Source organism: Calliphora vicina, chromosome 1, assembly GCF_958450345.1.
Source record: "Calliphora vicina chromosome 1, idCalVici1.1, whole genome shotgun sequence".
NCBI lineage: Eukaryota > Metazoa > Arthropoda > Insecta > Diptera > Calliphoridae > Calliphora > Calliphora vicina.
Window position 1 is genome coordinate 6,903,259 of NC_088780.1, and position 144,179 is coordinate 7,047,437.

Below are 144,179 nucleotides of genomic sequence, written 5' to 3' on the forward strand. Positions count from 1 at the left end.
AATTAAAAAAGGGCCCATATTGGAAAAAAATTTTGATTTTGCAAAAAAAAATTAAAAAATTGTATGTCTTGCGTTACAAAATATTTATTTTGATAGATATCCCACTCGCTTCCCACTAAGGGACTAAAAATATCTTAAAGGAATGGACCTAAGCTTTCTTTTGACTACAAAAAAAAATTTAAAAAAAGGGCCTATTTGGAAAAAAAATCGTATTTGCAAAAAAAAAAGTCAAAAATTGTAAGTCTTGAGTTAAAAAATATTTATTTTGATAGATATCCCACTCGCATCCCACTAAGCGACCAAAAGGGTCTTCAAGGATAATATCTAAGCTTTTGTTTGACCTAAAAAAAAATATTAAAAAAGGGTCCATTTTGAAAAAAAAAAGTCAACAAAGTTTTTGATTTTGCAAAAAAAGTCAAAAATTTTATGTTTTGAGTTACAAAATATTTATTTTGATAGATATCCCACTCGCATCCCACTAAGCGACCAAGTAGGTGTTCAAGGAAAATATCTAAACTTTATTTTAAGAAAAAAAAAAAAATAAAAAAAAATAGCGTATTTTAAAAAAAAGTCAAAAAAGTTTTTGATTTCGGAAAAAAAATATTAAAAATTTTTTATTTTTTTTTTTAAATATTTTTTTTCGAAAGATCGAAGAAATAGCTATCTATACTATTTGGAACACATTTTGCTAAGAACAATAGGTAATAAGTTACATGGATAAGAAAAAACCCCTGTTTGACCAAATTGTCAAAATTTTACCCCCTATAACTCAGAGAGTTCTCGACCGATGTTGTTGAAAAATTGTGTCTGAGTTACTATCCAATAGAGCTAACCTTGGTGCAAATTTCATCCCGATCGGAAGACATCGATTTCAAAAGTTGGTTCACTTGACATGAAATCCCCCATATTCTAAATGTCATATCAATGATGACATATGAATTATGAATTATTCAAGTTTAATAAGAGCATGGTAGCAAAGTCACCTACCATGTATTTATTATTAGAATTTTTTTTCAATATAAAATTAACGAAGCTAGGTACGAAACAAAAAAGAATAACAAATACGAATTCCCCTGTTGGCAATCAAATTATTACTATTACGTACTCGAAGAGAAAAAAAAAGAAAATTAAAACAAATTATATAACTTTAAAACGTGCATAAAATTATTAAACGGCATCAAAACAAAAAATAAAATATTATTATTTTAATTATTAAAAACCCTTTAAAACAAAAGCTCATAGATGACTAATTAAAATGTTTTTAGTTTTATTATTATATTTCTAAGTTTTTTTTTGTTTTATTTCAATTATAAAATTTAATCAAATAAATATTTGGTAACTATGAGCTTTAAAAATGAAGATACGAATTAAAGTGTTTTCAAAATTGTTTGGTAAATATTATATGTAGTTGTATTGGATTTTTGAAAAGCTGTTATTTATAAAAAAAATAAATTAAAAATCTGATTTTTTTTTGTAATTTTTCAAACGAAGATTTTTGAAACAAATTTATTGTAAAAGTGAGCTTTAAAATTAGAGTTTTTTCTGGTTAAAAATGCAATTTTTTTAATATAATTTTAAGCAGAGCTTCGAATTAGTTAATTCAACTTAAGCTTAATTCATTAAATTCAGAATCACAAAACCATTCCCAACAAAACCCCCTGTTCTGTATATGGAGTGTTATCAAAAATATGCAATTTTGAACAGCGAATAGATTTTCAACATATAAACAGATTTGTTTACTCCAAAGTAAAATGTGAAATCGGGGGACCAGGGGGAGCTTCCTTCAACGACCATTATTTTAAATTAATTCATAAATTGATAAATTAATTCATAATGAAATTCATTCAGACTTTTCATTCACCTTTAATTCATAAATTGTTGAATTAATTCATTCATAATAGACTTCATTCACCCTTATAATAATTTAATTTTTTGTGTATTTAAACTAATCTAAATTAAATGAAAATATTTTTTTCCTTCATTCAATTTGTTTCTGTTTTGTTCTTATTCATTTACAAAACGAATTGAATAAATGTTGTCTTAAGTCGATTAGTAATAGATTTGAATTGAAAAAAATTAAATCATTCTATCAATTTTATAACGCTATTTTGTAATAGATTTGAATTAAACAAAGGAATTAATCTATATAGAATGAATTCTCAAAGGAATGAATTGAATATGTTTGAAGTACTAGGGAGTTAAGACTTTAATCGAAGGTTTTTGAGATAAAATTTATTTAAATTTTGAAAATGAATTAAAAATTAATTCTTTCGAACCTTTGAAGAGATTTTTTCTGCTTAAAAACATTAATTGTGGATAAATGAAAAATCGATTATGAAAAAAGCTATATTTTGAGATTTTATAGAAAGTATGTTTTTAAACAACTACTTGTTTTGCATTTTTATAAATTCTATTTCGGGAAACTAGATCGTTATATATAGCAGAATCGATGTAGACATTTCCGTCTCTTCGTCTGTATGTTGCCACAAATGGCTGAGATACCAGCATATAACCACGACTACTTCGATTTTTGATCTATATCAGGGCGGTTACTGCGTAGTTCAATCCGGAAACGAAAATGTGTGCTAAATACATTGTAATTCGAAAAAGATTTCCTTTCGAACCGAATTAGGCAGTAACCCCTCATATAATACAAATGGATAAAAATCCGGAAAAATATTTTTTAACTCGATTTTTTTTTGGTGAAATTTTTATCTCAGCCAATTATTTATTTTTTCAATAATAGCAAGTAATAACTTTTCATTAATCCAATACACTTTTTTTTATTTTATCAAAATTCTTTAAGAGTTTTTATAAGTTCAACTGAAATTTTACTAGTAAAAAATTAAAAATATATTAAATAACAATATTACTATATAAATTCGACATAAAAATTAATATATAAACAAATACACAACAAAAGGTTTAAACATGATTAACAAACAACGCCTTTTTAAAGGCCAAACTCATTAAATAAGAAACAAATTTAAAAAAAAACTCTGCCTAAAGTTTTACTGCCAAAGTTTTAAAACAAAGACTCGGAAAAAACACTAACTAACTATTCTATAATTAACAATTAAATGAAATCTAGAAGTTATAAGTGGTAAGTGAACTTGAATGAAATCAAAGATAAACAATTATTTCATTAAAATTATTATTTAAAAACCAAAAAGTATATATACATACTATATATATATATATATATATTAATAAGCCAATATATAAATTAATTAATTTTATTTCAGCTATAAAAAAAAAAACTTAAAATATAAACCAAACAAAGGTTTAATCCCTAAATGGTAAAAAGCGCTCTGATTAGTTATGTTCAGCAAGAGGTTTAATATTGTTGATATGTTTGTATTAGTTGAAATGTTAGTATAGAATGAAGCAAAAGTATGGTAGTAAATATTAATTAACTTCACTGAATTTTAATTTTTTAGTCCTGGCTGTTTGAATTTGAAAGAAATTTCTTTAAAAAATAAATGTTGATACCTCTAAATGATAAAATTAATTTTTATTAGTTACTCACTCGATGTAACTAACAAAACTAAATTTTTAAATTTATAGCCGGTTCCTTGGTCTCCAACGAAACGAAAAGCCAACGAATGTTAGGCACTCTATGTCTATTGAAATTGGATTCCTCTATAGCGAGTAATTTCTTTCGATTGAGTTAATGTTTTTGAATAACAGCAAGTCATTGATTTTTGAAATTTCCCGTAATTTGAATTAAAACCATGGTTGGCTTCCGATTCGGAAACGGTAACTATAACTAGATATATTTCGATAACGGTATTTCAGCGGTAACGATATTTTGACTTATTTCGCTAACGGTATTTGTTATTGATTTTTGAAATTTCCCGTAATTTGAATTAAAACCATGGTTGGCTTCCGATTCGGAACGGTAACTATAACTAGATATATTTCGATAACGGTATTTCAGCGGTAACGATTTCGCTAACGGTATTTATTATTTCGGCAACGATATTTTATTGATAGCGGTAATTATGGTCTGACATAAATTACGCAGTGTTACACAAAAGTGAACGAAAAAAATATTCAGGGATTCACATATAGCAATTCTGTTTTGTTGCAGTTCATATAGTACGAAAATACTTATAGTTTTAATCGCCTACTTCGTTTCAGTGAAAGAACTGTATTCTTAAAGTTACAACTTCAAAACATCATAAATATATTCTTTAGAAACCAATTTCGCTTGGGAAAATGGCTGAGTAACGTTTTTGGATAAAAAATTATTTTATTTTTTACTTTGTCCAACGTTTCTCCAATTTTTTTATCCCATCCAAGAAATAAGATTTGTCGAGGTAGGTATTTTTTGTGAGATGATTTAATCGTTGGAGTCTATTCAAATGTCGCCGAGACATTTCTTCAGGTTAGGAAACAAGAAATAGTCACTCAGGGTTAAGTCCTTTGAATAGGGCGGAAGAGGGAGCATTTGTGCACTCAATTGTGAAACCACTGAGCCATGTGGGATGCCTATGGCTTCCACAATCTCTCGCACTTGAAATAGGTGATATTATATGAAATTTTTATTTCTACAGATTTCAATGAACTCTATTACGAAATCGTTTATAGAATTTCAGTAACGCTGATTTAGAGGTAACGGTATTTTCGATTATTTCAATAACTGTATTTTAGCGGTAATTGCAGACAATTGTGGAGGTAACGGTGGCTTAACGATAACAGTATCTTGTCATTTGAGTCAAACAAATTATTGGAAAATAGTGAAACGATGAAAACATTTCGGGACATTATGTTCCTTAACATTTGCTTTTACAAAATGCGTTTTTAAGGCATTCGCTAATAAAAAAAACCTGGGATCGTTTATAAAATCATAGAAATAATAAAAATTAGAAACACATTACCACAATGCTTGTCCTTCGGGTAAATATTCTGGTTGGTCAAGGGAGTTAATAGAGACTGAATATATTTGGTTTAGGTTCAATTGAGGAAACAGGCATAGAAATAGATTGGCGATTGGTTCCTTGGGGATAAAGATTCGAAAACTATTTTCGACAGTAATGCTAATAAATTCATTACAATTGTCCGGTTTTTAGTACAATTCATACTTCAGAACGACAGCAGCACTTCAATGACTGATTAACTAGAAAATGTATCATATGCCAAAGTAACACAAACGGAAAGCAATTTTCAGATTTTTGTATGAAATACACTTAAAAAATATTTGAAAGCTGTATGATTTTCATACAAATTTTTTAAATAAATTTCCTGTCCGTGATTCCGAATGAGGCCCTATACTAAAGCAAATGACTCAAGCTTCTCGGCAAATTAGCAAAAGAAAATGTTTTAAATAATTTATTTTATACTACCTTAACTAAAATTGATCTTTTCGTAAACAAAAAAAAGCAAGATCGTTTATTTTTGCACACATATATACCACCCTGTCACACGATTCCATTCCGATCGAAAGTGGTATTAACTCCGTATATCAAACCTCAATTTTTTCGGAAATGAAAATGTCAAATTTAAATCAGCATAACAAAATTATTCTCTTAAGAATTAACAAAATCAAACGGATTCTAAAGAAGCTAGAACACATCATCGATCAGAATTGAAACCATTCCGAATAAAATGTGTGACAGGCCTGATATTCAACAATTGTAACCTCTTGTTAAAATAAAAACTAATCAAATGGATAAACATTTTTTTTACAAAGTAGATTTATACAATATTGTTTTTACATATTTGTTTTTTAATTATTATTTAATTATATTATTATTTAGTAAATTTTAATTTTGTTAAAAAAGAAATTATGATTTAAATTATTTTAAAAAATTATTAAAATGTTGAAAAAAAACTAAACCCCTAAATGAAATTTAAAAGTAAATAATTGCAAGGAAAAAGTAACAAAGAAAAATAATTGATTTCTAAAAACGTAAAAGTTAGAACAAATCTCAAATCTTTTTTTTTTAAAAAAAAAGAAATCGCACAAAAATATAAATTAGGGCGGAGTATAAGTATTAAATAATAAAAAAAAAACTAAATTTAACAGAAAAATCTAAATTAAAAAAAGAAAAACAAAACTCAACAATTTTTATTTTTAAACCATATTGGTTTTATATTGAACAAAAAAATAACATTTTAATTTTTATAATAAATATTTTTTATTTTACAAACCATATTGGTTATAAACAACAAAATAAACAATGACTGATTTTAATCTTATTATTTTTTAAGCAAATTTTATAAAAATAAAATTAAACTTGAGAAATATACATACATTTCTTATCAAAATGATAAATAGTAATTTAAAAAAAAACTACAAACTTATGTTTATAAGTTGAATTTTATAAAACAGGAAAAAATCTGTTAAACAAATGCATATTAATTTATTTAAACAACTCAATTTAATTGGGTATAGCAAAAATTTAAATAAAACCAGACAGGTTAGCTTGTTATAGGAATCATATTTGGTTTTAAATAGCAAATAATACAAATAACAGAATTCCATTGAATTAAACACTTTTTAAATTAAAAATATTCTATAAACTAAATATTTTAATCAAGAACAAAAACCTATTTTACAAAACTTTTTTAGAAAAATTCCCTATCAAACTATTTTTTCATTATAAAGTTATGAAAACGACTCTAAAATTTCTAAACTCTAAATCTGGGCACTAAAACCCATAATAAACATCTAAAGGGAACTATAAATAATACAATTTAAAAAAAAGAACAAAATTATCATTTTCTTTTTATACATTTGTTGCTTTTAAGTTTATGTTTTCATTTTATTTATATAATTTTTTTTTTGTTTCTTTTACTTTGTTAATAAATGTTTGTTTTAAAATAAAATGAATCAATAAATATACCTGCTACCAACTGATTGATATGCTCTTCTCGTTTTAATAAAGTTTTACATTTTAATGAAATAAATTAAAGTTTTTTATTTAGCGTGTAAGTGTTTCGATACATATTTTTTGGAATATTAAAAAGTGCAATAATCTGAAAAAGAAATTTTCAATATAATATAGAAATGTGGGTAAGTGCTAGTAATACATATACATATCAATATTTTGAATATCATTATAAACATCTTTTTCAGATAAATAATAAAAAATAAAAAATATTTTTTATCACACTTCATACATTATTATATTCCATATTTATTGGTTTTATTTCTGGGAATGAAAACATACTGCTTTTGTGTTCATCATTATTAATAGATACATCTCTCATATCATTGGACTAACACATAATTGTTTACATATATATTATTAATTTATTGCATATTTAATTTAAATACATTTATATATTTAATAAATTATCTACTTTGTTTTTTATTTTTAACATATGCCTGCCTCAGAATCTTGAGATTTCAACAATTTGTTTTTTGTAAAATTAAGGACGAATAAAGCCAATTGGCTTTATTTAAATTTACGAAATTCCTACAAGGCGTTTTATTCTAGCATGAAGAATACCAAATATTTTACCACTCATTCCATCTCAACACATCTGACACAACAGCTGAAAGATTACTAGTCTCAATTAATGTTTAGAGAGTATTAAAAATTGAAGACTCGTCTTCGGAGCCAACTGGAAACCATACACTAGCTATATTACAACTTGTACAACAAACTTGTTCGCTATGGCTGCTAAAGTGAAACAAGTAAGAGAACTATATTCGGCTGTGCCGAATCTTATATACCCTTCACCTTTGAAGTATATATCATTAGATATCCATCTATATTAATGACTTAGTGATCCAGATATATGTAGGTCAAAAATCGAGGTTGTCCTGGTTTTTTTTATATCTCAGCCATTTGTGGACCGATTTTCTCGATTTTAAATAGCCGAACCGGAAGAATTCCGGAGATATTGATGTATGAATCGTGTATGTAAGTTATTTTGAGGGCTTCGGAAAGTTCATTTCAACAGACAGAAGGAGAGACGGACATGGCTTAATCGACTCCTCTATCTATAAGGATCCAGAATATATATACTTTATAGGGTCGGAAAATTATATTGTGGAAATTACAAACGGAATGACAAACTTATATATACCCTTCTCACGAAGGTGAAGGGTATAAAAAATACTCTAAAATATACTATGTACTTCGATGACCACATGTAATGCTGAATGTGGCCATTGGCATTTTGATACTCACTGATGATGCATAAAATGCAAAAAATTAGAGCAAATAGAGAGCAGTACAAATAAGAGCTTAGTGATTAGCGAATTTGACTATAAAACTAGAGGTTATGGGTTCAACCCCGCTCTCTAATAATCACCCTTATTCTACTTGTCGTCGTCGACATCGTCGTCAATATTGAGTCAAAAAATGGTATATGTTACGCCGATATCGATAACAATTGGTAACTTTTGACAGCGTTTTGTACTTTAACCCGACTTATAAAAGTATAAAATTCTGACAAAAGTTACCAATTGTTATAGATTTCGAAGAAACACATTTTTGACTCAATATTGAAGACGATGTCGACGACGCCAAGTAGAATAAGGGTGAATTTGTTTTCTTTTTTTCTCCCAAAATGCTGGAATATTAGTACTAGTGAATTTAATAGTGAAGTGTTATGCAAATTGTGCAGATTTTTTAAGTATTGAAAAGGAAGTACAGTGTTTAAATAGTAGGAAATACTCGTACACGCAGAGAAAATACGTGGTTACGTCATGGTTGCGGCAAATATACAGTGTTCTATGTAATAATAAATGTTCGTAGCAAATAACTTTATTGTTAAACATTTTTTAAAAATAATTTGAAATGTTTTTGAACCTCTAATACACTTTCCTTTAAAGACACATTAAAACGCACTATAAATGACGAAGTCAAACTATTTTAAAATAATATATGTATTGGGTTGAAATAAATTGCAACAACGCCATCTAATTTGCATACAAATTTAAAACTTCACCGCTGTTGGCGCGTGAACTTTTTTTTATCAACAGCGAAAAAGTAAAAGCGTATTTCTTTATAATTTTTATTGGCCTATTCGACTATAGTATGCCCATTTTGATTTTTGAAAAAAATTACACGAAGCCAAAGTATTTAAAAATAATAAATGTATTTGGTTGAAATAAATTGCAACAACGCCATTTCATTTGCATAAAAATACAAATTTAAAACTTCACTGCTGCACAGTGAGGCAGAATCTAAACGGCTGGTCCGAGTGGGATACAATTTGACGTTGTCGTAGCCAAGGTAAAAAAGTGAAATATTTTTATTGAAGGTCTGAGTTTTAAAAGTGGCATGTTTTTTTAATTTAACTTATCTAAACAAAAAAAAATTGTTCCGAATAAATGTGGATCAAATTGTTTGACCCCTTTCACACTAGGCAATTTAGTTGCGCAAGTTTCTTGTGTTTGTAATGTCGGGTTAAGGAGAAGAAAATTTTACATGCTGTTTTGTTGTTGGGCAAGAGACTTGCGCAATTAAATTGCCTAGTGTGAAAGGGGTCTTTCTAATATTTGCAATCCTTTTAAAATTTTGATACAAATTTTAGTTTTAGAAACTCTATAAATATTTAATATGTAATAAAATCTTTATTTATTAACGAAACTCAATGAAATTTTCAACGTTTTTTAAGTTTTTCATTCTAAATAACAAAGTGTAAAAAAACTTGTCAAAAGGTCAAAAGGAATCCCGCAATTCCTAAAAATTGGAGCAAAAATCCCAAAAATTATATTTTTTACAATTTTGCTCATATGGTCCACATTTCCTTCGGGGCTGGAAAAATACTTTAGGGATAAATGGGGAACACTTCAGGGTTTCCAAATCTGTTTTCCGTTTTCTGATCCTAGAAAACTGATTTTACCAAATTTGAAATTTTGATAAAAAATAGGTCAATTTCCGAAAGGCGTAGAGCCGATATGTTAGAAAAATAGGACATGTTTTTTATACCAAAATGTTCTCCGTAAAGAAACTTTATAGAAAAACATAAAATTGTTATATGTTCTTAAATAAAGTTGTTTTATATGCCGATTGCTTGAGCTTGATCATTTTAAAAGTACTTTTATATTATTTTGGAAGTAAATGAGAAATAAAAAACAGTGCAATTATAGATTTTTAAAAACTTATTGATTTTTTTTAAGTCATCCTATACATAGGACATTGGGGTCACAACAAAAAAACTATCACACGTAAGCATGTTTTTCCAAGACCTAGCCGAGCGCTTGTCAAAAATATAAAATTCTTTGAAATCAGATGGGAAACAAAAAAATTAAACCCTACTTTGAGCCCCCATAGCGCCGCCCCTGGAGCATTTGTAGGGCCCATTTTAATAACTTAAATTCGAATACTCCTTGGCTACGCCCACGATACCGATCGGAACAGCCGTTTAGAAATGCCAGATTTATTTCCAAAAAAATTATATTCTGGCCCACTGTGCGCTGTTGGTGTGTAAACTTTTTTGACGCCAGCGAAAAAGTATTTTTATATATTTTTTATGGTCTATTAGAAGCCAATTTTGATATTTGCAAAAAAAATGTTAAAAAGTTGTAGAATGTCATTTAATAGGTTTAAATCATAATATGATCATATCAGCTATCATGTTTTATATAACAATATTATGGTTGAGATGGAATCATAGTATGATGGGATACAATCATATTATGATTGTGCTACTATTATAATATGTACATAGTTAAACATTGAATTATAATATGATTACACATGATTATGTTATGATTTTCAATAAACAAATAATTATGACAAGAGATCAAATTATGATTAGGTAGTCTCATATTATAATATTTTATGATCATATACAGGCCATAGTATAATTTGACAACAACCATTAAATCCAATTATAATATGATGCTCTTCGTTTATGGTCACTACAACCATGTTTATTATTTGTGTGTAAAGTAATGCAATTTTTAACTAATATGTCTATAATTTTAAAGGCTCCTTCCATCAAATTTATAACTACATTTTGAGTGTTTTTTTTTTGTTTCAATTAATTTTTATTACTAATAAATCAAAAACCAATTATAATAAATATTACATTTAAATGAATTTAATAAATATGAATAGAAAAAGTATGTATGTACCGCTCTGCCCCATATTGTATAATTTAAGTAAATATGTAATGTAAGTTGGTATACAAGTTTTTGTTTTTCAATATTGTGACACATATGGATTAAATATCGTACATAGAGCTTGTATGTACTACTATAAGAAAGTAATGCTTAATATTATTAATTAAGTAATTTCAAATTGTCTTTACTTTTCTTTACAATAATTTATTTAATTTATGTACATTTTTATTTTTTGTTTTGTTTAAATGTCAATATACAATACTACTGATTACAAACAAACTATTTTCTACTACAATACTATTTTGTTCAGTGTATTATTGTAAGATGACGTCATGTAGTGCCAGCAAAAAGTCACTACTATGATTTTTTTGTTTCTTGTCGTATTAAAATGGTGGTGATGGTGGTGTTATTGTAATATTACAAAGAGATCAACTTTAGTATTTATTTTTTACATGTTTCTATTTTTTTTTTCTAAATTAATTATTATTTTAGTTTTTTTATAAACAAATTGTGTGGTCCAATTAGCCAGGCGGTTTGTTTTGAGGGGGGGTTGAGGGTCTGTTGTCTGCGAAGTTGGTAAGGATTGTGTAGAATTTAACGTCTTTTGCCGAAACGCAAGAAAACGTGATCGACATCGGTACGCTTGCCATAGTTATTAATGAGCTCATCCTGTTTAGAGACCAAAGCTATAATAAAAAATATAAATTGTGTTTTAAATATAAAATCGATTTGAATTAGTTGTGGATTAACTTACTGGCAGCCTCATTGTTAATGTAGGATTTCAGGGCTGAAGACAATTGATCCGAGTTTTCCAAAGCCATGCAAACTTTTTTAATGTGTGTTGGCATTTCCTCAATGATGCCAGGTTGACACAGAGGAGCCATTGTAGCGCCATAGCATGATGACAAAGCGGCAAAGAAGATGAGGGCACAGGCAACAGCGGATACAATTTGATTAGACATCCTTGATAAATTATAATAAAGCAGAAAGAAAGAATGAAATATATTTGATTGCTCTGTTGTAACTATAACTATGCATGATTAATAGAATATGTTGATAATATTTGCATTGTATTTTTGCAAGGATATCAAAATGCATTATATTTTCCATTTTTCTTTTTCCCAATACCACGGGGGAATCAAAACAAATGAAAAGTTATACGTGTTTCCTTTGTAGCTGTTAGAGGGAAACATCAAAACAAAGTAATTTGATTCACGATTTAAAAGAAATAAAAAACGGAAAAAAATTACTGATTTTATTAACAACAGTATAGTTTACTTGGCATTTAAAAGAATGCGTTCGTTGTTTGTATTAAGCAGAGATTTCATGGAATTATTAGAAGTGGGAAAACTAAAAGGGATTTGATTTCTTGCACAGCTTGTTTAAAAATTACAATAAATCTATGAGTAAAAGTCTCAACTGAGGGGAAACTTGAGCTAGGTTTGAAATTGGATAATATTGATATTCAATTATATTGTTCAGTTTAATTTCATGCCAAGTAGTTTCAATTTATACCATTATTTAGCAAAGATAAAGGAAAATTAAGTAAGAGACAAACTTTAATACTAATCTAAGGACTATAAAGAGAGAATCTTCTTGGAAAAGTCCCAATTGATGAGCAAATAGGTTATATTTTAATGTTGTTCTTTTCTGTTATTTTTTACTTTAAATGGATCATTTTTATGCTGTACAATCCGACAAAGATTCTGAATAGGTCTGGAATCGGATGATTGATATGAACTTCTATTGTTCAGTTTAATTCTATGCCAAATAGTTTGAATTTATATCATTATTTAGCAAAGAAGATTAAGTAAAATAACATTTTTGTTACTAATCGAAGGACCACAAAGAGAGAATCTTTTTGGAAACGTCTCAACGTTGTAGTAGTTGATATTTTAATGTTGTACCAAAATTGTTGCCCAATTTGCCATAATTCTCTTGTTACTACATTTTGGAAGCATTTGCGGTAATATTCTGTGAAACGAATGGCCACACATTGAAAAGACAGGACTCGTAGGACCATACGATTAGAATGAACATTTTACTAGTAAAATTTATAATATTAATAGATTTAAATAATTTCTCTCTCTTGTTTTCAATACTTCTCAGAGATGCTTATTTGATTTCGAATTTATATTAAATTAAAAGCGAAAATTCGAAAAAAGCTGTATTAATTGGAATATTAATAGTAAAATCATTTAGAAAGGCAAAATCATTTAAACCAATGTCCACACATTGAGGAAATTGGTCTCACAGGACCATAAAATTAGAAAGAACATTTTACTGGTAAATTTAAATAATTGAACTCTATTGTTTTCCATGATTTCAATTAAGATTGCAGAAATATGAAAGAATTAGGATATTAATAGTAAGCCGAAGGACCATTTAGGAAGACTTTTCGAATTTTAGCTGGTTTTTAGTTTAAAAGCTGAAATATGAAAGAACTGTATTATTAATTATGATATTAAAACTAAAATCGAAGGACCATTTGAGTCAATAATCTAAAATGGCCCACACAATATAAGTCTCGCAGGACCATACGATTAGACTGCACATTTTAATAGTAAGATTTACAATAATGGTGGATTTAAATTATTTTTCTCTCTTGTTGTCCCTACTTCGCTTTAAGGTGATTATTTAATATCAAAGGACCGAAGAACCATGAAGTTCAATGAAGAAGAAAATTGTTGCTATATTATGGAATTTATTTGTTTTAAAGAAAACAAATATGATACTTCGAAATAAGATTACATACTCTCAGAAATTTATATTTGATTACGAATATTTTCAAGTAAAACTATGAAAGAACCATAATAATTAGGAAGGACCAGGAATGAAAGAGAATGTTATTAATCGACATTGTTTGTATATTATTTAGGTAAATTTTTATTAAGAAACAACAATTATTCTTCGATTTAAGATTACTCTCAGAAATGCTTATTTAATTTCGAATTTTAAGCAGAAGAACTACGAAAAAGCCATAATTATTTTTAAGGAGAACTATAAAAGAGCCATAATAAATAGGAAGGACCATGAAGTGGTAAAGAAAGAGAATGTTAATACAACAATGATGGTATAATACATTTATTTGTTAAAAGAAGAACCTCAAAATCTGTTAATCGTTCTACCGGCTCATCATAATAAGTTAAGTATAAACAGAAAATTAAAAAGCATAATTATGCTTATATTAGATTCCCCTGGCTGTTCCACAGCTATTATGTAAATTATGAAACTATTTATTGAAACTATATCGGTCAACAAACTCTGGTAAATTTATTTTGTAGTATGTATTCCATGTATACCTTGATCGTCTATGACAATTCTAACAAATACAAACGTTTAATTTATTTTTATTTTTTTGCCTGATTATAATATTCATACGACAACGATATTTGAAAAAGCTAAAGCCCACTCTTACAAATAAATTAAATGTAAATACTATTAATATTACACTGTAAAGCATTTCGTTTATAATCACACCTTTTGGCATTTCTAAATTACAATTTACTCGCACATTTTTGTTGTTGTTGTTCTTGCTTTTATACGAACGCTCTGTGAATAAAAAGCATTAATCTGTATCATGGCTTTTTCTAAGGAGCATCCGTGTTCTAGGGAAAAGCCAAACAAAATTGACTGTGGAGGCATTAAGTCTTAAGGAGTGTAAATTGCATTGAAACATGTTGACAATTTTTATCCATTATGTTTTTTTTTTTTGCTTCTTTTGTTTTACTTATTTTAAACATGATAAAATGACTAAATATTAGAGACATAGTAGGATATTAGCATTGATTGACATAAAGTAACAAGTGGATGGATTGTAGACTTGAGCATCATCAGGCTGACAATGAAATGAGGTTGTCTAGTGGAGACCGTAAGAAAACATACGTTGTATTCGTACTATACCAACAAATAATAAACAAAGGAAGGATATGTTTAGATTGAAATACAGGTAAGAGTTATACTATACAGGATATGCTTACATATGTGGAAATGAAGACATATTGTTATAATTTAGCGTGTTTACTTTTTCTCATATGGAGCTGCCTGGAGGGTAAAGTATTAAAATATTAATACGATTTTATTTTTTAAATTCTATTAAATTTATGTTTAATTAAATTGCATGCAAAACAATGTATATTGATGTTTAGTAGCAAGTAAATTTGTTATTCTTATTCATACATATGTATGTATTTATGTAAATATGTAGTTTGTTTCTAAGGTTGTACAATATTTAGTGCAGTAGTTTAAATCAAACACTTGTATATTGGGCAACGTGATGCGGTTGCCTCTTGCTAGATTATTGCTCATAGTTCACAATGTCACACAATAACGAATGTTACACAATTATGATAATTAAAGTGTAATCGATTAATTAATGGACAAATTTCGTTAGCGATATTAAGAAAAATGTAAAAGAAAAGATATTTGAAACTAAATTTGATTTGAAATAAGTAAAACAATCATTATGAATTTTTGGCACAATTAAAATTTGAAACAAGATGCGTATACGTATGATTGATGCATATCAATATTGTTGCGTATTCGCCTTTAGATAATCTATAGTATAAAATTTGTTGAGCTTATGGAAATATAAAAGATATTTGAAATTTTATTTGTAATACGTTTTTAGTAATCCAATGAAAGCCAATACTTGTTGCTATTTTTTTAAGTAACTTTAGAAGTCGAATTTTAAAATTTCAATATGAATTTTTGACATAAGCAAAGTTTGATTTATGCATATCAATATGGTTGCGTATTCGTCTTTAGATGGAAATATAAAGTTACCTTTTTAAATTCAGATTGAAAAATCCACATTTTATTTAGCTTTGAAAAGCGTTTTTTTTTTGTAAAAAATTTCAAATGTTTTTTATAAAATGTATTTTTTTTTAAAACAGATTTTTATGTAAGAGAATCCATTTTTTAAGTAATAATTATTTTTTCATGTAAAAAAAAGTTTTTAGTGTATAAATTAATTTTTGTGTAAAAAACAATTTTTTGTGTAAAAAAATGTTTGTGAAAAATTATTTTTAGTGTAAATTTATTTTATGTGAAAAATAAGTTTCAGTGTAAAAAGTTTTTTTGAATGTAAATTGACATATTTTGTAGGTAAAAATAAGTTTTTACGTAAACAAATATTAAAAAAAATAGTAAAAAATTTGTGTGTAAAATATTTTTTTGTGTAAAAATAAATTGTATGTGAAAAAAAGAAATGCATTTTTTGGTGTAAAAAAAATATTTGTAAAACACATTTTTTTAGTGTAAAAATATATATTTTTTTGAAGGAAATTTTTGTGTTTAAAGAAATTTGTTTGGCATAAAAACAAATAGAAATTCTACCTTTTTAGTGTAAAAAAAACTTTTTTTAGTGTAAAAATATATTTTTTTGAAAATGTATTTTTTGAGTAAAAAAAATTATTTTTGGTTTAAAAATTGATTTTTTTCGTAGATGAAATGTATTTCTGTATTATCAGTGAATTGTTTGTGAAAATTTTTTTAAATATTTCAATTTATTTTGTTCTATTATAAATTTTAAATAAAATTTATTGAGCTAGTGGACAGATTTTTATAAATAATTTATAAAATGTCAAATTCTATTACATCTCAGTCATTTATTTTTATTGAACAAATTAAATATTTGAAAAATATATTGATATTAACCCAATATTTAAAAAGTATCACACTGGATAAATACACAATACTGAGTAATGCCTAAGGAAGCAGTTCTCAAACTTAAATGAGATTTTGATTAAAGTTTTTAAAATCCAAAATAATATATTTTAAATAGTATAATAGTAATTAGTTTAAAACTAATGTTTTGTTTAAAACTTTTAAACTTTAATTTTTCTAAAAAAATTCGGAAAATATCAAACTGAACAAATACTCATAACTGAGTAATGCTTAAGGAAGCAGTTCGCCAACTTACAACTTTTTAAAATCCCAAATAATATTTTTTAAAGTAGTGGTAGTTTGAAATGTGCAACAGCACTTTAAATTTTAAAGGACATTTTTGAAATTTCTAGTATTTGAAAAATGTTTCTGATTAGTTGAATCAAAAAAGTGCCAAAAGTAAAGCGACAGAGTTATGGCTAATGAGTCAGTTTTGAAACTTAAAGTTGAAAGTTTTTAAAAGTAAAATATCTATTTCTAAAACTCTTATTAACAGTTTTAAATGTAAACTGTTTTAAAAAGTTGGTTTCACTACATTTTTGGAAATTGCACATTACATTACTAAGTAATGCTTAGGGAAACAGTTTTTAAACATAAAATTTAAACATTTTTAAATCCAAAATATTTATTTTTAAAAAATTTAATTAGAACTATTAAATGGAAGCTTTTACTATTTCTTTATTGCAACTGCAATTTGGAAATATGGCAAATATCCGTGTTATAATTTCTGAAAATTCGATTTATTTGTAAAGTACGGTATTATTTTAAAGAATATTTTAAAAATATACTTTTTAGAGAAAAAACTGTTATAAAAAATTACATATAGACGGTAAATTTATAAAACGAAACGTAGGAAATTTAAATGGTAAATTATTTGAAACATTCAAATAGTATATTTTCAAACTTTATCGTTTTCGTTTTATAAACCGTGGCCTATAAAATGTATTTATTTTAATGAAAGTTCTTTAAATTTATAAAGAATAATAAATATTCTATTATAAACAAATATTCAAAAGAAATTTTGCAATATTTAAAATGATTTTAAATAAGTATTTGCAACAACTTTATAAAAGATTTTAGTTAGAGGAATTATTGAAATAGATTTTTAAATTTATATAAAACACTAAACTTTTTTTTTAACTATTTCACTTTAAATAAAAAAAAAAATAATTTATTTACGATTTTAAGATTTAAAACACACTTTTACCAAAGAAAAACTTACATTTTTGTTTGATTAATTGAGGTTGTAGTAATTTGTTGAAGTTGAAATGTACTAAGAATTATAACTTAGATGATTTGTTAGATGCTTGAGTTGTTCACTTGTTGAGTTCGTAAACTTCACTGATAATTTTGACGAAAGGACATCCGCTTTTATTCATATTTAGACAACAGCATCCTGCAAGGGAAACATTACCGACATGCTATTGGCCAAGTGGAAAATGTTCGTGTAAATACGATTAAAACCGATAAAACAACTTGTTGCTTATAGGCGGTTCCAGATGACACCCCCACATGCAGGATACACTGACAAATCCATACATGACAGTGTGTGTTTGATTGTATCCCTTTGTGTGTGTAAGTGTATTAAGCTATTTGGCTGACGAAGGACAATGTGTAGATATGTATATGTTTGTGTGTAATATTATTAAATATGTTTAAGTCCTTTAATGTCCTTTTAACACCCTCTTGTATTAAACAAAAAAAAAAAACGCTAATACCACTCATACTCCTTAGCTCCAGGTTTCTTTCTCTTTAAGCATTGTAATAATTGTATCTATATTTTTTGTTTGTTTTTAAGCTTTTGCCGAGGTAGTTGTTTAATATTATTTTGTAATAATTTTTTAATTACCACCACCACTATAAATTATTTATTTATGTTTTTACTATTCAAACTTTCTCCTTAATAAATAATTACTTATAGATAAATACATATGTATATGTATTAAATTTAATGATGTTCTAAAAAACCATGTTTGCCATAAAATTTTGTATTAACTAATAATGCAGCAGTTTTTTTAACAAAAACTATATTCACGTTTTATTACAATTTTTATCTAAAAATTTTCAAATATCATTATCTATTTGTGATGTGCTTTTATCATTTAATTTAATTTCTGTTGTCCATATTTTCACATATTCGTGATCTTCTATGAGTGTGTTTATTTCCCCCCCCTAATAGTCCATTAGTTATATATTTAATAAAATTAGTTTCCCTTGTTTTACGAAAGCAAACTTGCAAAAATATTCTTTAAGTTTGAATTTGTTACTTAATGTAACAAAAATATAAATTACATGCATGCATAATAATTACAGTGCATGAAATAACCTAAGCATACAAACAAATGTTGAAAAAACTAAGTGAAATTAGTTTAAAAAAAAATCTTAAAGTCCATAAATAAATAGAAAGTATATATGTATGTAGTATTTTTTCATATTTTTAAAACGAAATAATCTAGGCATACAAGTTTTTGGCAGCTTGTGTTTGTAAAATAGTGTGTTACAAATATTGGCCTATTAAAATTTTTTGAACAGCCAAAATTGCGTTTTTCCTTAAATCCAATGAATTTAGTCACAGTCAAATTCATCATATCGATGGTTATATGTTGACACCTAACTAGAGTTTTTCACGGGAATTCCCGGGACGACAAATCCGCAAAATTTTCAATCCCGAAATCATGGGAATTATTTTCTTAGTTTTATGTTATGTTTTTTGAACTTGACTTTCTCTAAAAGATGCTTAAAGCTCCAAAACAAATGCAGAAGATTCATACAACAAAAAAGATTTAACCCAAATAGACCAATAACAAGTTCATTATTCAAATTAATCGAAAAATTTGTGAATATTCAGGGCTGTCACAGATTTATATTACGATCGAAAGTGGAAATATTTTAGTATTTAGCTTTTCACAAAGATTAAAACGAAAATTTTTGGAATAAATCCACCTTCCGTGGAATTGAATTTTGTTTAATATTATTGGAAACCCCAAGTTTTAATTAACATCATTACTTAATTTTGGATTTAATAAGCAAACATTGCCAATTCAAAATTAAAAAAAATAAAATATTTGTTTTTGTGAATTAACAGAATTAATTGGAATCTAACGAAGGTAGAACAAAATCTAATAGAAATTGAAGCCATTCCGATACTAATGACAAATGGTGACAGGTTTGTATAATAACCAAAATTAGAAATCGAGTCAGTTTATCTCTTTATATTAAATTTGTATTAGATTTTTTATTTGTATTCAATTACATTTCAAAACCAAAGACATTTTTTAGATTTTTAACGAAGTCTACATTCTTAAAATTGAATAATTTTATTTGTTTAAAACTTTGTCCACTTATTAGCTTTAAGTTTCTGTTCGTTTTAATATTTTATTATATTTAACCCTTTAATGCATATTGTTGCCAGTTGTCTACATTCCAGTCCTACTTAATTTCAGACGAATATAAGCTTGATACTAATTCAGATTCTTATTCAGAAAAATCAAATGGAGTACGAAAAGTTTCAGTTAACGAAATTCTAAATCAAACTAAAGCTAAATGAAATGTAACAAATAAAAATCAACTAAATATTTGATACTTTATAGAAAAATAAAAGTAAAATTCATGCATTTAAGGGTTAATATTTTATCCTATTTACTTAACTTTTGTATAAAAAATTATGATTTTGTGTAAAAAACTATTTGTGTGCAATAAAATCAAGTTTTTATGTAGAAAAGTTCAAAAATATATTGATTTTGTCATTTCTTTTGTAACACATCAAATAAGGTTTGTTTGGTATTGAAAATGGGCAATATTGGTCCATGATTTCTCCTAGCCCCCATACAAATGTCCCCACGGAATACTGTTTAAGCAGTCATAAATTGAATGTTATACGGCAATGCTAATAAAATTTTGCACAAATTAGTTCTAAGTCACTGTAAAGTATGGCGAAAATCCCCAAAAGTTTTATATGAACCTAAATCTTTTTACCAACTTTTATGAGAATCGGTCCATAATTGACCCTACAACCCTGTATATGATATAGGGATATCAGAAAAATATTTGATTGTCATTATTTTACTGTTATTGTATTTGTAATGAATTGTTTGTGGAAATGTTTGTATTTTTTTGTATTTTTGCAACAAAATCAAATTTTTTTTAAAGTTTTCAATCTACATATTTATTAAAATTTTCTTAAAATGTTTATACAGTGAGCCTCAAAAGTGAAATTATTTGATTTTTTTAAAATAATGAAAATCCTAAAATCTATCCATCGATTAAAATTTAAAAGTTTCGGTTTGCTGGAGATTAGGTTGAATAATAGATTCGGTTCTGAAAAAAAATAGATTTAAGTCGGACTATAATAATTTTCATGATCTTAAAAAAATCAAAAAATTCACTGGTGTTTTTACTTCTGAGGCTGTGTGTATGTATATGATTTATTGACTTATGGTACGTTCACATTGTTGAAACATTTGGCGAAAAAAGCTTAACCACTAAACAATCGTTATTTCTCTTTCAAGTTAACCAATATTTATTTTAATATAAATAATCTGCCCATTTTTAGATCATTATTACATTGTTTAACATTATTTGCTCTTATAAAAGTCTTATAATATCAAATAAACAAGTGTTTATTCTATTGGTTACGTTTTTTTTTAAAAAAAATATTTGATCAATGTGAACCTACCTTTAGAGGTCAGATTTATATACAGTGGCTCAAACGCAAAATCGGACAAGAGTTTGTCTGATATAAATGTGCTCTAAACATAAAAGGATGTACAAAATAAATTGTTTTTTTCGCTTCTATTTACACTCCACATACCTATATATCTATAAAAATTACAAAAACTAAAATTTGCATAATTAAAACTGTAAACTTTTGCATAAAAACCAAAATAACTCAATTTTTTGCGCCAAACACAAAATCGGACAGAGTAAAATAGGTATTCAAAAGTGTGCGATAAATATTTAGTTGCATATCCTTTGTTATCTCGAATGACGTGTAATCGCTTTTGAATCGATTTCACCATGTTTTGACATACTTCCGGCTCTATTGTGGTCCATGCTTCCAGTAAGGACTTTTTTATCTGAACTAACATGTTAAATTTTATGCACTCTCCTAGCTAATTCCTCCCAAAGATGCTCAATTGCATTAAAGTCTGGGCTCTGTGCAGGAGTTTCTATAAGTTTGGGACAGTTACTGTAAATATTTAAATTTATTTTTTTCACCAAATATTCCACAACTCATTCTCAAAATCTATTATATCTCAGTCATTTCTGATTCAATTTAATAGAGTTTCATAAAGTATATTTGTCAGATATGTTCATATTTACATGCGAGCTGCTGAAAGATAATTTTTAGAAATCCTTACATAGTGGCCGATTTTAGCATTTGATACCTAAATATATTTCTTACTAGATGACCGCTTCATCATTGGCTTCCAAAAATTTCATAAAAAATAGTAAGCCAATATTTTTGGTTCTCCAGCGACTACATTATAATGAAATGTGGTTGTCATATAAATCTCCATTATTATTCGAATATTCAGCATAAATTTGAATACATATTATAATTTTTATGGATAGGGTTTTACGTACTAAAATGAATTACATTATTTTATTTCTATTTATACAAGTTTTTCCCCTTAAAGCTCTTAAACTTTGTATGCTTTGATTTTTTCGTACAGTGTTCTAAATTGTATTTATTAATTTTTTAGTTAAATCTAAATATAATAATAATTTCGTTTATAGTTTAGTTTATTGTGGGCTCTTGTTGATAAACTTTAAAATTCAGCTCAATTCAGTGCAGCAACTGCTTCTTTTGCGCAACCCAACACACTATTTGCATAAAATTTAAATAAATAAATTACTACAATGTTTTTTTTTCTTTTTGTTTGATTTTCAAATAGTGTATGAACTCTGTGTACGTATGACAACATATATGCGTTTTTTTTTTCTTTAGGAAATAGACTAAAGTCTATAGAATTATTATTAAATTGTACATGTGCAGATATTTGCCATACATTTCGCATAAAATTGGTTTTTTCCACTTGATTTCTTTTTGAGTTTAAATGGAAATTAAATAAATTGACACGAATTTCGTTTCTTTAAACTGTATACATATGTGTATGTGTGTATTTATAATTTTTCTTTTATCAATTCTAAACTAAACATTTTTTTTGTAACAAACTATTATTAATTTTAATTATTCCAGAATATAATGGTGATGGTTATTGGATATTAATTTGTATTGACCATTACCGGTTCTGGAGTGTTCATGGCATAGCCCAAACATTGTAAGGCTCTACGTATATCCTCAAATACAGTAGGATCCTCTATAGTAGCGGGCATCACGACCAATTCATTTTTTGCAAAATCGGCCAAAGCCTTGCGCATCGTTTTGCCAGATCGCGTGCGTGGCAACGATTTTACAGGTGCTACCAAACGGAATGAGGCTATGGGACCAACAACATCTCGTATTTTCTGTATGATTTCAGCCGATAATTTAGCACTAGTTTTTAGGCAGTTCTCCCGTGGTATATATAGACAAAGTGGCACCTGTCCCTTGGTAGATTCGGGTACACCGAATACGGCAGCATCGACTACATCGGGATGGCGGAGAATGGCATCTTCAAGGGATTGGGTGGATATACGGTGGCCGGCAACGTTAATTATATCATCAGCACGAGCTGTCACATATATATAGCCATTTTCATCTTTGTAACCAGCATCCATGGTGTCGTAGTAACCCTGAGAGAAAATATACAAGGAACCAAAACAAAAGAAAATAATATTAAAAACTTATTATACCTAGGCTTGATATTTTTTATATCAGGTTATAGAATTGCTTTCTAAGTAGAGTTAGCGATGTCCGTCTGTTTGTCTATGTAAATCTTGCAATCAATGGCGAAGGGTATAACAATGTTGGCCGTTTGATATCGATTCGGCCGGATACTTTAGTCAAGGCCTATTGGAATTGGTTTGGATCGGTCTCATCTCAGGAGGCAAAGATCGACCAGGCTAAAAAGTTTGAAGATCAAGAATTGGAGGCATTACTCCATGAAGATTGTTGTCAAACCTAACAAGAGTTTGAAAATCATTGGAAGCTACTCAACCAGCAATTTCAAAACGTTTGAGAGCAGCAGGATTCATCCATACGAATTGAAGCCGAGCGACCTTGAAAGACGATTTTGCCCGTCTGAAATGATGCTTGAACGCTATAAAAGAAAATCATTTTTGCACCGAATCATTACTTGCGATGGAAAATGGATCCACTACAATAACCCGAAGCGTAAGAGATCGCCAGAGGCCGAATCGATATCAAAGCCAAATATCCATGACGCTAAGGTAATGCTCTGTATTTGATAAGAGCAAAAGGGTCCTATCTATAATTAGCTGCTGAAATCTGACCAGACCATCACAGGGAACCTGTATCGAACGTAACTAATTAGTTTGAAGCCAGCATTTACCGAAAAACGCCGAGAATATGTGGCCAGACACGAAACTGTAATATTCTATCATGACAACGCTGTTTAAAACTATTTAGAAAGAAATTGTTGGGAAGTTTTACTTCACCCGCTTTATAGTCCAGACTTTGCTTCGTCCGACTACTATTTGTTTCGATCGATGCAGAACGCTCTCTCTGGAATACGCTTCACTTCAGAACAGAGTATCCGATACAGACTTGATTCGTTCTTGGCCTCAAAAGTTGAGCAGTTCTTTTGGCTTGGAATCCATATGTTGCCAGAAAGAAAAAAAGGGAAAAGTTCAATGCTGACAATTGTCAATACTTTGAATAAATTTATGTTGTACAAATTAGAGAATATAAAGAAGTGAATTGTAATAGTTTTAAAGATCTTTTAGAAGGGAGAGCTGAGGCATTTTAGAAGACAGTCTAGAATACGAATTGGATCTAAAATACTATAACGTAGAAATCAGTCCATAATTAGTCATATTATCAGTTTGTAATTGGATCTAGGCCACTTCCAAAAATCATTTTAACGATTAAATTCTATATATACATATATCAACTTAATTTAAAAAGTAACAAACAATTTAATGTTAACAAAAGCCTAAGTACTTACCGGAAATTTGGTAAAGTACAATTTCTTGAATAGTTCATCATTTCCATACAATGTGGACATATTGCCCGGAGGCAATGGCAATTTAAAAACAATTCTACCCAATTGATTTGTTTCACATTCACTGCCATCGGGTTGTACAATTTTAACTGAAAATTAATATTAAAAACATTAATTTTACAAAAATCTTAACCTAAATGCTCAAACTTACTGTTGTAGCCTATAAAGGGTAAACCGGTGGTAAATTGTGGCACATTTAAATTGTGTTTAAATCCTAAACAGGTGCCTGTTACCGGAGATCCAGTCTCCGTTTGCCACCAATTATTCAAAATCGGCACTTTGAATGTTTTCTCAATCCAATTTTTAGTTTCCAAATCGCAATGTTCGCCGGCTATAAAAATGGAGCGCAATGATTTTAAAGAATATTTTTGACCAAATTTGGATTCAGGGTCTACACGACGTAATACACGAAAGGCGGTGGGTACTGAAAACAGTGAGGCAACCTTGTGCTGATCAATAATGCTAAAACGATATGAAAAATATTGAATTATTTGATTATAGTTGCGAGAATTTTCTAATTTCCTAGAACCTACCGAAAATATTGTCCAGGATCTGGTGTTCTATCGGGTTTTCCCTCATACAAAACACTGGTGGCTCCGTACAATAGAGGACCATAACATATATACGAATGTCCTACCACCCAACCAAAATCCGAGGCACCCCACCAAACATCATCGGTGTTCAAGCCATAGAAAGTCTTCATGGTATACATCAGAGTAACCAAATGACTACCTGTAGGTCTTTGCACGCCCTTGGGTTTATCTGTGGTACCCGAAGTATAGAGTATATACAGCGGGTCATTTGCCTCCACTGGTACACAGTCAACGGGTTCGCCCAAATTTTGTACCGTCCCCCAATCAATATCGGTTTTGCTATCCAAAGTCGATTGCATGACATTGTTGCGTTGAAATATAATATTGCAAATGGGCTTCCAAGTGGACATTTCAATGGCATTGTGTAAAATATCAATATATGAAATAATTTTTCCCGGTTCTACGCCACAATTGGCGGCTATTACAAGTTTAGGTTCAGCATGTTCGATACGAGAGCACAGTTCGTTAGCCGCAAAACCACCAAAGACTACAGAATGAACAGCACCCAAACGAACCGTAGCCAGCATAGCTATTACTGTTTCAGGTATACGTGGCATATAAATGACTACTTTATCACCTCTTTTTACACCCAAACTAGACATGCCTCCGGCTAATTTTGTAATCTATAGTATATGTGGTCATAAAAAATAATAAAAATTTGAATGATTGTGATAAGTTTTGGTAGTGCTTAATCGAACCTGATCATATAATTCCTGATAGGTTACATGTCGCACAGTGTTTGTCAGTGGACTATCATGTATGATAGCTACTTTAGTGCCACGGCCTTGTTTCACATGACGATCAACGGCATTGTAACAGGCGTTCAGATATCCACCGACATACCACTTCGTAAAGGGAGGATTTGAATTATCTAACACACGATCCCAGGGTCGCATCCAATCAAGCAAATGTCCCAATTTATCCCAAAAATCTGTTGGTTGATTTATAGATCTTCTATAGCTGTCCAAGTAAATGGGATCATGTACATCATCGGGTAAGCCATCAGAAACTGAAATTAGATATTTGATATGTATGTTCAATAACAAAAAAAACAAGTAAGGAAGTATGGCCGGTCAAGCCCGACCATATAATACCCTACACTAAGTAAAAGAGCAAAAAAAATTTTTCTTTTAATATTCCAATAATTTATATTTTTGAGCGATTTTCGGAAGTGGGCCTTATATGGGGGCTATGACCAATTATGGACCGATCACCATGAAATTAGGTCGTGTGATTTATGTCTATAGTAAAGTAACTATGTTGAATTTTGTGTGTTTACCAACATTTTTAAGCGATTTATGCACGTTAAAGTGATTTTCGGAAGCGGGTATATATGGGAGCTATGACTAATTATTAAATTAAATTTGGTGACATGAATTTTGTGTATATAAAACTTATTTGGAGCGGAATTTGTGGAGATACATATATAAATTAAACATTTATGACCAATTTCGGGAGGACATTTGTATGGTGGCTAGGTGAAATAATAGACCGATTTCAGCCAGTTTCAATAGGCTTGGTCCTTGAACCGAAAAAATAATATGTATCAAATTTCATCTAAATATCTTCAAAATTGCGACCTGTACTCTGCGCACAAGGTTTACATGGACAGCCAGCCAGACGGACGGACATCGTTTTATCGACTCAGAAAGTGATTCTAAGTCGATCGATATACTTTAAGGTGGGCGTTAGACTAATATTTTTGGGCGTTACAAACATCTGCACAAACGCATAATACCCTCCCCACTATGGTGGTGTAGGGTATAAATACAACACACTTTAAGGTACTCAGTTAATGTTTATTCGAATAGCGTCGCTGATAAACTCACTCACGACTGCAACCTCTGCCACTATTTATAACACTGCCATCTGCACTCTAGATTGCTCTTTACTGTCAAAGCTGGTATATTTTAGAACTTTCTAATACATACGCCATCTGTGGTGAACTTTCTACAATGTTCTTTAACTTTCAAAACTGAATATTCGAATTCGAATATACGAGTCGCAGCAAACATTCAGCGTTGCCATACTTACGATCAATGATCAACTGAAAGCTTTTATTCAATGTTAATAATGTTGCAGATTGGTAGGCACTGCTATTTGAAAGCATTATGCAACTTTTAAATCAGCCGTTAAAATCGTTATATTTGAATTCAAGTACAATTTCGTAAGAATATGATATGATTATGCGTGCAATTCTGATAAAATTATGTGATGAAATTGGACACAAACTACACCATTTCCAATTGTATTTCAGAAGTTTCTAATTGTATTTCAGAAAATTCCACTTCAATTTCAGAAATTTCCATTTATATTTCAGAAATTTCCATTTATATTTCAGAAATTTTCAATTATATTTCAGAAATTTCTAATTGTATTTCAGAATATTCCAATTATATTTCAGAACTTTCTAATTATATTTCAGAATTTTCTAATTGTATTTCAGAATTTTCCAATTGTATTTCAGAAATTTCCATTTGTATTTCAGAATTTATATTTAAAATGTTTCTAATTGTATTTCAGAATTTTCCAATTGTATTTCAGAATTTTCTATTTGTATTTCAGAAATATCCATTGGTATTAGAATTTTCTGAAATACAAATGGATATTTCTGAAATACAATTAGAAACTTCTGAAATACAATTGGAAATGGTGTAGTTTTATAAGAACCTAAATCTTTCTTCCAACTTTTGTGATCTTTCTACCATAATTGACCCTACCCCACATATAATCACTGTAAAAGAAAAATATATATTGATAGTAGGTGCACAAGATCCGCCACAGCCGAATATAACAATATTACTTGTTGTTTTTTATACCCTTCACCTTCCTGAGAAGGGTATATATAAGTTTGTCATTCCGTTTGTAATTTCCACAATATAATTTTCCGACCCTATAAAGTATATATATTCAGGATCCTTATAGATAGCGGAGTCGATTCAGCCAGAGTCTGTCTGTTGAAATCAACTTTCCGAAGCCCCCAAATAACTTACATACACGATTCATAAATCAATATCTCCGGAATTCTTCCGGCTCGGTTGCTATTTAAAATCGGCCCACAAATGGCTGAGATATAAGGAAGAAACCGGGACAACCTCGACAATATGGATATCTAATGATAGATATTCAACCCAATTATGAATAAAAAATTCCGCGGGAGTTTGTTCCCCGGGAGTTTTTTCCCATTGAATATGAATAGGAAAAATGAGAAAAGGGGAAAAACTCCCGGGGAATTTTTATTCATAATTGGGCTGATTTTAAAGTCCATTGCAACGATGTATACAAGTTGGACCTACAATATGTTAAAATCTGTATTTTTAACCCGATTTTTTTTTTCATCAAAAATGTTTTATGTCATAAATTATTTTTCCAAATAAATTTTTTTTAAAAATTAAAAAAAAATTTAAAAACTATTTGAAAAAAAAAATTTTCCAAAAAATGTTTAAAAAAAATAATTAATTTTGTTTAAATAAAAATATTTAAAGAAAAATAATTTTTAAGTATAATTTGGTGAAGGGTATATAAGATTCGGCACAGCCGAATATAGCTCTCTTACTTGTTTTAGTTTCAAATAGTTTCGTCTTCAAAGTTGATTTCCATTACTTTCCTGATTGTTTATTTTTATATCAATAAGTCGTGTGAGAATATGTATCTAAAATATCTCTCGAATATCTAATTACCATTAATTCCAAAATATAACATTTAAACCTCATATCATAAATTGAAACCTAATTTTAGAGATTCTTAATTTGTTGGACAATGAAATATGTATGTTGCTCTTAATATAATAAAATTTTGTTGAATGCAGTCATTTGCCAATAATGTGACCTTATCAGAGGCGTTTTTATATCACCTGTTTTTGGCGGGCAACATACGCAGTTGTATTAGCTATAGTTGTGTTGAAAATGTATTTGCTTCTCTTTCTGCATTTCTGAGTCAAAGGGGTCTAACAATATTGAATTGCTAACATTTTAATAATTTTATAAAATTTGCATTTTTTATGCAGATTTAATAAAATTCAATATAAGCGAAAGTGTGTACACGCGATTATATTTTATGTAGAATAAGTAGAAATCAAAAGCTTTTTCAATATCTTATATAAAATTTAAAGTATACAATTCGACCCTGAATAGTACAATGGAATGCCTTATTTGGTCCAATTTATATTAAATCTTTGAATACGTATTTGTAATTGCTCAAGGGAAAATACAAACAAATTTAGGTTTTTGTTTATTGCATTTGGGGGTTTGACATTATTGTTATTCTTCTTTATGAAACATCGCCATATTTTTCAAAATATCGTAATAAAATTTTGTCCTAAAAACACGATTCCAATTGAATACCTAAATTCTAATAAATAAACAGTTTAAAGATCATTATTGATGACATGTTTGAACCCGAATTTGTTAATTAAGTTTTAAGTGCATACATAATACTTTTTTATGTTAATTTTTCTATATTGATATAAATATTTATGATAATTAAAAGAAAAACTCAATTTCGGTACAATCTGATTTATTCCGATTATTTGCCATGCCTTGCTAAGTTTTCAAAAATTTAAATTTTGGTTTACTTTTCTGAAGAATATTATTTATATCTTTTTTAAATATTTTATTTTCATTTTCAAATATTCTAATATATTTTCTTGTTTGCTATTTACTAAATAGTGGAATTTCTCGCGAAAAGTTTTGTTAGGTTTTCAACTGTAAAATTTATTAATGCGACACATTTCTACTGTCAGTATAAAGTTTTGGACTGCGAAATTGATTAACTCAAGCAAAAAGTTTAAACAGTTTTGTTGTAATAAACAGTGGTGGCCAGCTATTTAGGGACAAATATTTGAATTATTTTTATTTACTGAATTTTAAGTGTGATAGTATCAAAACAAAAGGGTATGGAATTTAGTATTAATCTTTTTAATTGCCTAAAAATGTTTGAAAAAATCGGTACAACATATATGGACAAAGATATGTGGAAATTCGATGACCCGCCTCAGCGAACATAAGCTGTTAATAGCATGATATGGCCGAAACAAGTGGAATTAAAAATACGAAATTTAGTCTGAATATTTTCTGATATTAGGAGCCGCAGAAAAAAGGTACATTTTCGAATTTTTTTACAAATTGATTTTTTGGTATTTATATAATATTTTGGTTGAAATCTGCTAGAAAAAGTCAATTTCCCAAAATTTTTAAATTTTCAAAAAAGTACCTTTTGTTCTGCGGCTCCTCATATACACTGTTAAATTTTATGAGAATCGATGTAAAGATCGATGATTAAACTTTTTGACTGATCTGCATGCTCACCAGTAGAGTGAGGTTTATTAGCTCAGTGAAGTGACAGCTCTTTTCAGCTCAGCTCACTCAAATGAACTAGGTAGCTCTTTTAGTGCAGTATGTTGTCGTTATTATTTTTGTTGAGCTCACACTCAATTTTCAATGTGTATATCGTCCCCTTAATAAAACAATAATGTATCATTTTTTTGCCATTTCGAAATAATTGTGTTTAAAATTTTTGTGTTAGTAGACATCTAGAACAAAAGTAATATTTCAATTGATCTTTTGACACACTTTGTGGAAGTGGAATTTCACCAAATTTTGACCACATATAGAATCAGTTATGTAGTAAATAATGGTGTAAATGCTTATACACTATTGTTTTATTAGGGGACGATATGATATAGCTTTAGAGTCTAGACTCTAGAGCACTAGTAGGCAAATAGAGGGATGTATGAGTAAAAAATAAATATGTGTGTATTTTTACGCTCTTGTGGTCACATTCGGGTTGTGTACGAATAAATTGCCGAAAATCTTCGTAACCTGAATATGAACGCGCATCGCTTATATAGAGTACAAGCGAAGGAATTTTACAGTCTTCACGAGTGAAGTGAAGCATGTGGTTTAGTGAAGACGATAAAATGAATGTGCAGTCTTTTAATTAATACTGAAAGAAATATGTGCATACTACAGTTTTTACTCAGTTCTTAGCTGAAAACGCTCAGTACGATGAACGATTCACTTCGCTCAGTTGAGTGAAGAGTTCAATTGGACTAGGTCATTCATGAACTACACAAGTCTACTCACCAGATTTAAACCCCATAGAAAATCAATGCTGTATAGTGGTTCGTATACGCCAATAAGCGGCAATTTTATAACATATTTGCCATTTTAAGAGAGAGTGGTCAAACTTGGACTTAAGTTTATTACAAAAATCAATGAGTACTTGGAAGGAAACCAATATGTTCCCACTTCCAAATTTGTTGATACATTTTTTGTAAATGAGCTCTCTATTGGCTATGGTTTGGAATTCATTCCAAAAAAATGTAAAATAACACTCTGATTTTTTTACACTTTTTCAAAACAAAAACTTTTATTTTTTTTGTGGAATTTTGTTCATGTTTATGTTGTGTAAAAGTGTAAAAAAAATCAGAGGGTAATTTTGCATTTTTTTTTTAAATGAATAAACTTTATACATTTATATTAGAGTTGTGTAAAATTGTGCCGTTTCAATTGAACAGCTTTGATATTTGTCTAAAGATTTTAAAATATTTTTACATATATTATATTAAAATATCCATCTTAATTAAAATAGGTACTTTTTTCGCTTGCAAAAGTACCAATTATCTTTATTTTTAGAATGCAATTTCCAGGGTTTATAAAAATAAAAGACATGAATTGCGATATATTTTTCATCAGAGGACCCTAATCGTACTAATTATCCTCTTACTGATAAAAATGTTTTATTTTTAGTAATTCATTAGAATAAGACTTTTTGTAGGACTATGTTTTAAATAATTGGACAATTAGATATACAAATATGTATTTCCCGGGAGTTTTTTCCCATTGAATTTGAATAGGAAAAATGAGAAAAGAGAAAAAACTCCCGGGGAGTTTTTATTCATAATTAGGATGTATATGTATTAGAGTTTTTAATTTCCCGACCTTTTTTGATTCCCGGGAATCGGGAAATTTTTTTCTACATTCCCGTGTACCCGGCTATTCCCGAAATATATAATGATACTGTAAATTAGGAATATTATAGCCAAATTTCATATAAAAACTTAGTGTTCAAATTATTAAATATCAGAGCTTCGAATTAATTAATAAAATTTGAGCTTAATTCACTAAAATCTTAATCCGTAATTAAAGAATGTCAGCCTTTCATTCCATAAATTCATTCATAATATTGAATTTTTTAGATTCATTCCAAAGCCTTTGTTTAAACTGAATCAATTTTAAAGTTAATTAATAACAGAATTTATTCAAACTTTGAATGATTAAATTTTTGTTAAATCAAATCATTTACAAAATTAATTGAAAAAATTGTCTTAAGATTTTTTGGACTAGATTTGAATTGAAGAAAAATTTAATCATTTAATACATTTTTAAGCTATTTTGTTATGGATTAGAAGAAGAAATTTAAAGAAATTAGAATGATTCAATAACAAATAAATTTTATAAATAATGAATTCACTTTTTAAATTTTCATACGAAAGGTCTATTATTGCCGAGATATTATAGATAAGCAAAAAACATTTTATTTAGTGTGAGATCAAAAATGTCAAAATGTTTTACTTTATTTTGGACGCATCTAATAAAAATATGATTTTTTTTAACCTATATAAAAATGAATTCATGTCCTTAATTTTATAAAAATAAGTTTATACTGTTGGTAAAAACATGGCAGAAATTAGAAATGAGATTCTGAGGATGTCATAAGATAATGGTTACTTTTGCAAACTACATAGATTATTTTTAAATAAATGTTTACTTAAGAAGGATATTTTTATTCAATATATAAAATCGTGGTTGGCGTAAACGTCATACGCCTACGACGGTTTCGTACTAGATTAAAGATAAAATGCAAACTGCTTCTTTAATCTAGTACGAAACTGTCGAAGGCGTATGACGTTTACGCCAACCACGATAAGGGTGATTATAATCTTGAGAGATACATATAGGCCTGTCACACATTTTGTTCGGAATGATTTCAATTCCTATCGATTTCGCTTTAGGTTCTTCAGATTCCGTATAACTTAATTAATTCAAAAAATATTTAATAATTCTATATTTCTGATTTTAATTTGACAACTTTTTTAAAATTAAAACTAAAATGAAGTTTTTGGTTTGATTAAAATTTTTAGAAAAACAAATAAATACAAAGAAATATAAATTCCTGTTTGAAAATTGAATGTGGTTTTATTTCGAAAGATATTTTCGTTTTACTTTTTCTGAAGAAGCAAAATGCGGAATTAATTCCACTTTCGATCGGAATGGAATTCTGTGACAGGCCTGAAATTGTCTCTATAACGAGAAAAAATTATACAAATTGCTTTAAATTTTAAGTTCGATTGAGTGAAATAATAGTTAAGTCAAAGGATATTCCCATTTTGTTAGAAAAAATAATTAAAAAGCGCTATATTACAAAATTTAGTGATATGTGTTTTAAAATGTCCTTGCTTAAAGGATATTGCTTAAGGGGTTTCTTAGATATACTAAGAAAATTTAACGATTTATATAAGACTAAATTCATAAACATTTGACAACTAATTACAAAGATATGCCTAAAATATGTATTTTAAGTTTTTTTTGAGATCCCCTCAAGGTACCATTCTGAACTTATGTATTGTTAAACATGGACCTTACTGGTTACAAATTACTTAAAACTTTGTAAACAGATACTTTATGGTCATACAAAATTTAAAGTTTCTCAAAAATAGAGGTTCAAAGTTTAAATTTTATTTAAGAATGGTGTAAAATCTCTTAATTTCAGTTGTATATAACTTTAGTAATGCTTATATAATTTTCCTTGAACAAAGGATATATCAAAAATGACATCTTCCATTTTCTAAATAAAAAATTCAGAGTGTTGTAGTATAAATTTAATAATATTTCGAAGAATATATTATTTATATTGAATAAAAATATACTTCTTAAGTAACAAATTATTAGAAAATATGCTATGATGTAGTTTGCAAAAGCAATCTTTATCTTTAGATATCCTTAGAATCCCATTTCCAATATTTGGCATGTTTTCAACTAATTTTTTATTAACTAGTTTTTATGAAAACAAAATATTAAAATTAAGGACATGAATTATGAGATATCCTTATTCAAAGGACCCAAATCATACTAATTATACATCAGAATAAAAAAACTTTCAAGGATTAATACAAGACCAAGATTATAAAAATTGAACAATTAGTTATTAAAATATACACATAAATGTAAAAACATTAGTTCAAATATATCCTTGAATTCAATTATAACATTATATCGAGAAGCCCCCATGATCCCATTCTGAATTTTGTATATATTTTTAACCATATAATAACTGATATTTAAGTAAAAATTGAGATATCCTTTGTTCAAGGACGATTTTCAAAGCTATATCCTGTTTTGATGATAAACGGATTTCCTAAAAAAAATACTTTTTAATCTAAGTTTCATTAGCTTTAATATGAGATTAAAAACATTAAAATCTGATTAACTATTGATTTAAGTAATTATCTGTTTTACTTTAGTAATTTTGCATGCATCTATTAAAAAATGTGAACTTTGAACCTATGTATATCAAATTACATTAATACTGTCAGTATTTATGTATAGTTAGTTTCTAGTTATAATAGGTTTTAGTCCTCTCAACTGATTTATTTCACTTTCAGATATTTTTTTTAATTTAAAACTCTTAGCACTAAACAAAGGATATTTGCTTTAAAAATATCACATTAAATAAATAAAAAACAGCACTTTTATTATTTTTTCACTTTTCTCTACATTTTTTAAGGAGTTAATCCATCTATTTGCCATTAAAAGGTTGATATTGATAAATTATTTTAAATTTTGATTTGCTTTGATCCTGATTCTTATTGTAATTATTACAAAAGGAATATAATAGTTTAAAAAAATCACATCTCAAAGGATTATAGTATTATGTTTTCTTTTATTTTTGTTTTAATTAACTTTTAATCACTGATTTGCGTATATTAACTTACAATCACCACTGTACTCTGCATTTCTATCCATAGTGCTTAGTATTTTATTTTTACTTTATTTAAACAAGTCCTTAATATTTGTTAAACCAAAAATTAACTTCTTTAATTAAAATATTTAGGATCCTTTTCTACGCTTAAATCACATCCGTTTCTAGGAACATTTAGAAACCAACTGAAGTCTGCAGGTAATTTCTAAAAGAAATTAAGCAATTAAAAGTAAAATTGCAAATTAATATGCAAATATTCTGCTTTTTATATTACAAACTTATTATAAAAACATTAGCGTTTGTTGGATCGGTCATTCGTTTCTTTTGTTTTATTTTTCATATTATTCTAATTCACTTATCGAAACAACGATATAATTGCTTAAGGAGGGGTTTTTCACTTGAAGTGAAAATAAAATTAATATAATCTGATTATTAAGTTAATCTAAAAATATATTGAATCTAACTTTAATGTTTTAAACTTCGTAGTATTGTCATACATGTTACATCAAATGAAAATAAAAAATCTATCTACAAATAATATATTTTCAAGCTCTGGAATAATCCATTTTTTTTATTTTGTTTCTTACACAAATACTTGTTCATCAGCTGTTTATATTTTCGATTTATTGCAGAGAATAAAATTAAATAATCGAGCAGCCAAAGAAAACATTTGTAGATTAAACCTAATTTAATCTCCAATCATCAAGTCAAAAACCCGCCCTAAGAAAATATAAGAAACTAACAAGACATTGACTTTAAAAATTTGTATCCAAAGTCTAAAATAGTTTTTACGCTTTAAAAGTGTTGATGATGTCGTATGATATTAATGAAACAAATTTAATTATTCGTGTTCTATACGAATCTTTTGTTTATTTATGTTTTTTTTTTACAACAATATTTAGTCCAGTATTTCTTAGTACTATTTTTATACAAAAAAAAAATGCATTGCAGAATATATTTTGAGGTTTTTATTTATTTTTATTTTGTTTTGATTTTTTGCTTTTCTTTTGCGGCGGAGCTATTGGCATTTCTACGTCAGTATTTTCTTTTGTTGCCTCGCTGGTTTCTTCGATTTCAACACTAAAACCTTTAATATAAGGTTTGACCAATTGGAAGACCAGCTTTTCATGCTGAACATTTGTGGAATCTAAACTCAAGCGCACAGTGACTGGATCGAAGGCATGGAATACTACCTCACCACAACGCTGGGTATAGTCCTTAAAATTTAAACAAATAAAATAATTATTTTTTTTGTTTCTATATAGAGTGAAAAGTAAATAGTTTACCTCTTCATTAAATGTAAATGTAACATTTCCAGGTAGTTTTTTCGCATCGTCTTTTAGAGAATTTAAATATACAGTGCCCTCTAAACCAAATTTGGGTATAAGTACCTGTAAAGCATTTTTGCGCACAAATAATATATAACTAAAACAAAAGACAATTATTTGAGAATTAGTATTTTTGCTTCATTGTATAACGTTAATATAATAAACACTTACCCCTCTTCGTGTTGAACTTTGCCACGGAAAAATAGATGCGTATTAAGGCCCACCGAAGCCCGACCGGCATATTGTGCCATTTTATGGCGATAATTCAAATTGTGACAAAGTTCTTCGTTGGCTTTTTTATCCAATAATTGGGCATATGTACTATCAGCTCCAATAGAAGCGGCCAAAAGGCGATGAACAATAATATCTGAATATCTGTAAAAAATTCAGGGAAAGAATTAAAGTAATAAGAGTGATACATATATTCCACCAAATTTTTATTTCCGATATTTTTAGGTGAATTTTTTTTATTAAATTTGATGAAAAAAATATTTCAATATTTGGTGAAAACTAATTTTGGTGATAAAAAAATTTGTGAAAAGCAAGCAAGCAAAAGACTGTGACGAATCTTATATACCCTTCACCAAAATATACTCTAAGATGATGATTAAAAACTTTTTTTATTAAACAAGAGAGAGAGCTGTATTCGGCTATACTTCAAAATACAAATTTTAAATATTTTTAGATGAAATTTTTTTTTTTTATTGAAAAAAATTTTATGTTAAAAATTTTTTTAATTTTTTTTCAATTTTATATTTATTAGTGAAAAAGATTGTATGAAATTTTTTTTTTTGATGAAAAAAAATTCAGGTTAAAAAATATTTTCCTAATTTTGACCCATTGTAGGTCCGACTTACTATGGCCTTATATACGCCTTTGCAAAGTCTATGAAATATACTTCAAAATACAAATTTTAAATATTTTTAGGTGAACAAAATTATTTTTTTGTATTGAAAAAAATTTTATGTTAAAATTTTTTTTAATTTTTTTTCTTCAATTTCATATTTATTAGTGAAAAAGATTGTATGAAATTTTTTTTTTTTTAGTGAAAAAAAATTCAGGTTAAAAAATATTTTCTTGATTTTGACCCATTGTAGGTCCGACTTATCCATATTGTCTATATTAATGACTTAGTAATCCAGATATAATTCAAAAAAGAGGTTGTCTTGGTTTTTTCCTTATATCTCAGCCATTTCTGGGCCGATTTTAAATAGCAACCGAGCCGAACCGTGAATGGTATAAAAATAAGTGTCAATATTGCTTATATCTCAGCCATTTGTGAGTCGATTTACTCGATATTAAATATCAACTGAACCAGGGCTACATATTCAGGAATCAAACAAGCTTGAAAGTTATTTGGGGACTTCGGTTGATTTCAACAGACAGACGGACTCCGCTATGTATAACCATCCAGAATATGGGCAAATGAAAAATGTGGAAATTACAAACGAAATGAAAAACCTTACATTATATATCCTTTCATAATGAAGTTTATAAAAAAGTTTTTAAATTGAAAGAAATTTTCCATAAATTCTTACCTTCTAATGGGTGAGGTGAAGTGAGTATAAATATCTGCTGCCAAACCATAATGTATAAATTGATCTTTCTGCAATGTGCCGCTTATAAAATATAAAGCCTGCATCATGCATCTGGTAGCCAGAATACGTATCATTGTATTGAAATAAGGATTATCGGCTTTAACACATTCGTCCAAAGATTTCGAGAATTCTAAACCAGTTTCAGTTTTAACTTCGAAACCTTGATTTTGGGCCGCCTTAATGAGTGGATCAAAATTGCTGACTGGGGGTTTAGGATGTCTTCTCAACATGGCACACTCGGGGAATTCGGCTGCGATGTGTTCGGCCACTGTTATGTTGGCCAACAACATGAATTCTTCGACCATAGAGTTGGTGTCACGCAATTGTTTGGCTTCTACCTCCAATGGTTCATGTGTCTCGCTGTCCACTTGGAAACGTATTTCGGGTGAGGCTAAAACCAGAGCACTTAAATAGAAAATAAAATTAGAATCGATTTTTTTTTTTTTAAAAAGAGATTTTTTTAAATGTTGCTGAATTTGAAAATCGAATTTCTGAAAGCTTTGAATTTTTTTTCATAAATTTTAACTTCGAAATTGCAAAATTTATATTTAATTTAGAAATTCGTCTCAATAAAACTGAAATTCTTTAAAAATCCTGATGATTTTAAAGGTTTTAAAAAAATGTTCGATTCGTGATCCATTTTTAATATTTTTTCGAACATAATATTAAATTGTCATGTATGAATAGCAAATTTCAACATATTTGAGCCACGATAAATGGTTCTAAATATAGTTCAGACATTTTTACCTAAACTAACAAACTAACAGTGCAAGTTAAAGGAATTTAAACATTCCACTCACCCATTATCCATACGTCTCTTTTTGAGAATCTTGGCTAAACGATTCAAATTACGCAAAGATTTTGCAATTTCATTATTTTGCTTGTCATCATCAATAATAAGTTGGGCCATTTCGTAAGTCATGGCCGATTTCGATTTGATAATACTTTTGTGGAAACGTTTATTTATAACGTTAGCCTTATGATCCATTTCCCAGATGCAAGAAAATGCAAATCTCTCCTGACCGCCCACCAAAGAACACAAATTAGAACTTAGCAATTCAGGCACCATGTCAATACGTTTTCCCACCAAATAAACCGTAGTACCACGTGCCGCAGCCTCGTTATCCATAGCATTGCCAGGACGTATGAAATGACTCACATCGGCTATATGGACTCCCACCTCTAAGTTGCCATTGGGCAAATCACGACAATGCAGAGCATCATCTATGTCAGTACAACCTGGAGGATCTACAGAGCAAATAAACAAATCTCTTAGATCCACACGTTTTTCATAATCCTGTATGCAAATAAAAAAAAGTATGTAAAATATTTTTTATTCAGTTAAAAAATACTAACTGACCTCTTTGGTAATTTCCCAAGGCATTTGTGGCAGGAAGCTTAAGACTTCTTCCGAAAATTTACTATGAGGCACATCATGCTCCAGCAAAATCACCTCATTTTCTGTTTCTACATCTCCCAATGGACCCAACGATCTAACAAAGTGACCATGAGGATAGCGTGAAGATCTAGGCCATGTATCTATGGCCACGATGATTCTTTGATTTTGCAATTTTTCCGCTTGCCTTGTCTCTATACGTATGCGTGGCACCTTACGATCGGCTGGCACAAATATATGCCTGGTTGAATTAATCATATGACTGGGCTGTAAAATACCACAGTATTGTCGTCGTTTGCGTCTTATAATGCCCACAACTTTGGCCGTGGGTGTTTTTTCGGCCGACGACGAGGCATCCAATGCAGCAGCGGCTAGTATTTCTTCAGGTGTAGTTCCCGGTTCATCGCCAGCATCAACTTCTTCAGATTCTTCTAAAACAATTTCACTGGGAGCCGACCACTCGGATTCGGGCAGTAATTCTATCGCCACTAGATCACCATCGACTGCACGATTTAAAGCTTCTCGGCCTTGGATTAAAATCTAAGGAATATAAAATGCGGATTAATTATGAATTTATCCATTCCAATTGTATTTCAGAAGTTTCTAATTTCTGACACAATTGAATAGGTATTTCTGAAATACAACTTACCGGATTTTCATAACCCTCCACATTAACGGAACCCTCAAGGAAGTTTTCTCTGGATGCCTGGAAGGCACCCTGTAACAGACGTTGATTTCTTACACCATCCAATATTTCCGAAGAACTAAGATGAACTGGAAACAAAGGCAGTGATTCCTTTTCATTTTCAAAATTCTTACGAGCCAATTTATCTATCAACATGGGATAGTCTACCAATGATTTAATATAATCCTCTGCTGTAGCCACCAAAATACCCTCCTTTTCAGCCTTTTCCCTGTTAGCAGCATCGTCAGATATTAAAACCACACGAGTTTTTTCTGCTTTAGAGGCGTTCTTCTTAAATGATTTCTTGTCTTGAGTCTCCAAGATGTGAGAATCATACCAAGAGGTGGCATAACGAATGGCGCGATCGTTACGATCATTGGCCGTTTCGCCAGGCTGACGTTCCACGTAAGTATCTCTGAAAATAAACAAATTTAACTAAATTCGGAATATTATAAATATAATCCTTTCTTACTTGTGATGTTCATTGACGAAGACAAAGAAACCACGTGGCTTATGTTGTACAATTTCATGGAATCTTTTGTAGACAGTGGTACTACGATGTTTCACCTCATTCAACACAGTTGATAATACTATAACATTTTTTATAGCATCTTCTTCTAAGGCATCAATTTGTTGCAATACAACATTGGTATCCAATACCAAATAATGGGGAAAATTGAATAAAGTAGAATGTACCATACGATCAGAACGCAACTGAATACTGTCTTCCTCCTGCTGACAGCTAATACACAAATCGGAGCCACATCCCAAATCTATACGCAAATAATGCTCACGCACAATCTATTTATTAAAATTATATAGATTTATTATATTAATTTATTTTTTATTTAAAATAAGAAATTATTATTTGTTTGTCACCCACTTTTAAAATGTTGCCTCTTTTTGTTTTGCGCGTAAATTCTCTTATAGTCTGCATTTTTTCTTTAAACTTTTTGTTTTATTAAATTTGTGTTATATTGTTTAATCATATATTGAATATATAACTATAAATATTTTGTTATTAACAAATTAAAAATTAAATTATCAAAATTATAATTGTAATCGGTCACAATGTTTACTAAAATGATAAACACATGTAGTACGTTTTGCAGTTTGTGTTGTTGTTGTTAATGCCGGGTTAGCGTAACGTTGATGTAACGTAACAATAACATTGCGTATCCGACTGCGTTTAACTTTGATCAGGGATGGAAAATGTAAATTTTTTAGAATTCAAAATAATATTTTCAACCTGGGTGTCGATACACCCAGAGTTTTAAGTCCTTCGCACAACACAGAAAATATGAATATTAACAAATAAAAAATATGAAAATTCCAGATTCTCTATAGAAAATAGTGCAAGGTGCATTTAATAAGGTGCCATCGGCAGCACAGCTGATTATAGAAATAGTACGCACAAATGTCAAACTACATATATAAAAAATATTCGCCCGTATGTCAAACTCTATATATAAAAAATAAGTGAATTCGCCTGTATTTATTTGAATTCGCTACTGCTGTCACCTTGTTAAATACGCCTTGAAATAGTGTTAATCTAAAAATTTTCTATTGAATACGCTGAATATTTTCCATAGAAATTACTGTTATACTGAAGATACAGATTTATTGAACATTTCTATAGAAAATGCTGAAGATATTCTGCAGATATTACTGAAGATTTTCTTCATCAAATATTGGTATATACAAGATTTTCTACATGAAATACTATTATACACATAATTTTCTATAGAAAATACAAAGTTTGTCAACCGATTAAAAACTGTTAAGCTACGAGTACCTTTTAATCGTGGTAACCGTATTTTCTGTTATTTCTGTAACATTATTTTAATGATAACGGTAATATCATCCTAAATAAAATTATTAATAAGATTTAGAAAATAAAAATTTAAGTCGACAAAGGTAATATTGTATTATAAATATGATAAATTTCGTAGATTTCATTAAACACAATTATGGAAATTGTGTTTATATAATTTAAATTATTTATAGAATTGTAAAGTTATCCTGTTAAAAATACATAATATTGAAAATATCAAGATAGTCGAGAATATGGAATAATATCAAAAAACTACGATCATATCAACTTTTCCATCCATTACTTTGATATAAGCCTCCGTTCTGTAATTCTATAGGTTTCAAAAATGAGTTATTTTCAAAACTTCAATACAAATTCACATATTTTGGTGTTCTGTAAATAGAAAATATGTGAATTCGTTTTTAAACGAAAACGTTGCTCGGATTCCATTTTGAATCATAGCCAAAATCGGGATTAATTCAGAAAGGCCTTAATTTTAATTTTTTTCATCTTCATAATCATCCATTAACCACACTTTCAACTGAAGCTTTTATTTTGTTGTATATCATGCATTTGTTTCTTATAAAATGTACTTTTGTCGGTAATTCGGAACTAAAAAGAAATCTATTTAGTATTTTATTTATTTAACATTATTTACATTATAAATAAATTAATAGTAAAAGAAATAAGAGTTTCTCATCAACAATTCCGGCTACAGTAATATTTTTACATTAAAAAGTTAGATAAAGTACTATTTTTCATATTAGCAAAAGTTAAACGTCCTTGTTTATTCAAAAATGTATAAAAGTCGAAAAGTTGCAAGGTCGCAAGAATACTTTTCAAAAATGCAAAATGTCTAAAAGATGACTTTTTGTTTTAACGATAGAATCTGGCTACTCTAAATATCTTTAACAATCCGGCAACAATATTCAAAACATTTCATTTATTCTGCACGTGTAGCTGGGGTTTTCGTTTTATTTTCATTTATTCAGCATTTTTTAAATAAAAACCGTAAAAAATTCGATTGTGAAATCAATAAAAACAAATAAATAATCTTTAAACAATATGGTGATAGTGGAGAAAAGTTTTCCTCGTGGAGGAATAGCAGCAGCCAAAGAAGCTGTAGCCACAAAACCCGAACAGGTAATAACAGGCCCTATAACTGATATGAAGAAATAATTTCAACGAAAATATGATTTTTATTTTAGATTTTCGGTGCCGTACAACGAAAAATCAAGAAAAACAAAACTAAAACAACTACAGCGGCATTAGTAGATGAGGATGATGATTTAAAGCCACGCTCCGTCGAACTGTTGAGTTATGATACCATACAGGACGGTATGATTATTATGGGTTTGGTAAAGAGCGTGGATCAATTGTATTTGAATGTCACATTGCCGGGACGCATAAGTGCCAGAGTATCTGCTTTGGAAATATCTGATGCCTATACAAAATCTATGAAAGAGTTTTTAGAAAACTCTGCCCAATCAGAGGGCTATAAACCACTAAAGGATTTATATAGTGTGGGCAAAATTGTATATGGTCGTGTTAAGGAAGTAAAGCAGGGTGACAAGGGAGAAATCCAAGTTGATATGACCTTAAAGCCCAGCGAAGTACATGCCGAACTCGTACATGCCAACATTAAGAAGGGATTTGTTTTCAATGGTGCCGTGGAGGAAGTTCAGGAACATGGTTACATTATAGAATCAGGCGTTAAAGGTTTACGCTGTTTTGTTCCCGTAGAAAAATCTCAAGCTGGTCATGCTGTTGGCGAGTTAATAAATCTTAAAGTGGAAAAAGTTACGGCCGATAAGTCAGTGAGCACCTGTATCTGTTCAGAAATAAAATCCAACAAATTAAAAGTTAAAGATCAAAATGATCCCAAATTGGACTACTTAATGCCATCAACCATAGTTAATTTCCAAGTCAGTAAAGTGTTGAAAAATGGTTTACAGGGCACTATAATGAATGAAGTATACACCGCCTATGTAAACGAGCATCAATTGGCAGATCCTTTAGCTTTGCCAGAAGATTATGAGGTTAATGCCAAGTATGAGGCCAGAATTCTGTATGTTATGCCTTTAACTAAATTTGTCTACTTAACCATAAATCTTCGCAACAATGTGGAAACTAAAACGGAAACATCTGAAGAGGATAAAGAGGACACCACAGAAACTGATTTAAAACCTGGTGATATTGTTGAAAATGCCAAGGTGCATCATTTAGGCACTGGTGGTGTCGTTTTAATATTAAACAATAAATTTAAAGGCCTCATTTCCTACAAAACTATTAAAGCCAACTACAAAGGGAACTATGATCAAGATGAGCTTCTATCGAAATATTCACGCAAATCCAAACACACAGTAAGAATTACAAACTATGATATCATGGACTCAATGTATATTTGCACTGATGATGTCGTTGCTGTAAATGAGAAATATTTTAGTTTCAATGATATTAAACCTGGTGATTTTGTAACGGCCACAGTTAAGGAAATTAATCAAAAAGTTGGAGGTTACTCGCTGCAACTGGGAAGAATTAATGGTAAGTAGTTAATTATATTCAGGAAAAACTGTTTCAGTTCTACAACTAGTTCTAGAATGCATGTATATTGCCAGTAACGCGTTCTAGTTGCGACCAATGAGTTTTGTTTGAAATTGCCACCTTCAGCTTTGCGGAACTAGTACACGTTATTTATAATGGTTCTAGAACCAGTCCTGTAATTGATGATATTTATTTGAAAATATCAGCCTCGGAACTAATTCTAGTGAAGCTTTACAGAGTAAATACACAATCTTAGGAACAGTTATAGCACTAGTTCTTTCATAAGTGATATTGGTTTGATATTGACTAGTTCCGTGTTTCAGAATTTAATTGCTACATCACTACATCATTTCCAATTGTATTTCAGAAGTTTCTAATTGTATTTCAGAAATTTTCAATTGAATTCCAAAAATTTCTAATTAGATTTCAGAAAATTTCAATTAAATTTCTAATTACATTTCAGAAATTTTCAATTAAATTTCAGAAATTTCTAATTTTTCAGAAATTTCCAATTATATATCAGAATATTCCAATTCTATTTCAGAACTTTCCATTTGTATTTCAGAAATTTCCAATTGTATTTCAGAATTATCCAATTGGATTTCAGAAATTTCAATTTGTATTTCAGAAAGTTCTAATAGCAATACCAATGGAAATTCTGAAATACAATTGGAAAATTCTTAAATACATTCGCAAAATTCTGAAAAACAATTTAAATTTCTGAAATACAATTTGAAATTTTTGAAATTTAAATGGTAAATTCTGAAATATAATTGGAATATTCTGAAATTCCATTAGAAAATTCTGAAGTATAATTGGAGATTTCTGAAATTGAATTGGAATTTTCTGAAATATAATTAGAAATTTCTGAAATACAATTGGAAATGATGTAGTTCCAAGGATTTGAAGTGGTTCTGATTACACTCGTTCTAGAACTAGTTATTTTAGAATAATTTCTGATAATTTGTCTGAGAAAATTATATTCAAAAATTACGTATTTATAACATTGTTTGTTTTCCAACAGCTCTTATCGAAAAATTATTTTTGGCTCCTTCGTCAAGAAATTTGGATTCAAAGACCAAATTAAAATGCCGTGTTGTCGACGTGAACTCCGAACGTAAATTAGTGTATTTGACCAATCGCTCTGAATACATGTCCAAGACCAGCAAGCCACTTTTAAGTTTGGATGATGCTAAAGTTAATGTAAATTACCTGGGTACCGTAGTCAAGTGTAATAAAACTTTCGCTTTGGTGAAATTCTTTGGAGATGTGAAAGGTGTTTTCTATAAACAAAATGCCTTGCCGGGGCAATTGGAAAATATTGAGGAGGGACAAACTATGCAATTTCGCATAGCCAGTAAAAAAGATGATCAGCTTATATTGGGTATGGTGGAAAATGCCTTCAAACTGGGAGAGATTTGTCCAGTGTCAGTGGTGCACACACTCGATTCGGGCTTGGAAATAATGATAAGCTATTCCAACAATGAGGATGAAGATATCGAGCACAAAGGTCTTATACCCGTACGTCTACTCTCCGATTACATTGACTTATTAAGAGCTAAACTACATTTGTATCCGGTGGGCGAGGAATTAAAAGCTGTCTGCATTTCTGGCAGTATTTTTAGCTTGAGGGATGTCAAATACTTTTCGGAACATTTGACATGTGACTGGAAATCCTTAAAGATTGGTGACATTTTAAAGAGTTATGTTAAAGATGTCAACGAAGATGTTGTGGAAATTGTGGTACCCATCGAGGGCTATTCGAAAACCGTTAAAGTTCATGTCAAAATGATTCTGGTGAATGCTTTCAAGAATGATAATATAAATTTTTCTCCCGATCAAGTGGTCTACGTAAAAGTATTGGGCAAAGAAGATTCTACAAGGACAATAACTGTGTCGGCTAAACTTACAGATGTTTGGGATGGTAAAATGTCTTTAACAGCTAATCATTGTGAAAGGTAAGTTGATTTTTTTAAATTTTTTTTCATTGTAAACAAAAATTGTGATTGTGTGCTTCGTAAATATATAAAATGTGGATCAAAATTTGGCGAAATGACAGTAATAAACTCATTTTAAATGTTAAATGATTACTGAAGGATTGTAGGTTTCAAAAAAATATTTAAAAACCTTTTAAATAAAATATTAATTAAAAATTTCATGACAAATTTGGCTTTCTCCAAAATCACGGTGATTTAACTTTCGGCATGAATGACAATTAATAGAAATATACTTTCCTTAGTTAAAAATAATATCGAAAATCATCTAAATCGGCCTATCTATAGCAGATCCATAAAAATATACACAAACTTTGTCGAATGTAAATATCACTGATTTTTGCTATTTTTTATTTCACAAGATTAGTGAATTGTGGCAATTTTATTAAACTTCATGTAATATTACTGTAGTTTCATATCACGATTAATTTGAGTTGTGTGAAGAAACTTTTTATTGATATTTTAAAAATAATTATTTAAACAATATTCTCAAAATAAGGTAAGTTAAAAATTTTCATATCTTTATTAAGTTTAGGTTTATTATTCGAATTTTGTAAAAAGGGTGATTATATATTCGACTTTTTTATTCGTATTTGTTTACGACAAAAACAACACTTACCGATTTTCCACAATATATATTAATACAGTTAAAAATTACACATAATTGAAAAATAGAACACAATTATTTGGTCGAAAAAAATTAATTTTTAGTTTAGCATTTTATTAGTTTCTAATTATTAAGATTTTTGTTTGGTTTAAATTATTTGTAATGATTTTTTCACCCAATTAGATTTCAAATATGATACATCAATATATCGGGTCTAGTTAGGGTTCGGTTGCTATTTAAAATCGAGAAAATCGGCCTACAAATGTCTGAGTATAAGCATAAAACCACGAAGACCTCGATTTGACATATTTTTCACCAAAATATGTTATTCAGAAACTTTTTTTAAACCCACAATTTTTTCACCCAAAAAATTCAACAATTTTTTTTCACCAATATTTTTTTTACCAAATTGTTTTTTCACCAAAACTTGTTCAATATTTACCTTCTGCTGTGCCAGATCTTATATACCCTTCACCAAATTATACTTTAAAATACAAATCGTTAGCTTAGTACGCAAACGTGCCAAGTCCCATTTTTTGAATATTATAGGAGAGACAAAAAACGTTCTATCTTTTTTTGCTTTCAATATTCTTTAGATCTGTAAACGCAGTTCTCTCCTATTATCTGTTGGCTTTAAGTATCAGTGGAAAAAATAAAATAATTGAAATGACTTTAGAAACTGAAGCAATTTTTAGGGACTCTCTTGATTTTTCTGATTTTGTGTTTTTTGGCTGGACTTAGCACATTTTCTTATAATAAATTTTAATTTCTCGTTTTATTATTTTACAAATTTGTGTTATTATTTTATATTATTTAAATACATAAGAAAAAACAGTCTTATTTCATTGCTGTAAAGGAAAATAACTCAAAATCTTAAATAAATTTGTTTTTTTAAATATTTCTTCAAAATTTAATTTTTTTTTATTACAGTGAATTGTGTAAGATTTAAATAGAATTATCAATGATTTTTGCTGGACTTAGCATGTTTTCTTATTATTTTTTTTTGTGGAGTAAGTACTTTTGCGTATCACTGAAAAATCATCAGTTAGAAACAAAATAACGAAATTTTTTATTGCAAAATATGTATCTTTCTGCATCAAAATCTTAATTTCAATCAAAAGTGGACTTGTTACGTTTGCGTACTAAGCTAACGAAATTATAAATATTTTTAGGTAAACAAAATTAAAAAATTGTTATTTCAAAATTTTTTAAAAAAAAAATCAAAATTTTTTGAAATTGTTTTTTTTTTAATTTTTTTCAAATTTTAAATTATTAATGAAAAAAAAATTTATAACAAAATAATTCGGGTTAAAAAATATTTTTCTAGATTTTGACCCATTGTAGGTCCAAATTACTATAGCCTTATATACATCGTTGCAATGGACTTTGAAATATCTGTCATTAGTAATCCAGATATAGATTAAAAATAGGCCTAAAATCGAGGTTGTCCCGGTTTTTTCCTTATATCTCAGCCATTTTAAATAGCAACCTAGACGGAAGTATTCCCGATATCTTGATGTATTAATTATGTTTGTAAATTATCGACTATCTATAACGATCCAGAATATATATACTTTGTGCAAATGAAAAATCTAGAAATTACAAACATAATGACAAACTTATACATATATACCCTTGCCACTCATGGCGAAGGGTATAAAAATGGCAGCAATTCATTCCATAAAACCATTCCCAACAAATTAAATTCTTTAGCTTCGTTCAGCATTTTATTTGAATCGAATTCATTCATTATTGAATTAATTCATCATAGAATTCATTCAGTCTTTGAATGGTTAATCTAAATTGAATTAAAATATTGTTTCTTCATTCAATTTGTTTTTGTTTTTAATCATTTACGAAATTAATGGAAAAAAACAGTCTAAAGCATTGGTAGGCAAATAGAGGCAATTAAATTGTGTGAATGCACGGTTAAAAAAATAAATATCCGCAACAACATCAAGCAACTGAATGAAATATTTGTATTTTTACGCTCTATTACTCTCTATTGTTTACATTCAAGTTGTGTACGTGTAAATTGATGAAAATCTTCGTAACCTGAACAATATGAACGCCTACCAATGGTCTAAAGCCTATTTGTAATAAATTTAAATTGAAGAAAAATTTAATCATTCAATAAGTTTTATTAAGCCATTTTGTAATGGGTTTGAATTATAGAAAACTTGAATGAATTAATTCAATAAAGAATGAATTATGAAAGGAATTAAGCTCGGTACTTGAGTCATTACTAATTTCAATTACAAGAATAAATCATTTCCTATTACTGACTTGCTAAAATGTAAGGTCTATGCTTTTGCTGAAGTTTTTGTGGAAACTTGGATAAGTTCGAATAAAACATTTAACTCCTACTTTTTTTAATTCAACGGATTATTATTAGTGAGGCTTCAAGCACTGCAATCCAGATTATAAGGTTACGTATGAAGGCAATTATTCTGCTTGGTGAAAGAACACCACGACAACATTGGGCAGTCACAATGCTCAAAGGCTTAATCGCGCAGCTCGCAAAATCTGCACAGTTTTGTGTTAACATTTTCTAACGTAAATTGATGGTATCTAAAACCACAGTGTCAATGATTTTTGCTGGACTTAGCATGTTTTCTTATTATTTTTTTTTGTGGAGTAAGTACTTTTGCGTATCACTGAAAAATCATCAGTTAGAAACAAAATAACGAAATTTTTTATTGCAAAATATGTATCTTTCTGCATCAAAATCTTAATTTCAATCAAAAGTGGACTTGTTACGTTTGCGTACTAAGCTAACGAAATTATAAATATTTTTAGGTAAACAAAATTAAAAAATTGTTATTTCAAAATTTTTTAAAAAAAAAATCAAAATTTTTTGAAATTGTTTTTTTTTTAATTTTTTTCAAATTTTAAATTATTAATGAAAAAAAAATTTATAACAAAATAATTCGGGTTAAAAAATATTTTTCTAGATTTTGACCCATTGTAGGTCCAAATTACTATAGCCTTATATACATCGTTGCAATGGACTTTGAAATATCTGTCATTAGTAATCCAGATATAGATTAAAAATAGGCCTAAAATCGAGGTTGTCCCGGTTTTTTCCTTATATCTCAGCCATTTTAAATAGCAACCTAGACGGAAGTATTCCCGATATCTTGATGTATTAATTATGTTTGTAAATTATCGACTATCTATAACGATCCAGAATATATATACTTTGTGCAAATGAAAAATCTAGAAATTACAAACATAATGACAAACTTATACATATATACCCTTGCCACTCATGGCGAAGGGTATAAAAATGGCAGCAATTCATTCCATAAAACCATTCCCAACAAATTAAATTCTTTAGCTTCGTTCAGCATTTTATTTGAATCGAATTCATTCATTATTGAATTAATTCATCATAGAATTCATTCAGTCTTTGAATGGTTAATCTAAATTGAATTAAAATATTGTTTCTTCATTCAATTTGTTTTTGTTTTTAATCATTTACGAAATTAATGGAAAAAAACAGTCTAAAGCATTGGTAGGCAAATAGAGGCAATTAAATTGTGTGAATGCACGGTTAAAAAAATAAATATCCGCAACAACATCAAGCAACTGAATGAAATATTTGTATTTTTACGCTCTATTACTCTCTATTGTTTACATTCAAGTTGTGTACGTGTAAATTGATGAAAATCTTCGTAACCTGAACAATATGAACGCCTACCAATGGTCTAAAGCCTATTTGTAATAAATTTAAATTGAAGAAAAATTTAATCATTCAATAAGTTTTATTAAGCCATTTTGTAATGGGTTTGAATTATAGAAAACTTGAATGAATTAATTCAATAAAGAATGAATTATGAAAGGAATTAAGCTCGGTACTTGAGTCATTACTAATTTCAATTACAAGAATAAATCATTTCCTATTACTGACTTGCTAAAATGTAAGGTCTATGCTTTTGCTGAAGTTTTTGTGGAAACTTGGATAAGTTCGAATAAAACATTTAACTCCTACTTTTTTTAATTCAACGGATTATTATTAGTGAGGCTTCAAGCACTGCAATCCAGATTATAAGGTTACGTATGAAGGCAATTATTCTGCTTGGTGAAAGAACACCACGACAACATTGGGCAGTCACAATGCTCAAAGGCTTAATCGCGCAGCTCGCAAAATCTGCACAGTTTTGTGTTAACATTTTCTAACGTAAATTGATGGTATCTAAAACCACAGTGTCCGATAAATAATATCAGATCGCCTTTTCATATCGATATCAAATTTTGGGATCTACGTATGGACAGAGTAATGAACCATTTGGACTGTCTTAATTCAGTTAAGTTACCCCAATGTCGGCATAATCTCAATTCAATCCAACACCGAATTATTCCCAAAGGGCCAAATATGCTCTGAGCTCTTATACATATATAAATAGGCCACACGTTTTTTTGTGGTACACTTTTAAGTATGTTATTGTCCACCAATATTGATGAAACATATATGGTTTAAAAGGTTATTTTCTCTAGCGTAATTAGTGGTCGAATTTTGACCACCAGGCGATCCTAGTATATCTAAATTCCCCACATTATTTATTCACAATTTATGATAAATTAAAATATGCTATGAACACCAAAATATGTCAATATTCATAAATTGATCTCACACAGACAAACCCTTTTTGCTTTGTTTTATATGAAGTCCAGAAAAAACTTGCAATTGATAATTTTCGAGTTCCCTTGTTAAAGAAAATTGTTATAGTTTTCACATTTAAATTTAACAACAATTTGAGAAGTTATAACAATTGAAACAATATGAAAAATTCATTTTATGACTCGGCAATATTTTTTTAAAGTTGGTATATAAAATCCCTATCATTAACTTATATTAAACATTATTCATGTCAACTCTTTCACACAACGTAATCTATATAGACAGTCTATTTAATTCGACATAAAACTTGGAGCATAAAAATCGATGTTTTTTGTGTAACACCACCAAACTTTATATAAAAGCAAATAAACAAATTTGATTGAACTATCAATTATCGAGGTTTAACAACAGCAATATCTATTGTTGTGCTCTTATTATGTTTTTCATATTATTTTCTCTATTTGCTTTTTTATTTTATTGTACTTTAAAATGAAACACGTTTTCTGCTCAGTATTAAGGGAGGATGTTAAAAAGATACCACGTTATTGTAACGTATGTAGTTTAATTTTTCATTTAATCTTTTATTAAAAAAGTCAACAAAGATAGATAGTATTTGCTTATACAAAAAAAAAAATTAAATAAAAAATGGATTGTATGTGATTTGTATTTAGACATGCATAGTTAGTTATATATACTACTATATTTGTGTGCACACCTGTAATTTTATTTCGTTTTTTTTTAGTTTGTTAAATATTTGCCTTTCGCTCTTGCAGCGATCCAAGTGGTTTTTGTTTACATTTTGTATTTGTTCGACAAGAGCCAGAAAAGAGAGAGAACAATTTTCCCTACGATCAAGTGCTTGCTATCTCATTCTCTACGTGAATCACCTGTGCCATGTTACCAGATACGGGGATTGTCACCACAACTGGGGACATGCTTGATTGTCTCAATCACTTGCAGTTTACCGTTTCAGAATAAAATGTATCTGAAAGATAGCCGCACATTGTAACAAGTGGTAACATTGTTTTTATATTCTTCGGTACACAATTTGTGTATCTTTTGTCTACTACACATGTAGTACATACACTGTTGCCATTTCATGTGTAATTACATATATTTTGTGTAATTTTTACTCGGATGTATAATAGTAAGTTTAGATTTACTTTATTAAAACTGCAATTCAGAAATTTAAATAATTACATATAGAAATATAAACTTTTGAGTCAAATTCTCAACTATAGTCTCTATGGAGGTGAGATCAAAAGAAAACGAAATTATATTTTATAAGTGAATTTATTGTTTCGTATATAGAGGAAGAAAATGTTTTCTAAGATTGAATCTTCTGATTTCTATATTAACTGTCATTAGAAGTCGTAGAATATGACCAAAACTAAATCTTATTATTGCTACAATCTGGCAATTTTATTGGCACAGGTTATTCTGCCTAATACCCCCTCAATCAGAAAACCTCTCAATATGTTGATATAACTTGTTCAAGTAATTGTAAACAAATTTTAAATACAATGTGACTCTAAAAATCACATGAAAAGTAATCTAGTGTAGATTAATAAAGTAATATAATGTAGATTATACAAAATTTCAGAAATATCATATCATAGATAGCGGAGTCGATATTGTTATAGCCATCTGTCTGTGGAAATCAACTTTCTAATATCCCCAAATAACTTTCATACATGATTGGTTGTTCAGTATATCTTGCATAGTACTGGTTAGGCTGTCATTTAAATTTTAACCACAAAAAGCTGAGATATAAGCGAAAAACTATGACTACCTCGATTTTTCGACATATATGTATATTTTTTTTGATTTTTTTAGGATCATGAAAATCATTATAGTCAGACTTAATTTTTTTTTTCCCAACAGAATTTATTATTCAACTCAATCTCCAACAAACCGAAACATTAAAATTTTAATCGATGAATAAATTTTAGGATTTTCATTCATCTTAAAAAAATCAAATATTTTTTGATGTATAGTCACTTTTGAGGCTCACTGTATATGTATATCTCGATTGTGTATTGGTTGGAAGGCGGTTTCAGTTTTTAATAACTTATATGTCATTTTGAAGGGTACATATCTGTCATTTATTCTCACTTTGTGTAAACAACAAAGTTTTTTTTTGCTTCGAAAATGTAGAATTTTTTGCCAACAATGCGTCATATGCGGGAAGTTTTGCTTTCTTTAATTTCTTCTGCGACTGAAGCTCACCAATTGCTCACAGAAGCTTATAGAGAATGTGTTTCATCGGTTTCAAGGTGCGAGAGATGATTTGTGCGGTTCAGAAGTGGTGATTTTGACACGGAAGACAAAGATCGCCTAGGCCAGCCAAAAAATGTTGGAAGACCAATAATTGGAGGCATTACTCCATGACGATTGTTGTCAAACTCAACAAAGCTTGCAAAATCATTGAGAGCTACTTAATCAGCTATTTCAAAACGTTTGTAGGCAGCAGGAAATTGGGAACCATACGAATTGAAGATGAGAGACCTTGAAAGATGCTTTTGCATGTCCGAAATGATGCTTGAGCGCTATAAAAGAAAATCATTTTTGCACCGTATCATTACTTGCGATGAAAAATGGATTCATTACGATAACCCGAAGCGTAAGAAATCTTATGTGAAGCCAACCAGCCAAATGCTCTGTATTTGGTGTGATCAAAAGAGTCCAATCTCGTTTAAAGCGAGAATTGACTGAAAATCGCCCAGAATATCGCTTTGTTTTTGTGAGCCCAGATTTCCGTTTATTTCGATAAATGGTCCGCTCATATATTATAATTAGCTACAAAATCTCGACCTTAAAAAAACGAGTTAGGGCCTTTCTATATTAAGGTAACGATATGCTGGACAACATGAAACCGTAATATTCCAACACAACAATGCTCGGCCACATGTTGCAATACCTGTTAAAAACTATTGGGAAGTTTTGCGTCATCCGCATTATAGTCCAGACTTCAACTATTTGTTTCGATCGATGTAGAACGTTCTCTCTGGGATACGCTTCACTTCAGAACAGAGTATCCGAAATTGACTTGATTTGTTCTTGACCTTAAAAGATGCCGTTATTTTGTCTCGAAACAATGGCCAATACTTTGAATAAATGTTTATTGTACAAATGATTTAAAATAAAAGATAAACATTTGAAAAAATCCCGCATTTTTGAGTCATACATCCAATACATAGACAATATCGACTGAAAGGTATTTCAAAGGCCTTTCTAAAGAGATATATAACCCCTTAAAAGTTCGGACAATATGAATATCAACTGATCTATCCACCGATATATATCACGGCTTAGTAATTCACATGCACAATGGTCCTATTTCTATTTACTATGGAAAATAGTACTCGTATATAAGATCCGGCACTGCGGAATATGGTTCTCTTACTAGTTTAAATTGTCTTAGAAAGAAGAGTTTTCATCAAATATGATAAATATATAATTTGTAGAACTTTCAAAGCCGAATGAAAAATCGAATTTGTAAAATCAATATTCCGCTAAAATCGAGTTGGGACATCGACGTTAAAAATTAATAAAATAAAAACGCTCTATTTCACAGATATGGACAAGTTTTGAAAAATTTTAAATATTATGAAACAAGTGTAATTTTTCTTCTGATGTGTAATTTACACATTTCTTGATGGCAACTCTGGGTATATATAACATATACACATAAATTTATCAAATTACATCGAAATTAATCAAAATACACATGTACTATACTCAACACAGCCAATGTACACATTTTGAATGTGTTTTTTTCCAACATTTTGTTGTTTGTCTGTCTGGATTTGATTGCAATTTTGAAAATTAGCAGTGTCATTATCTTTTTTGAATTTGACGACTGAGATTTTTTGTGTACGATATTAAAAACTTGTTTCCAATAAAAGAAATCTCAAAAAAAAGGTAATAAAAATAAAGATTTTAACTGGTAACACATTTTAATTTAGCACGATTGTTGTTTTTTTTATTTTTTGTTTAATTTAACTTTACATAATTTGTTTATGTATTTTACGGTTTGGTTAAATTAAGGTTTGAAACAGAATTCTAAGAAAATATTTTATTTTTGTTTTAGGATTTAACATTAAGGCCGGTTAACTTATCTAAATTTTAAATATAGTTAAGTTAAATTTAATAAATTTTAACTTTGATTAAGATTAAACTATGTTTAAAATTTAATTGGTTATCCGCCCTAAGTTATATTTTTGAATTATCAAAATATTTTGTTTAAAAACTGGTATTCATCTGGTATCTTTTTGTCATTATTTTCAATACTAAATGCAATTTTCTAAAGAGAAGCCGATTATAGATTCATTTTTATTTACTTTATAATGTCAAAATATCAACTAAATTTTGCCATTATCCTCAAATTTGTTACTTATTTGTGTTTTAACCAAATTTTTTCGTACAAAAAATTTAATTTTTTTTATTAATGTATCAGAATTCGTTTAAAAACAAGTAAATATGAGTAGAACATTTTCGTAAACGATTGTACGGATCTGAGTTTTTTTTTGAATAAACGGAGTGAATTTCTTTCTTCACTTAATAACGACTAAATATATAAACTTATTGGTCTGATATATTTTCTTTCTAATGTTTCAATGACCAGTTAGACACTACAACATTAAAATGTTTATAAAATATACTCTAATTTCAAATACTTACTATATATTTCTTCACAAATACCTCATATTTGTGTAAATTCTAGCTAGTACAGTTCATTGCCTGTTATATGTTAAATTTTTAAGCAAATTTTAATACTCTGATTTAAACCCTACTCAATTTTATGAAAAATTCCATTTAATTGTATTGTTTAAACTTGTATATATGTGGTCATTGGTTATTTACCCTTTATTTAAATTATTTTATAAAATCAAAGTGTCGTCAAACTTTGTAATATAATATTATGTATAAAATAACTAACTCTATATGCTATATTTAATTTAAAAGTTAATTATTGTATATAAATATAATTCCTGAGAATTTTGTTATCTTTTTTTTAATTTCTAGTGCTTAAAATTAAATTAATATTGTTCGACCATCAATCTTTTATAAAAACTAATTGACAGTGCTGTATTCGAATGTTAGGGGTACTACACTATTAAATTATTTTGCTTTAAGTCTGCTTAAAAAATTATTAAATTATAATATAAATATCATTAATTAAATTAAATTTATTTTCGATTTTTGTTATATACTATGATACAATTTTATTTCTAAAACTTAAACCATTCAGTATCAAAATTCTCAAAAATACGTAAATTTATACAAACTAGGATCGCCCGGTGGCCGAAATTCGACCACTTTTAAACGCTTTTTACCACTTTTATGGAAAGAATTTAAATTATGTTCTGCAAATCTAGAGAAAATGACATTTTAAACCATATATGTTTCATCAATATTGGTGGACAATAACATACTTAAAAGTGTACCACAAAAAAACGTGTGGCCTATTTATATATAAGATATTGTACAACTGCATTTTCCGGAAATCCTCTCATAAAAGATTTTATAGTTTCTTCCGTTACCTTTTTGGATGAGGGTGTTCACTTACGCTTAAAATCGGAAATATCCTGGGATACCTTTCCTGTGTTCTTTAATTCTTATAGTGGCATGATGCCAAATCGGGCCAGACATATGAAGGCACTCTGTACTATTTTAAGAAAGGTAAACGCCGTTTTTGTTGACACTCACAAATCATTGTCTTTTTCTGCCACAACTGCAAAGAAACTTCTAGGGTAATTTTGTTTTTTTGTACGGTATTGTTCTTGAACATTACCTCGTCCATCAGCCACATACAAATCTTGACCCGGAAGTTGTGAAAATTCTGCAAAGTACATAAGTTTCATCATCCATCATTTGAAATTTGAACTCAGTTTTTTCGCTCGTTTTATTGCTCTTAGTTATTTAACGCATTGCGATCTAGATCTTTCTGAACTTTATACGACTTCAACCCAGCATTAGCTTTGGCTCTACGCACAAAAGAATCAGAGCATTTAACTTTACGAGCTGTTTTTCTGATAGTGTTCGGTTCTCTTCGAAAGAGTTGTTCGACATCTTTGGCTTACCAATATCTGTTAGACCTTTTTTTTCCTGATTCAGGGTTTCTTTCAATGTTCAAGTCTTCCTTATACTGTTTAATGCCATTTAAAACAGTGTGACGATGAATATTATTTTTTCTCCATTAAGCTACGTTTCCGCATACACTGTAATCGGCACCGAAAACGAAATTCCATACATTTGCACCGAAAAAAAGTTCGTTTCAGAAATGGACAACGAAAATTGGGAACAAAACGGCACAAACGGGGCCGGAACGAAACAACTTTAAGTAGGTTGTTTTCGGTACTGTAGGAACGAAATTATTTTAATAATTTTTTTATTTCAAATTTAAAGGTAATCAAAATGAATAAAAAAATAAATTTTGTTTATTGGAAGAGGAAAAAATAATAGATTTTGTCAAAAATAATGAAATTCTATTTAATGTGCGACATCCAATATTAAAAAATAATTTCGTTTCTGTTTTATGCAGCAACGCACCCAACTGAAACGAAAACAATTCAGAAACGAGACGGTGACGAACATCAACGTTTTTCAGTTTCAGTTTTCGTTATCGGCGCCGATTACGGTGTATGCGGAAACCCAGCTTTACCCCTCTTGGGAGCATTTGGCTTCCACAAAGCATCTTCCATCTTATACGATTTGTTTGCAGTTGTTTTTCGCATATTTCCCATGTCCAAGGATACATGTAGGATGTTGCCATAAGATCCAGCCTATTGTTATTTTTGCCAACTAAGTAGATGATTGGTCTGCTTTAGCTGGTGTAGGATAATGGTGCTGCCATCTATCGTTGCCTAGAAACAACACCCTCTGTGTATTTGGTGTAGTGGTGGGGAACCTTTCTACTTTGATTCCTACCTTTTTCCCAGGGGGTGGCGGGCTGCCTGACTTTTATCATGATGTTAACCTCTTTTCCAGGGGAAGGAGTGGTCACGGGTCTTCTTGGATGGATTGTTTAGAGGGGGTTAATTTTAAAAACTCAAAAACCATGATAAAAATTGTTCGTCCTCTGCCAGGGATCGAACCTGGAGTGCTTGGTTTTGTAGGCAAGCACTTTAACCGCCACACGATCTTTGCTATTTTTTTTTTGAAAAGTTTTAATTCTTCTTTCACGAACTTTTTTACATGTTATGTTGGGAGGAGGAACTCGTAAAACTACTTCAGGAGAGTTTAAGAAATTCCCTAAAATGACTCCCTGGGAGATTATTAATAATCTTAAATTAAAAATTTATTCTCAAACGTTGCAAACTCCCCGCGTAAGAAGAGCTAAACTATGAATAAAAAATTCCGCGGGAGTTTTTTCCCATTGAATTTGAATAGGAAAAATGAGAAAAGGGAGAAAACTCCCGGGGAATTTTTATTCATAATTGGGCTGATTATTTCTAGGGAAAAGCCGTACTGGTGGGGACAGAAAAAGAATTCTGTTCTCTTTTCGAATTAATCCAAATACAAATTAACAATCAGTGATGGGAGAACATTCGAAAGGAAGCCGAAGGGAAAGATGCTAGTCCCAAGTACACAATTGGGCAGTAAAGTTTGGCGATGGCAATATTATGATGCGGTATAAGGGAATTGCAACATATTTCAAAGGAGACAATTGAATCTTTCATTGGTCCAATGCAGATTTAAAACAAGGAATATTAAAATTGTAAATGCAAAGCTTAATAACATATTGACATGGCTTAAAAATAAATCATTGGTAAATAAACTTGGACTTGTAAGACTTTGATACTTTGATTAATAAACATATACTTATGTATAGATCTTCTGTACTTTTACAATCTATTAACAATGCTACATACATATATTCAGATAACAAAGGGTTCTCTTACTGAGAATTAAACTCCACCGCAATCTTTTTTACATTAAAATTTACTAGAATATTTGATCAATAATATCTTGGAAACAATTGTTTTAATTGCGGCGCATTTAATTTGCGAATTTGGATGTGTCAAGATTTGTCTTGAAATGATATTCACAAAAACTACTCTAATAAACGGATTAAAATTTAAAAGATGTCATAAAATAACAAACTAAATAGCTTGAATGATATAGAAATATCTGAAAGAATGAATTAAATAGTTCCAATTATCTAGAGAGAACTAATTCAAAGTAACTGATTTTTTTTTTGTTTAGGCAATGATGTTCATGACTGATAGAATTCTTAAAGAAAGAACTAAACATTTTAATTGAACTAGATATTTTATCTTAAAAATGAGTTGATGAAGACAGGCAATTCGAGTTCGAAAAAGAGTATACAAAAAGAATGAAACAATGATTTTGTATGCTTAGCTTTTTTCGTGCAGTGCATTTGACTCATCTTTTTGAGATTATAGTAAAAATGCAATTATTTTCGAATTAGTCAAAACAAGCTTAAATATTGGAGAAAATAAGTAAACGAATTTTATAACTGATGAACTGACTGTAACGAAAGTGTAAAGAACCAATTTGTGGGAATTCTTAAGACATGCAAGCAATGTGTGTATATATTGTATTGAATTGCTAAACCCTTGACTGATAATTTCTAACTCTTATACATAATGACGAATTTATATTGTAAATACACACGCACATGCACACTCCTCATCACACAGAACCAGCACATTTCAAAGATATACACATTGACGTCTAGACTCTAGGAATTAAACGATAAATTTCTAACAAACGTCATTTAAGAACATTTGTACTTCATTTACAAAAATTACCCACCCTACTATTATTATACACGAATTGAATGAACTTTTTATTTTATTTACTGTTCACAAAATGTGGAGATTTGTTCAAGTTTATTTGAGAATATGTGTTGGGGGATTTGTATTTTTGGAAATTGGGGCTGTGCATGTTGTGTGTCTCTCTCTTGTGGCAACACTACATTGTGATATTCCGTGTGTGCATAGAGCGGCCATATGATTTGAGTTTTTCAGTATTTTTTTTAGTTCTGTCACAATTGATCGTACTGAGTAGTAGCCAGTAGTGGTTATATAATATTCTTTCGTTTACCTTTTATTATTCTTCTATTTTTAATCAAACAATTAAAAATAAATTTATTTAATTATCGTTTTCTTTCTGTTTTAACAATTAATACTAAATAAGTGAACTGAAATCGTTGTGAAATTGTGTTTAACGAAAATATTTTCTACAAAAAAGTGCCGTTATTTGAATATTATTCTTGAAAATTAAACAAAAAAAAAAAAAGAAACGATTTACAACTTTAACCGAAGTTAAAGGAGAGAAATTTCTACGATCAGCTTAAATAAATTAATAATTTTTTTTATATACGCCGAAATTTATAGAAAACAAATTAAAATATTTTTTTCTATATGAAAGATTTTTGTCAATCGTTTTTTATCTTTATTGTTGTTGTTTGTGTTGCTGTTGTTGTTGTTGCTGCTGCTTATTGTACGTACGACTGACTGGCTGATCGACTGAGGAGCACTATAATATGGGGATCGTGCAGTAGAAAGATAGATGGTGGTGGTGGTACGGTACGATATGGTTTGGTTGTATGGTGGTAAACATATGCGTATGTGCTAATTTATAAACTTTTATTATATGAAGAAGAAGAAAAAATAAAATAAAAAAAAAAATATAGAAAAAATACGTTGGTAAACGGAGTACAGCCATTAATTTCGACGCAAAGACGGTCGACCATTATTATTGTAATAATATAAAACGCTGGTGGCTGGTTAGCAACAATAAAGAAACACTACATTAAATAAAAATTAATATAATATAACACAATATAACAAGTGAAACTTTAAGATAAACTGCGTAAATATATTAAAGAAATTAATAAAAAATTAAACAAAAAAAACATAGAAAACAAGCAAACACAAAAATAAATAAATAAATTCTAAATAAAAAACCGCGATGATGATAAACTTTATGATGGATTACGTGGAAATAACAAAAAACCGAAAGTAATTAATGTAAAGAAGTATTATATTAACAAAGTGATGATTGATTTTAAACTACAATAATAACAATAATAATAATAATTAAAGGGGGAAAAACAGACGACGATAAAGAAAAAAACGATTTACGAATTACGATTAAAACAATAATAACAATAATAATAATAAAAACAATAACAATAAAGTAATAAAACAAAAAGTACCTACATAAAATTGAAAAAGAAAACAAAATGGCTGAATCTGGTATTGATTTGGATTTTGACTTTGAAATTGATTATCAATGTCCCATGGATGAGGATAGACTCGAAGATGTATTGCCTTCGGTTAAAGTGTCGGGTCCAAATTCGAGTGATGTTGAATTCTATGAGCTTAAATCGGCTACACGCACGATTAGGCCCGATAATATACCAACGTTCAAAACCGTTACACCCACCTCAAGGACACAATTGAAATTACAGTTACAGAGAGAGCAACAGCAGCAAGAGCTAGAACGAAGAGAGGCCGAAAAAAGAGAAACTGATGTTTTTCAACATCAACAACAACAACAGCAGCATCAGCAGCAGCAGCAACAACATCATCAATTGCAAAATGTTTATCACAATCAACAGCAGCAAACAAAGCAACAAATCAATTTGGAACAACAGCATAATAACAGTACTAACAACAATGTGAGCAACAGTCCCCAAGTGCAAATTCAGTCTAACAACAATAATAGTGGCGGTAACAACCAGAATCGCAATTCAAGTTCTGACAGTTATGGCTCAAAGAATATGGACACTTTAATGATACCTCAAGCTCAGTCGAGTCCAGTTACAGTCAAAGTACCCCTGCAATCGATCGGTGTCGAGTTGCCCCAACAGGTTTTGCAAGTGCGAACAATTTTGGAAAATCCCACTCGTTATCATGTCATACAAAAGCAAAAGAATCAAGTGCGCCAGTACCTCAGTGAATCATTTAAAACCCAAACCGATTGGAGCGGTCGAGCCGCCAACTCTCAGGCCAATCTCAGAGTAACCGTAGCCAGTTCAAATCCCAATCAACAGCAACAGCTGCAAAATAACGAACGTTCCAGCAGCAGCTATACACTTGGCATGAATGCCAACAACAGTATTGTAAATGACAACTGTTCATCGGTGAACAGTTCTCCGCGGCAAATGCGCATAACACCGGCTGCATCTCCCAACAGTGCAACCATACTCGATGACAATATGCCCTTGTCGCCCTACAGTATGGGCAATAATAATAGCAATGGTGCCAACTCCTACTATATGCCCTATACCAGCTCAGACAATGGCAATCAACAATCATCGCTCAAATCGTTTGGCAATAACTCGGCCAGTAACTTGGGCAATAGTAAAAGTGGCAATAATACCTCCTTAGGCAGCCGTTCGAATCCCGGTAATCTGGTAAAAATGATGCGTAATACCAACTTTATGAACTCATCCGGTCCCAGTGGCCTGGCCAGTCCTATACAATCAGCCACTCCCAGTTTGAGTTCAGTAGCGACCAGTAATTCCGAACTGCCACCTTCGTTCGAAAGTGATGCCGATCTGGACTTTGAGGATATTTTGCACAACAATAATCTAAATGACACTCTCAAATTTGATGATTCATTTTCATCGGACCTAAACATAAAGCAGGAGCCAAGTTCTATGAGCGAAGCGGAAGTCAATGCAATGGCCAAAGATCGCCAGAAAAAGGATAATCACAATATGATAGAACGTCGCCGACGTTTCAATATAAATGATCGCATTAAGGAATTGGGCACCTTGCTGCCGAAAACCAACGATCCCTACTATGAAGTGGTGCGTGATATAAGGCCCAACAAGGGCACAATTCTAAAAAGCTCTGTTGACTACATAAAATGTCTGAAGCATGAAGTGGCACGTTTGAAACAAAACGAATACCGACAACGACAGATCGAGGTGCAAAATAGGCGCCTACTGAATCGCATAAAGGAACTGGAAATGCAAGCCAAATCTCAAGGTATACAGCTAGCAGACTACAACAACACCTCCGTTTCAGCTCCAACACCAACAACGTCCTACCTAAAGAATGCTAGTCCTTCCAACAACATGAATAATCATCGTTCTACACCGTTAATCAACAATGAGTTACCACAAGAGCAGCTCTCAAATAGTATAACTAATAACAACAATAATAATAATAACAACTCCAATGAAAATAACCTCAATATCAATATCAACACCATGGAAGACCTCATGGAGGAGAGTAAGCATCATTTGTTACAGGGTAGTAGTGTCGGTGATGGTGGGGGAATTGATGATATGCTTTCAATACCCACCAATCAGCTATTGCAATCAGCACCCCATTCACCCAATCTACAAATGCAGTGTAGTGTCAACAGTTACACATCGAACGGTGGCAATGATTGCAACGAACACAACCACAATGGCAGCTGTTGTAGCAGTAGTCATCAATTGTCCCTGGATGACATTTACGCCAGCAGTTCACCGGTATCTTCACCAGCGCATCATGCTAATTCAAACACTACCTCTACGACGCCCACTCCCACAAATCATCATCAAACACCCCTCAATACATGTTGCGATGCTGGGGGTAGTCTCGGCTGCCTATCCAGTAGCTGTCATCATAAATATCAACACGGATCAAACAACACACTACAACAATGTCAACCAAGTCCCAACAATACCTCAACTAATTTTGATCTAATGGTAGCTTGTGGTTCCGACACAATCGGCGATTGCCATCATCATCATCACCACCATCATCATAATAATAACAATGACAGTTTGGCCGCATCTCCCACCTCATTACAGCACGGACGAGATCCTTTGCTTTCCTCATCTCATCAACATCCTCTCGATGCTCATTTGGATGCATTAGATCAACATGATTTACACCACCATCATCATCATCCATTGCATGATGATACCGATGATATGGATCATCATCAGCATCATCATCATCATTCTGTTGATCTCGCCAGTGCTATAATGAGTGACACATTATCGCTTGTCTCATCCAATCCCTCAGAATCCCTACTGCTATCTTCGGATTTTCTAGACATTGATATGTCGTGATAGTTAGTGCACAATTAAACGAACGTGAAAGTGCTCACAAATTAGTAAAATTTTTAAAGAAAAACAGAGAGAGTGAGAGAGAGAGAAACAGATAAGGAGATGAAATTTTTTATATTGCTCAAAAATATCAGTGTTAAGTATTCAAAAGAATGAATCTATTTTATATTGATATTTTCATGTATCAACAACTACTATTTTCTCCCAAAATTTTTGCAAGTTTTTGTTATGTTTTTTGCTGCTAATACCAATTAATCAAATTTATGTTTTTTTTTTCATTATCATTTCTTCTTTTTTTCTCTGGTAGCATTAAATAAGGGCTGTGATTTATTAAATAAAATACATATAATCGTCTGATTATAGTTCAAGTGTTCTTTTGCAGATAACATTTGCTTCCTGTTCAATGTCTCAACGATTTACTTTTTTTTTTTTTTTAACCTAATTTTGCTTCATTCTTAAGCAAAAGTGCAAATAATTTTGTGTTGGATTTTTTGCTGATTTTAATAGAAAATATGCTCAAAATTATCTCTAATAAGAAAGTTGAAACTATAGAGATTATACATGGGAGTATTTCATTAGCATTAAATTGAAAATAATTCTAATTATTATTTGGCATTAACATTGTATTTTCATTAATGAAAATGCTTATCGTTTCATTAAAAATCAATCAAAGTTTTAGTTAAATCAAATCATTGTTTATGTTAAACATGCAACATTTTTGGCTAAACAAAATGTTTTTTGAGAAACTTTGAAAAATATTTGATAAATTTGAGTTTGTTTCCAAATTTCATTATCATTAAATGGTTGTTGCATTGATATTTTTCAAATTTAAGCTTAATTCACTAAAATCTTAATACAGAATTAAAAAAAAGGTCATCAAATCATGCCATCAAACCATTTCCAACTAAACAAGTTCTTTAGCTTTAAAGGCTTTGATTTTAATATTGTATAATTCATTAAAATTTTGAATTAAAATCTTATCCAAATTGAAAGAAAATATTTCTTCTTTATACAATTTGTTTTTGTTTTTAATCATTTACCAAATTAATTGAAACGATTGTGTGAAATATTATTTGTAAAAGATTTGAATTGAAGAACAATTTTATCATTCATTAAATTAAAGAAAACTTGAATGATTCAATAAGGAATTAATTCTATAAAGAATGAATTATCAAAGCAATAAATTCAATACATATAAACTACAAAGGAATTAAGCATATGAATGCGTTATCTTTAATGGAATGGTTAAGAATTAATTCTTTCGAATCTAATTTATTTGGAATTTACAGCCAGTTTTTTTTTATAAAAATCATAGATTCGATTCCTCAAAGTAACGAAAGCATTTCGCTTTCGACTTTATTAAACGAATTTTATAATTTTCAAATGTATTTATTTAAACATTTGAAATTTTGACATAAAAAATATATTAATTTCTGATTCCATTCAGTTAATGTGATTTTGAAAACTGAATACAGAATTAATTCCTTGAAACCTTTGACTAATGTAGATAAACTTTATTTTGTTGTTAAATATATGTTTAAATTTTAATGTTGTTTATCAAATATTAACCGGTTTGTAATCTAGGTTTAAATCTTGAGTTAAACCAGAACTAAACTTAAACAAATTATGTGGTTTTTAATATAGCTTAAACCGATCAGCATTGACCAGTTAAAGCTAACTTAGAACATTGAACATTCAAACTTTTAAAAATTCAAACAATTTGATTCATTAAAAGCCTGAGGGCAAATTCTCGCACTCGTAATCGAAATAAATTTCCAATGCTGATTAGTATTGCAGTAAAAACTCGTTCGTTATCGAGCACAATCATAATTTATTCGATAACGAATAAGAAAATCCTAAAAATATAATAAAAACTCGCACGAATGCGAGAATTAGCCCCTGATTCATAAAAACCACTCGGTTTTCAAATAAATTTTGAGAGTTTTTCATACAAAAATGTTTAAATTGTTTCGGTTTCGGTGGTGTTTCTGATACAGTTATAAAATAAAGGTTTTAAAATAAAGTTTTTTTTTAGTGAAAAAAACCGTTTTTATTGTGGAAATATTCGCTTAAGCTCAGCCATTATTGGACAGTTATGGCGTTTTTTTTTTCATTTTAAAAAACATATAATTTTATTAAGGTTTAGCAGCTTTACAAACATTTACTTTAATAATATTGTTTCCAAATTATCTGGGGGACGTTTTCATAAAACGTTGGAAATTGGAAATTAACGTTTTTTTTAAACCAAAAAGCCATAAAATCACAAGCCATATAAATCAGTGGTCGGCATTAAAGGAACATGGTCTGTTTAATTTCTGTGTTGTAAGCTTACCAGCTATTTAATGTGATTTTTGTTATTGTTAGTTAAAATAATTTGTTAAAATTTGATGATATAAAATTTGTTTATAAGTAAATCGAACCCAGGTGGCTGTGACAGCCGACCACTGATATAAATACATAATATTGTGTTCCCAACATAAACAAATATATTTGGGGAGCCGCAGAACAAAAGGTACTTTTTTGAAAATTTAAAAATTTTGGGAAATCGATTTTTTCTGAAATATTATAAAAATACCAAAAATTTCGATAAAGTACCTTTTGCTCTGCTAATCCTGATTTGATGCTATATAAAAGAACAAAGTTTAAGACAAGCAAAAATATTTGAGAAATTTTTATACATATAATTGGCAACGCTTTGCAGCAGCTGTAGAAATGTGCAATATTTTATGAAATAAATAAAGCCGCTACTAAAAGACATTGCTTTCATAATAAGGCATTATTTTTACTTAATCTTTATACATATATTTATAAGATCTCTTTTAATAATCTAAAAATTCCCAAAAAAAAAACAAAAGTTAAGGGGAAATTAATAATGAAAATAATTAGTATTCATGTCATTCTCAATGACTTTAATCGACTTCTTTTACCTGAGTTTTATATATTGTATAAAAAAAAGTAATGAAAATTAACTCCTTCTATTTACTTACTTCAACTAATCTTAGTTAAATTACTGCTTTGTGGCTTTTTTTTTATTAATTTTCATTTTTATTTGAATTGTATTTTACTGTTTTTGTTTACTTCCTTGTTAAGTTTATATTTAGCCCTAATTTGTTTTTGAGTTATTTACGTTTATTATTATTTTTTTGTTAGTTAATAGTGTAAGTTTTAAGTTTGTTTAAGTTTAAATTATAAATAGAATGAGAACGAGAGAAACCTCTCAAAATATATAACCTCCAATTTAAATTGTTATCTCTATTAAAACAAAAATCAGCATATATATTGCACTATTCCAGTAATTGTTTAAACAAAAAAACAATAAAAAAAACTAACTAAAAATACTAACTAAATACGAGTACTTGCTAGCTAGCTATCTATCTCTAGTTGTAAGTTGTAGTTTATATTTATTGTCTTTTTATTTGATTTCTAACTTTTTTTTCTGTTTTTTGCTTCTAATTTTTAATTCTAACACACGAAGTGAAGTCTCAAAAATACAACATGAAAACAAACAAAAAAAAAAAACATAAAATTTATTAACAAATTTCATTTTATCGCAATAGTATTCGTATCTCTAAATTTTTTTAAGCCATATAAATTCATAGTCAATGTTCTTTTGTTGTTGTTGTTACTTTTTGTTTTATTCTGTCTGTATGTTTTATATTTTTCCAATGATAATGAGGAGTTTCCGTTTCAAATTAAAAATAAGTCTGTCAAAAACTAAATAAATACTTTCATACATAGATATTTCATTATTATTTGTTTTCATAATTTTATTAATGAAACAAAATTTCTTTATAACGTTAAAGATTTAAATTTAAATTTATTATTAATTTGTTTTTAATTTTTATGAAAGAGAGACATCATTTGTTTTCTATACTTAAATAATTAAATAAATAAATAAATAATTAAATCAAATAAAATATTTATTTAAATAATAAAAAAATAAAATAAAATGACTGTTATAATGATCCCAAGTACTTGTAATATCTGTGAAGATGTCATATCGTCAGCATATTTAATTTAATTTTTTTCACTGTGTGAAATACAACTCAATATTAAAACTAAAAAGAAACAATATCTTTAAAATCAATAAATTATTTGGTTTTTCAAAGAAATTTCCAAAAATCATAAAAAATTACTCAATTTTTTTTAACTCTTTTTTTTTCTTTTTGGCAATACTACATATTTTACGCTAAAGCATGTTAATTTCTTAAATAAATATAAATTGTATATTATAAAACTTTTATTAAAAAAGTATATAACCATATATACATACATACATAAATCTTATCAAATACATACATATACACTCAGACCTACATACATCACCATTTAATTAAATGTTTGCTTTATATATTTTTAAAATAAATCAATTTTTATATTTTTTTTTTTTAAATAGAAAAAGAAAAAGAAATGTGTAATTATTTAAAGAAATATTAAAGCTAAACACTAATACTGTCTCATTTACCATTGATAAAATTCATATTTTAATGATGATTGATTTGTTTAAATGTATAAATTTTATTAAATAATTTTAAAAACCCTAAATATTGTTGTAAACTTGTAAAATGTAAACTGTATTATCTAGCTATAATTTGTTAATGGTCATTATAACATTCTTAGAATGGACCAAATAAAATAAAAAAAAAAATCTTACAAAAAATCAATATATTTTTAAATAATTTTTGAAACCAAAAAAAAAATATTAAATTGTTTTGAGTTATTAGCCCTTTAAATAAAAGAAGAAATATTAACCTTTAACTTATGACGTGAAAATTTTTGACATAGTCACAGATGTGGTGTAAATTTTACACCTTATATTTTTTTTGCAAAAAACTTTACTTTAAAAAACATTTTTTTGTTAATATTTGCTTTTTAACAATAAGATACAACAATTTTAATTTAAAAAATTTAAAAAAAGAAAGCAAAATGTTATTTGAAATAAAAATGCAGGCACTATATATTTCGCAAGCCTTTTTGATAAAACTTTAAAAAAATGATGAGAGGGTGTAAAATTTACCACCACCTCATAAGTTAAAGGTTAAGCCTCCTTATTTAAAGGGTTAATAAAACATTCCCTTTTTACCTTCCTTATCTCCTTGTTATTTTATGTCGTTTTGTTGTGCTCTTTAGTGACTTGGCAGCTTAATGTTAACCAAATTAACCAAAAAAAAATAGGTATTTAAACCCGGCTTTTTTACTCAACTGCCGCGCTGCAATTGAATGCTTCCGCTAACGTTTATTTACTTTTGAATTGTATGTGTTGCCAATAAAATTGTTGTCTTAAGAAATTTGAGGGGCGTTTTCAGCTGACAAAATGGAATTTTGTTTACTCCAAACAATTAAACAAAATAAAGATTTAAATTGTTTAGATAAATAATAATGAAAAGAGTAATATTTTTATGGAAAAAAATTTTGATTTTAATTTGAGTTCAACAATCGATTTTTTTTTATACCCTTCACCATGAGTGGCAAATAAGTTTGTCATTCCGTTTGTAATTTCTACATTTTTCATTTGCATTAGAGTGGTGGCCACCAATTTAAGACAAATACTTGAATTTTTTTCATCAACTGAATTTTAAGGGCGTTAGAGCCAAAATAAAAGGACCTCTAAGGGTATTCAATTTATTATTAATGTTTCTAGTTTCTCAAAAATGTTTTGAAAAATCGGTAAAACATATATGGACAAATATATGTGGAAATACGTTGACCCACTTCAGCGAACATCCGCTGTTAATAACATGATATGACCGAAACTAATGGAACTAATAATACGAAATTTGGTCCGAATATTTTATAATAATAAAAATATAATGATATAAATGTGAGAAAATATGTTTATTTAAAAAAAAAAATTTTTGGTCAAGTTGTAGAAAAATCTTATGAGTTCGTGGAGAATATGTATGAATTGATACAGTCGAATAAAACACACTTGTGTGTTTAAACAGTCCTCATGCATACATATTTGTGGAAATATTTGAAAAAATAATTGACAATTACATGGAATTTAGCAAACAATTTTTGTCTTAATTACCTGGCCACCACTGCATATGAGGAGCCGCAGAACAAAAGGTACTATTTCGAATTTTTTTACAAATTAATTTTTTGGTATTTTTATAATATTTGGGTTGAAATCTTCTAGAAAAAAATCTATTTTCCAAAATTTTTAAATTTTCAAAAAAGTACCTTTTGTTCTGCGGCTCCTCATATATTCTGGATCGTTATAGATAGAGAAGTCGATATAGCCATGTCCGTCTGTATGTTGAAATCATCTTTCCCTAGCCCCAAATTAACTTACAAACTTAATTGATACATCAATCCGGAAATCTCCCGGCTCGGCTGCGATTTAAAATCGAGAAAATCGGACCACAAATGGCTGAGATATAAGCCGGGACAACCTCGATTTTTGGCCTATTTATTCTATGTCTGGATTACTAAGTCATTAATATAGAGAATATGGATATCAAATGGTAGATATTTCGAAGTCCATTGCAACGATGTATATAAGGCTATATATACAGCCCAATTATGAATAAAAATTCCCCGGGAGTTTTTTCCCTTTTCTCATTTTTCCTATTCAAATTCAATGGGAAAAAACTCCCGGGGAACAAACTCCCTCGGAATTTTTTATTCATAATTGGGCTGATAGTAAGTTGCACATACAATGGGTAAAATGCGGGAAAAATATTTTTAACCCGAATTTTTTTCACCAAAATAATTTTATGTAATAAAGTTTTTTTTGCAATAATAAATTTTAAAAAAAAGTTTGAACTAAAATTTTGGAAAAAAAATTAAAAAAAAATATTTTTTTTTAAATTTTGTTTTTTGTTAGAACGGGTTTTTATTTTGAGCAGAATTTAAAAAAAATAGCTTTTTCTAGAAATAGACATATTTTTATCTTCTAATGCCTGTAACACCAACAAATATATAACTATGCACAGTCCGGCCAAAAGGCCCCTTTGTGCGTACCTACCTTTAGTTGTAGAATTCATTTTGTTCCGTTTGATTTGCTTGATTACAAAAACTTTGTTTAACGGAAGCGTCTACTAGCCGATATTTTCTACGGTAGTGTGTCGTTCGGGTGAAGGCGTAATTCAAACTGAAATTATGAAGGTCATTTGTGACTAGGGATCTTACTATGAACATTTGTCATCTTCTAGGGCATTCCTTTAGCCAATCCATTGATAGAAAACTAGTTTTTTCGACTTTTGGCCGCACTGTGCTACGGTGTTTTTCTACGGTGACATTAATTTCAAATCTTTATCTTTGGGTTAAAAGTACCAAATATTTTATTAGTAACTAGGCACTGATAGATATCTATTAGTTGAAACTACGAGCATAAAAAGTTATCTGACATATCTTTGGAAAGAAATTGTGGGTAAAAAAGTAGCAATCATGATTTTTATACACACCACCAAAAATTTTGTCATTCTGTTTGTAAAAGGATATATATTTTCGGTACTTATAAAGTTCTAAGACGATCGATTGACTTCTTCAAGGTTCCTCAGGTGATCATCGAAAACCTTATCCATGAGGGGGTGATGAAATCTTCTCAAAATATTATCTATTGATCAGAAATATTTGGTATTGAAAGTGGGCCAAACATATTTCTAGAGGATATCCAGAAAACCGATTTGGCTCAAATAGTTATTGCTTTCTTATGTGACCAAAAATAAGTTGAAACGTTAAACAATTTTGTATCAAAATATATAAACAACTTTGTGCGGACATATTTTGTTATCGATAACATTTAAATCAGCCACAGGTAGAAAGAGAAATTTTATTTTGTATGGCATGTATGGGTTGAAAAGTTGAAAACATGAAATATCCGCAACACACCTGCTCCGTTGAATGAATGTCTAGCAACTGAATGAAATATTTGTATTTTTGTTTACGCTCTGGTTGTGAGTTTTGTTAATGATCGTGTTGTGTACATGTAAATTGCCGACAAATCTTCGTTACTAGAGATATGAAATTTAATGCATGAATCTTTAGCATTTTCTACATTATTTTCTATGGTAATTCAGATGTTTTTAATTCTATTTCAGAATGTTCTAAATGTATATCAAAAATATAGAATTCATATAGAAAATTCGGAAATATATGTAAATGGAAATTTCTGAAATAAAATTGGAAAATTCTGAAATACAATTATAAATTTGTTTATGACTAACTTATAAATTCAAATGGAAAATTTTTAAATTCAATGAGAAATTTCTAAAATGGAAACTTCTGAAATATAATTGGAAATGGTGTAGTAATAGAAAATATAAATTTAATCAAATCGGATGAACCACATAAATGTTTTTTTATACAAAATGCACACAAATCAGCGCCCATATTATATTGGTAATCTAATAATCTTGTTTGTAAAGAGTCAAAAATTCTGCGGCTTTTTGAATGAAACGGTGAAAGGTTTTTGGATAAAAAATTATTTTATTTTTTTAACATACTCTCCTTTGAGCTCTATGCAATTTGTCCAACGTTTATTCATTTTAAATCTCTTCCAAAAAATAAGATTTGTTGAGGTCACCAAACCTCGAACAAACGCGGCAGCCATGCTTTCCGCAAGCATCTCAAGTTTTCATTCAAAATTGAAACCACTGAGCCATGTGTGATGCCTATGGCTTCTACAATCTCAATCTCCTATCGGCCAACACCATATCGTGATTTTCTTTCAATTGTTTCGGGTGTAGAAATCTCGACTGGTCGTCCAGATCGTGCTTGTACGGCCACATCGAAATTCAGTTAATCACATTTTTACCATTGAAATTGATGGTGCAGAGATCCCATAGTATTTATCAAGCTTATCCTTTATTTGAATGATAATGAATAATTCTTAATGGGCAGATGAAATTCTCTTTTAACTATTTCTCCTCAAGTCACGAGGTAGTCTGCTCTCAGTGGCTGTCAAACACAAAATAAATGTTGCTTCATGTTCAAATTTTGACAGGGGTTAACTGACAGTTGCCTTGATGACAAAGCACTTTTATTTTATTAAAAATTTTTTTAACAAATTTTTACAGAATAGGGCAGATAATCTTATGAACTTTTTTGGTTTAAATTACAGCTGCATTTGCTTTTTACTCAAAACAATAAAGCCTAAAATCAGTTAAAAGCGAAAAATGTTATATGCAAAAGTTGGCGTTTTTTTTTTTAGCAATTGACAAATTTTACGTGACGTACGCACACTTTACGTGATTAACGCAGATTTTTATTATAATTTCCATACATGCGGCTTAAATAATCAAAACAAATATTTTGATAATGATTTCCTATTTGAATTTTAATTAATTCATTTGTGATGCAGTCGAAATGCTTGGTTTTTGGGTCATTTATAAACTAATGAGAGCAAAGATCAAAACAGTAGACATTCGCGAGACAACAAAGTTTTAGTTTTGATGTCTCATTTATATTATTAAGGTTTTTACTCTTGCGAAAATGAGTACTTTCGCACAATCACATTAAACAACATACATAATACTAGTGGTTGTTGTAATTGTGCGAAAGTTTGCAATTTCGCATGGGTAAACAAGTAAGAAAGTATGATCGGTCAAGTCTTCCATATAATACCCTGCACACAAGGTTTACATGGGCAGCCAGACGGACGGACTGACTGACTGACATGGTTTAATCGCCACGGAAAGTAATTCTGAGTAGTGAAGGATATTGTTATTTTTAAAAGTGTTTAAGCTTTAATTTCTCATATCAGAAAATGCGTTTGCGTTTTCGTAAAATAATTAAATAAATAATATTAGATGGATCCTGCTTATTTCAGATGCTTATTTCAGAACACACAATCACAATTTATGAAAATTTTCACTCTAACAAGACATACAGCCAAACTCCATTTGAATTCTCTATAAATAAAATTAAAAATTATTTTTATTTCTCTTTTTTTTCACTCCCTTCAAGCTATTTAACGGAAATTTCTGATATCAAAAAACAACTCAAGAAACAAAACCATGCTATAGCTCGTTATTCTCCCGGCGATAAGATTACCGCCAAATTTCAATGTGTCAATGAGGCCACCAACGATTGGGAATATGTCTTAAATGAAACTGAAGTAGTTGGCATTGTGAAAACATCTGTGGTGGGCAAAGCAAAGCCACCCAAACAGGGCACCGAACAAGAATGCGTTATATTATGGGTTGACTACAGCAATATGTTGGTATTCCTCAGTAATAAACCGGGAGATTTGGAACATATATCCACAGACAAACAGATTCCTGTAAATCTCATTGGAAAATCCGGCATAAATGCTAAAGTTTTGTTTAAAAACGAAAGTGTTTTTGTGTGTTCCCTGAAGAAGGGCAAAAACCCTGTTGTCTTCTGTCCCACTCAGTTGCATTTCAATGATTTTGAGCATACGGCCAGCAAAGCCATAACCGAGGGACAATTTTGTAAATTGGCTTTTATACATGAGTCAGAGCCAATAGCCATCTTGGATGATACATACAAATTGTGGCAGGATATCAATAGGAAACGTAAATTGGCCAAGGACGAAAAGACAGTGGATGGGGTGGAATCAAAGAAACAGAAATTGGATAAAACGAAAAAACAAGAGAGCGAAGAGCCGGTGGTAACTAAGAAACAGAAATTGGAAAATCCAGCAACAACTAAAAAGGACAAAAAGCAGAAATTGGAGCAATTAGAAACAAAAACCAAAAAGGATGTACAAAAGAAAACCGCAGACAGAAAACGCACTGTTTCGGAAACTAAACAAGAAATGGCGGAAAAAACTACTAAAGCCTCTGCTAAGAAAACTAAAACTGAAGACAACAATAGTTCCAGTGATGATGATGAGGAAAACAAAGAAGATACCATACTCTTCTATGAAGATAAAGCCCCCGACAAGAAGTCAGCTGCCAGAATTATTGAGTTGAAGAACTCCACAACCGATAAAAAACCAAAAACACCCGCCGTGAAATCTTTAGCAGGCGTTAATGATTTCTGGAATCTTGATTTAACAAACATCTCCACAAATGTCGAATCCTCAGATGATGACGATGACAGCGATGATAAGGATGAGAAAGCCGGTACAAAAAAGAAACTAACAGCAGCTGATAAGTTCAAACAACAACGTGAAGAGGAGTCACGTCTAAGGGCCATTGAAGAGAAATATGCCGATCCCAATCAATTACCCGATTCAGTAGATCAATTCGATCGTCTGGTACTATCAGATCCCAACAACAGCAAACATTGGATCAATTACATGGTCTTCCATTTGCAATCGACCGAAATCGACAAAGCCAGAGCCGTGGCACGAAGAGCTCTAAAAACCATTACCTTTAGAAATTCAGATGATCAAATCAATATTTGGGTGGCTTTGCTTAATTTGGAATTGCGCTATGGCAGCAAGGAAAACTTTAATGACACCCTCAAGGAGGCTTTAATGTACAATGAGCCATTGAAGATTTATCTGCGCACTGTCGAAATCATAACCGATGCCCAAAAGACCAACGAACTTGTGGAAATCATTGGCAATATAACGAAAAAATTCAAAACTGAACCAGAAGTGTGGCGGGTGGCAGCAAATGCATTATTCACAGTGGATATGACCGAAAGAGCTCAACAGTTGTTGCACAAAGCTCTAGCCTGTCTACCGGAAAGAGATCGTAAGTATTTTGTTATAGAAAAATTTATGTCAAACGTATTTCTTTATGTATTTGGGGTATTTTTCGTTTAGATGTCAACACTATTGTTATGTTTGCCAATCTAAATCACAGACATGGCAACAATGAAATGGCCCAAACCTTATTGGATCAAGTGGTTACCTCATATCCTAAACGTGTGGATGTTTGGTGTCAATATGTGGACATGTTGGTTAAGGCGGAGTTAATCGATTCAGCAAGGTGAGTTAAAAATTTGCGATTTGTAAGAAAATACTTTTTACAAAATATCTTATTTTTAGATTTTTTTTTGTAAAAAATATTTTTTTAAAAAATAATAATGAAGACGCTCTTTTTTAACAAAAACGAAAAAATTTGCTAAAAAAAATGTGTTTTTTCACTTTTCATTAAAAAATTTACCTTTTTAACATTAAAATTAAACTGTTTTTTTTAACAAAAAGTAAAATTTTCAACAAAAAGCCTCAGTTTTTTTACAAAAGTTAAATTTTTTCATTGAAAAATTTAACTTTTCATTAAAAAATTTACCTTTTTAACATTAAAATTAAACTGTTTTTTTTAACAAAAAGTAAAATTTTCAACAAAAAGCCTCAGTTTTTACAAAAGTTAAATTTTTTCATTGAAAAATTTAACTTTGCATTTTTTACAAATAATTAGAATTTTTCAAAAAAAAAAAAAAAATTTATAAAAAGTCAAATTTTTCTAAAAAGTAATTTCTGTCTTTCATTAAAAAATTTTATTTTTAACAAAAAAACTTTACTTTTGTTTTAAAAAAATACTTTCTCACTATTTAAAATCAAAAATAAATATTTATTTATTTAGAATTTTATTACATTGAAATGGTGTAGTCAAATTCTAATCACTGAAACAATTTTAAATATGAATAAAAATTGGGATTCATTGCGGAAAATTTAAATATTTTCACACATGTATATGAAAATCTACAAATTGGACAATTTTTATTTATTTTTTTATTTGCAAAATTAAAGATTCATAGAAAAACTTTTCCATTATTAAGAAACAAAAGAAATAATTTCTAATGATGTATTTGCAAAAAAAAATGTCTGACAATCTTATCATAGATTTTATCCTAAATACTAGATACATATTTTTTAAAAAACTATAAAAATATCATTAAACCATAAATAAAATTCACACATATTCATTTTCTCATCACTTTAATGTGTTCCACATTAGCTTTTGTCAACAACTAACTACATGTGTTTTTTCTCAAAATATTTTAAGCTCTTCGCCTTACAGCAAAAAGCTTTTTACGCCTTTGTTTACTAAATATTTATTTATTTTCTTTCTTTATTTTTTTTTAGAAATATCTTGGAACGTGCTGTTGTTCAAAAAATACCTTTACGGAAAATGCGTACAATTTTCAAAAAATATTTGGAATTTGAAGAACGTTTTGGCAACGACACTAATGTTCAACGAGTTAAGCTATTGGCCATGGATTATGTTAAAAAGAATGAAAATTTATAAAAAAAATTAAATAATTGTATTTAAGTGAAATGTTAGTTTTTTTTTGTTTTTCTTTTTAGAGATTTCTATACTCTATATGTAAATGAGAATAAGGTATATTATAAAGAAATATACAAATAAATATTTTTTAAATATATAATAGAAATAAGCATGTATACATATTATTGTGTGATTTATTGAAAGCAAAATAGGGGATAGAATTTAACAATTATGTATGTTTATAATTTATAAATATGTATACAATATATGTATCTTAAAAAGGACAATGAAAAATTTAAAGTTTATCCGTTAGAACTCTATAACTCGGAAATTATCGACTGCTGAAAACACAGACAACTACATATTTAAGAAAAAAATTCCGTGTAGATAAATATGAACAAGTAATGATAAAAAGTTCATAAAATCTATTGCAAAATGTTTATAACAATTTTCAAAAACATGACCATGCCCAAATACGTCCGCAACTTTTTTAATTTCCGGGGTCTTAACTGAAAGGGTGACACTGCTCACGTTAACAGGCATCTGTCAGTTGACTCCTGTCAAAATTTGAACAAGCTGCGTCATTTAGATTGTGTGACAGCCATTGATAGACATACTACCTCGTGACTTAAGAAATTGGAAACAAGTGAATTATGTCATCATAATAATTTATGTTGCTCGCTGGCACGCTCAATATCAACTCTAAAGCTTTTTCTTCATTGTTCCACATGTTTCTAATGGCAACTGTATCAAACTGGAACTTGAAAACATTAAACGGTGTGATGCCATCAAAACTAGGTTAGGAGTCCGTCTTGGCATTGACTCTACCAAGGCGAATTCATACAAGATGTTGGCAGTTCTACAAAGACAACAATTGGTCTTAACAAATGTCAAAAAACAAATATGTATTAACACTTAATGTAGTGTAGATAATTGAATAGTGAGGGCTTTACTTATTTATGTAAAAAATAAATATTTTGTTAATAAGATTAGAATACATGGTTTTCTAATAAGATTAGAAAACACGGTGTAAAAATCGTCATGTTTTAACGTTATTTCCCATAATAAAGAATACTCTTTAGTTTGTTTTCTTTATTATCTGAAGCTCCTCGAATACCTAGAAAGTTTATATTCTGCGCTTCAAATCATAACAGAGCCGAATTTTTTAATTTCGATCAGGGAGCAGAGGGTTAGTCTGACATGCAGACGGTTATACGTTAACAAGAATAAGTTGGATTAAAATTATGTAATAATATTCAAAAATATTAATTTCTTCGATTAAATCTATTTCAATTAGAATTGAGATATATTTTAGATTAAACCATTTTTTTATTCAATGCCCACATACACAAAGACTTAAAAGAGTAAATGAAAATAGTCAAAAGTATCCGGTTTATTTAAAGGAAATAAACCATCGTTTTTAAAAGGTAAAAACATAACAATATATAGCTGATGGCCTTGGTAGCCAATACTAATAACTTTAAATTAATATAATTTAAATATCATGTAAATAAATAATAAAATAATATTTTTATACAAATATCCCAAAATTATTTTTTTTAAAGTAAATTTGCTTAGATTTAAATAAATTTAATGATTTTTTTTAACGAAAATAGTGACATCACTGGCTTCTTAAGCAATTAAATTTCGACGTTATTAGTGCACCTGGCAAGGCCTCCAAAAAAATAGCGGTAGATAAAATGTGAAAAATAAGCAATATGGCAACACAACTCTTAAATTTCATTAGAATAAAGAAAACACAGTTGTTTCATAATCACTCTAAAAGCCGTAGTTTTTAAAAATACTAAATATTATTATATTTTTAATAAAAATCTCTATTTTGATTTTTTTAAATCTTAAATTTGTTTTCCAAGTTTTGTGGTTGCCATATTGTTCTCTGCTATTGAACATATTCCAGTAAATACAACTCTGTTGTCAACGAACAATGTAATGAAAGAAACAACAGAGAAAAGGAAGAATAGAAAAGAATTAACAATATAACTAGACGATAATATTCTTAACAAAAATATATATTTTTATTAGTAATTAACAATGAGCGCATGAGAATACAACGTTGAAAAGATTCGTGATTCGTTATAGAAGCGATTATTTCTTAAAATTGTATTTTAAACAAAAAGTTAAAACTAAAAAAAGATTACAAGTTAAAAAAAAGTAATTTTGTTTTGTTCAACAAATTTTTTGCTCAGAATTGTTAAAAAAAAATAAAGAAACGGTGCTTCTTGGAGAAATCGAAAAGGAAGAAAAATAAGAATAAAACGAAATCAAAGTGCTTTAAAATAACCAACAACAATAACTACCAAAAAAGCAGTATTTCGTCGTTTCCTTGTCCATAATACAAAAATAACAAAGAAGAAGAATACATATAATAAATATCATAAAAAAACGAGGAAAATATAAAATAAGAAAATATTTTTGTCTTCCTGCTTCATAAAAAAAGAATTACGTACCTAAAAAAAATTTCTCTTGCTGGTTTCTTGTTGCAATTTACTTGAAATAAATTCAACAGAAGAATTTACAAGAAAATTTAAGAAAAAAACGAATTTTTAGAAAAATTGTGCAATTGTTTTTTGTTGTTGTTTTGTGTGAAATATTCAATAATAGAAGAAAATTAAATTAGAAAAAAAACACCAGTGAAAAAACATAACGAAACCAAAAAAATTGGTATTAACAAAACGGTGGGTTGGTGGGTCTCAATACGTCTGCATAAATAAGCTTTCAAATGTATTGAAAATAGGAAAAGAATACTCAGAAACATCACTATAAATTTCAACGATTCTTTTTAAGAAAAAGATAACGCAAAATTCCCCATTTTAATTTGAAAGCATCTTCATCATCAATAACATCGTCAACACCAACAAAAGAACAAAGGAATATTATTATTGTTTTTGTTGCTGAGTTATACAGAAGCAGCAACAACACACACAGAAAATTAATTACAAAAACAATACACATATAGAATAGAACAACAAGAACAGAACAGAGGAGACAAGGCCCAAGAAGCAAGAACCAAACACAAGAAGATACATATTCCAAAATAATTGCCATGGATCTTTCATATATTGTTTGTAATGCAGCCAGAGAAAATAATTTATCTCTATTGAAGGTGAGTTCAATTATAAAGGAAACAAACGCATTTATTTCATTTTACGTTTTACACAAAAAAAAAAAATACAAAAAAATCCCCAGAACAAAGAACTACAGAAAAAAAGTCTTCAGAAAAATTAAGAAAATTCGCTATAAAAATTTATTATGGGGAAATTCAACAACATTACAATTTGCTTATTTTTCTGTCGGCCCGTCCGTCTGTCTATCTATCTGCATCTTTGTGTGTTTTGTTTTTTTTTTAGTTTTGCGTTTAACAGGAAATGCAGCCGTTTGCCGAATGTGTCTTACATTTCCCAGCAGTTCTAGGAGACAGTCCCGAACAAGTGATTTTACTCATCATTTAGGGTGGGAACTAGTTACTTCAATAGCTACGTGACTAGTTATTTAAAAAAATGGTCAGTTGATTACAATGAGGTTGTCTGATAGCTGGTCCAAAGTAGTCAATGCATTGGATTCACATACTGGTTACATAGAGTCAGTTACCTTACTAGCTACCTAACTGGATACTTGATCAGCTACATATCATAGACAAACCTTCCTTCGACAACTCTTCAATAGAGAGAATTATATCAACACAATTTGAATAAAATCAGTTTGTATGAATTACTCACAAAACGTTTAATGTGACTAAACTCTAGATTACTTAGAGACAATTAAATGGTATTTGTCTTAACGCTAGATTAACTGGGATGTATAAAATAACCAATTGTCTTCCCTCTGCACTACAAAGAGCACACACGTACCAAATGACCCAAAACATATAAATTGGAGTCTGCCAAGTGATAGGACATTAGTGACAATTACTGTCTATAATAAGGGATACATAGGCTACTTGCTTAACTGCTGGGACATTTGTTATTGTTTTTTTTTGTGTTAATGTGCTGCTGCTGTTATTGTGTTGTTGTTTTACTGGGGAGTAACAAAACAGCAGAATCTTAAATAACCCCCCTTTACTCTCTGCCATAACAACAACAAATCTTCTTTTGACACATTCATAAGCTTGAGGTTTATAGTTGTGTTGTGTTGTTGACTAATCAATAAAATGCATAATAAATTACTGAAAATAAACATTATGATTAAAATGAATTGGCAACACTTCTAATTAGAAGAAAAAAACAAAGCAATGTTAAAAAAGTTTTATTAACAGAATGTAGAAAATAATTAAATTCTTTTTTGGATATTTTATTAATTAATATTAACCTAGAAATTCCGCTCTAAAACTCATAAACAAAAAACATTTCAAGTGTTAGAAAATCCTGTATTTTAGGAAATTTTATTTTGATAATTTAAATTTATGTGTATTATTAAGTAAGAAATATTTTTAAAAACTAGAGAACGACTTAAGGCATAGAGAATTATCCATAGAGATTAGACAGTCCACCAAATCAAGTGTCTGATATAAAATATATTTTGTTGTTGCAAGAATTAGGTGTTTGACTACAGACTTAGGTTGTTCTCTAGTTGTAGACAGAATTCTAACTTATAATTAAATTATAAAGATAATATTTCGAAAGCACAAACCCAATAAGCATTTTAGTGGGAATTCAAGTAGAAATTCTAGAATTGTGTACATTGACAATCAATTGAATTATATGTAGTTGTATTATACTTTCTATCAATAGCATTATCCAGTAAAAAGGAATCATAAATTCAAGCCAAAAACAATTTTAATTTTGAATTCAATTCAAATTCCAAGTGTCTTAGTGCTTATTGGGAAGGTATTGTCTAGCTAAAATAAATAATTTTCTAATTGGAATTTTATTTAAAAAAAAAAACTGGATTCGCAATTATCGCTGTAACATTAAAACGAAAAGAGACCAATTAATAAATTTAATTGCAAATCAGATCATAAATGATTTTAGCTTTTCACCAAATTCTATAATTATACAAAATTATCTCAAAAAAAGTCATGGAAAATTTGTTTACACCAAAGTAAACATTATTTTTTTCATTTTAAAGTAGAAATACCGAACTTTTCGAAAATGTTTGTTTCTAAGTTAACAATTTACTTACTTACACCAATTTTAGATTTTTTTTAAAACAAAATATTAAATATTCTTAAATTTCAATTATGTGGCACTTTAACCACATTTGAAATCAATGTGTAATGGTTTAAAAATTGGTTGCTGATCTCTCTTAGGTTTTAGCATGTGTGATAAAACTGGCTTTGCCCGGGCAAAGGCCAGTTAATAAAAGAAAAATTATGCGAAGACGCTTTTCGTCATACCTCGAAAGTAAACACGCTTCTATCATTAATGTCCATTCAAACGCTTTTTACATATGGATGGCAAAATCGGGTTTTTTACATATTCTGGTAGACAAAACTCAAATAGACCTCCCTTAAAAAATTCACTGTCCTATGATGACGAATAACAGATTTACAGTAATTATAAAAAAGCCCTAACTCATTTAAAAAATCGTTTGAAAGAAAAACCCCTAACTCATTTAAAGTTGAATACATATTTTTTGGTTTATATCAAATAATATCAAACAACTTTTCTAAAATTTGTTTGATATTATTTGATCACTTTCTGATATTAATGAGTTTTTTCCTTCTCCTGTAAAGTAACTAAAAGTTGAGATACGACATTTCTATATTAAGCCATCGATATACTGTAATAAAAGTCGGTTTTTTCATATGTAGGAGATTAAAACGATTATTGTGAGAATTATTATTCGAAGTCCTTTTTTACATGACCCGGAAGTAAAAATATTCTGTGGTAATGGCCAATTAAAGTCCTTTTAAATGACCTTTTAGTTTGAATAATTAGTTAAGGTGATACTTACGATTTTAGCTGTATAGGGTTGAAAATTATTTCTGAAATCCGGATTTTTTCGTAAAATAACTTGTATAAAGTGTTAGGAGCGTATATTCAATTGTCGTGAGAACATTATTTCTTACAAAAAAGTTTCATAAAGAAAGCTTATGGAATTTTCAATACAAAAAGTAAGCAAAATATAGGGAAGTATTAAAACCAACAGGTAAACGATCAGACTGAACAAAATGGGTGAATTCCAAAACGTCTATATGCTATGCAACCTTAATAAGTCGAGCGATTCTTAACGCAACCGTGTAAACTTTGATTAATGTTTTATATCGCAAAATGTATGAAAAAGTAAAAACAGGCAGTATGCTAAGTTTTTTTTTTTTTAAATTTTAACTACGCGTTTGCTTGCTTTGTCTTGCTAAAGATATGACTGCATTGCATACAGACATTTTGGAATTCACCCAATATCATAGAAAGTTCAACTCGATTTTCCAACAACTCCAGAAATGTTATCTTATCAATAAAACCACAAAATCAAAACAAAAAATAGAAAGGCGATCGTAAAATATGAATGAGTTCATTCATAAAGCAAAAACAAACAAAAACACAAATAATTTATTGACAAAGAAAAATAATTGAAGCAAAAAAAAAAAAAATAGAAATAGAAATAAATAAAATCAAAGTGTTGAAATCAACTTCCTTTAAAAAGATTTTTTGCTGTTAAATTTATTATAAAATATGCTTGATTAAATTAGAGAAGTCTTTGATTTTTATTTTATGTTTATACAATGCATGCATTTCGTATTCATTCATTCATTCCATCACTCAGACAATCTGCCATTCCATTTAGTGTGAATGACATTCAGTTTTAGGTTAGGGTTTAGGTGTTCTCAATTTTTGTTGTGCTATGACTGTGCTGTACTATGCTATGCTAGCTAGCGGTTTTTATCTTTGCATTTAACACTTTTAAAACAATATCTTGCAATTACCTACGAAATCTAAACATTCATTAGATGATGTCTATCTGAAAGTGTGTTGGCTTTTATTTCTCATGTCTTTGTCAAACTTTATTTTGCCATTATTATTATTTTTATTTGTTTTCTGTGTGTTTTTATATTATTTGCTTTTGTGTTGATTCTAAAGGTGCTAGCTAGCACAGTTTACAGATCGAAACGTTTTATTTGCCGAATTTTAAGGTCAGTTTCTTGGTTGTTAGATTTAAAGCTGGTTTACTTTGAACCCAATTGACGAGGCAGTTCTTGTGTACTAACTACTAACGCTCATTTGCTTGTATTAGATTTAATTTAACCAATGTTTATATGAATTTTGCCAATGTTGCTGTTAACTTGTTGTTACGTACATACATACATATATTGGCTAGCAATCGGCCAAAAGCAACCAACAATATTTTATGATTTTTCTGTTTAGTTTAGTTATTTTTTTGGTTAATATGCACGTATCAAGTATATTGTGGTACATGTTCAGGTTCGAGTGTGTGTAGGTTATAAAGAGCTAAAAGACATAAAAATCTAAAATACTCAATTGCTAGATTTAAAGTTGTTAAAATATACACACTGAATAGTAAAAGAAGGTCAAAGCACTCAAACTCTGTAGGTTTGTTGTCGTTACTTTGAGATTATTTGTTGTAGTTGTAGTTGCTTTATATTTTTGTTCTGATTTTGTTTTGTCTTAAGACAAAAGATCCCTTTTGCTTGATTAAGTTGGAAAATTGAAATAAGAACATGTAATATTTTGAAATTTTATTCTTTTGTTTCTTTATCTGTAAAAAGATGACCAACATTTATTACTAGAGTTTATGTTCTTCTATAATTTAAGCTTAAATTCTAATTTTAATGGTAAATAATATTTAATTTAAATCATTTCATGAGTTACATTTATATATTTTTTTTTGTAAGAATAATTTGTTGTTATTTAGTTTCTTTTGAAATCACTGGCATTTTACTATTTTTAATGAGTCATTATCAGGGCAACCAAAAATATACAACATCTTATTTTTTGATGTGTTAAAAATGTGGGATTTACAATAGATGGTGTATCTTTCGTACGCGGTTTTTGTTTTTAATAACTTATAGCTGATTTTGAAGGGTACATATCTGTCATTTATGCTCACTTAGTTATTGAACATTATAGCGTAAACAACAAAGTCTTTTTTAGCATCAAAAATGTCGAATTTTATACCTACAAAGCGTCATATGCGGGAAGTTTCGCTTTACTTCTTTAATTTGAAAAAAATTTCCGCTGAAGCACACCGATTGCTCATTGAAGCTTATGGTGAATGTGTTTTATCGGATTCAACGTACGAGAGATGATTTGTGAGGTTCAGAAGTGGTGAAAATCGCTCAGGCCAGCCAAAAAGATGGTTGTTGTAAAACTCAGCAATAGCTGACAAAAACATTGGGAGCTACTCAAGCAGCAATTTCAAAACGTTTGCGATCAGCAGGATTCATCCAAAATCAAATTGAGAAACATACGAATTGAAGCTAAGAGACCATGTCTTAAATGCTGCTTGAACGCTTTCAAAGAAAATAATTTATGCATCGAAATTTTACGTGCGATGAAAAATAGATCCATTACGATAAGCCGAAAGAGATCGTATGTGAAATCCGGTCATCCCGACAAATCGAAAACAAAGCCAAATATCCATGGCCCTAAGGAATTGCTCTGTATTTAGTGGGACCAAAAGCGTCCTATCGAATATGAGCTGCTGAAATCTGGCCAGACCATCGCACAGACCCTGTACCGGACACAATTGATACATTTGAAGGGAGCATTGGCCGAAAAATTCTCAGAATATGCGGCCAGACATGAAACTGTAATATTCCATTATGACAACACTCGGACACATGTTGCAATGCTTGTTAAAACTATTTAGAAAGAAGTGGTTGGGAAGTTTGCTTTTATTTTGAAAAAAATTTTCAAAATAAAAGCAAACATTTTGAAAAAATCCCCCATTTTAAGTCATACAACCAATAGTTTACAAGGTTTTTGTTCATGATTTGAAACATGGGTTTATTATTTCAGAACGTGTAAGCACGGGAAAAATATTGAAAAATCAGGATGTTAAAATTAGTACAAGAAATAAAAATTAACAGTGTTAATTCTGATTTTATAAATATTTTCATTTGTTTCCCTCACAACACTCCAACTATAGTATCGTAGCATATGTTGGTTCTTAAAAGCCTTGATGCTTCCTCCCAAATCCGGCACAGTGGGGTCATTTGGAAGAAAAGTGGTAATAAATCAGTCATACAGTAGGACTGGCTTTCAGATAATTAAATTGTTAAGCACCCTGTTTGCTTTAAAAAGTTACTAAATCTGGCTATCTTAACCTATTCTTTGTGTCTGTCTCACTTGATATATTTATTACACCATTTTATTTACTTTTACATTTCAACACAAATATCAATATTCTTTATGACAAATATGTACACCACAGATAGCTATTATTATTATTATATATTTCAAGTGTTTGTCATTTTAAATGTTTCACTTCTGATAAGATATTTGTTCCATTATTATTGTTGTTTTGTTTTTTCTATTTAAAATAAACGCTTTGAATACGACAAGTAGTTTAAAGTAGTTTGTTGATATTATCGATTTCGAAATGGAATGGAAAGAATCTGTAAAACTCAACAAAAAGTGAAATGGGGAAATAAATTTTAAATGCAAATAAGTAAATCAATATTATTATTATAATACTAGAACTAGCAGAAAACGAGAATGTCCAAAATAAGCAAATTGTTATAATTGCTTAAAATAAAAATTGAATTACACATGAAAAAAAAGAGAACAACAAATAAATTAATTAATTAATAAAAATAAAAGCATGTGTAGTGTGGCTTGTTCTTTGTTTATTAATATAATATAAAATTAACTTTATGAATATTCTTTTTAATAGTTTTTTTGTTTATTCTGCTAAATTTTTCTAGATATTTATGTATTTCTATGTGATCGATAGTCATCACAGTCACGAATGACTGAATGACTGACAGTCAGACAGACAGTATTCGAGTCATCAACCGATTAACATGGGTATATGTTTTTTTTTTGTTTTGTTTCATTCTTTATTAACCAACAATAGCAATAAGTATTTTGTTGATTCTATAATTGCTAGTGATCATAGTCGTCGCTGTACATAAAAACTAACAGCCGTCAGATATTTATTTATTTGTTTATGTATGTTTATGTATGTTTAATAACAAATAAACTACTTACTCTTCAAAGTATGTGTTATGAGCTTTATAAGAGAGACACTGTTAAATGAAGATTTAATGGGACCAACTAATTTTTTCACTAACCAGCAAAAAATTAAAGGACAAAAAGAAGTTTCAGCAGGGGTTCAACTGATTATTACTTGGCTGAAATTAGGAGAAACATGCATGATTTTTAAATCATTGAAGATCATGTCTTTTGTGGCTCTTCATTTGACGATAACAAATGCAAGTTCGATGAATTGACTACGTTTTTTCATTGGTGAAACACATGCATTGCGGAAGATATTTTAAACGATTTTTATAAATATTCAAATGCACAATGAATTTTAATAGCAACATTTAAGTCAAAACTATTTTTAATCTCAAATAATTTATTGCTTTTGGTTTATATCGAGCTTTTTCAGAGAACTCACTATAAGAGTTGTTGTAGATGGAATCTCATCAAGCCTCCGTCCTTTTTCCTACTCTATTTCTTATCATTCTAAACGAGCTTATACGTCAAACTTCCAATCCTATCTATTCTTTACAGATGACTGCAACAAATGCCATTTATATTCATTCAATTATAGACCAAGCCTGTATGGCTCTGCTTAATTGGTGCGCATGCTAGGAGTCTAAACACTCCATATAATGAAACAGTTGAACACCTCCACTGTCTTTACACAATGGGTAGTCCTTTTATGTACGGCTTAGCGGAACTATCGAGAGTAGATGTTTGGAAAGTGGATTCGTTTATGCGTGTGTTGGGTTGGTGCGGAATCGAATCCATTTTCGTCATGTGAAGCACCTTTTGAGGACCTGAACATGATTCTTTAGGGTATCACAAAGGCACCAATTCCTGGACCCAAGTGAGCTGGGAAAACCGGCTGCCTGTATAACCTAATCTAATCCTGTCGGAGACTGGGGAAATAAGTCAAAACATGGTACGCTTAACCAAGATCTTGTGGGAATCTCTGAATGCAAGCAATACTCAATGTTATATATTAACACACAAACGCAAGACAGATCTTGTTGCTTCATTTTATAGTTTCTTGTTTTGGGTGGTGTAAATATTAAAGAAACAGTAGCTCTTGACGTGCAATGTTTACTGGACAAAACACATTTTTGAAATGGCTTGGTTTTCTAAAACGGTGTATGAAATATTTCACTCCATCCGATCTCTATACTATTTACACCACGTATATCCGAACCAAAATGTCTCATGTATGGGCCGACGTACAGGAGAGTACGAAGGTGCTTATCGGTGACATTATCCATCTCTATTGAGTCACTGGAACATCGTCAAAATGTTGGTTGTGTTTCCCTGTTCTACCGATTCTACAATGGAATGTTCTCTGGTGAAATTAGGGAACTTGTTCACCAAACCCATAGTTTTTTACGCAATACATGTTCTTCGGCAAGGGATCATTCGTCGACCGGAAAGCGGATCGCACAACACATTATAGGGAAAATTCGCCGAACTGTCTCTATGTGAAAATGGCTTCTTGCTGAAGTCACTTTCAATATAGGAAAATTCAAAGCAAATTTCTATACAAATACTACTCCCTGTATCCTACCTACTATAAACTATTTTCCTAGTTCCAACACTAAGCTTTACATGGGTAGGGGTCATCCTGTCATGTGTTCAATCGAAAATAAAAAAATGTGAAATATTTGTATTCCCAGATCATCTTAAAAAACTGTTCATGGATGAAGTTTTTAAGTGTTTCATTTTTGACAATTGTTATGTACTACTGTTTAGGAAGTCGTGAAAACAACATACAATTTGAACTACTTCCCTTTTTATACCCTTCACCTTCGTGAGAAGGGTATATATAAGTTTGTCATTCCGTTTGTAATTTCTACATTTTTCATTTCCGACCCTATAAAGTATATATATTCTGAATCCTTATAGATAGCGGAGTCGATTAAGCCATATCTGTCTGTCTGTTGAAATCTATTTTCTGAAGACCCCATCTTCGGGATCCAAATCTTCAATAATTCTGTCAGACATGCTTTCGAGAATTTTGCTATTTAAAATCAGCAAAATCGGTCCACAAATGGCTGAGATATGAGGAAAAAACCAAGACAACCTCGATTTTTGACCTATTTTTGACCTATATCTGGATTACTAAGACATTAATATAGACAATATGGATATATAATGATAGATATTTCAAAGACATTTGCAACGACGTATAAAAGACCATAGTAAGATGGACCTACAATGGGTCAAAATCGGAAAAAAAAATTTTGAACCCGAATTTTTTTTTCACAAAAAAAAATTGAAAAAACAAAAAAAAATTAAAATTTAAAAAAAAAAAATTTTAAATTTAAAAAAAAAATATTAAAAAATTTAAACAATCGAACAAATTTTTTTTCCTAAAAATGGAACTGGACAAAAAATTAAATTTTGTTTACCTAAAAATATTTAAAATTTTGAAGTATAATTTGGTGAAGGGTATATATGATTCGGCACAGCCGAATATAGCACTCTTACTTGTTTATTATGTTATCCTTATGTAGCTTTACTTCCTAGTACATATTCTGTTTAAATTGTTCTAACATTGTAACTGACACACAAATAAATATTAGATAAAAATATCCACCATTTTGTTAAATAAATCAAAATTTCCCATTACATACATTTGTTAAATATTTTCCTAAAAATATATGAACGTTATAAACAAAATAATGACTAAATTTAGTCATTTGGAAATCATGCTTGATTTTAACCTAACTCACTCACTCCCATCCTAAAACAATTGCAAATTAATATTATAGTTGTAAGTAATAAATAGCTAACGGTATAATGGTAAAATAAACAATAAATAACAAAAAATATAAAACAAAAAAATCACACAAAAATATTGGTCATAACAACCTGTCATGTGTTTAATCGATAGCAGTAACAGTAGCAGGCAGCAGCAGTAGCAGCATATGTAGTATTTGTAATGTAGTTTTAGTGTTGTACGTTTTTCTGATAATATTTTGTTCAAACGATTAATGTAGAGTAACTTGGTCGATTTTTATAAAAAGATGATTTTTGTAAAAATAAAAAATACAACTTTTTAGTGAAAAAAGCTTCATAATATAAAAGCTCATTGGAGTGAAATTTAAATATTTTAATGAAAAAATGGTTTTTAGTGATATTATATAAAAGCTCGTTGCAGTGAAACTGATTTTTTTTTATTAAAAAAAGCTTTTCTTATGCAAATATATACTTTTTTGTGAAATAAGCTTTTTAGAAAAATTTTTGTGAGGACAACTTTTTATTGAAAGCAAGTTTTAGTAAAACAAGATTTTTTTATTTGGGAAAATATTTTCTTTGCATAACTTTTTTTTTTCGCTATCGACAATTTTGTTCCCATGAAATATCCATTTCCCTCGATGGTAAAATTACTATCGTGATATTTCCATGAACTTTTCATTCACAATAGTTGATTTTGTTCGTAACAGCTGCTTATTGTTTACAAAATTACATCTAAAAATTTCACAATTGATGAACGAGAGATAGGAAAAGGGAACATATTTCATGTGAACTCTTGATTCCGGGTGAATATATCAGTAATAAAGCTATTGAACAAACTTAAAAAAAAGTATTTTATTGAAAAAATAATTTTTAGTAAAGAATGTTGTATTAAAAAGAGATTTTGTAGAGCAGAAGTAAAAACTACAGATTAACGACAAAAACCCAATGCTTAAGAAATCGTATGTGAAGCCCGGCCAACAAGATGAAACGACACCAAAGCCAAATATACATGGCGCTAAGGTAATTTTCTGTATTTGGTGGGAGAAAAAGGTTCCCGTCTATTATGAGCTGCTGAAATCTGGACCTGGAACCTGTAACGAACTCAATATATTCGTATGAAGCGACTATTGGATGAATAACGCCAAGAATATACTGCCAGTCATGAAACCGTAATATTCCATCATGACAACATTCGGCCACATGTTGCAATAGCTGTTAAAAAGTATTTAGAATGAAGTGGTTGGGAAGTTTTGCCTCACAAGCTTTATAGTACTGACCGTGCCCCATCAGACTACTATTTGTTTCGATCGATGCAGTACGCTCTCTCTGGGATACGCTTAATTTTGGAACAGAGTATACGATATTGACTTGATGAGTTCTAGACCTCAAAAGATGAGCAGTTTATTTGGCGCGGAATCCATATGTTGGCAGAAAAATGGGAAAATGTCATAGCTAACAATGGCCAATGCTTTGTATAAATTTATATTGTACAAATGTTTCATAATAAAAGCTAAAAATTGGAAAAAAAATCCGAATTTGTAAGTCATACACCCAATATATTTTAGGGGATATTGATTGATGGAGTTCAATCAAATATTTTTTTTCAAGCCATAACCAAAAAATCAGAATACGTTAACCGTTAAATCGTGAGGGTCAAAGCCAAAATTTTGCAATATTTCTAGCGTAAACTTAATATATATTTTTGAGCCGATTTTTCAGAAACTTAAGAAAAATATATAACTAATGAAATTAACCATTAAACGCAGTTGGGGTCAAAATGACAACAAACTTTTAAAACCATGAAAAACACTGTAAAATTTGTTTTTAGGGTTTACATAATATCAGATACATATTAATTACTTAAAAATCTAGACATTTCAAAGTAAGCACAACTAAACTTGAAACTTTTAACATTATGAAAAATGTTGTTTAGTAAGTTTCAATAGAATTCCCATAAATTTTATTTTATTTTTAAACAGTTATAGGCTTTAACTTTTTACACAAAGCAAGTATTTTATGTTAAAATTATACAAAATTCTATAAATAAAATGAATAATTTTTACAAGATCTCGTACGTTTTAATAATACACATTAATTTGTTATTCTATTAAAGTCGCAGAACCTTAACGTTTCAATTAATTAATACTTTAATCGCAAAATAATTTGCGGGTAACATTGACCGATATTAAAACACTTTATCGATGACTTATTCAAAAATAACCGATTATACGAAAATCTAACAAAAGAATATAAAAAAACACTAAATTGTCGTAATGTGCAGTTAATATTAATAAGAGGCGCTGACTCTTTAATTAATTAACAACAACAGAAACAAAAAAAAAAAAACTAAACCGAAACAAAATATAAACAAAAACACAAACAAACACACACAATATTGTGTATTTTATGTGATATTCGTGGTTTGTATATTTGTTTTATTGCTTGTTAATTTGTTTGAACCGGAATAGTTTACGAATTTATAATACTTCCGCTTAACAGCCTGCCACTAACTACTACTACACACTATTCGTGCGTACATCATGTATGTGTAGTTGCTGCGCTGTCGCGGACGCTGTCGTCGTCATTGTATTTATTATAATCATAATCACAGTAAATATTAGTCAGTATGTATGTAATTATGTATGAAGACCCAGCTGATCTAGGAGGCTGTCCCGAACTAGTGATTTTACCTAACATTTAGGGTGACAACTAGTTACATAACCAGCTACGTGACTAATTATTTTAACACGTGCATGTTCTCAGCACCCTTTTGGATTACAATGAGACTATAGGCAACGCATTGTATTCATAAACCGGTTACATAGAGTCAGTTACTTTACTAGCTACATACAATATTCGGCTGTGCCGAAAAAAAATATTTTTTTCAAATTTTTTTTAATTTTTTTTTTTTTAATATTTTTTTTTTAATTTTTTAGTAAAAAAAATTTTGACAAAAAACTTTTTTGGTAAACAAAAAAATTCGGGTTAAAGAATATTTTTTCCGATTTTGACCTATTGTAGGTCCAACTTACTATAGTGAATTACTTACAAAAAAGTGGAGTACAAAAAATAAACGTTTAAAGTGACTACACTCTACATTACCTAGAGACACCTAAGTGACAATTGACTTCATGCTAGATTACCTGGGATGTAAAAAGTAACCAATTGACTTCTCTCTGAACTACAAAGAACATGTACATGACAAATAAGCCGAATTATATAAATCACAAAGTATACAGAGGCGTCACGAGACAGAAAATAATATAGTTCTATATTTGTTTCATTTTTAGTAACTGCCCTTTTCATTTTGTTTTAGTCTTAATTTTCTGCCGCAATAATTCAATTTCTTTCCGATTTAGTTTGATGCAATCATTTATTTTTGTAATATTTCACTTTTAATTGCCATTGTACATGTGGAGTTTTATTTTGCAAATGTAAAAAACAACCAAGAATTTTGTTTCATTTAAATTTACACGTAAACAATACACACATTTTTATAATTTTCCATTTTAAAAAATTTTGTGCCACAGACTACGAAAAAATTGTCTTACAAATTTATTTGTTTCTTTTGTTCACATTTCTTTGTCTACCAAATTCGTGTTGTATATAGCGTTTTGCTTTAACACATCACTGATATTGTAGTACAAAATATATTGCTATCTCTTTTTATGAGAACTGCCCTAACATCTGATTTGGAGTTTTTTAAACGTCAAATTTGACACTTCTGTATATTCTGTGATATAAATTGAAGTCAGCAGCCAAGTGATGCATCATTGCACAAAGTATACAGAGGCGACACGGCAAAAAAATATATTTGTCCCTTTCGCTCGAAACAAATTCAACTGGTTTGGTTTTGTGCTTAATTATATAGTTGTTTGTTTTAACGCACTGTCTGTATTAAACCGCTAATTTGTTTTCCCTTTCTATCGAAACAATTTCAAAAAAGCTGATTTTAGTGTTTTTGAACTGTCAAATTTGACACCTCTGTATACTTTGTGACATTAGTTACAATTCCCCTCTATAAGGGATACATTGACTACTTGCTTAACTGCTGGGTAATAAATATTTTGTTTTGAATGGAAGTTAGTTTGTTTTTGTTTACATTGGAGAGTGAGATAAAAACAAACATGTTTTATTTCTTTCTTTTTTTTTTTTTTTGCTAGTATGTACGTATAAATTTTAGTTTTAGTTTTCAGTTCAGCCCTTGGAATGAGTTTTTGTTTTTAGTTTTTAATATTTTGTTTGTTTTTAATTCCTGTTAGAAGGCGATCTTACTCATACATAGAGTAATTTTGTTTTTTTTTTTACAATCTGTTCTGGGTCATACATACAAGTCGCATTTTAAATACAAACGTACTATGTCTGCCTTTGTTATATTTACATAAATATTAAATGAGTTTTAAACAAAGAATTCTGTGACAATGAATCTAGCAGAATTCTACTTTATGGCCATAAATTTATAATAATGTTTTTAGATTGACATGTGTGTTAATAGTTTTTGTTCTTGTCGTTGTTGTTATTTTTTAGTAATTACACAGTAAATAGTGTTTGGATTTTTAGTAGAATTTAATGTTTAAAAATGGTTAGGTTTAAATAGGGTTGGCATTCGAATAAAAATTATTCGAATAATCTAGGAAAAAACATTTTCTTGAGTCGAATGAATAAAATTTTTCAATTTAGAATAAAATATTATTCGATCAATAGTTGTCGATTAATCGCATATTCGAATAAATTAATTATAAAAAAAACAATTAAGAGAGCTATATTCAGCTGTTCAAATTCCTGTTTTTTTCAAAATTGCTTTATTAATTTTTTTTAAATTTATTTGATATACATTTTTTTAATTTTTTAAATTGTTTCTTAATTTTTTTAAAAAAAGTTTTTTCCCTAATTTTTTTTTTTTTTAATTTTTTTCCAATTTGAAAATTTACAAAAAAATTTTTTAATGAAAAAGAAATTCGGGTTAAAAAATATTTGTCCCGATTTTGACCCATTGTAGGTCCAACTTACTATATAAAGACTTAGTACTCAAGATATAGATAAAATATGGGCCAAAAATCGAAGTTGTCCGAGTTTTTCCTTATATCTCAGCCATTTGTGGGCCGATTTTGTCGATTTTAAATAAGAGTATGTTAAGCCTCATTTTTAGGTGCCATGAATAATCACCCCTATCGGCAATAACATGTGAAATTTTATTCCCATGAAATATCCATTTCCCTCGAAGGGAAAATTGCTATCGGGAATATCATGATGAACTTTACATTCCCAATAGTTGATTTTGTTCGTAACAGCTGTTTATTGTTTACAAAATTCCATCTAAAAATTTCACAACAAGGGGAATTTTTTTCACGTGAACAAAGTTGAAAAAAGGAAAAGGGAAAATATTTCATGTGAAATGTTGATTAGCGATAGGGGTGAATATTTCTTACTCGTTATTCATTCGAATAATCAGGGAAATTTTTTAAAATTAATCGATCACTCGAATAATTAAAAAATTATGGACTTTTATTCGATTAAAATGGAACTCAAATTATTGACAACCCTACTAATTAGCACAGCTTTTTTAAAATCAAACAAATATTGGGTTGATAACGTTTGTAATTATCCAAATATTAATTTGAGGAAAATCAAAAATTTTGGAGAATTTGTTTAAAAATATTTTTAAAAATTGTTTCTTATGACACGAGCGGCATTTTGTAGTATATAACATTACACAGTACAACACATGATTTTGGGACTCAATTCTGACAATTGCACGTGAAAGTAGCCCCAAAAATAAGAACTTCTGCATCATTAGTTTTGTCTAGTTGGCTGCCGTAAAAATTTAATTTCCATACGAATTTTTTTTCCTCAAGGAGGATTTTTATCACTTTTTCTATATTTTAGCACGGTTATATCTCGTATACCGTACGGAATATCTCTTTTGTGGCTGAAGGAAAGTTGTAGATATTGAATAGTAGAAAAAAAGTACGGAACATACCTACCCGAAAAAGGTGCATCCAGTGCCTTAAAAATCGCAAAAATGCCCATTTTTTAATTTTTTTAACCAATTTTTCACCTTTTTTGCTCAATAACTGGATTACAAATCCAATTATGGACCGATCACCATGAAATTAGGTCGTGTGATTTGTTTCTATATGAAAGTTATTTATCATGAATTTTGTATGTATACCATAATTTTTAACAGATTTATGCACTTTAAAGTGATTTTCGGAAGCGTGTCTTATATGGGAGCAATGACTAATTATGGACCGATCATACAAAAATATGGTACATATAATTTGTTCGGCCCAAGGAAGAAGCCTGTTGAAATTGGCTGAAATCGGTTCATTATTTCACCTAGCCTCCATACAAATGTCCTCCCGAAATTGGACTTTATCGGTCATAAATGTTTAATTTATATATGTATCTACACAAATTTCGCTCCAAATAAGTTTTGTATATACAAAATTCATGTCAAAAATTTTTATTATGATCGGTCCATAATTATTCATAGCTTCCATATAAGACCCGCTTCCGGAAATCACTTTAAAGTGCATAAATCTGTTAAAAATGATGGTATACATACAAAATTCATGATAAATAACTTCCATATAGACACAAATCACGCGACCTAATTTCATGGTGATCGGTCCATAATTGGACTTGTAATCCGGTTATTGAGCAAAAAAGGTGAAAAATTGGTATTTTTTTTAAAAATGGGTATTTTTGCGATTTTAAGGCACTGGATGCATCTTATTCGGGTAGGTATGTTCCGTACTTTTTTTCTACTATTCAATATCTACAACTTTCCTTCAGCCACAAAAGAGATAGTCCGTACGGTATACGAGATATAACCGTGCTAAAATATAGAAAAAGTGATAAAAATCCACCTTGAGGAAAAAAAATTCGTATGGTCATTAAATTATTACGGCAGCCAACTTGACAAAACTAATGATGCAGAAGTTCTTATTTTAGGGGCTACTTTCACGTGCAATTGTCAGAATTGAGTCCCAAAGCAATGAACTGAAAAATGTTGTACTGTGTTATATTTTTGAGGCAAAATGTTATGTTGTTTTGATGTTGAAAATTTAAACAAATTCTAAAAAATAGAAATTAAAATTATACCAATTTATAGCTCATCCTAGTAACTACCAGCATATTTAATAACATTTAAAATACACTGTTTAATGCTGGAAGATTTTATGATATAGCGAAATATTTTTCTTTGATTTTCAAAGTGTGTCACGTTCGAAATCGTAAGTACTCGTTTTTTCAAAACCAATTGTTTTTATAATTTTAACAGGCAAAATTAAAAAAAGCGCTCTTGAAATTGGGAAAAATAAATTGCAAGCTGCTGCAAAAATTAGGAAAATGTCGTACAAAGCTGAAAAAATGTCAGGATAGACAGAAACAACAAGCAAGGAAACATTGGAGAAAGCAGTAAAGTAGGCTGAAAATAAATATACAGTGGGCTTAGTTAAAGGCTTAAAGTTAGACTTATTGAAGCACTATAAGTAATACAGAAACAATAAATAGGAAGCCTTTGTTGAATTTACTTGAACTAATCTATATTACAAACGTGACGAGAAAATATGTCGCGTTATAAATATTGCGTGTCAAATTAATTATAAGTTTAAAATAAATAATGAAAATAATTCAACCGGACAACTATCAACAGTAAGCCACATTATTCTACTTTAGTTTAAAACAAATTTAAAAAATTATTAAAGATTTTTGCAGTCGAAAATGAGTTTTATTTTTTGTAGCATTTTTGAAGCGACAAAATCTCCCGTTGGCACTAAACCTACAGCTACTAAAATGTTATTGACAAAATAGAAATAAGATTGAAATACGTACTAATGTCGCGTTCTGGGCCATAGAATTTTAATACGAATTGTTGTGACCTTTGACCGACATTTCTTTCATTTGTCCTTAATGAATGAATATCCCCTAACGTTGTACTAATTAAGTAATCAGCTTTATTTTAAGTAATAGCATTTTCGCACCGCAAAACGTGCAAATAAAAATTTACTAAATAAATAAAAAACTTGCTATAATTTTGCAACTTCTTAATTAATTAACAGTGCATACGTTTTTCTTTATATTAACAACAACCTACTCTCAAGTTAACAACACAATTAAACAATGATTTTGTCTTGATTTTGTTGATAAAAATAACAGTAATTAATTTAATTTTAACATTAGAAAACATTTTTAATATTATGCTTTTTAACTACAGCATTTAGGCGGCAAATTTAGTCATTAGTTTAGGTTTGTGTGCTCAAAGGTGACCGGTCTAGGTCGTTTTGACCTTTAACGTTAAAATTAAAACATTTATTTTGAGGCATTAAAATGATTTAAATAGTAAACCAAATTTTAAAACTTGAAAAAAAAATTCAATAACATTAAATCAAAGTAGGATGTATATAATACACATCTGCTCAAAATAATAGATACACCAAAATTTATTTTTTAAAAACGAAAAAAAATAATGGTATATTGTAAAATTATAAAAAAAATTCAGTCGATTTTTATTTATAGTTAAAAGGAGAGTAAAAAACAAAAACAAAATATTTCATAATTAATAATAATTATTATAAAGTAAATTAAATTTCTTAAATTTCGAAAAATTTGGTGCTCATAATAATAGATACATTTTTAAAAATTCTTATTAAACAAAAGCTAATAAATTTTATCTTAAAAAAATTAGTTTATTATTAAAGTAAAGCTAGTATCCAATATATCCACCTTTGTTTTGTAAAACTTTCTCCACTCTTCTGGGCATACTGGATATCAAGTTCTGACACTTCTCCAATGGAATCTCGTACCATATTTTTTGCGTTTTCTCCCATAAGTCTTTATTTTTGAAAACTTCCTTCGAAAGCCTTATCTTTAATTCACTCCACAAGTTTTCTATTGGGTTTAAATCAGGGGATTGGCTGGGCCAGCTTAAAACAGGTACTTTATTCTCCAAGAACCAGTTTTTAACTAATCTTGAACTATGTTTTGGGTCGTTGTCCTGCTGGAATGTCCATATTAATGGCATATTTTCCGATGCATATGGAAGCATTACGTTTTCCAATATGTCTCTATACCCACTAGCATTCATGGTATCTTCTATTCGGAATATCGGACCAACACCATTCCATGAAAAGCAACCTCAAACCATTATGTTTCCCCCGCCATGTTTTACCGTCTTTTTTGTAAATTTAACGTGGAATTCTTTTCCTTTTGGTCGGCGTACATTTCTTTGGCAGTCGTTTCCAAACAAATTTATTTTTGTTTCGTCGCTCCATAAAATATTTCTCCATTTTTTTCGCCTTCACACCCGGACCATTGTAAGTGCTCTTTAGCAAATTCTAATCTTGTCTTGATATTTTTTTGGCGCATTAGTGGCACTTTTCTGGCAATTCTTCCCGGCAATTTAGCTTGTAAAAGACGACGACGAACTGTTTGTGGACTGATTTCGTTACATAGCTCCGCAGAAATAGCTTTCGATGATATGAAAGGGTCTTTTTTAACCATAAGGACGATCCGCCTATCTGTTTCTGGACTGGTTTTCTTTGGTCTACCGCGAGTTTCTCTTTTTTGTTTTTTAGATAAAGCATTTTGGACAAAATGTAAAGATCTTCCTATGCTCTTTGCTATTTCCCGTAATGATTTTCCTTGATTTCTCATCGTTTGAACAATTTTTTTCTCATCTTCGGTACAATGATGATTTCGTCCCATTTTCTTCAAAAGAGTCCTATTTTTTATAAAATTGTTGCTAAAATTTAAATTATACTTACTGTTTCACGTAAATAGGAACAAAAAATTGCACAAAAAAAAAATTGTATATAAACAAATTACAAATTACTGATGTGTATCTATTTTTATGAGCAAATAATTTTTTGTAATTCAAATAAATTCGTTCAAGGCGAATTTATTTTACAGGTGGCGTTAACAGCACAGCTGATCTACTTTTTTTTCTTCGCCTTGGGGGTCGACTTGTCAAAAGTTGTATACAGGCGAATTTGTTTTATGTCAAAAGTTTTTTTTTGTTTACATTTTCAATTTCAAAAAAATGTTACTTTCAAAATTAAATTATTTGAAATTTATTTTTGTGAATATAAAAAAAATCAACAATTGCTGCATATGCAAAAAAAACAAAAATCGGGAAACGGTAGATTCTTTCGCATTCCAAGTGATGACCGCCTGCTTAAGTGGAGCAAAATTTGCTGTCTGGACTTCTCCCGACAAGCTCTAGTTTGCTCGGACCACATTGCGTTTCGCAGGCTTAGGCACATCCTCTTTGGAGGCACATCTTGTTGGAGCTGTCCGCCTTGGAGTTCTCTTATTTTGCACAGCAAACCATTTTAAAAATGCTATAACAAGGATTAATTACTTTTTTATTTTTTACTAAATTTATTATTTTTGTTTGTTTTCACAAATTTTTGATTGTTTGACATATTTTGTTTTGACACATTTGCCCCTCAAGCAACAATAAAACACAATGTTGTTTTTGCTATGTTGTACTTGTTGTAATATCAACGCCACCTGTACAATAAATTCGCCTTGAATTCGTTTTTAAAAATCAACATGAAAGCAAATAGTTGCCAGATTTTTGACTGACATGACATTGCCAGATAGAAATTTTAATAATATGATGTATTCTTAACGCTTGCGAGGAAATTTTCAATGTTACCGCCATTTAAATTTTTTCCAATTAGGTGTATCTATTATTTTGAGCAGATGTGTATATGTATGTGCAAATATTTACTAGCTAAGATATATGATGCACTTTTTGCAAGTAATGACTTTTTTGGAGGATGTTTGTCAAAGTTGTTGTAAAAAAAAATTGAAAGTCTTGGTAAAATGTCAAGGTTAAACAACATTACATAGCTAGATGAAATATCATCTTTGATTTTAAATGTATTCGAAAAATATATAATACATACATTTTAAGAAAATCAATTTTACTTATTACATAACCATAATGCACTACATATTATTTTCTATATTCTTGGAAAATATAAGGGAAATAATAAATACATATAGAGAAGGTTTCTATTATTTATCTACATATATTTCTCATATACATATGATGAAAATGAAAAATTATGGAGAATTGTTGAAATGGAATTCAGATTGTTCAGGCTTGTATTTTGCTGCGAAATAATAAAAAATCCAGTGATCATACCAAAAAACCTCTTAAAGTTATAATTGTTCAAAAATTAAAATAATCACCCCTATCGGCAATAACATGTGAAATTTTGTTCCCATGAAATATCCATTTCCCTCGAAGGGAAAATTGCTATCGCGAATATCTCGATGAACTTTACATTCACAATAGTTGATTTTGTTCGTAACAGCTGTTTTTTGTTTACAAAATTCCATCTAAAAATTTCACAACATGGCGATTTTTTTCACGTGAACAAACTTGATGAACGAAAAAAGGAAAAGGGAAAATATTTCATGTGAAATATTGATTCACGATAGGGGTGAATATGATGACATATCTTTTGAACGCGGTTTTTGTTTTTAATAAACTATACATATCACATTTTGAATGGTACATATTTGTCATCATACCCGTCAGCATGAGCGGTAAGGGTATATATAAGTTTGTCATTCCGTTTGTAATTTCTACATTTTTCATTTGCGACGCCACAAAGTATCATTATGGATAGCGGAGTCGATATAGCCATGTCAGGTCTGTATCCCCTAAATAATTTATATACATGATTCATACATCAATATATCCGCTATAGACCCGGTTCGGTTGCTAATTAATATCTAGAAAATCGGCCCACAAATGGCTTAGATATAAGGAAAAAACCAACACCACCTCGATTTTGTATGTATATCATCTGAATTACTAAGTCATTAATATAGACAATATGGATATCTAATGATAGATATTTCAAAATCCTTTGCAACAACGTATATAAGGCCGTAGTAAGTTGGACTTACAATGGGTCAAAATCGGGTAAAATATTTTTTTACTCGAATTTTTTTTTTAACCAAAAAAATTTGTCACTAATAAATAAAAAAAAGAAAAAATTATTTTTAAAAAATTTAAATAACAATTTTGTAAAATTTTTGTTGTATTATTATGCGTATTATGCGGGAAGTTTAGCCGCTGAAGCACACCGATTGTTCACCGAAGCTTATGGTGAATGTGTTTCATCGGTTTTAATGTGCGAGAGATGGTTTGCTCGGTTCAGAAGTGGTGATTTTAACATGGAAGACAAAGATCGCCCAGGCCAGTCAAAAAAGTTTAGAGACCAAGAATTGGATGCATTAATCCATGAAGATTGTTGTCAAACTAAACAATAACATGCAAGATCATTGGAAGCTACTCAAGCAGCAATTTCAAAACGTTTGCGAGCAGCAGGTTTCAACCAAATTGAGTACCACACGAATTGATGCCGAGAGAAATTGAAAGACGATTTTGTATGTCCGAAATGATGCTTGAACGCTATAAAAGCAAATCAGTTTTGCACCGAATCATTACTAGCTATGAAAATTTAATCCATTACGATAACCCGAAGCGTATCAAATCGTATATGAAATTCGTCCAACCAGACAAAACGACACCAAAGATATTCGCACGACAGCCGGTTCTACGCACCGGAATGACCCGAGTTCACTCTGCTACAACAATAACAACAACACCAAAGCTAAACATCCATGGCGCTAAGGTCAAAGAGCTGCTGAAATCTGCACAGATCATCACAGGGAAACTGTATCGAACGCAATATATTCGTTTGAAGCGAGCATTGGCCGAATAACGGCTAGAATATGCTGCCAGACATGAAACCGTAATATTCCACCATGACAAAGCTCGGCCACATGTTGCAATACCTGTTAAAAAGTCGGGGTTGTCATAGAATCCAATCATTGTCGGAATCGGTTTTGAAAACGACAAAAAGGTACATTTGACTCATGAAATCCAATGTAATTTTTTGTTTAATCGATAAAGAATTTAATTCTAGATCGAATATAAAACCGTTAACTTTCGATTTCGCAAGACCAATGTACTTTTTCTGTCGTTTTCAAAAAGGGTTCTATCTATTGTGAGCTGCTGAAATCAGGCCAGACCATCACAGGGAACCTGTACCGAACGCATCTGAATCGTTTGAAGCGAGCATTGGCCGAAAAACTTTCCATCATGAAAACTCACGGACACATGTTGCAATACCCGTTAAAAAACTATTTATAATGAAGTGAAGGTTGGGAAGCTTTGCCTCTCCCGCCTAATAGTCCAGACCTTGTCTGTCCGACTACTATTAGTTTCGATCGAGATACGCTTCATTTTGGCTAGATTCGTTCTTGGCCTCAAAAGATGAACATTTATTTTGACTTGGAATCCATATATTGCCAGAAAGATGGGAAAAGGTCATAACCAATACTTTAAATAAATTTATATTGTAAAAATGTTTCAAAATAAAAGCTAACAATTTGAAAAATTCCCCTTTTTTAAGTCATACACCCAATATAAAATTATATGTGACCCATTACAAAATTACTTCTAAGTAATACAGATGGTATGAAGTAGTCATTGAAAAGTATTTTGTTCAGTAATTGCAAGTTTTTGCTGGGAGTGAGCATCACCTTCTGAGTCGATATTTATTTTAATCATAAATTGATTAATATTAATTATTTATATGTTTTTTTTCTGAATGTTAATTATTGAAAAACATAATAATGCCAGCTGGATACAGAATAACATTGTTTTATTTTGAAAGCAAGTTTGTTAATGACGTTATTTAAAATTATTATACAATATATAAAAAAATCTCCAGTTTTATGACGTTCTTAACTTAACAAGAAGTTTAAGAAAACGAAAATTTTGTATTCCTGTTATTTAAGATTGTATTAAGTTATTTATAAAACCATAACCATGCGTTAAATGTCATTTAATGTGACTCACAAATATTTATACGAAAAATATATGTATCATTCTAATTTAAATTTTAATTACTTAAACATCCCAATGACTGTGTACAATACAGTAAATGCACGATATAACAAATATCACAACAGCCAATTTTTTCAACATTAACTAACTTATATAACGAACGTCTAAAACATATTTTGCTAGATTTTGAAAATGAACGATCAAAGGTGCACAACTTTGACACCTTGTATTCTAACATGGTGGTCTCAAATTTAATTTTATTAAAGCCTACGTACTCCTCTACGATTCGTTCATAAATCATTTTGCAATCGCACCACTAGTTTAAAAGATTCAGATTTATTATCTCTTTTTTGGCGATTGAGCCCACTGTTGAACACTGTTTGGTTTTCTCATTAACAGCGACAAAAAAACTGGATGAAACAAGTCATTAATCAAGCATGAAAATAATTTTTAAAAAAAACAAGGAACCAACAAAAAAATAAATTTTAAAATGAGGCAGCTATTTGTATTTTTGTAGTTTTAAAATAAAAATAACTATTTCTAGAAACAAGATTAATTTAAAAATAAAACTCAACTATAAATACTAATTTCAATAATTTAAATATTTAGTGAATTTATAATTTTTCCCCAATTTATATTTCATTCAAAATTCAACAGCATGTTTTTGAATTTTGCAAGCAGGAAGAGATAATTGTATAAAATTGAACAAAAAAATAAAAATGAAACAAACAATCATCATCCTCCACTTTGCATACACGGGTAGACAACAGGTTTATAATAGTTTATGAAATTTTAAATAAATGGGACTCTACTCAACTGGTTTAATTAATTTATACACGATTCTTACTGTTACCTACCACTATTGTTGACAAGAGAATATTATTTCGTTCTAACGACCGGCAGAACCACTTCAATAAATAATTATTGGAAATTATTGCGTATCTATAGTGTGATGATAGCCTGACTGCCTGCCTGCCTTTCTGTCTGGCGGACTTTCAATTCATTTCAAGTAAAGTGTATATGACCTTGATTGTTTTGTTTTTAAGAGACAACAAGTACCTCCCCGGCTACGTTCTACTATAAATAACTTTGCCTCTCCAACAATTCTTGAAAAGTTTTTCTGTTGACTTTTTTTTTTGATATTTATTTTTTTTTACAATATTATTTAAGTATATTTTAAAAAAATATTTAAGTATGTATAATGAATTTGTTGTTTGAAGTAAAAATAAATCAAATTCTATGAAAATGCACGCATTACTATACATATATATATATTTATGTATATGAGAAGTGCTAAATATAGATAAATCTTGAAAACTTACTTCAAATATGAGGAAAATCAAAATTTTGGATTTTTATTTTGTTTTAAATCTCACTACTGTCATTGTTTTTCAAAAGCTCGAAAATGAATTACCAGTCCTCTGAATTTAGATTCAATGATTTTTAAAAATTTGTTTAAATTTCCTCATAAAAGTTTCGGCACAAACGAATCAAATGAGAGTATAATTGACAACTATATAGATTTAATTAACTTTAAATTCATACAAATTTAACTTACATATCCATGGTCAAGAACGCGACATTCTTAAGCGTTTGAAGTAAAATAAAAATAGAGAAATCATAAATTTTTTGTTCGTTTCCATTTTTCGATATCATTTTAATAGCTATATGTTTAGTGCAAAATGTAGGCATTGTCTTTATTGTTGTTTCCAATATATTTGCAATAAACATAAATTCAAAAACGCTACAAAAAATAGAACTATTTTTCGACAGCATGTAAACAAAATTTAATATTTTTTAAATAAAAAAATACTTTTACAATAGCGAACGCGACACACTTTGAAAACCAAAATCAAGTGTTTAATGTGATTATTGTATGCAGTATATTTTAAATTGAGTTAACACTTATCATTAACAAACGATGATTTTGGGAAAAGAATGCGACATCGGAACATAAAAAAAATCAAATTTGTAGATGAACAAAATCAAATGAAAAATTTACCGGCAATCGAGGTTTGTTGGTTACTTTTCTTTAATTTGTTGTTGGTAGAATGATTTTTGAGTACTGATAACAAATGATGATTTAGGTACAGGAATGCGACATTAGAACATAACCAAAATCAAATGATTATGAAATGAAATTTGCCGTTAATCAAAGTTTGTCGTATAAAAACTAAAGGGAAAATGAAATAATAACAACTAAAATAGATTATATTATTACCATTTTTATAAAGCTTTTATTTAGTTTGCTATGTTAGTTTCTTGGTATTTTTGTTTGTATATTAGTTTAGATCAAAATTTGTAACTACGAGAGCTAGCCCGCATAGGCTGAAATTTGGCATTCAGGCTTAGACCTAAGACAAAGCAATATTAAGTTCGAAAATTCAAATTTGTAAATTCTAAGTTACGTTCGAAATTTTTTTTTAAAACCGTTAAACTAATCTAGATTATGATATTCATCCCTATCGGCAAAACATGTGAAATTTCCCATGAAATATCCATTTTCCTCGAGGGAAAATTGCTATCGTGATATTCCCATGAACTTTTCATTCACAATAGTTGATTTTGTTGGTAACAGCTGTTTTTTCCATCTAAAAATTGCACAACATGGGAAATTTTTTCACGTGAATAAAGTTGATGAACGAAAAATGAGATTCGCACCCAAATAACTTACTTACATGATACATCAATATATCTGATATAGTCCCGTTTCGGTTGCTATTTAAATTCTGGAAAATCGGCCTACTAATGGCTGAAATATAAATTTTGGACCTATTTTTGATGTATGTATGGATTACTTAGTCATCAACATAGACAATCACCCCTATCAGCAATAACATGAAATAACCATTTTCCTCGAAGGGAAAATTGCTATCGTGATATTCCCATGAACTTTTCATTCACAATAGTTGATTTTGTTTGTAACAGCTGCTTATTGTTTACAAAATTCTATCTAAAAATTTCACAACATGGCGAATTTCTTCACGTAACTAAGTTCGAAAATTGTCTTCTTTTCAAATAAAAGCTTTTTGAAAAACGTTTTTTAAGGACGGCAATACTGAGTATTAATATTTGTCAAAAACTCAAGTATCATAATACAATTTCATAGTCTAAACCATAGAGAACATAGAGCGGAACTCGAAAAAAACGCAAACAAAAAAATTACTTAAAAAAGTTACACATACGAGTGTTGTTTTTGTTTTCACATAATTTTATTTACTAATATATTCGCACCACTTAGGTTTTTGACAACTGAGTTAGGTCTTTGACAGGAGAGTTTCTGATATATGTGTTTCTCTATGGTCTAAACAAAATTTCAAAAAAACAAGTGTTTTTTCGAAACGATTTTTTGAAATACCGAATGATTTCAATAATATTTTAAATTTGAAAAGTGTTAATACTCAGTATTGCCGTCTATAAATACCTTTATTAAAATTTTATTTAAAATAATGTTAGAAACAAATTATTTGTTTATTAATATTTAAACTTTCTGTAACTCCCAAATATTAATCATACATTTTATTGTAATTTTCGATAAAGATTTTCAAACAGTAAAAATAAAACTTTTTGAATTAATATTAATTTTAGCAAAAGAAAATTTTAGTTTATTCTGATGGCAGTTTTATCATTCCTAAAACAATCTATTAAATTTTATTACTTAGAAACCGATAAAAAATTATTGGTTTAAACTAAAAACCAGTTTGGCTATACTTGATCTTAAACTCCACTAAATTGAAAGTGAACGAAAACAGATCTTGGGATTATTTATTGTTTTTTCTGTTTTCAAATTCTAATTTGTATTCAAGCCAACAACTCTAGTGAATATCTAATGAGAAGTGAAAGAAATTTTATTAAAACAAAGTTTTCAAAAAACTTTTTTGAAAGTTGCTCCAAATGTAAACTTAGGGTATTCTTTGATTTCATCTAGGAAATTGTAATGCAATTACTATTTCTAATTTCATTTTAAAACAATTTCTTATCATTTAATTAGTTAAAAATAAATCCTTTTCAGTAATTTGTCAATATAATGCTAAAACGTCAAAGTTGGCAGAGAGCTGTGTTGATGTTTTTGTATTCATTGCAAAATGCTTCTTGTGATTTTGTTGTTATTGTTATTGTTTTTATTTTAATTTTAAGTTTTTTCTTGTTACCCATTTATATTTTTAGCTACACATGGTTGTTTTTTTTTTTGCAAATAAAATAGTTTTTATTTTACTATTTTGTTGTTGTTGGTTTTGTAATTTTTATTGTGTGTTTTTTTTATATTTTATTTCATTCAACTCTTCAATGCATTGACATTGTACGAGTTCATTGCCAAGTTTAAATTAAAAATCGAATAAGAATGAAACAAAAAATAAACAAAACGTAAGAAAAACTAAAACAGACCAAAAACTGCGTACAAAGACACCATTGAAACCACCACACACTATCAATTGTGTCGGGCCTATGTAGTGTAGTAAATTTTTTTTTAAAAAACTAAAACTACTTGTTTTATTTTAGTATTAGTAGAGTGTTTTAACTAGCGGCAGTTACTTGCCATGAATTTATGAGACAATACGGAAGCATTTTAATAATAATAATGATGATGATGAGTAATAAATCGTTATTGTTTGTTTATGAATATTTTTAAATATGCCGCATTTATTTATTAAGTTGATATTTAATGTCATTAGACTAAACAAACAATAGGGAACCCCCAATGGCTTTTACGATTGGGGAAGACGTTTTCTTAAAAAGGTTTCTCTAGTTCTTATCTTATTGTCAATTTTCTATTGTTTTGTAAATAAATTTAAACATTTTGTTATAAAAAAACTACTTGTATAATAATATGTAAAGCACCAGCAAATTTGAATTATTTAATTGTTTTAATATTAGTGAAAAATTAATAAAATACTCCATACAAGTAGGTAAGAAATTCTTATTACTTTATCACAATTGTGTTTTTGCTGGGGTATTTTTATCTAGAAACAATCACCAAAATGTATCCGCTATCAAGAGAATTTTTCCTAGGAATTCCCTATAATTAAAAATAAAAAAATATCTTAAATAAATTCTATAAATATTGACTGTAGATAAAATGTTTATAAGTATTTAAGTAGAATAAATACAATTTCATATTTTGGACAGAATTTTATGGGGACTCACAAGCACTTTTGTTTTTTTATAACTATAAAATAATGCTTTAAGAAATGAAATATTGCAGAAGTTTGCAAAAAAGATGTGGGGTATATTGATTTGTTCATTCCGTTTGTAACACATCAACAAATTCATCGCAGATCCATATATTCTGGATCCTCATAAGATTATAAGACGATCTAGATATGTACGTCTGTCTGTCTTTTGAAAACACGATAGGGTCCAAACGAAAGGAGATAGCTGGCAAATATTCTCTGTTGATAATGGGAAATATCATTCCATGATTTCACCTAGCCCTCATACAAATGTCGCTCCGGAATACTGTTTGAGTAGTCATAAATATGTTGATTATGCGGCAATCCTGATAAAATTTTGCATAAATTAGTTCTTAGTACTCTGAAATTAAACTGTAAATAATGGCGAAAATCGGGCAAAATTTGCCCCTAGTCCCCATACAGGAAATGTCCGTGTGAATGTTGAAATCATATTTTCCAAGACCCCAAATAACTTACTTACATGATTGATACATTAATAAATCGGCCTACAAATGGCTGAGATATAATTTTTTTTTATCTATTTTTGATGTACAGTGAGCCGCAAAAGTGAGTATACACCAAAAATTATTGGATATTTTTTAAGATAATGAAAATTCTAAAATTTATCCATGATTAAAATTTTAAAGTTTCGGTTTGATAGAGATTGGCTTGAATAATATCTTTGGTTGTGAAAAATATAGATTTAAGTCGGACTATAATGATTTTCATGATCTTAAAAAATCAAAAAATTCGCTGCTGTTTACTCACTTTTGAGGCTCACTGTATGTATGGGTTACTTAGTCATCAACCCTATCGGCAATAACATGTGCCATGAAATATTCATTTTCCTCGAAGGAAAAATTTCTATCGTGATATTGAACTTTTCATTCACAATAGTTGATTTTGTTCGTAACTGATTATTGATTACAAAATTCCATCTAAAAATTTCACAACATGGCGAATTTTTTCACTTGAAAAAGTTGATGAACAAGAAATGGGAAAAGGGAACATATATCATGTGAAATATTGACTCGCGATAGGGGTGAATATAGATATTTAATGATAGACATTTCGAAGACCTTTCCAACCACAATATAAAGACCTTTCCACAATACAAATATTTTCTCCTTAAAAACATATTACCACACTTTAATGAGGAGATCAATTATTCCATAGCCAATTTTCAGAATATTTGAAAAAACGGTTTTCGTTTCTATCTTACGAGTATTTTCAAAACAAAATTAAACAATTCTACAGGAAAATGCTACCTACAACCTTAATTTTTTTTTTTAAATATTTAAATAAAATATTCTTCTCCAAATGAAAATACAATTAATCAATTTCCTTTTCTTCTTCTTCTTAACCCCATTTCAGAATGCTCTCAATGGCAGATCAGCTTCAGAGATATCTATGCTAATATCGTCAAAAGTTAATGGAGCCACACCCCTGGTTATATCCTGCCGTAATGGACACAGTGAAATTGTAGAATATTTATTGACATGGTGTCAAGCTGATGTTGAACAGGTAGGCTCCGTTAGTTTCGATGGTGAACCAATTGAAGATGCTCCCCCATTATGGTGTGCCTCGGCCGCCGGTCACTTGGGCATAGTGAAATTATTGGTTAGACATGGCGCCAATGTCAACAGTACGACACGTACGAATTCGACACCTTTGAGGGCGGCCTGCTTTGATGGACATTTTGAAATAGTCAAGTATCTGATACACAATGGAGCTGACTTTGAGGTGGCGAATCGTCATGGCCATACATGTTTAATGATTGCCTGCTACAAGGGACATTTCAAAATCGCCCAGTATTTGTTGTCGCTCAATGCGAATGTGAATCGTTGCAGTGTTAAGGGCAATACCGCATTACACGATTGCGCCGAGTCCGGCTCATTGGAAATATTGCAGTTACTGTTGAAGCATGGTGCCACAATGGAAGTTGATTATTATGGCATGACACCGCTGCTGGCAGCTAGTGTAACGGGTCACTTGCCCATTGTAGAACATCTCATAACATTGCTCAGTGTGAGTCGCGAGAGTCGCATTGATGCCTTGGAGTTGCTGGGTGCCACGTATGTTGACAAGAAACGTGATATGGTTAGTGCATTATCATTGTGGAGGCGGGCCATGGAGGAACGCAATCAGGAGCCAAAGATACCCAAAGTAGTGAACGAGCCCATTGCGGCCTACGAGTGTGTATCAGAAGTCAAAACAATTGAGGATTTAGAAGAGCTGGTCTTGGATCCGGACGAAATGCGTATGCAAGCTTTGGTCATACGTCAAAGGATATTGGGTCCAACACATCCAGACACAAGTTATTATATACGTTTTAGGTAAGTATAATTAACTATTCTTTAGTTATTATATAAAATATTTAATTAATTTATTTTTTATTTTATTTTAGAGGGGCTCATTATGCTGACGCAGGTCGTTTTGACCGTTGTATTGACCTTTGGACTTATGCATTAACTATGCAACAAAAAATCTTACCACCCCTCAGTCCTATGACACAGTCTTCTCTCTTATCTTTTGCCGAATTATTCAGTTTCATGCTAATGGAAGCCGGACGCTTGCTACCTCGAGGTCGTGTGGTGCCACCCATCGAGGCATGCGATATGCTGATGATTTTCAATAAGGCTGTCTTAGAGGTTGAGAGAGGTTTGTCAAACTATCAAATGCTTCAATCTGGTGCAAACGTCTCCTCCTCACTTGCAGGACAAAGTTGGTCGGTGGAACAGCAGAAAACAGCCGCAACAACTCAGCAACAGCCACAACATCATCAGACACCGCAACAAACAATGCAACAGACGCAGGCTGTTACCTCGGTGCACGATTGCAATCACGATCCCAATGCTTTAAGTCGCGCATTGGTTAGTGCTTTACATATTGGCTGCCTGTTGGCCTGGTTGGTCGAAGATGAGACTTTCTGTACGAAAATGCGCCGTGAAATACTGGTGTCGCTTTATAAGTTAAATCGTCTTAATGTGGCAGTACGTTCGGGACGCACAGCTTTGCATTATGCCTGCTATAGGGAGGGTACTCTTGTTGGCCGGTATCCGGCTTGTCAATTTCCCTCGCCTTCATTGGCTAAGGCTTTGTTAGAGGTGGGAGCTGATCCCAATGCCACCGATGATGCTGGCAATACTCCCTTACATTTAGCTGCTTTGGCTCAGCCATGTCAAAAGGATTTGGCTAAGATTTTACTGGATCATGGGGCGCATATAGTAAGTTGGCAATTTGTATTTGTAAAGTTTACAGGGGGTCTTTATCGTTAAAATTAAAATTAAAATTAAATTCAATTAATTCAATTATAATATTGCAAAGATTTTAGTGAATTAATCTTAAATTAAATTAATTCGAAATTCTATATTCGAAAGTATTTCCTTTCGAATAGAATACCAAAGTATCCCACCTAGTGGCGCTCTAACAAATTTCAAAAATTTGTAAACTTTAAAAATTCAATTAATATTTTTTATGCGGATTTGTTTCACCCAAAAAAGTTTTCACTCTAATTTTATTTCGTTGTGATTTTTTTTTAACAACAAATATTTCCAGCTTAAAAATTTAAAAAAAAATCTCGAATTAATAGGTATTACCAAAACAGAATTTCACCAAAAAATTTACCTTTTCACCAAAATATAGCTTTCATCATTTTTTTTAACTCAATAATTAGATTTTTATGCCAACATGTATATAAGGTATATAATGACCAAATTTTTTTTACCATACATTTTTTTGATCAAATTTTTTTCACTAAAATTTGTTTTATGTTTTAGATTTCTATCTTAAAGTATACGTTGGTAAAGTTATATACGAATATAGCTTTCTTACTTGTTATCAAATTAAAATCTCAAATGTTGTTTCCCGAAAAATATTTTATCTCGAAATTCTTTTTCACCCCAAAAATTAATCCCGAAAATCCCGGAGTTTTCAGGATTTCTTAAACCCCGAAGCCCTGGATTTTTTAATTTTAAATCCCGGGATTTATGGGATTTTCCAAATCTCGTTTTTCATAAATAAATAGGGGAAATCGTCATTTTTGTGTGCCTTTTTTAAGCATTTTGACATTCTACATGCACGAATATCGCAAATTGATGTTCAGCAAAGTAGTTAAGCTCAACTCCTGCTACAACATAGTTAATAAAGGAAAGCGATATTTTTGGTTTTCCTAGAGTGGGGCTCCGGAAAATCAATTCTTCACATTTTTTTGTAAGTTATCTAACAAAACTCAATTTAAATCCTCTTCCAAAGAAATTGATTATATCTCAGATGAGGATTTCGAACAAAATGAAAATATTTCGATTGCTCAAAGGCTAAAAGATATTATTAATAAATGTAAAAAATCCAAATAACAAAACCAAGTTATAATGTAGATTTGCAACTTGCAAAAGAAATAGATCATTTTATTTCTGAAGGAACAAGAGGAAAATACTTGCAGATTTGTTATAAGTATTTGCAAACGGTTTTGCCAATTCAACATTCGTTCCACAATGGCAGACGAAACCATAGATGCAATAGTATGCTTTTTAGTGTCTCATAAAAATTAATTGCTAAATAAAAAATTTACTTTCAATTGTATAGACATAATTATGTACGTTTCTTTCTTATAATTTTCGGGATTTTAGATTTCCCGAAAATTCCGAAACCCCGGGTCGGGATTTCGGGATTCTTTACCAAATCCCGATCCCCGTGATTTTCAAAAATCAGTCCCGATTAGCATCTCTACCCGAAACCCAATAAGCATTTTGGCTGGAATTCAAGTGTAAAACAATTTGAATTCCAGGCAAACATTAAATGTTCAAGGGTTGAAATAGCAAGAAATATTGAATTCCAGTCAAACATTACAGGGTTAATACAGTGGAATTCAAGCCATGAAGTTCAAGTCGAAAAAATACTTGAATTCAAGCTTTGAAATATAACATAGGTCAATTCAAAACCTGAATTATTGTGCAATTCATGTCGAAAAAATAATCGAATTCAAGCTTATTATTTTTTATTTTAACAAATTTTTAATTCAAACAAAACTTTAATCATTAATTAGTTTTATCAGAATATATTTGCATTCAATCTCTTTATTTCGTTTTTTGTTTTAACATCTTTAGATAAAAAATAATATGGATGCGTTCATCTATATTTTAATTATTGGGAATTCTGTGTGATTAGAACACAATGAGGCAATTTTAAGCGGACCATCTTCGATTTTAATAACTTAAATTATAATTTCTTATAAGATTTGCTCATGTATTTTAAATTGTACGGAATATTTATAAAACTTGTTTTTTATACCCTTCACCTTCGTGAGATGGGTTTGTAATTTCCACAATATAATTTTCCGACCCTATAAAGTATATATGTATATATATTCTGGATCCTTATAGATAGCGGAGTCGATTAAGCCATGTCCGTCTGTCTGTCTGTTGAAATCAATTTTCTGAAGACCCCAGATATCTTCGGGATCCAATTCTTCAATAATTCTGTCAGACATGCTTTCGAGAAGTTTCCTATTTAAAATAAGCAAAATCGGTCCACAAATGAGGAAAAAACCAGGACAACCTCGATTTTTGACTTATATATATATGGATTACTATATAGACTGGATAGACCATTTGGATATCTAATGATAGATATTTCAAAGACCTTTGCAACGACATATGTATATAAGACCATAGTAAGTTGGACCCACAATGGGTCAAAATCGGAAAAAATATTTTTAACTCGAATTTTTTTTCACAAAAAAAAAAAAAACTAGAATTTGAAACAAAATTTTTTTTTAAATTTAAAAACAAAAATTTAAAATAACAATTCAAAAAAAAACAAATTTGGAAAAAAAAAAAATTTTGTTTAGCTAAAAATATTTAAAATTTGCATTTTAAAGTATAATTTGGTGAAGGGTATAAAGATTCAGCACAGCCGAATATAGCTCTCTTACTTGTTACATCTTTTATTAGTTTTGATTATGAATAACAATTTTAAAATACTTGTATAACTTGAAAAGTACTCGAAAAAGCAACCGAATTTCAATTTGAAATTGCAAATACTTGAATTTAAGTTTTTTGAGTCTTGAGAGGAATGTTCTGTTTAACAACAAATATTTTCAAACCATGATTTTTTTCCCAAAAATAATTTCATAAATTTTTTTTATCTAAAAATATTTACCTCACAATTTGGTTCTGTTTGTGAAATAATCGCTAAACATTATTTTTAACAAAAAATATTCTCACCTCAAAATTTCCACCTCGAATTTTTTCAACAAACAAAATTTTCTATTAATAAATGTTTCCTCACAAAAAATTTCACCTCAAACATTTTACACCTAAAAAAATATTTTCGCAAAAAAAAAAATGTTCACCCCAAAATTTATTTTTACCAAAAAATTTACATCTCACAAATTTTTCAGTATAAACAATTTTTTATGTTTGTAAAATTAAATTTTACCTCAAATTTTTTTACAAATTAACTACATTTACCAAAATTTACAAATTTATTTTTTTAAACAAAATTTTTTTCACCAAAAATATTTTGGCAAACAAATTTTATGTTTTAAACACAAACAAATATGCATCAAATTTGGTTTTTATAAATCACAAAAGTTTTATCTCAAAACTTTGAATGTTCAAAGAATTGCGATAAATGCCCGATTTTTTAAAAGTTTTTTTATTTAACATCTAACAACTTGCTTTTATTATTATCTTTCCAGGATGCCCGTAACAATGCTGGTGAAACATTTGAATCTCTTATAAAGCCCAAGAAAATAAGTGAAATTGCAAATCCTCTCAAGTACACCACGTTAGCCTGTCTAGCAGCGAAAACCATACAAAAACACAATATCAAATATGACACAGTACCCACAGCTCTACATAACTTTATTGAGATTCATTAAATCTTATTTTAGGCCATAAGCAGAGAGGTAAACAAACAACTACGATTATCCTTATTTATGTGTTAACTGTATCCCGAGTTGGCTGTTTTAAGCAAACTAAGCGTACTAACTCAATCGAACCTCCCACAACAACAGAAACAACGATTATATTTATACATATACATACATTTAAATATTCCTTTTTATTTTTAAAAATAATAAGTTTTCCTATGCTCTCTCTTTAAAAAAGAGTCACGAAGTTGTAATCAATGAATTATTTTTCTAAAAAAAAACAATCTATACATACTTATATACATAATTAATTCAGTTTTTTTGTTGTTTATGACAAAGAAAAGTGAAAATTGCATTCATGATTGAAATTCTTTAAATCATTAAATTTTACAACCTACACATTCTACTCTACTCCTCCTTCTTATTGTTTTTATGTTATTGTTTTCTTTTTGTTTATTTGTATATTATTTTTATAATTTTTTGTGTTCTTATTAAAATTATTATTTGTTTTAACGAACGATTATAAATTAAAAACCAGGAGCGAGTGGAGCAAATGAGCAGCAATACTTTAGGGGCAGACTTTTTTTTGCAAAAAAAGGCCACAAACATGTAAATACCCATAATAATAATACTAATAATATGAAACCGAAAAGAATTTAAATTTGCTAAAGCAATGCAATGCAATCTAAACCATTCAATAATGGAAGAAATGACAGCAACATGATGAATGACATTTGTTTGTAACCGAGTGATTTAATTGTTGTCATTAACCAAAATGAAATTTCGTTTCGTTTCGTAACGTAATCGTATTAACTGTAGATATTTAACTAACTCTCTATCTCTTGGAACTGTTTATCATTAGTTTCTACTTTAAATATCTTAAATATATTAAAAAAAACAAAACAAAAACAAAACATACAATGTATTAAGCAAAAGTATATAAATATTTAATTATTAAATTTAGCAAACGCTTTGTGTTTCAATAGTTTATAAGTTAGTTAGCTCTAGTATGTCTGTGTGTCTGTCCATCTATTTGCACACATACATTCTATATTGCTATTTTGTGGAACAGAGTTAGACAATTCTGCCCGATCATAAACAATACCATAACCATAACAAAAAAAGAAGAAAATAATAATTTACACTTGCTCCCCCTAAAACAACCATCTACTCAATTTTAACTAAACATACCCTCAAATTAATTAAATTAAATGAATATGTGGGCTGGCGTGTTTAGGTCTAGCAGGTGTATAATTTGTAGTTCTTTCTTTTTTTTTCTTCTCTAAATAATTTTAATATTAATAATTATAATAATAATAATACGTATGTAATGATATAATGATAAACGATATTTTATAAGTGTGTATTAGTTTTTGAAACAAATTTAGCTAAAAGTCGAATTTGGCTCCCCCATTTTCTCTTGAGAGCCAATTTGGGGGAGAGCAGGCTTTTTTTAAGATGTCTAAATGATTAAGTTTAAAAAAGGTTTAGTTTTCTTTTTCTAATTGTAAGACAAACAAAACTATAACTAGAATAAACAATTTATGAAAAAATAATAATATTATATCGTGTGTTTCATTTTCATTTCCTTTCCAAATGAAATTTATCATTTCTTTCTATTACAGAACACCACCACTGGTTATAAATTACTCAAATAATTTTCAATTACGGTAAGTAATTGGCCCAATTTTTATTCTCAATAATTTAAAATAATGGAAAAAAAGTACCGAAATAAAAAAGATAACAGGAAAATTTTAAACATAAACAAGTCTTTAAAAAACATTTACTAACACAGGAAATTGTTTTTCATAAGAAAATTATGAAATACAACTCAATTACAGTACAGTAACTTATTTAAATACTTAAATACTGTTCATAATGTAAAATGTTGCTAAATTTGCTTTATGGAAATTCCCACACAACAAATTGTTAGCAGTTTGTTAGCTAATACGAACATTTTCATTTTACATAGCGACCTGAGTTTTAAAGAAAATATCATATGTAGTAACTATGGAATCTTATATTCTGGCAAATTTCTGCTTCTTTTAGTCTTGTACCTTTAAGTTGAATTTATTATGTTATTTTGTGGAAAAAGGCAAGAAAATTTTCACAGAATAAATAATTACCATTTTCATTTGTTAGTAGAATTTATTTTTTACAATCAATGATTTTGATTTATTCAAGGAACAAAGTTCTTATTTATTTAAAAAAAATAATTTCAAAATAATACTACAGTTTTATGGAAAAATAAATTTTATAACGAGTTTAAATCTTGTCTTTATAAAGAAGTTTGAGACTTCAGCGTCAGCTATTTGATTGAGCTGGGATATACAGAGAGCGCCAAAGGTGAGTAAACACCAGTGAATTTTTTTGATTTTTTGTAAGATCATGAAAATCATTATAGTCCGACTTAAATCTTTTTTTTCAGAACCGTATCTATTATTCAGCCCAATCCCCAACAAACCGAAACTTTTTAATTTTAAACTTTAAGGATTTTCCTTATAATTTGTGGTGTTTACTCACTTTTGAGGCTCTCTGTATATAGCCAGTACGAGGATAGATCGCCCAAAAATTAACCAAGGGTAAAAAATACAGTAAAAAGGGAAATCCAAAATAACGTAAAACTTAATTTTTAACATTAACTACCTTATATAACGAATGTTTAAAAATGTTTGTGCTCGATATAACGAATGTTGAGAAAAATACAATCACCCTTATCGTGGTTGGCGTAAACGTCATACGCCTACGACAGTTTCATACTAGATTAAAGAAACAATTTGCATTTTATCTTTAATCTAGTACGAAACAGTCGTAGGCGTAAGACGTTTACGCCAACCACGATAAGGGTGAATAAAATCAAACGAACAATACAATACAAATCAAGAGAGGTTCCAAAATCGTCGATCTCTAAATAATGATATGTATCCCCTGGTGGAAATGGAGTTTTATTGTTTGTTTCTCGACCAGAGGAAAAAACTGGTCTCTATTGCAAAATGCTGCTACAGAAACTAGTGCTCTAAGAAGAAAGTTATCGAAGGATAGATATTTATTCAAAAAATGGATATTCATTTAAACGTAGATATTTTTAATGGTAGAATTATTTTTAGAAGCGCCAATGAAGGCTTTATTTAATCCTTAGTAATACCCCAAGTCAACCTCCCAAAAAACAATCGCGAATCAATATTTCACATGAAATATGTTCCCTTTTTTCGTTAATCCCCATGTTTTGAAATTTTTAGATGGAATTTTGCAAACAATAAACAGCTGTTGCGAACAAAATCAACTATTGTGAATGAAAAGTTCATAAGAATATCACAATAGCAATTTTCCCTTCGAGGAAAATGCATATTTCATGGGAACATAAATTTCACATGATATTGCCGATAGATGGAACAAAATTTGGACGATAGTCAAGTCTCCAAATGCCACACCACTTAAAACTTATTCGAAAAATAGTTCTCGATATAACTAATGGGCCTGGCAACATTTCATTCGTCATACTGGGATTTTTCTGTATCTGTCGATTTCAGTTTCATCAGTTTCATTTCGCTTTTAAGTTTTGAAAAACATAAAAGTACAATAAATTTAAATGACAATATCTATGGGAACGCCTAATGCATTTATACGATTTAAATTGCGTTATTGTCTACTTAAACATATCGATATCAAAAGTGAATAATTTTGAGTTGACTTCAACATCTCCCCGACGCTAAATTTGTATCCTGTTTGTCGACCTGTTATCGATAATTTAAAAGCAATAACTACAATCGTTACAGCTGTTGAATTTTATTTAATATTTGTATAAAAGAAATGTTTTGGTTTGTGCGGATCAGAAGTTTTGATTTTGAAACGGCCATCTTTGAAGAAGACCTAGATTGGAGGCAATACTCCATGAATATTGTAGTCAAATTTAACAAGAGCTTGCAAAATCATTGGAGCTACTCAAGCTGCAATTTCAAAATGTTTGCAAGTAGCAGGATTCATCCGAAATCAGGGAAATTGGGTACCATATGAATTGAAGGCGAGCTCTATAAAAGAAAATCAATTATCTGCATTTGGTGGGATCAAAAGAATGCTATCTATTAGCTGCTGACCATTCCAACCAGACCATTCCAACCAGACAAGGAACATTTGAATGACAACGCACAGCCACATGTTGCAATAACTGTTTAGAAAGAAGTGGTTGGGAAGTTTAGCCTGTCCCGCTTTATATTTTAGACCTTGTCCCGTCCAACTATTATTTGTTTCGATCGATGCAGAACGTTCTCTCTAGGATACGCTTCACTTTGGAATAGAGTATCCGATATTGGCTTGATTCGTTCTTGGACTCAAAAGGTGGGCAGTTCTTTTGGCTCGGAATCCATGTTGCTAGAAAGTTCATTCATAACAATGGCCAATACTATGAATTAATATACATATATTTTACAAATGTTAAAAAAATAGTTAAAAAACGCTATATTTTACCCATATTGGCCCATACTGGATCCATATTAATAGATCATGTTATATAACGATACAAACGTTTTTAAAATATCTATCATTTGATATATACATTGTCTACGCAAAAAATACAGTATTTTGTTTAGAAAAGAAAACTTCGCTAATGGCAAAATTTTTTAAATGATTTGAAAAATGCCACTAATATATGAAATTTCACCTTGAAGTTCTGTCATTTCGGTTTAAAATTACATCAATTTTTTATAAACCCCACCATAAAAAAGATGGGAGGTGTATTGATTTTGTCATTCCTATCGAAATATTATTCGTAGTACCAAAAAGTATTTATATCCTGGGTCTTCATAAGATCCTCAGACGATCTAGCTATGTCTATCTGTCGGTTGAAAACACGATAGTGCCCAAACGAAAGGAGCTTTAAATTTTTAGCTGAAATTTAAAACCAAGTAACTAAAATTTTTATAAGAAACAATCAAATGTCCCAGATTTACTAAATATAGAACGAATTATTTATATTTGAATTTAAATTCATTTAAGCAAAATTGCCAAAAATTTTAGAAATATCACCTTTTTGAAATTTTGTACCGATTTTGCTGATTTTCAATACCAAACTACTACTTTTTTATACCCTTCACCATGAGTGGCGAGGGTATATATAAGTTTGTCATTCCGTTTGTAATTTCTACATTTTTCATTGGCGACACCACAAACTATATATATTCTGGATCGTTATAGATAGAGAAGTCGACATAGACATGACCGTGTGTCCGTCTGTATGTTAAAATCAGCTTTCGTATCTCTCAATCGTGAATTCTTCCGGCTCGGTTGCTATTTGAAATCAACAAAATCGGTCCATAAATGGCTAAGATATAAGGAAAAAAAAACCGGCATAACCTCGATTTTTGGCCTATTTATACCCTGCACCACCATAGTGGGGAGGGTATTATGCGTTTGTGCAGATGTTTGTAACGCCCAAAAATATTAGTCTAACCCACCTTAAATTATACCGATCGACTTAGAATCACTTTCTGAGTCGATTAAACGATGTCCGTCCGTCTGGTCGTCTGGCTGGCTGGCAGGTCGCAATTTTGATATTTCGATATTTCGATCAAATTTGGAACATATTATTTTTTCGGCACAAGGACCAAGCCTATTGAAACTGGCTGAAATCGGTCCATTATTTCACCTAGCCCCCATACAAATGTCCTTCCGAAATTAGACTTTATCGGTCATAAATGTTTAATTTATATATGTATCTCCACAAATTCCGCTCCAAATAAGTTTTATATATACAAAATTCATGTCACCAAATTTTGTTACGATCGGTCTATAATTAGTCATAGCTCCCATATAGACCCGCTTCCGAAAATCACTTTAACGTGCATAAATCGCAAAATTCAACACAGTAAACTTTCAGATAGACACAAATCACACAACCTAATTTCATGGTGAATCACTCAAAAATACAAATTATTGAAATTTTACTAAGTCCATTGCAACGATGTATATAAGGATATAGTAAGTTGGACCTACAATGGGTCAAAATCGGGAAAAATGTTTTTTAACCCGAATTTTTTTTCACCAAAAAAGTTTTTTGTCATAAATTTAGTTTTCAATAAATTTAAAAATTAAAAAAAAATTTTTTTAAAAAAAAAATAAAAAAAAATTTAAATTTTGTTTACTTTAAAATATTTAACAATTTTATTTTAAAGTATAATTCGGTGAAGGGTATATAAGATTCGGCACAGCCGAATATAGCTCTATTACTTGTTTCTGCTAAGTTTGTTAGTGTATTTTGGACGTGAGAGTGCTTCACGCAGACGGATAGACGGACTTTGGCCAAATTTTATTTAACACTCTTAAGCCTAGTATACTCTGTTCATTTTTGCGAAAAATTATGGTCATCATTTCGCACGAAATTTTGTACAAAGTACTAAGCTTTATGCTTGAAGTTCTCTTTCCTGATCATATATAAATTATATATAGTCCCGAAGAACATTTTTTTCTATAAAAGAAAAATATAGGGACTTTTTTGGGAAAAATATGGGCTTTTTTACATGTACCAACTTTGGATGCTGTAACTTATTATAGGGACGAAATAACTGTTAGCAAGATTTATCGCAAATGTAGCTGTTAGACCCTCAGTAGGCCCTCCATACCTAAAAAACCAAAAAAAAACTGAACAATATTAAAAAAATATAAACCTAAATATCTCTTAAGCTAAACGAGATAACCTACCTATTTATCTATATATATTTATTTCATAAATGGATTTTTGGCGATTTTTGAAAAAAATGTGATACCCGGGGTGACAAACTTTGTGGCCACTTGGATGGACATCGATTTGAAATTAGTAGATTTCGTGATTATTTTGGTTTTTGTAACAAATTTGTTAATTTTATTTCTTTAAAAAGAATATTGTAGAATTTTTTTTAATTTTTTTTTATTCAGAAACCAATTGAATTATCATAGTAAAAATGTATGTTGATAAGGTGGACATAACTGAGAACAATAGCCCAATTCACAATTTTGTGTATTTGGTGTAATTGTGTATTTCTGTGTATTTTGTTATTATAAAGTAAAAATGCAATGCATATACAATGATGCACCACCATTTGCACAAGATTGAGAATTGGGTTAATATATATTTTTTCAGGATAAATCTAATAAATTAAAAAAAAAATTAAAATTAAAAAATAAAAAATAAATTTTGTAAAAAAAATGTTCATTATAAACATGACACAACAATATAAGGTAGAAAATAAATTCTCAATTATACAATTCATTTAACGTCAAACAAAAGAAAATATCAAAATCAAAGTTTGACGTTATGGGTGATTCACCTTCTACAATTATTGTATCATGATTATAAATTAAAAATAGTTTTCTTACTTGTTTTTATACCCTTCACCTTCGTGAGAAGGGTTTATATATGTTTGTCATTCCGTTTGTAATTTCTACATCTTTCATTTCCGACCCTATAAAGTATATATATTCTGGATCCTTATAGATAGCGGAGTCGATTAAGCCATGTCCGTCTGTCTGTCTGTTGAAATCAATTTTCTGAAGAAGATATCTTCGGGATCCAAATCTTCAATAATTCTGTCAGACATGCTTTCGAGAATTTTGCTATTTAAAATCAGCAAAATCGGTCCACAAATGGCTGAGATATGAGGAAAAAACCAAGACAACCTCGATTTTTGACCTATTTTTGACCTACAGTGGTGGCCAGGAATTTAAGACAAAAATTGTTTGCTAAATTCCATGTAATTGTCAATTATTTTTTCAAATATTTCCACAAATATGTATGCATGAGGACTGTTTTAACACACAAGTGTATTTTATTCGACTATATCAATTTATACATATTCACCATGAACACATAAAATTTTTCTACAACTTGACCAAAAATTTTTTTTTTAAATAAACATATTTTCTCACATTTATATCATTATATTTTTATTATTATAAAATATTCGGACCAAATTTCGTATTTTTAGTTCCATTAGTTTCGGTCATATCATGTTATTAACAGCGGATGTTCGCTGACGTATTTCCACATATCTTTGTCCATATATGTTTTACCGATTTTTCCAAACATTTTTCAGAAATTAGAAACATTAATAATAAATTTCAGGTGCCGTGAAATAAGGCCATAGGTAATAAGGCCATATGACCTTATTACATATTGTGTTGAGAAATAAGACCATATGACTTTATTACCACCGATGGAGTGAAATAAAGTAATATTAAATTTTTGGTCAAAGTGGAAATAAAGCCATATCAGTGCAAAATAGCTTGTTATAATTACATACATACATATGTATAGTTATTATAGTGACAGGCTTCATTTAGCGAAGCCGCCTGCCGCGTTCCATGTAGGAGAAAGCCCCAAAGAGCGGCCGCAGGCCGCCAATAAAAAAACCCTTTCCTGCGAAACCGAATAGTTGCAAGCCATACTACTGAGTGCAAAAAACTTGTCTTCGCAAATAACGCTTTTCTGCATAGCGGCCTGCGGCCGATCTTAGGGACTTTCTCCTCCATGGAACGCGGCAGGCGGCTTCGCTAAATAAAGCCTTTCTTGTAAATTTTCTTCTTTAATTTTTTATTGAACTTTCTTTTTTTGTCAAATTAAATAAATCATTTAAGCAAACAAAAAATTTTCTAAGATGCAATAATGCCATAATGGCTTTATTTCACTTCTACCATGGGAAATAAGGCCATATGGTCTTATTTCCCAACTAGTTGAGCAATAGAGCCATATGGTCTTATTGTCTATGGCCTTATTTCACTCCACCTAAATTTCATACCCTTTTATTTTGGCTCTATCGCACTTAAAATTCAGTTGTTGTAAAAAATTCAAGTATTTGTCTTAAATTGGTGGCCACCACTGTATATCTGGATTACTAAGACATTAATATATGTAGACAATATGGATATCTAATGATAGATATTTCAAAGACATTTGCAACGACGTATATAAGTCCATAGTAAGTTGGACCTACAATGGGTCAAAATCGGAAAAAAAAAATTTTAACCCGAATTTTTTTTTTCACAAAAAAAAATTTAAAAAACAACAAAAAAAATTTTAAAATTTACAAAAAAAAATTTTAAAATTAAAAAAAAAAAATTTTAAATTTAAAAAAAAAGAAAATTGTTTTTCCAAAAAATGAAAAACACAACTGGGAAAAAAATTAAATTTTGTTAACTAAAAATTTTTAAAATTTTGAAGTATAATTTGGTGAAGGGTATATAAGATTCGGCACAGCCGAATATAGCACTCTTACTTGTTTTTTTTTTTAGATTTGCTTAGTTAAAAAATATTTTTTTAAAAAATGTCACTATTATTAAAAGATTTGTCATCTCTGCAAATACTATACGAGCTTTAAACATTCGTACTGCTTTTATGGCCTACACATGGTTATATATGCTTAAATGCTCTTATTTATATAATATAATACTTATATCTCTTTCAAATCGGATTTCTTAGAAATCCTGGTCAAATTTATATTCCAAAGGTTAATAGGAAAGAGAACTGATTTACATATGTTTTTCTCTGTTTCAAAAACGCTTTACTAAAAAATACCCGGCTAAATGTATTTACATATAACCCCACTGCAAGAGAATTTATAACAGTTTACAAAAAAAGCTTTTAAAATATCCTGACAGTATTAACAACTTTTCACAAATTAAGAGATTTAATACAATGTTTAAAGCAGACATCGGCAAAGAGCCACCTTAAGAGCTCTCTGCATTTATTTTCTTTCACACGTACGTAATTGGCAAAAAAATTACAAGAAATCATTCTTACAAACCTTTGTATCAGTGTACTGAAAGCCAGAGAGTGGTACTCAAAAAACGCAAAGTGGTGTTAGTGTGCAAAGGCAATTTTACTCTCTGCCGATGTCTGGTTTAAAGGAAACTAATTCCCGGCTTTAATTGTAACAGAGAAAATAGCTCTTTCTATTTAGTATTAAAGCTTTATTGGGAAAATATTAAAGCTTTTGGTTATTGGCGATGGAAAACAAAGAGAGGGTTTGTAATATCTCTTTGAGGTTAAAGTTATTGTGGGGGATTTAAACTCAGTGTCTTGTTATATATTTTTTGATACATTTGTTAAAGAGATTGTTTTGTTTCTCTTTATAATAATGGAACCTTTCTTAACTAATAAAAAGTTCACACACATGTTGGATTTTCCCATACAATGATGAGTTTTTGAATATAATAAAAAGCTTTTGAGCATTAACAACGTTGTTGTTATCATAGAGCTGACTTTCCATTTCCATGCAAACTCATACAATATTTTTCATCCCTTCTGGCAGTGTTTCTAGTTCAATTGTGTAGTAAAGACGTCTCGCCTTAAAACGGAATTTCGTTAAAGGAAATTAAAGAAAAGTGTATGACCACTACAACATTTTAGTCATTCACTCAGTCAGTCAGTCAATCCATGTTTTTTTTTCTTCTGTTTTGTTAAGAATATAAAATTCTATGAAATATAAATACAACAGAAAATTAAAAACAAAATATCTTAACTTGGACACAATAACGTTTAAATTGGAACGCGTGTAGACAGGAGATAATAAATGGAATTTTTTTTTAATAGAAATTCTTAGAAAAGTTATACAAAATAATTATTGTAATAAGGATACACATGACGCATAACAAATAAATCATTTTGGTTTTTGTATTTTAATAAATAATTTTAAAGGCAAAAAGATTCTTGGTGTATTTTCATTGCCCTGCTGCCAACACATTACGTTACGGCGTTACAACAAAGAGTCGTAAAGAAGTCAGTTTTTTTTTCTTCTTTTTGGGAACGTGTATGCACGAATTGTGTATGAATAAATTATTTAATAAATACCAACACAAGTAAGAAATTAAAAAAAAGAAACAGGTGCAAGGATGTGTAAAAATGTAAATGTGTGTGTGAATATAAATTTTGTGCTTATAAAATGTAAAGAATAAGAAAAAAACGAAAAGAATTAAAAGGATATGAGTAAAAATTTCATATGAAATATTCCAAGGGCATTCGGTTGTCAACATCAACATCGACTAAATGCAAGTCAGTCAGTCAGTGAGTGAGTGATATAATTAAAGTAAAAGCAACAGAAAAAGAAAATAAATTTAAAATGGCTTGCAAGTCTCCAATTCAAGAAAAAACAACAACAAACAAGTGTTAAATACTCGTACATAGAAGAAGAAAAAATAAACGAAGTATATGTTAAGGGGCGTTTAAAAAATACAGTAAATACGCCATTTTACCTTCATACTACTGCTGCTGCATACATGGATAAATAAATAAATCCATATTTGTGTGTTTGTGAGTCCGTGTAAATGACAGGATTTAACGGTAGGTGGCTGTAAAACGTGTTTACTTTGCTACAATCGATAACTTACTGAAGCTTAAAATATTAGCGGCTGTAAAGCAGCAAGTACTTGGCTTGGCAGCTGCCACTACTAAAAACGTTATTATAAATACATACGAGTAAAAAATACAAAATTTTAAAGTGTGTTGTGTACAATTTCCACAGGCTTTAATATTCGAAAGTATACATACATACAAACAAACAAACCTACATAAAAATATTATAAAAAAGAAGCAAAAAATAAATCTAAAAGAAAAGCTGTTGTGCAAAACGAAAAAAAATCTTTAAAAATACTTTTGAATTATTAAGAAACGTTGGCAAATGTATGTCAGCCAACCAGCCACAGCGGATTACAACGAAACCCACAAACAAATTGTTGTTGTGACGCCATTGTAATTAAGGATATAACTCATATTCAGCACAAACAACAACATCAACAAAAATTTCGAAAAATAAAAAAAAAACTGCAGGTAGTTATGACAAAAATTTGTTGTATTTCTTTTGCTTTTTTTTTGTTTCTTTTTCTTTAATAAAATTATGTTGGCATTTTGCCAGCGAGTTTATTTAAGAAAATGTTTTTATCAAGTTTAGTTAGAAGGAATTTGAAATATTTGCAAACTTTTCTATAAAAATTTTTGAGAAATTTCTTTAAAACTCGGAATTTGTTTTGAAGATTTTGAATTGTTAGAAAGGATAAGGTTTAGGAGTGAGGAATTATAAACTCTCAAGCTTAAAAATCATTTGTTTCATGTTAGTACTTATATCATAATATTTGGTAATCCAAAACCAGTATTATGTAGTGCAAAATGTTGATAGTGATTGATGTTCTTTTCTTGTTCAATTCTAAGGCGATCTAAACTAATGAACGTAATTCTATGTTAAATACACTTATATGCGAAATACGAACACAGAGAAAACTATTTCTTAAACCGTTTCAATTCAAATATTTGTCACATATTGAACTGATTTCAATTATTTCATAATTAAATCAAGTATTCATTTGCTCAAAAACAAAATTTCTTGATATTTTCTATTGAATTTTGAGTTTTGAATTTGTTTAATTTGACAATTGAATATACAATATTCGTTATTGGTTGAATTTCAAATACAAAAATTATTGAATAGATAATTTTCGTAATTGAAAACACATTTTTGTTATTTTTTGTGTTTCAATTACGAAAATTATGTATTCAATAATTTTTGTATTTGAAATTCAACCAATAACGAAAATTGTATATTCAATTGTCAAAATAATCAAATTCAAAACTCAAAATTCAATAGAAAATATCAAGAAATTTTGTTTTTGAGCAAATGAATACTTGATTTAATTATGAAATAATTGAAACCAGTTCAATATGGGATAAATGTTTGAATTGAAATATAATTTTATCTGTGTATATTCAGAGTTCTTGTTCAATTCTAAGGCGATCTAAACTAATGAACGTAATTCTATGTTAAATACAATTATAAACAAATTACGAATACAAAGTAAGAAAAATAAATTTAAAGGAATTCGAAATATTTGCAACTTTTTGAAAATATTTGATAAACTTCTTTAAAATACAGATTTTGTTGGAAAAGATTTTTAGTTTTATGGAAAAACAAAGTTTATGAGATAGGAATTAAACTTTGCAGCAAGGGAGAGAAATCAATTGATTCATGTTAGTATTATAATATTTAATAATCCAATGTCAGGGGGCTAATTACAGCAGTCGAACGCAATCGAATACTTATTCGAATGTGAGAGGTTTTTTTATTTTTGGGATTCTCTTATTCGATATCGAATAAAATGTATAGAAAATTATTATGATTGTGCTCGTTAACGAACGAGTTTTTATTCGATTACGAGTGAGAGAATTTGCCCCCAGTACTATGAAGAGCTGAATGTGGTGGTATATTCATTTTTTGATCTCTCCATTTATATACTTATACTCTGCGTCCTTGAAGAACGATACCCCACTGTCCGTAAGTCTGAATAAATACCAGCGCTCATACCCAGCTATAAAAGACATTCAAAAGAAGTATTAAGTGCATGGTTTCCACTTATAATTAACTGGTTCTTTTTAGGTGAAACATTCATGATTTTAACATTAGCGAGCAAGGGTTCGCATTTAGATAAACTGCTAATGAATGTTCAGTGATTAGACTAGGTTTTTCGTTGATGATTAATATTAATTTAAATGAGTGCTTGATGAAAAAGACTTAACCACTAAATAAAATATATTTGAATTCTTTTATTTATTTCAAAAACATTTTTTACTTATGATGATTCAAAACAAAAAAAATAATTTTATTTTATTTGATGCTGTTTGATCTTACAAAACATTGGTAAGAGTAAACACGTCAAACAAATTTGTGCAAAAATAAGTGGTTACGCTTTTTTGAGCAAATATTTGCCATGTTAATACATATTTTCATTGGTGTACAATATTAATTTTAGTATGCGTTTTGACTATTACGAATTATCACAAATTGTTTTATGAACATTTTTAATAATTCGTAATAGTTTCAGTCTCTACTAAGGTATTCATTCGAATAATGATGGTTCGATTAATCGAATAATTTCTTACGAATAATTCCGATAGTTCCTTCTATAAATACATATATAAATATTACTGCAAGAAGTTATAATTCTAAAAAACAAGTCTTTCAAAATGTTTAATTTAGGACTAAAACCAATGAAAATAAAAGGTACGGAATAAAATATTTGTTATTTATTAAAAAAAGGCTGAATGATTTTGGAATTGATTTCGAAACAGAAGTTTTAGGGTCTAAACATGACAGACGACCGTTTTGTGAACTTAAGCTTGCGAAATATTAACAGATAGAAAGATTGCTAGTCAATTGTTTGTTCGGGAGGGAATCTGATCAGAATATTTCTGATGAAAATTAATTGATGAACTTTGTTCTCGAATGTTTTTTAAACAATCAATACTTGAATTGTTAACTTCAATGTTATTTTTAGTTTTTCTTTAACAATAAAATATTAAAAAACCGACATCAATACTTCATTCTTTACTTTCTTATACAAATTTAAATTATTCGAATAATTCGATTAACTTTAACGTGTGATCGGATTATTCGTTTTATTCGCACAAGAGAAAAATCGAATAACTTGAATAATACCCTAATGAAAACCCTTAACAATGATCTTGTTTGTAGATGTCTAAGTGCGTATGAGTTACAAATAATTAAATATTAATCATACGCCCGTTAAATGACTGTGACTTCTTGTAGACTCCACCTCAACTCGTAGAAAAGAAAATTAAATAACGATTTATACAAAACTTTACTGTAATTAAATTAGTGCGCATAAGAAATAAGATTCCATTATTGATATATGAAGAAATTCAAGAATTTGATCTTTAGAAAGAGTAAAACGAAAATTAATTTCGGTTTTCAAAGTTGAATAAAATTTGTTTATATTTTTCGTTTTTCTCAATTTTTTAATCAAATTCTTTACTAAAAATACAGTTTCGGTTTTGATATGCGAAATGTTGCTAAATTAAAACACGAAAAACATTAATAAAGAAGCTAAAACAAAATCGATCGGAATTGTAACTACTGAATCAAAACCATACCGAGCGGAAGGTGTGACAGGCCTGTATAATCAGAAAAGCAGAATTATAAAATATTTTTGCAATTAACAAATTCAAATGGAATCCGAAGAAGCTAAAGCTAAATCGAGCGGAATAATAACTACACAGAGAAAACAGATTCGTATTAGCAACCGAATTTGTTTCCAATCGAATGATTCTGCCTTAGTGGCTGAATTTTACAGTTGTGGCTACAACATTTTAGAAGGGTTAATAAAAGTTTGATTCCTTCAACCAAAATTCTTCTTTATTAACTGATTTTCTGTTGCTAGAACCGAAAAATTATATGTGTGCAACCGAATCATTCGATTGGCAACAAATTCGGTTGCTAATACGAATCTGTTTTCTCTGTGTACGGAATTGAAACTATTACGATCGAAATGTGTGACAGGCCTGATAATGTGAAATATTTGAGGGTATTTTTTGATTATATGTAATAAAATATAAACTTGTAATCACATCTTGTGATCGATAAAAATGTTATTTTTTAACGATCACAAGATGTTGCTCGTATCTAGCTAAATCAAAACTGCTGATATATCATCGATACGTTTTATTCGTTTGAAAGGTCAATCGATGCCATTATGTATGGAATATAACATTGTGCAAATGTCCGCTGCGCCTTCGCTACACAGAAAAAATTATATTTCAATTCAAATATTTTTCCCATATTGAACTGGTTTCAATTATTTCATAATTAAATCAAGTATTCATTTGCTCAAAAACAAAATTTCTTGATATTTTCTATTGAATTTTGAGTTTTGAATTTGATTATTTTGACAATTGAATATACAATTTTCGTTATTGGTTGAATTTCAAATACAAAACTTATTGAATAGATAATTTTCGTAATTGAAACCACAAAAAATAACAAAAAATTATTTTCAATTACGAAAATTATCTATTCAATAATTTTTGTTTTTGAAATTCAAAACAAATTTGACAAATGAAATTAAATAAATTACAGCCAATTCGATAGATGTAGCTTCAACAATGTGGGCAACTGTATCAACTGTCAAAGTTCGTAGGTCTCTATTGGAAGACTCTTAATAAGTTTAGTAACCTAAAATTTCGCACTCACTGATTTTTTGGTATGGTCTGCCGATATGTGTTACTGCTCTTTTTTCATTTCGAAACATTTATATATTAAAATCATATATATGATTGTAGTAAATATATACATGTTTATGGCAATCATGTTCATGTTCATTTATCATAATATGTTGCTCTCATTATAGTGCAACTTAAATCTTTTTTTTCAAGAACCGAATCTATTATTCAGTCCAATCTCCATCAAACCTTTTAAATTTAAATCGATTTTACGATTTTCATTATCTAAAAAAAATCAAATAATTTGTGAGGCTGTGTGTATATGTTTTCTCTGGGTGTAGGAGCGTATGATTTATAAATAATTAAATAATAATCATACGCCCGTTTAATTACTATGAATTTTTGTAGCCTTCATCGCAATTTATGGTAAATTCAATTTATTAAAATACTGCGCAAGAGAAATAATAGCAATATATTTTTCTCTGTAGAAAGCACACTGATGTCTAAAATACGAAACCAAAATAAATGATTTTTGTATCGAATAAATGTCATTGTCCTAAGTAGTATGAGATTGCAAATCAACAAAATTGCTTCAGTGAAACAAACATTGTGAACAAAAATATAAAGCAATCTCAAAAAAATTAAGTTTTTCACGTATTTTTATATTTTTCGTACAAAATTAAACTAGTTTACAAATCTAGGGACGCTAGCTAATTGACCATTTTTTGTTTTCCACCTATACGTCAAAATATTGAGATATATGGGTTTTTTTTCACCTGCCCTGTGTACTACTAATGCATACTGTGGTAATTAGGTATTTATATCGTTTTTGGGTACTCAACACTCTGGCGAAGCTACTAGATACTTCCAGAGTTGTATCTTTTTGACAAATTCCAAAACAAATTAACGGGATAAAATAAATACTGTTTAAAAGTACATCTTTTTTGTAGATAAACGTTATTAAATCGCTATTAAATACAAAACTCTAAAGCAAAAACTATTTGAAAATGTCTTCTAGAAAGTGTAAAAGAAAAACAGACAATTTTTGTTTTATTTGCGGAAAAATTATTCAGTTAAATCGAGATTTTCCTATAACACAAACACTGCAAAATGCTTATTTACATTATTTTGGATTCCCCGTGTCAAATCAGGATAAAAAGTGGGTCCCTCATTCGATTTGCACAAATTGTAGTGATTATATTAAAGGTAAAATGAACGTTAAAAATATCAGTTTGGTTGACCCACAAAAATAGTTTTGCCGCCACTCCACATTAAATTAGGTTTAATGAAAAATTTCGTAAAAGCTTTAGATGAGACAAAACCTTTCAATATTTATGCAGCGTGTTCCCTAGTCTTTCTGAGGCTAAATTAAAAGAAGGGATATTTGTTGGAAAAACAGCATGGAATTCTATTAAACTTGTTGTTCAAGAATTTTTGGGCAATAAGAAAGGTCAAAATTACAGAGATATTGTTGCGAATTTATTACCTAATTTTGAACTGATGGGTGTAAATATGTCACTGATGAACATGGAGAGCGTTTCCATCAAGACTTGAAGTTTTTCGAGAGGAATTATCAAGGTTTTTGGAATCAGAATATGCTAGGAGACTACTGTTGGAGTGTCGTGAGGGAGACAAATGAAAATAATTATAAAAAGAGGACTAAAACACTTCAATTTTAATTTGTTTGTCTTAATTTAATGTACATTTTTATATGTTTCGTTTTTAATAAATATCTCAAAAGTTTGACGTCCAGGATTTTTTTAATATTTGTTCCGAAGTTAGAAGACCTAAATACACAAATCCCACTATGTTTCAATTCATGAGCAAAAACCTTGTAAACTAGTGTTATTTATAAATATTTTTATTCGAAAAATTATAAATGTGATGCAAATATTTTATTTCCATTACACAGGGCAACAAAATTGGAAACATTTTACAGGCTTTTTAAACCACTACACAATTTTGATGTATTGTAGTTCCAGTAGTACAAATTTTAAATTCTATGATTTTATTACTTTGTCGCAAAGCCATTTAATAGGAACAAATTGAGATATCTATCATAAAAAGCGATGGATTCTTTTCGAATTTATTCACAAATAAGTGAATTCGCTCATTTTCACAAAATTGTATGTGCTTACAAGCGTGTCCTTTGGGTGTAAATTTTACATGTGTTTTGTTATTGTAACAAAAACTAACTAACCCTTTTCGAGTTATCATATCATGTGGAGAAAAACCTAACAAAATTTATAATTTTACTTAAAATTTTTTTAAAAGAATCTATCCATAGAATTGAAAAATTTTACCATTTTTGTATTTAGGTAGCCATGATGCATCAAATCTGTATAGTGGTTAGTCAAGCCATTTTTTTGCTATTGACCTGTGTTATCGTTATAAAGGGTTTGTTCGTTTACAGTATTTAAAATTTTTTGTAGCTTTTAATTAAAAATTTAATATAAAAAGAAAACAAATTTGATGGATTGAGGAATAGATAATTTTAGAGATTATATTCTATTTTTTAAGAATCTTCTGCTATAGCTATTATTATATTTCTTTGGTTGGTATTTAGCATTTGCTTTAACAGACTATATCTCTCTGAATTATCTAACTTTATTCCATAAATACCTTATTAATCAATTAACCTATTGAAAGTTTTAACACATTTTTAATTAAACTGTCATTTTCATGCAGTTAAACAACAAAATTCTTTATTTTTACCTATATTCCGTTTAAAATACTTAACATATTGTTCACTTTTCATATTAATTTCTTTACATATAACCGATATCCCTATAACATACTTTAATAACTTTTTATTTCATAATATTAACGTTTAAATGCTCTCATCGTTTTGGCAAATTTATAAAATATCCCTTTTTATAGATACATACCTTTTTGTTATTAAAGCAAATTGAATTTAATATTGTGTAATAAGAAATAATAATAAAGGGTTAAAGGGTTTAATATCATAATGTGTATATAACACAATTTTCTTAATATTTTATATGGGTTAAGTGTTTGTTTTTGTTATGGACTTAAATTAACCAAATGGAGATAAAATCATATTTTATGAATTTGTTAACTGGCTGCATTTTTAATAAAGTATGGCATTGTTTTTTATTAATATTTAATGAAGTTTGTTAGCCAAGGAATATTATTAAAGTGAAAATGATAGAGAGCAAGTAGATGAAATCTTAATTTAATATGGGATTTCTATGATTTTTATTTTAATTATAAAATATGAAGGAAATTAGTGCTAAAAGTTGTTTGTCATTCCTTGAGTAATATTTAGATCTCTAACATAGGCAGAATTAAGGTCATTAAGAAATTCCATGTCGATTTGTTCTTGACCATCCGCATAAATCTTTAAATTTGTTCAAGATTGTCTCACATTTTGGTTTATAAATTTTTTTCTGCAAAAAAGATTTTGCTGATTTTCAATACCAAACTTCTTTAGACCATGATAATCACTCTAAGTTAAAATCATTTTGATTGAGAACGTGTTTTACACAAACATATATTTTTTTTTATTATTTCCCTTAAATGTGAAACTATGCAGACATTTGTAGTACAAAAAAGTTGCATACTTTAAGGTGTTTTAAAATAATCTAACTGTTACCTACTTCTATTAGTTATTTTGTAAATCATTTGTTAAAGAAAAATGTTTTCTTTCGAATTGACTTGCACAATAAGCCCCATCTGCTGTTGGTTCAGTTACTCAATCTCCGCATTTACCAACACATCACTTTACATTTATGTAGATCTATTTTAGTTAAATTTATTGATTTACAATCAATCGATATAATCACAAAAAATCGTTACCAATTCGAATGCCTTTTAGCCATTGTATTACAAACGAAAATCATACACCAGCTTTGAGATAAGACCTATTTTGCATGCTGTTCAAAAATCAAAATTAAAATCCAAATTAAAAAGAAAAATAACAAAAATTTAAAATGCAAATCAAAATGAAAACAACAAATAAATCAAAAATAGTAACATCCATTTCAATTTAATCTATTTAAACTGACATTTCAAGCGAATTCTGTTTAGTTGTAGTAACTGCAGGGCATGATGAAATTTTGTCGTATTTGAAAAATAAATTTAGAAACACAGCAAGAGCAAAAGGAGACGAGAGATTGTGTGCATGACATTAGAAAAATCAAAAAAAAAAAAAAAAAATGAACAAACATTTTTATTCCCAGGGAAATGGAAAATAATTGCCATTTTCTAAAATTACGAAATACAAATAACAATTTCTAAGAATTATACAGATAGAAAACAAAATGTTTAGCTAAACTGCTTGTTAAATGTTTAAATATTTGTTTAAATGCCAGAAGTAGTTTGTTATTGCGGTAGTAAATAAAAAGAGATTTTAAATGGATTACATTACGAGTAGTTAGTTAATTGTGGCAAAGGAATTTAAAGAAAAATTCCTATAAATAATTCAAGTGGTTTTCTTTTAGCAGAAAAAAGAAAATAATTTAATTACAAACAAGTTTCAAAGGATATTGTTTGATGTTTGAAGAAAGAGTAATTAATGAGGAATCTTAATAAGTTAATTGAGCGTATAAGTAATGCCTTTGTTCATCTATTTAATTAATATTACTTATACGCCTGCAAGGGTTTTCATTTTTTAATGCAAGTTTTTATTCAATATAAAGAAAACAAAAACATACAATACAAGACTTAGTAATAAAGTTTCTTGGTAATTTTATTAAATAGTTAATTAATGTTAAGCACAGGTTCTTACTTTTGTGTTTATATTGAAAAATTTCATGTTTTGAAAAATCAAATGCAATTATGTACTAATTTCATCATAGCCTAAAAGTATGCCATGTTTTTTGCATGTAATTTGCAATAATGCCAACCGGGATGAAATGAACAATTTCGATAAAACTTTCTTGAACTTTTTGAAACTTTCTTTACTCTTCTGATTACAATAATATTTGTCTTACATGTTTCTAATGGCCATACAAAATTTTAAGTTCTCAAGAATTTCGAAGTTCTCAAGAATTTCGAAATTCTCATGAATTTCTAAAATGCGGGATTTTTTAAAATTTTTCGTTTATTTTGAAACATTAAACTTATTCAAAGCATTGGCCATTGTTAGCTATGACCTTTTCCCATCTTTATGGACACATATGGACTCCAAGTCTACTGAACTGCTCATCTTTCGAGGCCAAGAACGAATCAAGCCAATATCGGATACTCTGTTCCAAAGTGAAGCGTATCCCAGAGAGAGAGTTCTGCATCAATTGAAACAAAAAGTAGTCGGACGGGACATGGTCTGGACTATGAAGCGGGTCAGACAAAACTTCATTCTAAATATGTTTTAACAGTTATTGCAACATGTGGCCGAGTGTTGTCATGATGGAATATTACGGTTTCATGTCCGGACGCATATTCTGGGCGTTTTTCGAGCAATGCTCGCTTCAAACGAATCAGTTGCCTTCAGTACAGGTTCCCTGTGATGGTCTGGAGAGATTTTAGAGGGACCCTTTTGCTCCCTCCAATAAATATAATTACCTTAGGAACATTGATATCAATTCGGCTGATTGGCCGGGTTTCACATACCATCCCTCACTCTTCGGGTTATCGTATTGGATCCATTTTTTGTCGCAAGTAATGATTAAGTATAAAAAATTATTTTCTTTTATAGCGTTTATTTTGGACAGGCAAAATCAACTTTCAAGGTCTCTCGGCTTCAACTAGTATGGAAGCCAATTTCCCTGCTTTTGCATTAATCCTGCTGATCGCAAACTTTTTGAAATTGTTTGAATATCTCTCGATGATTTAGCATGTTCTTGTTGAGTTTGACAACAATCTTCATGGAGTAATGCCTCCAATTCTTGGTCTTCAAACTTTTTGATATCCATTCTCCATAAGATTTGGTGTGTTTCAGCGTCACTTTTTTCAAATAAACGAAGTAAAGCAAAACTTCCTGCATACCAAACTTCCCGGTTGGTACTAAATTCGACATTTTCGAAGCAAAAAAAACTTGTGGTTAAACGTGATAAAAGACCAAAAAAAAGTCCCGTGTCTCCCAGTTTTGCTCAAAGTCATGCACTTTTTTTTGGGCCCCCAAAGATTTGGGCCTTCGGGGTAATTTTTGCAAAAAAGTGATAATTTTCTCAGGCTCATATCTTACAAACAGTTCGGAATTTTGATTTACTCTCTGAGGCAAAGTTGTAGCCCTTGTCATAAAAAACAAAAATTGTGAAATATAAAATCAAAAAACTTCATTTTCAAGATCAAAATAGCAAAAAACTTTAAAAAACTTTTTGGTAAATTATCACGTAGTGGTGTCCGTATATGGTTATATTTCCATGACTCAAAAAATTACACACAGTGTAATTAAGTGAGAATAAATTACAGATATTTTCCTATAATAAAAGATAAGCCATATATTGTATATTCTGAATTTTTAAGTCGTCAAATATTTTTTATGTTTATAAAAATAAAAAAAAAAAAATAATTTCCAGAAACTTATAATTTTATTTTAGTTAAATTTTGTTACAATTTTTTTTAACTATTTTATAAAACAACTAGTTGTCCCGGCAAACGTTGTTCTGCCATAGCTCACACAAAGTTTGAAGACTCCCACTATAATAATACCCCATATATGCAATAATAAATTTTTACTTTGTATGGTAGGTGCCATGCCCATTGTTCCTATATAGGTCAATTGTGAATCTAAACCATCCAGGGACCCACTCAATCACACACAACAAATTTCATCGACATCGGCCCAGCCGTTAAGAAGGAGTTCAGTTACTAACACGCGTACAAAAGAATTATATATATAAAGATTAACTTTTTATGTTTATTAGTAGAACTTTTGTTATGGGGATAATAAGGGGATTTCTAATTTTTTTTTGGGAATTTCTATTATTTTATTTTAACAAAGTTTTTTGTTATTGGGATTTTTGGGGAATTTCTTTAAAATTTCTGGGAATTAAATTTATTTTTATTTTAACAATTTTTTTTTTTATTTTTTTTATGTCAGAAATTAAAAAATATTATTTTAGCTAAATTGTTATAAAATGTTTAGGAATTCCTTTTATTTTTTTTAACAAAATATTTTTTAACTTTTAAACTATTTTAATAAAATTATTTAGTTTTTTGGGGATTTTTGGGGAATTGCTTAAAATTATTGGGAATTAAATTTTTTATATGTTAACAAAATTTTTATAATTTCTAAAACTATTTTAATATAAAAATGTTTAATATTTAAATTTTTTTTAGTGGGGAAGTGATGGGATTTCTAGAAAAATTTTGGGAATTTGTATTTTTCTATTTTAACAAAAATTTTATAATTTGTATAACTTTTTTGATAAAATGTTTAACAGTTAGCATTTTGTAATGGGTATAACAAGTTCAAATTTAAAAAAATATCTGGGAATTTGTAATTTTTCCAGCAGCATGGCTGCACATTAAAATTTGAGAAAGCTTAAGTTTTCCACAATAATTATCATAATTTTTCTTTCGAAGAAGTAGCATTTTTTTTAACATGAAAAGGTTTATTATGAAAAACTCTATAACTTTTATTAACAAATTAGCGCATTATTTTTCAGCCTAACCGACCATAAATTCTCATTTTTTTTTCTTATTAACTTTTAAAATTTAAACATATTCATTTATTTGTAAACATCACAATTTAATTAATTTGTCAATTTTTTCTCTCTCTCTCAATGGCATACAAGAAAAAAATTATAAAATTCTTTTTAAATTTTTTTTCATAACAATTCAATAACCATGTAAAATATACCATTTGTTTGAGATTTTTTTTTTTTATAAATACATACTTAATAAAAAAAAAAATAAATAAAACAGATTAAAATTCATTCAATATACAGTTGAAATTGTATTATTTTTTTTATTAAAGCCATACAGTTTTCGCTTAAAATTAGTTGGTATTTAATATAAAATCGTATTTATGGCAAATGAGAAACAATTTTTATTTTCAATCAATAAAAAAAATGTATTTGATTTCTTTAATATGTTTAATTTTAATTTTAATTTTAATTTATTAATTAAAAGAAATACTATTACTAGTAATTGTTTTTTTTCTGTTTTAATATTACCTCGTTATTTATTAGCTTTTTACGTTTCCTTAGAATTTAAAAGGAAATAATAATTGTTATTCTTTATTGTATACTTGGTAAACAATTTGTTGTTAAAATAATAAGAATTATTATAATATTTAATGTGTTGTTTGTTGCTATGACGCCAGACATCTGTCTGATGTAGACGCATTATCATAAAAGCAAAATGAAATAAAAAACATGAAAATAATTGCAATTAAATGGCATTGTTTGTCTTACGCAATGATTAAAAAAAACAAGGTGTTTTTGTTTAAATTTTGACAATTCCTTCATAAAGAGGCTTAGTAAATTTAAATAAAAATATTAAATTCCTAAATAGTAATTAAATATTCCCAAATAGACCAAATCGAAATTAAAATTTTATAATTTTGCAATAAAATTCATAAAAAATTAAAAATTAATTTCATAAACTTTATAAATATTTGCCAAGTAATGGGGGATAATAAAGGGATTTTTAAATTTTTTTTTGGAATTTGTATTTTTCTATTTTAACATTATTATATCCTTCACCATGAGTGGCAAGGGTATATATAAATTTGTAATTTCTACATTTTTCATTTGCGACCCCACAAAATATATATATTCTTGATCGTTATAGAGAGCGAAGTCAATATAGCCATGTCCGTTTGGATATCCAATGATAGATATTTCAAAGTCCATTGCAACGATGTATATAAAGCTATAGTAAGTTGGACCTACAATGGGTCAAAATCGGGAAAAATATTTTTTAACCCGAACTTTTTTTTCACCAAAATATTTTTTTTGTCATAAATTCTTTTTCAATAAATTTAAAAAAAAAAATTTTAAATAAAAAAAAAATTGGAAAAAACTTTTTTAAAATAAATTAAAAAACCATTTTGGAAAAAAATTTAAAAACAATTTTGAAAAAAATATTTTAAATTTTCTTAACCTAAAAACATTTAAAAATTTTATTTTAAAGTATAAAGTGATGGGTATATAAGATTCAGCACAGCCGAATATAACTCTCTTACTTGTTTTTTTATCTTTTAAAATAATTTTAAAAAAATTATTTAATTTTTAAATTTATTAATGGGAATTTTAATTTGTTAATTTTAACAATTTTTTAAATTTATAAAAAATATCTTAATTCCTGAAAGTTATTCTGCCACCAATTATTGAGCCGCCTGAGCTACTTTTATGTTACAGTTCCGTCGCCAATCCTATATCCAAGCACTTCCTTCAAAATAACCAAAATTTTCAAGGCCAAATGTACCACAGAATTGAATCATTTCTCCCCCTTCCCAATGATGATGCGAAGTTCCTTCAAATTTATTTTAATGGAAATGAAGCTATCAACGAACATGAGTGTGCATGCATTTGCTGCAATACCCTTCTGCCGAAACATTCTCAAAACAATTGTTGGACATCGGGAATGGAAAAATTCCAATTGATCCAGTCACAAATGAGATTTCGTTTCCGAACTTCTGCCAAATGCAAATGAATTTCTAAGCCGTTATCGACAAGGTTTTCCCAACTACAAAAATTCAGATTGGCTGTGGAAACGTGCAATTTTAACACCAACAAATTATGATGTTAACAAGCTCAATGACCAAATTCAATTGAAACTGCCTGGCGAAACAATAAAATACCAATCGATTGACACAGTAATGAACGTAGAACCAGGGTTTCGAAGAACTACTAAAAGCAGTCGCATTTTACTGAATAGTTAACTTTTTACAGTCTCATGCTTAAAAAAAAGTAACTAGTTTCAGTTTTTGATCACATGGTTACTGAAAACAGTTGACTGTGCACACACATTACAACAGCAAGCAGCAATCGATTTTGTTTTTTTCCAGCAGCCAAACGAATCAGCAGTCGCCATGTTTCAGTTTTCAACTCTACCGAACTGATTAAACGACTTCAGCAGCAAAAACATTTCTGTGTGTGCTGCTTACGCATTGTCAGTTTCGAGTTTTGTTTTTCGTACTACGCAGCGTAACAAAAACTGCTAGCTCGACTGAATAGTACGACTGGCTAGTTTGGCTGGTTGTTTAAAATGTGTGTACAACAACACACACTTTATGAAGTTGAATCGTATGATTTTTTGGCTGGCTGGCTGGCTGTCCATGTAAACCTTGTGCGCAGAGTACAGGTCGCAATTTTGAAGATATTTCGATCAAATTTGGTACATATTACTTTTTCGACCCAGGGACCAAGCCTATTGAAACTGGCTGAAATCGGTCCATTATTTCACCTAGCCCCCATACAAATGTCCTTCCGAAATTGGACTTTATCGGTCATAAATGTTTAATTTATAAATGTATCTCCACAAATTGCGCTCCAAATAAGTTTTATATATACAAAATTCATGTCACCAAATTTTGTTACGATCGGTCCATAATTAGTCATAGCTCCCCTATAGACCCGCTTCCGAAAATCACTTTAACGTGCATAAATCGCTTAAAAATGTTGGTATACTCACAAAATTCAACATAGTAAACTTTAATATAGACATAAATCACACGACCTAATTTTATGGTGATCGGTCCATAATTGGTCATAGTTCCCATATAAGGCCCAATCACTCACGAGTATAAATTATTGATATTTTAAAAGAAAAATATTTTTACTCATTTACTTGGTGTAGGGTATTATATGGTCGGGCTTGACCGACCATACTTTCTTACTTGTTTTATTAGTAAATATATTCCAAAAATCATAAAGCAAATGATAATTATTCAATATAAAATATTATAAAAAAAAACAATAATTTTTTATTCTAAATTTATTAATTAATAATTTTATTAAATTTATTTTTTAATAAGAAGTATTTTTAATTAAGGTATAATAAATATAAGAATATCCTATTTATTTCTATTAACAATAATAACATTGGCGCATATCCATAAACGATCACCAAGTGATATGTAAACACAAAAACCAAAAAATCATACGATTCAACTTCATAAAGTGTGTGTTGTTGTACACACATTTTAAACAACCAGCCAAACTAGCCAGTCGTACTATTCAGTCGAGCTAGCAGTTTTTGTTACGCTGCGTAGTACGAAAAACAAAACTCGAAACTGACAATGCGTAAGCAGCACACACAGATATGTTTTTGCTGCTGAAGTCGTTTAATCAGTTCGGTAGAGTTGAAAACTGAAACATGGCGACTGCTGATTCGTTTGGCTGCTGGAAAAAAACAAAGTCGATTGCT

At 29.3% G+C, this 144,179-nt stretch overlaps 6 protein-coding genes across 6 annotated transcripts; 3 read left to right on the plus strand and 3 right to left on the minus strand.

Moving 5' to 3' along the window:
- Positions 1–10,927: 10,927 nt before the first annotated feature.
- On the minus strand, positions 10,928–18,039 carry Ms (Myosuppressin). Its single transcript, XM_065516129.1, has 3 exons — positions 17,925–18,039; positions 11,790–11,998; positions 10,928–11,721 (listed from the first exon to the last, which is right to left on the minus strand). Coding segments are annotated over exons 1-3 (303 nt in total). The 5' UTR covers positions 17,927–18,039; the 3' UTR covers positions 10,928–11,629.
- A 4,748-nt stretch (positions 18,040–22,787) lies between these two features.
- On the minus strand, positions 22,788–35,606 carry LOC135949342 (acyl-CoA synthetase short-chain family member 3, mitochondrial). Its single transcript, XM_065498872.1, has 6 exons — positions 35,419–35,606; positions 26,123–26,433; positions 25,365–26,047; positions 24,983–25,293; positions 24,775–24,920; positions 22,788–23,440 (listed from the first exon to the last, which is right to left on the minus strand). The coding sequence occupies exons 1-6, from the start codon at positions 35,447–35,449 to the stop codon at positions 22,931–22,933; spliced, it is 1,992 nt and encodes a 663-aa protein (XP_065354944.1). The 5' UTR covers positions 35,450–35,606; the 3' UTR covers positions 22,788–22,930.
- A 635-nt stretch (positions 35,607–36,241) lies between these two features.
- Positions 36,242–41,452, minus strand: Dis3 (exosome complex exonuclease RRP44-like protein Dis3). Its single transcript, XM_065498873.1, has 9 exons — positions 41,296–41,452; positions 40,885–41,213; positions 40,377–40,827; positions 39,692–40,267; positions 39,132–39,628; positions 38,272–38,736; positions 36,905–37,108; positions 36,692–36,830; positions 36,242–36,622 (listed from the first exon to the last, which is right to left on the minus strand). Exons 1-9 carry the CDS (start codon positions 41,347–41,349, stop codon positions 36,374–36,376), a joined length of 2,964 nt encoding a protein of 987 aa, XP_065354945.1. The 5' UTR covers positions 41,350–41,452; the 3' UTR covers positions 36,242–36,373.
- A 1,756-nt stretch (positions 41,453–43,208) lies between these two features.
- Positions 43,209–78,315, plus strand: Rrp5 (Ribosomal RNA Processing 5). Its single transcript, XM_065498874.1, has 6 exons — positions 43,209–43,368; positions 43,434–44,769; positions 45,794–46,727; positions 74,958–76,660; positions 76,732–76,897; positions 77,998–78,315. Exons 1-6 carry the CDS (start codon positions 43,291–43,293, stop codon positions 78,158–78,160), a joined length of 4,380 nt encoding a protein of 1,459 aa, XP_065354946.1. The 5' UTR covers positions 43,209–43,290; the 3' UTR covers positions 78,161–78,315.
- Positions 60,837–65,261, plus strand: Mitf (transcription factor Mitf). Its single transcript, XM_065498875.1, has one exon. The coding sequence runs from the start codon at positions 62,214–62,216 to the stop codon at positions 65,046–65,048; it is 2,835 nt and encodes a 944-aa protein (XP_065354947.1). The 5' UTR covers positions 60,837–62,213; the 3' UTR covers positions 65,049–65,261.
- A 1,846-nt stretch (positions 78,316–80,161) lies between the features above and the next one.
- Positions 80,162–118,493, plus strand: LOC135949346 (protein fem-1 homolog CG6966). The gene is made up of 4 exons (XM_065498876.1): positions 80,162–81,263; positions 111,430–112,391; positions 112,463–113,282; positions 116,756–118,493. Exons 1-4 carry the CDS (start codon positions 81,204–81,206, stop codon positions 116,936–116,938), a joined length of 2,025 nt encoding a protein of 674 aa, XP_065354948.1. The 5' UTR covers positions 80,162–81,203; the 3' UTR covers positions 116,939–118,493.
- The last annotated feature ends 25,686 nt before the right edge of the window (positions 118,494–144,179 follow it).

What these genes read in the sequence shown, in the direction of transcription:
- Ms (XM_065516129.1), bottom strand. An exon ending in CATTAACAATGAGGCTGCCA is followed by an intron (nt 11,722 to 11,789) that starts GTAAGTTAATCC and finishes TTTTTATTATAG; the next exon opens with CTTTGGTCTCTAAACAGGAT.
- LOC135949342 (XM_065498872.1), bottom strand. Translation starts at nt 35,449, where the DNA reads ATGGATAGAAATGCAGAGTACAGTGGTGATT. An exon ending in ATCAGGAATTATATGATCAG is followed by an intron (nt 26,048 to 26,122) that starts GTTCGATTAAGC and finishes CATATACTATAG; the next exon opens with ATTACAAAATTAGCCGGAGG. An exon ending in ACCCTTTATAGGCTACAACA is followed by an intron (nt 24,921 to 24,982) that starts GTAAGTTTGAGC and finishes ATTAATTTTCAG; the next exon opens with TTAAAATTGTACAACCCGAT.
- Dis3 (XM_065498873.1), bottom strand. Translation starts at nt 41,349, where the DNA reads ATGCAGACTATAAGAGAATTTACGCGCAAAACAAAAAGAGGCAACATT. An exon ending in CTTGGGAAATTACCAAAGAG is followed by an intron (nt 39,629 to 39,691) that starts GTCAGTTAGTAT and finishes ATTTGCATACAG; the next exon opens with GATTATGAAAAACGTGTGGA. An exon ending in TTCACCTCACCCATTAGAAG is followed by an intron (nt 37,109 to 38,271) that starts GTAAGAATTTAT and finishes AATTTTTTACAG; the next exon opens with ATATTCAGATATTATTGTTC.
- Rrp5 (XM_065498874.1), top strand. Translation starts at nt 43,291, where the DNA reads ATGGTGATAGTGGAGAAAAGTTTTCCTCGTGGAGGAATAGCAGCAGCC. An exon ending in GCAACTGGGAAGAATTAATG is followed by an intron (nt 44,770 to 45,793) that starts GTAAGTAGTTAA and finishes GTTTTCCAACAG; the next exon opens with CTCTTATCGAAAAATTATTT. An exon ending in CTGTCTACCGGAAAGAGATC is followed by an intron (nt 76,661 to 76,731) that starts GTAAGTATTTTG and finishes TTTTTCGTTTAG; the next exon opens with ATGTCAACACTATTGTTATG.
- Mitf (XM_065498875.1), top strand. Translation starts at nt 62,214, where the DNA reads ATGGCTGAATCTGGTATTGATTTGGATTTTGACTTTGAAATTGATTAT.
- LOC135949346 (XM_065498876.1), top strand. Translation starts at nt 81,204, where the DNA reads ATGGATCTTTCATATATTGTTTGTAATGCAGCCAGAGAAAATAATTTA. An exon ending in AGTTATTATATACGTTTTAG is followed by an intron (nt 112,392 to 112,462) that starts GTAAGTATAATT and finishes ATTTTATTTTAG; the next exon opens with AGGGGCTCATTATGCTGACG. An exon ending in TGGATCATGGGGCGCATATA is followed by an intron (nt 113,283 to 116,755) that starts GTAAGTTGGCAA and finishes TTATCTTTCCAG; the next exon opens with GATGCCCGTAACAATGCTGG.